The sequence below is a fragment of the Juglans regia genome, chromosome 2, assembly GCF_001411555.2.
Source record: "Juglans regia cultivar Chandler chromosome 2, Walnut 2.0, whole genome shotgun sequence".
In the NCBI taxonomy this organism is placed as follows: domain Eukaryota; kingdom Viridiplantae; phylum Streptophyta; class Magnoliopsida; order Fagales; family Juglandaceae; genus Juglans; species Juglans regia.
Window position 1 is genome coordinate 27422985 of NC_049902.1, and position 126376 is coordinate 27549360.

The 126376-nt window shown below is 36.6% G+C and overlaps 5 protein-coding genes across 8 annotated transcripts; 2 read left to right on the forward strand and 3 right to left on the reverse strand.

Annotated features, from left to right (window-relative positions):
• The first annotated feature begins 34374 nt into the window (after positions 1–34374).
• On the forward strand, positions 34375–39112 carry LOC109009039 (trihelix transcription factor GTL1-like). Of its 2 annotated transcripts, none has more exons than XM_018989371.2 (3): positions 34375–35580; positions 36405–38067; positions 38207–38330. In XM_018989371.2, the coding sequence occupies exons 1-3, from the start codon at positions 35165–35167 to the stop codon at positions 38216–38218; spliced, it is 2091 nt and encodes a 696-aa protein (XP_018844916.1). In that variant the 5' UTR covers positions 34375–35164; the 3' UTR covers positions 38219–38330. The 2 variants fall into 2 exon arrangements, with proteins under 2 accessions (XP_018844916.1, XP_018844915.1); XM_018989370.2 differs by having other exon boundaries at positions 34377–35580; positions 38203–39112.
• Positions 39113–52408: 13296 nt separating this feature from the next.
• Positions 52409–62118, reverse strand: LOC109009040 (transmembrane protein 120 homolog). Its single transcript, XM_018989372.2, has 10 exons — positions 61562–62118; positions 61331–61409; positions 61108–61202; positions 60636–60740; positions 60482–60561; positions 54397–54487; positions 54209–54316; positions 53943–54029; positions 53022–53090; positions 52409–52947 (listed from the first exon to the last, which is right to left on the reverse strand). Exons 1-10 carry the CDS (start codon positions 61802–61804, stop codon positions 52816–52818), a joined length of 1089 nt encoding a protein of 362 aa, XP_018844917.2. The 5' UTR covers positions 61805–62118; the 3' UTR covers positions 52409–52815.
• A 3371-nt stretch (positions 62119–65489) lies between these two features.
• LOC109009042 (probable methyltransferase PMT18) lies at positions 65490–69686 on the reverse strand. Its single transcript, XM_018989378.2, has 6 exons — positions 69295–69686; positions 67647–68338; positions 67220–67430; positions 66745–67042; positions 66173–66637; positions 65490–66067 (listed from the first exon to the last, which is right to left on the reverse strand). The coding sequence occupies exons 2-6, from the start codon at positions 68328–68330 to the stop codon at positions 65965–65967; spliced, it is 1761 nt and encodes a 586-aa protein (XP_018844923.2). The 5' UTR covers positions 68331–68338; positions 69295–69686; the 3' UTR covers positions 65490–65964.
• Positions 69687–73503: 3817 nt separating this feature from the next.
• On the reverse strand, positions 73504–90836 carry LOC109009041 (HEAT repeat-containing protein 6). Of its 3 annotated transcripts, none has more exons than XM_018989373.2 (28): positions 90520–90836; positions 90279–90374; positions 90003–90184; positions 89434–89707; positions 89295–89362; positions 89128–89197; positions 88662–89024; positions 87883–87962; positions 87729–87780; positions 86712–86865; positions 86486–86573; positions 85796–85898; positions 85611–85698; positions 83642–83739; positions 83340–83522; positions 82202–82447; positions 81011–81106; positions 80805–80899; positions 80632–80695; positions 80465–80552; positions 80291–80364; positions 79330–79596; positions 79139–79212; positions 76781–76887; positions 76446–76564; positions 75267–75344; positions 73910–74115; positions 73504–73777 (listed from the first exon to the last, which is right to left on the reverse strand). In XM_018989373.2, the coding sequence occupies exons 1-28, from the start codon at positions 90718–90720 to the stop codon at positions 73696–73698; spliced, it is 3696 nt and encodes a 1231-aa protein (XP_018844918.2). In that variant the 5' UTR covers positions 90721–90836; the 3' UTR covers positions 73504–73695. The 3 variants fall into 3 exon arrangements, with proteins under 3 accessions (XP_018844918.2, XP_018844922.2, XP_018844921.2); XM_018989376.2 differs by lacking the exon at positions 73504–73777 and adding an exon at positions 75466–75511 and having other exon boundaries at positions 74005–74115; XM_018989377.2 differs by lacking the exon at positions 90520–90836 and having other exon boundaries at positions 90003–90081; positions 90279–90360.
• Positions 90837–110357: 19521 nt separating this feature from the next.
• LOC109009044 (RING-H2 finger protein ATL79-like) lies at positions 110358–111638 on the forward strand. The gene has a single exon (XM_018989381.2). It carries the CDS (start codon positions 110589–110591, stop codon positions 111186–111188), a length of 600 nt encoding a protein of 199 aa, XP_018844926.2. The 5' UTR covers positions 110358–110588; the 3' UTR covers positions 111189–111638.
• Positions 111639–126376: the final 14738 nt, after the last annotated feature.

A 126376-nucleotide genomic window follows, 5' to 3' on the forward strand; every position in this document is an offset into this window, starting at 1 on the left:
ATAAGATTTCGTTTGGATATAGAAATAATTACATCTTATCTCATCTTATCATTACAATTTTAATTTCTTAAATTTCTATACAAATATAAAAAATAATTTAACTTTTTAAAATTTTAAAATAATAGTAATATTAAAAATAATATTTTATTTAATTTTTAATTTTAATCTAAAATTATTACATCTCATCTCATTATCTAAATGGAGTTCAAAACATATATGCATTTTGTGATAGTATACAATACATATATTGAAAATGAGACCATAAATATCGAATCTCAAATATATGGAATGAAATATAATTTTGTTTTCATTATTTTTTATTTATTTACTTTTAAAAGAAAAAGTCAAATTGGGATTGTCATTTGCCGGTTGTTTAGTCTCACATAGATTGAAGGAACAGGAGGAATCATATCAAAAAGAAAAGAGAATGAGGCATCATTCAGTGGCCCACACGTTTGATTTTGTTTTTGAATCGATTCTTACGTACATCTCCCTTCTATAATCTCTTCCCTAAATGATAACACATTTATGAATAACGAAGAATTACTTCCTTCCCTCAGTTTACTATTTGAGAATGAAAAATCGTAATTATAATTTTAAGGCGTGTAATTTTCTCGTATTCTCTCTAAAAAGTTGGATAAATTTGATACACGCATGAAAAATCATGTTTTTAATATTAGATTTAACTTCTTTTTTTTTTTTTTTTCAAAAAGAATGTACGAAATTTGTATGCCCTAAGATTATAACTGGAATGAGCTTAATACCAATCTGATGCCTATTGGGCCGCTTCATGAACTTGGGCTACAACTCAAGCCAATAACTCACTCCCCTTAGAGCCCAATCCATCCCAACCATTGAAAGAATAACCGATTGAAAGTCTCCCGAATTAGGAGAGCTATCCGATCGTTTGGATTTGATTAAACTCTCCATCCCGAGACTTGAATTTCAAATAACAAATAAGCCCACTATCGCATGGTAACGGAAATCTCATAGGCTCTATATATACATATTGCCCAGGTATGTGGGAGATCATCTAATTCATTTGTCTAGAAAATGAGATTCTTATTGTGATCACTGATTTAGGCATCAGAGACGTTTTTCAAAACCCCCAGCCACGTAACTCTTTGATTGTAGGTGATCGTGTGCATCAAGCTATGAAACACGTCCACAACAATTGGCGCTGTCTTTGATTGTCCTACAACCAATGTGCTTTTTACATGCCCACCATCACTCGATCTCAGGCAACCACAGACCAGGAGGTGACGTCGCATAACATGGAGGGAATGCTTGTGGAAATGGAGGGAATAGTTAAAAAAATACTACCGAAGTAGACTCATTGCGGAAGGAGAACGAGACCCTCAAGCCGAAAAAGGGCCATCAGGGGAGGACACAACGCCTACCAAAGGGCCATCATGACAGTACCCCTGCCACCAAAATCCAAAGTCCCAGCAATAGACATGTACGAAGGATCTAAAGATCCAGTGGAGCACTTGGAAATCTTCAAAGCCCACATGAGACTTCACGGATTCCCCGGAGAAATCGCATGTTGGCTGATCCCTTTAGTTTTGAAGGGAATGGCCCGAGGGTGGTTAGGAGCATTGTAGCCTGGATCCATCGACATCTTTGAAGAATTGGGTAGCTAGTTTTTACCCAGTTTATGGCTAGTCAGAGGCAGAGAAGTCCAGCAGCATACCTACTGACTGTGAAGCAGAGGGAAGAGGAAAGCCTGAAGGCATATCTGGCATGGTTCAATAGGGAGAGAATGACAGTCGACAATAAAGATGAAAAAATTATGTTGGTTGCTTTGTTCGGGAGAATTTGGCCAAGAAGTCCTTTTTATGGTCGAGTTGGCGAGGAGGACCCCCTCCACCTTGTGAGAATTTATGGATATGACAGATAATTTCATCAATGCTAAAGATACACTAATCGCCTTGACTGAAGAGGGAAGAACAAGTGCCCGAAGGGAATTCGAAAAATGATCGAGATGGAGGATAAAGATCGAAGAGAAACCCACAAGAAGGAATATGAGACACCTGCACAAGCAATCACGTTCATTACTCTAGTGTAAACATGCAAGACAAAGTCAAAGAAGCCAGGTGTGGCGTGGAACAGGGGCAGAGGCGACAAACCCAAAAGTATTGCACCTACCACAATACGAGTTGCCACAGAACTGAAGATTGCCATATATTGAAACAAAATATTGAGGAGATGAGGGGAAACAACTAGCTAGAACCCATTGTTGCTCGAATCTGCAGGGGGTCTGGGCGACAGAAAGCAAGAGTACAAGCGCCAACGAAACGAAAGCCTAAGAAGAAGAGGCTGGCCAAGAAGAGAAAAAAGGTCATAGGAACCGCAAGAGCTGCACCCTCGGAAGGACCAATCGAAGGAACCCACCCGTAGGTGAGATACGGACAATCGTTGGAGGATATGCCGGGGGTGGCCCTACTTCCTCCGGCATACACTAGGTGGGCCAGATACGAGCAAGCATACAGCATAGGAAGACCTACCAAGCAACCCCGAGTGCAAGTTTCACCCACAATTTCTTTTGACGGTGATGATTGTCGAGGAGTAGTCTACCCGCATGATAATGTGTTAATAGTAACAATGCCGATAGCAAATTACACCACACGAAGAATATTGATTGACAACGGGAGTTCCGCGGAGTCCTATTTTGGGACGCCTTCATAAGAATGAGAATCAAGGTAGACTAGTTGCGCCTGACGCAAACTACTTTGAAAGGTTTTACAAGGGAATTAGTACAACCCATGGGATCTATCACGTTACCGGTGTCGGTAGGGATAGATCTCCACCATGCCACTACCATGACAAAATTCCTGGTGGTAAGAACCTGATCGGTGTATAACACTATCATTGGCTGACCTTTGTTGAATGCTTGAAGGAAATCACCTCCACCTACCATCTGAAAATGAAGTTTCCCACAAGAACGAGGATTGGAGACTTCAGGCAAAAAGGAAATCAAGATGAGAGCGGATTCCCATGTCGTGGTTGGCCAAATCACATGAGAGTATTCGACAAAAGGACCAAAACTGATCAAGTACCTCCATCAGATCCAGGAAGGGTGTTGTTGCCTTCAGTACTTTTGAATCGAGTGAATCCCTTGAGTTGAAAACTGGAAAGTTGATCAATTAGCACGAGCAGCCTCGGTGAAGCTGGAGGAAACTTTACCATGGGAGGTCACTATGTGGGTTGTTGACACACCAATTGTAGGAAATGAAGTGTTGCAGATAGGAGGTAGCGTGCCGGAGTGGGCTGATAATATAATCAAATACCTACGAACAAGAGACCTTCCTACTTCCCACGAGGAAGTGAGGAAAGTCAGAAACATGGCGGCCCGATTCACCATGGTAGATAGGAGGTTATACAAGCGAGGTTTTTCGACCCGATTTTTAAGGTGGATATTGAAAGAAGATGCCGAATATGTCATGAAAGAGGTGTATGAAGGAGTGTGTGGAAACCACTCAGGGGATCCCTTGCCACGAAGATCATGAGGGTAGGGTGCTATTGGCCAGACGCTCTAAGAGACGCAAAAGAGTTTGTCAAAAGATGCGTTCAATGCCAGCTGCACGCGCCAGTCCTGAATACTCCTCCTAAAGAACTGAGATCGATAATCTCCCATTGGCCATTCGCTTAATGGGGTATAGACCTGGTCGGCCCTATGTCCCCGAGCAAAGGGGGGACCAAATTCATCATTGTCATTGTCGATTACTTTACCAAGTGGGTAGAAGATGAGGTGATGACGATAGTGACCGACCAAAATATGACGAGGTTTTTATGGAAAACTGTAGTACGTAGGTTTGGGGTGCCACAGAAAATTATCTTAGACAATGGTAAACAAATTGACTCAGATCATTATCGCAAATGGTGTGTCGAACTCGGGATCAAAGTCAAATATTCCTCCCCAGGACATCCGCAAGCAAATGGGCAGGTTGAAACAATCAACAAAATCATTGTTAGACTACTGAAGAAGAAAGTAAATGAGAGAAAATGGGCATGGGCAAATGAGCTTTCTAGGATTCTGTGGGCATAAAGGACAATGGCAAAAACTTCGATGGGCGAAACACCATTTGTCTTAGCATACTGGAGCGAAGCAATGATACCAGTTGAGGTGGGATTGCCTAGCTGCAGAAGGGAAAGCTTCAAGGTCGAAGAAAATAACAAGAAGTTGGAAGAGAATCTAGACTAGTTGGAAGGAGTGAGGACGTACACCGAAATAAGAGTCGCAGTCCACAAAAGGAAGACGGAACAATACTTCAACAAAAGAGAAAGACCGAGATCCTTTAAAGTGGGTGGCCTGGTACTAAAAGAAACTAGAGTAACTACGGCAGAGAAGGGAAAGCTAGGACCCCATGGAAAAGGTCATACATCGTGGTAGCTAGCTACTGCCCAGGAGCATATCATCTCAAAAACGTTACCAGTCATGAACTACCTTATCCTTGGAACGCCAAGCACTTAAGAAGATACTACATTTAACCCAGGGTGTATTACATTCAGTACAATAAGTTTAAAAGCATGTGGACACTTTGTCATTGTTATTATTTTGCATATTTATGTCAGTTAATTTAGCTACGAAATATTTTGTTGCATCTAAGTCTTATTCCAAGGTTATGCGGTCGAGACTACCTCCAGTTACACCACTCGCTACTCACCAAAGTTGCGCGGTCGAGACTACCTCCCATCACACTCGTATCGCCAAGATTACGCAATCAAGACATCCTCCCGCTACACCACTTATCACTCGTTAGAGTTATGTTGTCGAGGCTACCTCCCACCACACTTTTATCGCTAAGGTTATGTGGTCGAGATATTCTCTCACTACACCACTTGCAACTCGCCAGAGTTACGCGGTCGAGGCTACCTTCCGCAACACTCTTCTCACCAATGTTGCGAGGTTGAGGCATCCTCCCGCTACACCAGTCGCCAGAGTTGCACAGTCGAGGCTACATCCCACCATACTTTTATTGCCAAGATTATGTGGTCGAGGCATCCTCCCGCTATACCACTCGCTAAAGTTGCATGTCGAAGCTACCTCCTACCACACTCTTATCCCCAAGGTTACGCGGTCGAGGTATCCTCCCGCTGTGCCACTCGCCAGAGTTGCACAGTCGAGGCTACCTCCCGCTACACTCTTATCGCCAAGGTTACGCGGTTGAGACACCCTACCGCTACACCTCTCACCAATCGCCAGAGTTGTGCGGTCGAGGTTATCTCTCGCCACATTCTTATCGTCAAGGTCACGCTGTCGAGGCATCCTCTTGCCACACTCTTATCACCAAGGTTACGCGGTCGAGGCATCCTCCCGCTACACCATTCGCTAGAGTTGTGCGGTCAAGACTACCTCCTGCCACACTCTTATCAACGAGATTACTCAGTCAGGGCATCCTCCTGCTACACCACTCGTCAAAATTGCGCGGTCAAGGCTACTTCCCGCCACACTTTTATCACCAAGATTACGCGGTTGAGACATCCTTCCACAACACCACTCGCCAAAGTTGTGGGGTCTAGGCTACCTATCGCCATACTGTTATCGCCAAGCTTACACAGTTAAGGCATCCTCCCATTACACCACTTGCCACTCACCAGAGTTACGCGGTCGAGACTACCTCTCGCCACATTCTTATCTCCAAGATTACGTGGTCGAGGCATCCTCCTGCTACACCACTTTTCCGAATTGCGTGGTCAAGGCTACTTCCCGCCACACTCTTATCCCCAAGATTACGCGGTCGAGGCATCCTCCCACTACACCACTCGCCAGAGTTGCGGGGTCTAGGCTACCTCTTGCCACACTCTTATCGCTAAGGTTACACAATTAAGGCATCCTCCCACTACGCCACTCGCCCCTCGCCAGAGTTGCGCGATCAAGGCTACCTCCCGCCACACTCTTATCGCTAAGATTACGAGGTCGAGGCATCCTCCCACTATACAACTTGCCGCTCGCTAGAGTTGCACGGTCGAGGCTACCTCCTGCCACACTCTAATCACCAAGGTTACGCGGTCGAGGCATCCTCCCGCTACATGGCTTGCCAGTTGCCAAAGTTGTGCGATCGAGGCTACCTCCTGCCACACTCTTATAGCCAAGATTACATGGTCGAGGCATTCTCTAGCCACACTCTTATCGTCAGAGTTGCGCAGTCAGACTAATCTACCCTAACCAAAATACTCGAAAATGGTAGATAGGCGTAGCCCAATGATCAGCCACCTCATTCGGGAGGAGAGAATCACAGGGTAGAGCTATATCTTTGATATTTCAGTCGAATTCCTTTAAGCAAATAACACAATATAGCGCAAGATAACAAGGCAAATGGTACAGCTATATTGAAGTAACATTTACATCGTTAAAGTCATGAACCAAATTGTAAACAAAACATAGTCCAACATAGTCCTTTAAAACAAAACAACAAAAAAAAATCATAGTATCTTGTCCCTAATATAATGTCTAAGAAGAAAAGCTTCAGGAAGTACAAGGAGGGGGGAAGGCATCTGAAATAGTATCCCTTCCAAAAGAATAAAAACATGCTAAGCAGAAAAGCTAGCTCGGATTGATTTCAAGTCCAGGTTGTGAAGATCCGCCTCAAGGTGGTTGAGCAGGAACTCACACAATTGTTTAATCTTGAGCTTGAACTCGAGACCCCAAGCTCGACCTTGAACAGAGTAGGCAGCCGTCAGTTGAGGAAGAATGCGAGCAACCTAACTCGACGTTCAATTCGGTCACCTTAACTTCCGAGTCTGACAACTACTTTCTACAAGTCTCAAGAATTTTATTTAGCTACAAATAATGGCGGTCTTGGTCGTTTAGTTCTGTTTTCGCCACCGCTAGATCTTGCTCAGCCCTGACCTTCTCACCCTCCACTACGCTCAATCTAGTATTGGCTTCTCGATGCCCGTCCATGGAGGTTAGCAGGCGAGCTGCGTAATCAACCTTCGCCTTCTCCAGCTCCTCATTTTCTACCTTCATTTGCTTAAGGAGAGCGGCTAGATCATCCAACTCCTTCCCGTTAACTTTTGCCTCGTGAAGATGATGACTAGATTCTTCCAAAGAACTCGCCAACTCCATTCTAAGCGAACCAACTTGGGTGAGTAAGGAAGCCAACCCACCTTCAAGCTCACGCTAGCAAGACTCAGCTCAGGATAATTCGACAACCATCTCCTCACTCTCAGCGTGAGCAGCACATACGACACTACGGGCTTGACCGATAAAGGATCACATGGATTGGTTTTCTTCCTTTAGTCCCAAACGATCCTTAACGAAAGCAGCCGCCAGACGATCAACTCCCTAAAAAAAAAAAAGAGAGAGAGAGAAAGAAGAAAGAGTAAAAAATGACAAAAAGGAAAAAAAATAAAAATCTTAAAGTAAGGGAACTCGTTGGCGAGAGGATAATCCGAAGGTTACGAATGGTGGAGTGAAAGGCCTCTTCATGGTGGGTATGCGAGTCCTAAGCGGAACTAGTTGGGCGAGAGCTTGATGAACCTCAAGGATCAAGAACCTTAAAGAAAACACAATGAAACATGTTGAAGTACGAGTATCTTAAACAAACTTTGACGAAACTCTCATACGAATGCCCATATTCTTTCTCTGCCTATTGATTGGGGAGCAGCTAATGCCTGAGAAGGACTAGCGCAAGGATTCTCCTCTGGAAAAGTCAAAGAAGGCTCACCACCCCCAACAAGGTAAATGATGAAGGGCGAAGAAGGATCGATACCCTACTTCCACTAGCAGGAGATATTATTGGAAAGAAAAAGGCAACTCAGGGGTAACCCCACGCAAGATGGTCAAGGCAAGGGGCGAGCCAGATGCAAGGGTGGCAGCTCCCGCCAACAAGTCTTCAATATCCTCGACCCGAGGGGATCCCCTGGAAGTGTCGAAAGAAGGAAAGTGACTAGGTGCATTCAGAGGTGCATTAAGGAACTCAAGATTCAGAGTTACAATGTCGTCGTCCTCATCTAAGTTGATGTGGTTGCCTATCTGTTGAGGAACTACAGATAGTATGTTAGGTGACAAGACAACTATAGCCGCTATCACTGACTCGAGATAGACCTCGGGTTGAGCCATAATCCTGTCAAGGGAATAGGTTGAAGGTACTGAAGGAGGGTTTGATTTTTCCTTGCCACTTTCCAAAGGTGGTGGCAAGGGCCCACCCTTTGTGGAACTGAACTCATCTGAAGGTGTCCCCGCTGCACAAGGTTTCTTTTTCTTCCCTCTACAGTGGGATGTGGCCCCTTTTTTAAGCCACTAGCCGTTGATGGGGCACCCAGAAATTGACACCCAAAAACGTGTGCCCGACTAGGCACCATTAAGAATATATTAATATTAGAAGGAGTCATAATGACATCTAATCTGGTAAAGATAACATTCTTTTCTGACCAAGCCTGCACCAATTGGATACGAGCTTTAGGAGAATCTCAAATCCAAGCTCCTTGGGAACCAGAGACCACGAAGCCCGGATGGGAAATTCATGATTCGAGACCTCATTTGCAAGGAATTCCCAATCATCACCTGAGACGAAGAAAACTTTCCTCTTCCAATCCTTGGCGTGGGAATACGTACGCTCTAGCTGAACTATTTTATTGTGAGACCAAAAACTATAAAGGTTTCCATCCAAACATCTAAATCCATGAAGAGAAAGAAACTCACAAGCCATAAGATCGGAATATTCATCACCTGTAAGATCCAACACTTGCCGCCAAAGAACGTAGAAAGCCATTAAAATCATATAGGCAATAGGCACCAGTTGGGCCAGGGCAAGTCCCAAGACGTCTAGCACGTCACGAACAGGTCATACAAAGGGAAAACAAAACCCCATCACAAACATGGCCATATATAGGGCAACATAAATGGTCATACCTCTCACGTTGAGAGGCAATCCTAAAACCACCGAATCCAGGATGTTGAAGCTATTCCTCGCGGCATCCAGTTCGCGACAATACATGGTTGAGGACCACTGATGACCCTAAAAAATCAAGTGAGGAGAACTTTTCCCTTACTTGATAGGGTTAGCAGTAGCCCCTTCAGGACGAATAGAGGAATCACGGGGTCATGAAGAACCAGCCCCATGAAAGGAAGCCACAAGATTGCTCTCAGAAGAAGCCATAGATTCACAATGAAGGCTAAGAGAGGCATACGAAGAAAACAGAGCACTCGAGAGAAGAAATGAGAGAATTGAAAGAGGAGAAGTGGGAAAGAGAGTATCTAAAGACTATAAATACCCGCGAAAGTTAAAGGAAAATGTGCGAAAGGGCGCGAATACGAAACAGTGTTCTAAAAAAAGGGCACAAATAACGAAAAATCTAGATAACGAAGCAACACGATAATTACAAGTCCAAGACTTCGTGGGGTAACTGGAAAAGGGCTTAATACCACTTCGATGCCTATTGGACCGCTTCACAGACCAGGGCTACAACTCAGGCCAATAACCCACTCCCGGGAGAGCCCAATCCATCTCAACCATTGAAAGAATAACTGATGAGAGTCTCCCGGATAAGGAAAGCTATTCGATCATTTGGATTTGATTAAGCTCTCTAATCCGAGACTTGAATTTCAAATAACAGATAAGCCCACTATCGCATGGTAACAGAAATCTCATAGACTCTATATATACATATTGTCCAGGTATGTGGGAGATCATCTGATTCATTCGTCTAGAAAATGAGGTTCTTATTAAGATCACTGACTTAAGCATCAGAGGCGTTCCCTAGAACCCTCAAGCCACGTAACTCTTTGATTGTAGGTGATCGTGTGGGTGAAGCTGTGAAACACGTCCATAACAATAACTAACATTAATCTTTGAGAATTTGTATAGACTTTGTAGAGGTTATATCTATTTGGTAACGTGATATTTTAAATGTTTGAGTTTAATAATAAGTAATGATAGGGACAAGCTTCAAATATAAAAGTCTTACGTAAGTCTATTGTAAAAAAAGTGGGCTCCACAAAAAAAAAAGTTTTTCACACTTTTTCATATTAGGGTCCACTTTTTAATAAAATTTCTTATAAAAGTCATTCGCGAGATTTGTATATTTAGGAATAGTATATATCATTATTCTTTGTCCAATGGTTCATTTCTTAATAAATAATTAATAAAATTAAAATATTTTTAAAGGAAAAAAAAAGAAAGTAATTAATAAAGAGAAGTGCTGGAACTAAAAAAAGATATTGTCAAAATAAACTCATAAATTGATTGGATTTCATGAGATACATTAAGAAAAATTTTATTATTTAAGATATCAAATCAAGTCATGTTAACTTATAAATTTAATTTTATAAGTTTTTTTGTAAATGAAGTATTTCAAAAGAAAATAAAAAGGAAATCAAAGCAAAGGGGTGGGCTATGGTCAAAGAAAACAAACGCTAGGGAGGCTAATGACATGTGCACTGTGAGCAAATTAATTATTAATGAGATTTATTTATTTTTTTTAATTTTTTTTAAAGAAGTTTAAACCCATATCAACTTAGTTCATACATTCAAACACATATCAATGACATCTCAATGTAACCCATAAAACATTATTATTTACAGATCAACTCGGATTATTTGACATCACCTTAACATTTAAAGGCAGCCTTAGTAGTGGTGGTGGTTTGGTTGTAGTTACGGACACCACTATGGCAGCCAAACTCCAGGTGGCTCACAATGGTAGATTGTTATTTTTTATTTATTTTTCTTTTAAATTTTTTATATTATGTCTACATAAAATAAATTCTTTATTTTGCTAAATTTTTTGTTTTTTATGAGATATTTAGATTGCTAGAATATTATCATATTTATCTAAAATTTATTGAGCGTCGGACGGATGAGGCCGAGTCATGAATGCTTATTCTATCATAATTATGATAATTTGACTTATTTTCTATCATATTTAGTTTAGTATATAAACCAATTAGTATCGTTGACTTATTGTATTTCTATTCTTTCTCTATTTACCTTTAAATGAGGAAAAATGTTTTCAATAACAATTAAGAATAACAAAGAAGTAACTATCAATCTCTCTCTCTCTCTCTCTCTCTCTCATTCTCTCTTATCCATCTCATTTTCTATTTTATTGTATTTTCTAACAGATTTTTGGTGTTTTTTCCTTTCAAATGATTTGAATCGTTTTAATTTCAATTTATTGTTTAAGTTATTTTTTAGACACATGGCACATCAACACTTCAGTTAAGAGCTCGTTTGGATAGTGAAATGAAATGATTTTAGATGAGTTGAACAAAATATTATTATAATATTATTTTTAAATATTATTATTATTTTAAGATTTGAAAAAATTAAATTATTTATTATATTTTATATAAGAATTTGAAAAAATTATAATAATGAAACGAAATGAGTTAAGGGTATTTTTATATTTAGAGAAAAAAATTTTTCAAAAAAAAGGTACAAGAAAAAAAAAACTTATAAAATTCTGAAATTGATTTTATAAAGAAAAAGTTGAGAGAGAGAGAGAAAAGAGACAAATAATTAAAGGGAATTTTATTATTTGGCCAATACTTTGTTAGCAGCTAGGCCTAGGGGCTTAATTTTGATGCATGTTTCATGCGGTGCCATGTCTTAAACAACTCAATCGTGCACAAATCAAAATTCATGTTCAATTTTTATATCTTCAACAGAGACATTAGCTACCAAAAGTCTCACGCTGTCGAGACATCCTTCTGCTATACCACTCGTCACTCGTTAGTGTTACGCGGTTGAGACTATCTCTTGCCATCCTCTTATAATCAAGGTTATGCGGTAAGGGCATCCTCTCACTACACCACTCGCCACTCGCCAGAGTTGCATGGTTGAGGCTACCTCCTCCCACACACTTACTGCCAAGATTACGCGGTTGAGGCATCGTCCCACTACACCACTCACCATAGTTTCACGATAAAGGCAACCTCCCACCACACTCTTATCGCCAAGGTTACGCGGTCGTGAAATCTTCCCACTACACCACTTGTGACTTGCCATAGTTATGTAGTCAAGGCTGCTTCCTGTCACACTCTTATCACCAAGGTTATGCGATCAAGACATTCTCCTACCACACTCTTATTGCTAGAGTTGCGTTGTCGAAGTAATGTACTCTAACCAAAATACCTAAAAATGGTAGACAGGTGTGGCCCAATGATCAGCCACCTCCTTCAGGAGGAGAAAATCACAGGGTAGAGCCATATGTTTGATATTTCAATTTAATTCCTTTAAGAAAATAACACAATATAGCGCAAGATAACAAGGCAAACAATACAACAATATTGAAGGAACATTTACATCATTAAAGTCAGGAACCAAATTGTAAACAAAACATAGTCCAACATAGTCCTTTAAAACAAAAAAAAAAAAAAAAAAAATCTTAGTGTCTTGTCCCTAATACAAACTCTAGGAAGAAAATTTTCCGGAAGTACGGCGGGGGGGCTGGTAGAAGGCATCAGACAAAGTATCCATTTCAAAAGAATAAAAAATATGGTAAGCAGAAGAGTTAGCTCAGATTGATTTCTAGTCCAGGTTACAAAGATCCGCCTCAGGGTGGTTGAGTAGGAACTCACGCAACTGTTTAATCTCGAGTTTGAACCAGAGACAAAAGAAGTAGGCAGCCGTCAGTTGAGAAAGAATGCGAGCAACCTCACTTTGAGAACAACCCAACTCGATGTTTAATACAGTCACCTTAACTTCCAAGTTCGACAACTACTTTCTGCAAGTCTCAAGAACTTGATTAATAAAGAGATATTTAGATTGTTAGAATATTATCATATTTATCTAATATTATTCTATCATTCTCTCTTATCCATCTCATTTTCTATTTTATTATATTTTCTAACAAATTTTAGGTGTTTGTTTTCCTTTCAAATGAATTGTATCATTTTAATTTCAATTTATTGTTTAAGTTATCTATTAGACACATGGCACATCAGCCCTTCAGTAACAAAAATAAAATTCTGTGGTTGATTTTATAAAGAAAACGTTGAGGGAGACAAGGGCCTTACGCGGAGAGAGAGAGAAGTCAAAAGTAAGGGAGTTTTATGATTTGACCAATACTTTGTCAGCAGCTAGCTAGGCCTAGCTAGGGGCTTAATTTCGATGCATGTTTCATGTGGTGCCATGTCTTAAATAACTCAATCTTCCACAATTCAAAAAAAAATCCATTTATATCTTCGATTGAGACATTAGCTTCCAAAAGTCTCACGTTGTTTTAAAAATGAGTACAATTTTGTGGAAGGACGCGTTCTTAATTCCCTTGTGCAAACGCAAACTTGATAGTTACAATCTAACTATGAGGATCATAAATCCAATGGTGGGTTTGAAAAAAATATTAATCCAACGGATGATGACGACGACGACGACGACGACCAAGTAGTATAGTATATAATATAATATTATTTTAAAATAAATTATATTAAATTTAGTTTGAAATCAATCCATACATGTATGTGGATAATATGATTTTTTTTTTTCTAAAAATCAATGAATTAACGCCATTTGTCATCTTCAAAAAAAAAAAAAAAAGTAAAAAGACAATTAGGAGCTCATAATACTCGAAAAAAGGTTGTTCCACCACTTTGTGCACATTCATGGCACCACCTTTGAGATTACTTTTGGTTATTAAATTTTTTTTAATTTATTATGATAATTTTTTTAAATTTTAACATAAAATATAATAAATAATTCAACTTTTTTAAATTTTAAAATAATAATAATATTAAAAAATAATATTATAATAATATTTTATCATCTCAACTCATTTAACATTCAAATGTAATCTAAGTATAAGAAATTTATTTTTTGAATTTCAAAATATATTTTTATTATATTTTCCACGTGTCAACATCGTAATGACAATGATGTGGTGCACAACGCCCCCATTGGCAAAACTACTCATCAAAATTAGAAGTATAAGAAGTAAAATGTTCAAAATTAAAATATAAACACTAATTAGGGGTGTAAATTTAAACCGGGAAACCGGAAAACCGGACCGGACCGGACCGAACCGGACCGGTTGGTCCGGTTTTGAACCGGTCCGGTCCGGAACCGGTTCCTATTTTATGAAAACCGGCCGGTTCCGATCCGGTTCCGGTTCCGTAGTTTTTGGGACCGGACCGGACCGAACCGGACCGGTTGGAAAAAAAATATATAAAATTTAATTTATATATTATACAAAATATTTATATATATAATATATAAAATTATATGTTAAATTTTTATATATAATATATATAATATATATATCATATATGAATAAATTTTATATTATAATTTATAAATAATTACATAAAATGTTAATCTTAAATATGAATATTGTAATTTATTTGATATATGTTATTAATATAATTATATATAAGAAATGTTGTTATAATTTATAAAATAAAAGTTTAATCTTAAAGATAAAAATTTAATTGATCATATGCTTTAAGCATAATATATATATTAAATTTTTAATAATATTTTATAATAAGAATTAACACTTTATTATATGTTTTTTACATTTAAAAAAAACCGGAAAACCGGACCGGACCGGACCGGAAACCGGTAAAACCGGAAGTACCGGTTTAGGAGGGTAATCGGGGCGTAATCGGTTTTAAAAAATACAAAACCGGTACATACCGGTTCGGTCCTAGATTTTGTCCAAAACCGGACCGGACCGGACCGGTTACACCCCTAACACTAATTTAAAAGAAGTTAGAACTAATTTAAAAATAAATGGTTTGGTAATATATATATATATATATATTTATATAATGATGGTTACTAATCAAAAGCTTAAGAAGTTTGTAAAAGTAAACATCACAATCATATAGCGTGAGTGAGTATAAGTTGTATAACTACGAAAGATCGATTTTGTCATAAAAGTTAAATTTTACTCAAATTTTATAATATTTTAGTCATAAAAAAATTATATAAAAATAAATCTATAAATTAATATGATATAAAATATCAGATTATAAAATTAATTTTATTATAAAATAAATCTAATAAATTTCATAAAAATACCTCAGTTTATATTTATTTTTATATAATAATTTTGTATATAAAATAGTTATCTTTATCAATACTATACATCAACCCAAACCCAAATTTATGAGTTGGCGTGTCGGGTTGCAGGCCTATCTACATGATGTCACGACACTAAAGTGGTTAGTACAGTTAGCTAGAATTGTTACAATGGTTACATTGAAGTGATATTAGTAACATTAACAATAAATTGAATGAAAACTTTGGGTTAATAAATTCCAGCACAAAGAGGATAAGATGGAAAAAGATGTGTAGCCTCTCCCCTCCGTTCCACACGCGCCACCTCATTTTCTATAGAAGAATTGAGAACCTAGGCCAAGAGATATATAATATATATATATATATATATGTATAAAGATATTAAATATATCATGTTCTTGCCTGATATTATTATAAGAATAACAATATATGGCACGAATTCAACACGAATATGATATGAAATAAGTGAGTATTAGACGAAAATGATTAATCCAATAAAGAACGTTTAACAAATAAGTCAGTTGCAACTCAACTCACGAAACTTGCAATCAATTTATAATTCGAGTAAATTTTATTTTTTAATTCGATAGATGTTTAGTTTTATATGTGTTTGTTGTTATTGTTGTTATTGTGATATAATATTAATATTAGTATTTGACTACTTAATATCTCAAATTGTTAAATTTTATTTTGTCAATACGTAATTTAAGTTTTTGGGATATTGATTTTTCTTATAAATTATCAAGTTAGATATTGATCATAAAATTCTGTATCCTAACCTTATTATAATTGTGAATTATTCGAATGGTTAACATTGTATTATATATGAAATTTTATAAATTCAGTCAAAATAAATATACGAGTCAACTCAATCTATTTATGTGAAATATGTTAAAATAGATTGATGTCAAATTAATCTAATTAAACTTAATTATTGAATAAATTATATGAATCGTATTAAAATTTTAAAATCTATCTATTTAATTAGACGGGTTGTGTTTGAGTTTTGTCACAAATACAAACTCAAGTACTTGTCACAACCTCACATGAATTGTGCAGCCCAATAAGGTGGCCTTTATAACCAGTACCCAAACACTGCGTTTCAAAGTTCGTTGAGCCGTACTCTCATAGAATGACTGACCCACTTCAAGAAGAGTGAGAAAAATTATGTAGATGGGTTGTGTATTGAAATCAAGGAGCTAATTGAAATAATGAGAAAACGTCAAGGATTTTCAATTTTTTTAAAAATATAATTTGGGACTTTTCAAAAGTAACAACATATATACTATATTATATATTGAGGTTTTGTAATTATTCGCATATAGTGGGTGGGCTCACTCATCTTGTGATTTTGCAAACATTGGGCCCATAGAAGAAAGGAATTTAGCTGTGATGTCATGGGCTAATAAGATTTGTGGCAACTATGAGACTAAGAAAAAATCGAAAAATCGGTTGAATCGGACTAGACTGACCCAATTTATAATCAATTTGGTGCGATACTGGTTCTTAAAATGAAAATCAGTGCAGTATCGATTTTCATATTTTGAAAATTGATTTAAACCGAACCCGACCGGTATATATATTTTTAATTTTTTATATTATTAGTATATATATTATATGCTACATTTCGAATTAATATAACATGAAATTTTAATCTTATTATTCAAATTTATCAATCTCACTAATAAGTTGGACACTATTTATATTATATTACTATAATTGAACATTAAAGAATTAATAATTGTTAATAATAAATATTAAATTCTCACAATTAAGTTTAGTATTAAAAAATATAATATTAAACATATATAGTGTCACACGTGTAAATGGTAAATTGGACCGGACCGGACCGAAACTGAAAAAATCGAAAGCTTCAATTTTGGCGATGAATCGATCCGTATCGCTTCTTAAAATTTAAAAACCGGTATATATCAATTCGGTTCTAAAAAGTTTTCAAAAATCAGACCGATTACATCCCTAGTGGCAACCTTTCGATTCATACACGAATAATTACACAATTCTTTTTATAACCTTTTTTTTAAATAAAGTATATTTTCTTTGGTATAATTTAAATGAATAATCTTACTTTTCATATTAGATTTTATCATGTATTTTAATTGATTTCATAAGTCAATCACTTAAATAGAAAGCTGCTTAAAATGTGGTACATCAAAACAAAGAAAAATGAATCTGCTTCATGCATTATATGGAAAATTGTGAAATGGTTGCAAGAGCTAAACCTAATGATTAAACCATCAAGGGGCATATCCAGGTATGGTGATATTTTTATTTTAAACCTTTTGAGAATTCCATAGCTAAAGGCTAAATAGAAAAGGCTTAGTTTAATTTGATGGTTGAACCCTCCTACTTGTAGAATGAAACATAACATTGATAGGGCCTTAAAAGGCGACTCTAGGTTTGCTGGTTGTGGTGGTATTATTCGAGATCACTATGGGCAGTTTGTACATGACTTCTCTATTCATTTGGGGATTTGTACAAATATTTTTGCAGAGATTTTTGTAGTTAAAGCTGGTATTTTTTTGCAGGGATTTATGTACAAATATTGTTGAGTTGGATGCTTCACTGGTAGTTAATTGGTACATAAATAAGAAAAGCCGTCCTTCCAGTATGTGGATATTTGGGAGAATATACTTGATTTTAACAAGTTTCTAAGTTTTGACGTGCAACATTTATACATAGAAGGTAATTGTGTGATAGATGACTTAGTTAACATTGGAGCATCATGTATTTATTACTTTGTCTTTTTCTTCTATTTTACAATTACCTAGACAATTGTATGGACTTTTTGTTATAGATAAATATGGTTTACCAAGCATTAGATGGAAATAATACTTATGAATATTTGTTTTATCTCTTTTATTGTAATAGATACTTTATAGTTATTAATGTACGTATCAATTTTTTTTTAGAATACATGATTTTACAATGGCTTTGGTTTTGAGATTGATGTGAACCCCAAAGCTCTTTCACCTCTTGTAAAAGGTATTCATCCGGCAAAAGAGAGTGTTACCAATAAAATAAAGGGTATCATCCCTCTTCATAATATATATATATATATATATATATATATATATATTGTAACATCTCACTTCCTAGGGTTAGGAATGTCACATACATACGTACGTAACTAAAGTCAAGTAAGAGACTTACATAATTTAAAAAAATATATATTGTTTATTCCAAAAGAAAACTTAAGTTAAACCATTGTCTAAAACATAGTCATATCCAAGTTTTCAAACCAACTAAAAGAAAATAAATCATAAATATAGTCTAAGGTTACGCTCCTTCTAAACTTGGTCCGCCTACTCGTAGTCCTCATTCTCCTCATCTAGGTGGTAAAAATGAAAAAAAAAATTAAAATAAGTCGAAGACTCAGTAAGAATTCACCACAATGTAAACATAATAATTAAAAGGATTTCATAAAATTTTCATGCTAAATAAAACTATTGTCGTATCATACTAATGCTCATGCTATGCATGATTGTCTTAATTTATCTGAATTAACTGATTGATTTGAGTGTCTTACACACTTAATCATGTGTGCAAGGTTGTGTACTACCCCACATCCCGCTGCAGCAAGGGAGCCGTTGAGTAGTATTCTGACATTCTACGTTGGACCATGTTTGAGTCTGTGGCTTGCACATCCACCCTAAATACTAAACTGAAAAGGCATCTGATTAACTGATCTGATTTTATCTTATCTTGCACTTGATTTTAAGATAAGTTACGTGTCTTAGGCGATGTGAGATGCATGACATTCATACTAATTTAAATAATCGTAAAATGCTAAACCAGAACATGATGCGGTAAATTAATATAATCATATGCTATGATTGCTGATATGCTTATACAGTTCGTAACATGCATGGTACACAAAAAGAATGGCTATAAAAGAACTGGCTTTAATAATAATAGTCTAACTACATGCTAATCCTAATTTGTGATCAAATTACTTACCTCTTAGCGCTGCTTCCACAATCACACTTTGCATTTTGTTACCTATACGAAGCACTAGTCGTCACTAATTTTCTAGAAAAACATGTCATCGCATTCCACTAAATTAACCACATTCTAGGGAAAGCAATTTAAAATATTTGGTTATGTAAACTAATATCATATAATTATTTAAACACTAATATCATATTTAATCTTCCAATTATACTTAGTAGCATAATTTAAACTTACTACAAATTTCACAAAAAACTCACTTAATGACATACGTTTAATTGCATTCAAAATGATTAAGAAATAAAATCTGAATTCTCATAAAATACTGTTGTAATCTCGATTATAAAAAATTAATACTAAATGACATAATTTAACTCCTACCTATTTTCTATAAAACAAAATAAGATTTCTCGGCCAGTTCTTTAAAATAATATTTTTGGGCTGACTTTAAATAAATTACCCAACTTAAAAATAGTTTTGTGTTTTAACAACTAAATCAGCCCAACATCAGAGTACAACCCATAAACAAAAACTACTAAACTTAATAATAGAATTATCATAAAAGTAGACCCCACATAATAAAATAACTTGGAGCAATGCTAGATACAGTCCCCAAATGGGGACTGCAATGCAAGCCTAGGCAATTTTATATTTAAATTTTTTTAAAATTACAAAACTATCCTTCCTGAAATGATATTTTTTCTCATTTAATAAGGGGCTTGCACATGCAGTCTCCAAGTGGAGACTGCAAATAAAATTTCTCAATAACTTGAGCCCATTTCACAAAACCTATGAAGAAACCTTTACCTGAAACTTAACAACATGTGTTTAATGGCTGAATTGGAATTGCACATAAATAAGTCTTCTAAAGACTTTCTATGAAAGGTTAAATTGAATTGTCTGAAAGGCATTTTCGTGCTAAGAAAAACATGTAGGGGCTTTATTGTACAAAGTTGAAAAGCAAATAAAGTCTGACACACAATGCACAAAAGAATAAACTTAAGAAACATAACACTTCAATGGAGAAGAAAATGTCGTGCAACAATGAGGAAATCCAACTCACCGTGAGAGGAAACCGATGCGACAAATCTGGTGAAGATCAATGACGGTGTGGCTGAAAGTCGGCTCTGATCATAGTGGAGTTCAGAAAGAGAAAATGACTTAGTCTCGGTAGTGCTCACCGAGAATCAAAAGAACATAGAGAGAGAGAGAGAGAGAGAGAGAGAGAGAGAGAGAGAGTTGCTGAGGCTTATCGCTAGAGAAAAAGGACGTCGAGCATGAATAGATCTGGGTGGCTGGACAAGCTACAACAGCGATGAAGTAAGCAAATGATTTTCTGGGACGTGGTGGAGGAGATTTGAGGGGTGAGAAATTGATTTGTGTTGTTTAAGCTAACAAAAATAGAGAAGAGAGAGGAAGTAAGACCAACATGCTCACCGTAATAAACATATTACTAACGGAAGATGACCCGTTAGCAAACTCAGCAGTTGCCTGAGAACCAACAACACCTTGTGGTGGTCGACGTTGGTAAAAATAAAATTTATAAAGTATTTGGATAATTGCATAAGGGAAAGAAAGCTACGGAGATCACTAAAAAATATAAGTGCAACAAAAATTCACCGAGAGAAATTGCAGAGCTCGAATGCTAGATTGAAGGTTACCATGACAACACTTAAACTCAGCATATGGTGGCAAGGTTATGAGAAAGGAAAATTTTGCTTGATGCTATAAGATCCAGAATAGAGAATTAAGGAGATGGAGATTTGTTGCTTTGCCGAAATCACTGAGAATATGGAATATAAATTGAATGATTCGGCTCTTACATTATAACGTCTCAAAAATTAAAGGATCATTTGAAAAAATTGGAAATGAAATGGCGGCTAGAATCTGAAGGTTTTAAGGAAATAAATTAAGAATTAAAATTAGTTATAATAATGATACTAATAAAATAATTAAAAATCCTTAATTAAAACAATCGTGGTTGTTACAAATCTCCCTCTCTAAAAGAAATCTCGTCCTCGAGATGAAACGTTCCTATTTCAAAATAAGTAGGGATATTTTTCTTTCATGTCGTCCGCGTGTTCCCATGTGGCTTCTCTCTCTGTGTGGTGACTCCAAAGTACCTTCACCATTTTGATAGTTATGTTGTGTAGGCCTTGATCCTTTTGTGCCAATATTCCCACTGAAAATTCTTCGTAAGTAAGATCATCCCAAATCTGAAGAGGCTCATGCTCCAACTCATGAGTAGGGTTCTGAGCATACTTTTAAAGCATAGAGACATGAAACACATTATGAATAGTCGATAATTGAGGTGGAAGTTTCAAATTGTATGCTGCAACTCTTATTCTTTCTAAAATTTCAAAAGTGCCTATATACCTCAGACTCAATTTTCCATATTAACCAAATCTCATTATCACTTTCATCGGTGCAACTTTTAGTAGTACTTTACAGCCTTCCTCAAATTCTAGTTCCCGTCTCCGTTGATTTGCATATCTCTCCTGCCTCTCCTGTGCAACGGCAAGTTTCTTCCGAATAATTGAAATTTTCTCATACATGTTCTAAATAATTTCCTATCCCATTATTCTGAGCTCTCCGACTTGATTTCAATAGAAAGGTGATCTACACTTACGTCCGTAGAGAACTTCGTATGGCGCTACCTGAATACTCACCCAGTAATTGTAATTATAAGTGAAATCAATGAGGGGTAGATATCGTATCCAACTGCCTTTAAACTCCATAACACATGCCTTGAGCATATCCTCCATAATTTGAATTGTTCTTTTCAATTGACCATCTGTCTAAGGATGGAATGCAGTGCTATTAGTTAGTTGAGTTCCCAACTCTTTCTAAACATTTCTCCAAAATGCTGAGGTGAAATGTGTATCTTTGTCAGAGACAATCTTAGATGGTACCCCATGTAGTCTGAAAATCACTTTCACATACAACTCTGCCAATCTATCAATGTTGATTGTCATCTGAATGGGAATAAGGTGAGCTGATTTTGACAGTTGATCAACAATCTCCAAAGCTGCATCTTGACCTTCTGGTGCCCTAGGAAATCTTGATACAAAATCCATCTCTATCTCATCTCACGTCCAAACTGGTATAGGAAGTGGCTAAAGTGTACCTAAAGGCCTCTGATGTTATGCCTTATCTTGTTGACACATCAAACATTGTGCTTCATAATTTATCACCTCTTGTTTCATACCATTCCACCAAAAGTGTTGTTTCAAATCCTAATACATCTTAGTACTACCTGGGTGAACCATGTACAGTGAATGATGCCTAATCTCTCTATCATTAGGTACTCATAATCTTCCTCTAAACCTCAGGGTGCCATCATATGATATTGAGTAGTCAGGTTTCTTGCCTTTTAATACCTCCACCTTTAACTTCATCAATTCTGTATCACCAGCTTGAGCACCTTAATCCGATCTATCAATGTTGAACCTAAGGTCAAACTACATAATTTAGCTTGGGTATCCTTGATCATCTCAATACTTACTTGCTCCATATCCAACAATATGTGCTTTTGGGACGTATACATCGTAGCCAATGTACCAGAAGATGATTTTAGACTTAGCGCCTCTGCTACACTTTGTCTCTTATTCAATTCTTTCTATGTGAAGAAATATTTCAAACTCTTATGATTAATATAAATCTCACAGTTTCACCTTAAAGATAATGTCTTCATATCTTCAAAGCGAATACCATAGCTGCAAGTTCCAGATCATGAGTCAGGTAACTCTGCTCATAATTTTTCAGTTGTCAGGAGGTATCTGTAATGACTTTCCCGTGTTGCATTAAAAGACAACTCAATCCTTTAAGTGAAGCGTCACTATATATAACAAATCCTCCATCTCTTAAGGGAACTTTAAGTACTAGTGCAATCACTAGTCTTTTCTTCAATTCTTAAAAGCTCTTCTCACACTCATCTGTCCATAAAAGCTTCTCATTCTTCCCTGTCAACTTTGTCATCGGTGTTGCAATACTTGAAAACCCTTCTACAAATCTTCTATAGTAACAGACAAGACCTAAGAAACTTCATACCTCATTAACATTACTAGGCTTAGCCTATTTCACCACTGCTTCAATCTTTGATGTATCCATTGAAATCCCTTTTCCTGACACCACGTGTCCAAGGAATACGATCGTTTGTAACCAAAATTCATACTTCTTGAATTTCACATACAATTTCTTTTCTGTTAATATCGTAAGAGCCATCCTCAAGTGATCATCGTGTTCTTTATCACTCCGAGAGTAAATAACGATATCATCAATAAAAACAACCACAAACTAATCCAAATAGTCCTTAAATACTATGTTCGTAAGGTCTATAAAAGCAGCGGGGGCATTAGTTAAACCAATTGGCATAACAAGAAATTCATAATGCTCATATCGTGTTTGAAAAACTATCTTTTGAACATCTGTCTCTTTAACTCTCATATGATGCTATCCAGATCTCAAATCTATCTTGGAAAGGACCTATGCTCCCTTTAGCTGGTCAAATAGATCATCAATCCGTGGTAAGGGGTATTTGTTCTTAACAGTCACCTTATTCAGCTCTTTATAGGCAATACATAATTGCATGAACCCGTCCTTCTTTTTCACAAAAACTACTGGAGCACACCGTGGGGAAACACTGGGGCGTATGAAACATTTCTCCAGTAGCTCCTGTAACTGGTCCTTAAGTTCTTTTAAGTCAATTTGAGCCATTCAATAAGTGCTTTGGATATTGGTGCAGTCCTTGGAATGAGGTCTATTGAGAACTCAACTTCTCTATATAGGGGTAGTTCTGAAATATCATTTGGAAATATATCTCTGAACTCTTTGACCACCTATATATCTTCCAATCTAAGTCCATCCGCTAGTGGTGAAACTAGACTCGCCAAAAATCCTGTGCAACATTGTCTTAATAATTGTGCAGCCTGCATTGTTGAGATAACATGTGGAGGAGAACTTTCTTGCGGTGCTTGGAAACTGAATTCTTACCCATTTTTGGATTTAAAAATCACCATCTTATTGAAGCAATCTGCACACGCACGATTATGGGATAACTAGTCCATTCCCAGAATTACATCAAACTCGGACATGTTAAATATAATTAAGTCGGCAGGAAGAATCCTCCCATGAATCTCAACCAGACAACCCACTAAAACAAAATTGCATTTAATATGTTGTCCTGAAGGCGTAATAACAGACATACTAGTCTCTACTGGTTCAGGCAACTTTTCAGACAACGATGCATAATGATTCGAAATAAATGAGTGTGTGGCACCGAAATCAAATATAATAGATGCATAATGAAAAATAACATCAATGTACCTATGTGAATAGCATAATGACTTAGAACTATAAGGATCATATAGAATATGCATCATATTTTGTATACATCTAAGCTTACGACAGGGAAAGGTACCTTGACTACATTGTTTGACATCGTAGCATCATCAGAGGTGAGTGAATATACACGTGATGTAGCCTCATCTTCTGTCCTCCACTCTTCATGGTTCCCCAGATTTCTTCATAGGGCAGTCACGAGCTAAATGATTCAGCTTACCGCACTTGAAACTCACGTTCTGGCCATATAAGCATTTTTCCATATAGTTCTTCCCACTTGTTGGTTATGTAGGATAAGTCTATCCTCCTATCTATGGGCTTGGATGGCTATCACAGTGAGGCCTCTTATTCCTGTTTGGTGCAGATTTGAGCAGTTGCAACTGCTACTGGCGCTTCTTCTAATTATTATATTCGATGCTCTTCAGGATATCTTCTACAACAATAGTGGCTCGGTTCACCAGCTCAGAAAGATTTCGAATCTTTAGGGCACGTACTCGATCTCTAATTCTCCAATCCAGAACACGTTCAAATTTCTCAGCTTTCTTTTCCTCATATGGAATCAAAAAACTAGTCTAACGAGACAGCTCTATGAATTCTGTGGCATAGTAATCAACCGTTATCGTTTCCTGTGTGAGGTCCATGAATTGACGTGCTCTAGACTTTCATAGAAACTGTGGAAAGAAGCGATCCAGAAATACCTCCTTAAAACGCTCCCAAGTAATGGAGACTCATTCTCTTAACTACATCTGTAAGAGTGTCCGAGTTGACTTCCACCAGTTGTTAGTTAGGTCTGTTAGGTTGTATGTTGCATAAATCACCTTTTGATCATTTGTACAGAACAACGCTAAAAAATCTACTCCAAATGTTCAATCCAACTATCCGCATCCATAGCATTTGACCTGCCATCGAAGGTTGGGGGATGTGGACGAGAAAACTACTCCAACGTACAACCAATTTATGGTGCCCTAGGTGCGACGTACTGACCAGTAGCCATCGATTGGAAAAACTAGGTCGCTGCTGCGACCAAAGCATTTAGATTTTCATTCTGACTAGATCCAGAAGTGTTCCTAGTGCCAACCATGTTCTGACGCAAAATATAATAATAATACTAATAAATATTTCAATAAAATAATAAAATTAGGTGACAAACAACAACAACCTCCTAGTGTCCTCTATTGAGAATTTTAAATACTTTATTCTATCTTAGAATATCTTATTCGAGCAGGCCAGTAGCATCCTAGGTGACCTTATTCTTTCCATGAGTCTGCAGAATCTCTCAAACCTAAGCTCTGATACCATTTTGTAACATTCTATTCCCTAGAGTTAGGAATGTCATGTATATACGTAATTAAAGCCAGGAAAGAGACTTGAATAATTTTTTTTTTTTTTAAAGAAATTTATTCCAAAAGAAAACGTAAGTTAAATCATTGTCTAAAACATAGTCATATCCAAGTTTCCAAACCAACTAAATGAAAAGAAATCATAAATATAGTCTAAGGTTCATTAGTCTGCTCCTTTTAATCTTGGACCGCCTGCTCATAGTCCTCATTCTCCTTACCTGGGTGGTAAAAATGAAATAAAAGTAAAATGAGTCGAAGACTTAGTAAGAACTCACCACAATGTAACATAATAATTAAAAGGATTACATAAAATTTGCATGCTAAATAAAATTCTTGTCATATCATGCTGATGCTCATGCTATTCATGACTGTCTTAATTTATCTAAATTAACTGACTGATCTGACTAGCTCACACACTTAACCCTGTGTATAAAATTGTGCACTGGCCCCACATCTCGCTGTAGTAAGGGGAGCCGCTGAGTAGTATTCTGACATACTAAGATGGACCACACTTGAGTCTGTGGCTTGTACATCCACCCTGAATACTGAACTAAAATGCCATCTGATTAACTGATCTTATCTTATTTTATCTTGCACTTGAATTTAAGATAACTTACGTATCTTATACGATGTGAGATGCATGATATTCATAGTAATATAAATAACTGTAAAATGTTAAACCTGAACATGATGCGAAAAATTAATATAATCATATACAATGATGACTGATATGCTTACACAGATCGTAACATGCATGGTACATAGAAAGAATAGCTAAAAAAGAATTGGTTTTAATAGTAATAGTCTAACTATATGTTAATCCTAATTTGTGATCAAATTACTTACCTCTTAGTGCTTCTTCCACAACCACATTTTGTAGTTTGTTACCAATACGAAGCACTAGTCGTCACTAATTTTCTAGAAAAACATGTCACCGCATTCCACTAAATTAACCACATTCTAGGGAAAGCAATTTAAAATATTTGGCTATGTACACTAATATCATATAATTATTTATCATATTTAGTCTTCCTTTTATACTTAGTAGCATAATTTAAACTTACTACAAATTTCTTAGACAAGTCACATAAAACTCACTTAATGACATAGGTTTAATTGCATTCAAAATGATTAAGAAATAAAATTTGAATTCTCATAAAATATTGTTGTAATCTGGTTTATAAAAAATTAATACTAAATGACATAATTTAACTCCTACATATTTTCTATATAAAAAAAAAAAGATTTATGGGCCAGTTCCTTAAAATAATGTTACTGGGCTGAATTTAAATAGATTATCCAACTTAAAAATAGTTTTGTATTTTAACAACTAAATCAGCCCAACATCGGAGTGTAGCCATAAAAAAACTACTAAACTTAAGAATAGAATTATAATAAAAGTAGAGCCCACATAATAAAACAACTTAAGCCCATTTCACAAAAACTCTCAAGAAACCTTTACGTGAAACTTAACAACATGTGTTCAAGTGCTGAATTGGAATTGCACATAAATAAGGCTTCTAGAAACTTTTTACGGAAGGTTAAATTGAATTGTCTGAAGGGCAATTTCATGATAAGTAAAACATGCAGGGGCTTTATTGTACCAAGTTGAATAGCAAAGAAAGTCTAGCGCACAATGCATAAAAGAATAAACTTAAGAAACAGAACACTTCAAGGGAGAAGAAAATGTCGTGTGAGAGGAAACCGATGAGACAAATCCGGTGAAGATCAACGACTATGTAGCTGAAAGTGGGCTCTGATCACAGTGGAGTTCAGAAAGAGAAAATGATTAGTCTCTGTAGTGCTCCTGGAGAATCAAAAGAACATAGAGAGAGAGAGAGAGAGAGAGAGAGAGAGAGAGAGAGAGAGAGAGAGAGAGAGAGAGCAAGTCGCTGAGGCTTACCGCCAGAGAAAAAGGACGCTGAGCATGGACATATTTGGGTGGCTGGACAAATTATAATGGCGATGGAGTAAGCAAATAGTTTTATGTGGTGTGGTGGAGGTTAGTGGTTGCCCGAGAACCTCCAACACCTTGTGGTGGTTGACGTTGGTAGAAATAAAATTTACAAAGTGTTTGGTTAATTGCAGAAGGGAAAGAAAGCAACGAAGATCACTAAAAAATATAAGTGCAACATAAACTCATCGAGAGAAATTGCAGAGCTCGGATGCTAGATTGAAGGTTACCACAGCAACACTTAAACTCAGCGTATGGTGGCGAGGTTATGAGAAATGAAAAATTTGCTTGATGCTATAAGATCAAGAATAGAGAATTAAGGAGACGGAGATTTGTTGCTCTGTCGAAATCATTGAGAATGTGGAATATAAATTGAATGATTCGGCTCTTACATTGTAACGTCTCAAAAATTAAAGGATCATTCGAGGAAATTGAAACGGAAATAGCGGCTGAAATATGAAGGTTGTAAGGAAATAAATTAAGAATTAAAATTAATTAGTTATAATAATGATAATAAAAAAATTAAAAATCCTTAATTAAAAAAATCGTGGTTGTTACATTATATATATTTATATATATGGAAAAATCTGCGAAGACTCTTTAGGTTTTGAATATATAGTGTCTTGGCTGGCCGGAGGCTGCATGCATGGGTTTCATGTTGTTGCATGTTGCTTGATTAATGGCATTTAAAGTTGGTAAATGAATTAATGATGAGGCCAAAACGACAGTCGATCGTACCTTGTTTGAGACAAAAATTTGTGAGGATAGATGTGTTAGAAGCAAAGGTAGAGATGAGGTCTAATTGACCGGTGGATTTACCATATAAATTATCAAAGCTAGTTTGATGGGCGGCCAGTAATTAGTGGGTTCCAAAGTAGCATTGAGGAAGACTCTTGGCACAAGTTATCTCGAGTTATTACAGAGCTAGCCAATATCGAGTCAACTTTCCGTTTAACTAATTTTTCACGCATTAATATCATAATCCGATCTTGTGCCAAAGTACGACGCCCTACTGATCAAGTCAACTATATATATATATATATATATATATATATATATATATAATATTGTGTTATAAATCAAATATGAATATGTTTTAACTGTTTACGTACATTACCTTATACTTGCACTAACGGTTCTGAATATTAATATTGGGTGACGATAATAAACTCTGTTTGGATAGTGAGATGAGATGATTAGATAGTTTTAAATAAAAATTAAAAGTTGAATAAAATATTATTAAAATATATTTTTTAATAATATTATTATTTTAATATTTAAAAAAATTAAATTATTTATTATATTTTATATTAAATTTTAAAAAAATTATAATAATAAAATAAAATAAATTAAAATAAATTGAGATAATTTTTCAATCCAAACGAGATCTTAAAAGATATCAATAATAACAAAGGGTAATATCAGATTGCAAGTGGCTAAACATTTATGGGTTGCCTTCTAAGCATTGTTTTGGGGGCGGTGACGATTGTGTGGGTATCTTTCTTATTTCTAATCATTATTCCATACGTAAAATAAATCTACGTACGTGCTGCCCTGCCCACATGAACAGTTTGCTTTGTTCGGATTCAATCAGTTTTGGCTTGTATATATATTGAACTCAGTACGATTGGCATGTTCTAACTGTTTGGAAGTTGACTAGAGATCGATACACACACATGGAGCTGTACGTTTTGAACTCGACTGCTTCGATCTGTGACAGTGACTGTAGGGTTTTCAGTGACGAACGAACAAAAAAAGTAAAAAAATCAGAGAGAGATCAGAGAGAGAGAGAGAGAGAGAGGAATTCTCAGTTTTAAAGCAAGAAACTCATGTGGGGTCTGCTTTGCTTCATCTATCTATATATATATTGTGGCTCTTCATGATAAATAATAAATAAGTGCTGGAAAAGGATCGAGTAAATTTTACGTTATTGGAGAAAAAGAACATGAGATCAGTTAATTTCTTTTTATTCTAATTTTAATGAGAGATCATGAAGTGACAAGTATCAGACCTCAATAAATAAATAATTAATTAATTAAACTTTGTGTATATAGATATTATAGTAGTTTAAGATTGTGTTTACATATTGAGTTGAGTTAAATTCTATTTTTTATAAATAGTAATAAATTGAGATGGTAGAATAAATTTTTGTGAGCCTATTTAAGATGTATTTAGATGTTAAAATAATTTTAAATATATTTATTGAAATTTTAAGAATGTTATAGGTCCCATATGTAAAGAGGCGTTGAATTAAAAAGTTATAAATCACGCGTGTAAAGAAGTTTTAAATTGAAATGAGTTTAATGATTTGAGAGTTAAGTATTTAAATATTAGACTCAGTTTAAAATTAAACTGAACTAAGTTGATCTCAATAAATCAGTCCAACAACCAAACGGACCTTAAACTCTAAAATCACACTCACATGCAGATAGTCGAGAAAATGAACCTGGAATATCCTTATAATTGTAAACAAAAGAAAAGAAAATCTACTAACACGATGCATGATCTGTTCTGTTATTGTAGGGATCTATGAAATGACCACTAATGTCGATCGAAGTTTGGTTAAAAAAGAGGGCTGCTCATCATGTAGCAGATTTGGCATTAATTGTACTTTTTGGACCTTGTTTGGAGGCGATAAGGAGGGGTCTCAGAATTTGGGAACTACGTACGTACTTTGATGTTTGAACAGTGTGTATATATATATATATATTGGTACGTTGAACATTTCTTTTTTTGACTCTTGAATAGTATTTATCATTTGAATGTCAGATTCAGTGTCTGCCCTGAGGTTGAACACCGTGGGGTTGTTCTGGTGCCTGCTGGTGATCAAAGCTAACTGCATGCATGCATGCATGACCCCATGCACCAGGCCGCAATTTTCAGAGAAAAACTGCCATAGAAATAGGAACTAAACATAGGTGTGTGAATACTCGATTCGGGTCCCAGCAGCTAGAGATCAGTTCGTATATATAGTTTAGAGTAAGGCCTTGTTTGTTTTTCAAAAACATCTCATTTCATCTCATCTCATCTCACCTCATCATTACAACTTTCTTAAATCTCCACACAAAATAAAATAAACAATTCAACTTTTTCAAATTCCAAAACAATAATAATATTAAAAAATATATTTTAACAATATTTTATTCAACTTTTTAACTTTAATCTCAACTCATCTCATCTCATCTCATCTCATCTCTGAAAACAAACGGGCCCTAAGAGAGATCTAAACACATGAGATAATATTTATTTATTGAATATTTAATTTAATTCTGGAGTTTATTATATGATTTATTTTAATTCCAGAGTTTTTTTTTACCCGAAATGATCCTAATTTTACATTAATTGTAGGACTCTGGAAAGATATTGAACATGGGCTGCTGCAACACTACTTTAAAGGCCCTGCACCCCTCAGAGAGGGAGGGGCGTTGTGTACGTCCCATTCAAACCTCCCAAGTTTGCCATTTAGGTGGGCTGAAACCGAGCACTTTTCAACCTACACGCACGTATCCATCCAAAGCCCTATTCTCGGTAAACTCCAAAAACTGCCATGCCTGCCTCTGCACTTCACTGCACTGTTATAAGATAGATCTGACGCGTAAAAACACTAATAATACAGGTCTTCAAAAGTTAAAACAACTTGTACAGTTATAAATATAAGAGAATTAAATATAAATATCTATCACATCAAATTATAATTTATTTAATAAAATATTAAATTAATTTAAATTTATAAATTTTTATTTTAACGGTAAAAAAGTTTTTAATTTAATTTATTATAAAATATTTATTTTTAATATAAATATACGAAGAGAGAGAGAGAGAGAGAGTAGTTTAAAAAAAAAAAAAGAGGTGAGAAGGGAGAAGCAAGAGGCATGTGGAGTGATGTGGGCAAGGGGGGGCAGTAGATGGCTGGCAGTTAGGGTCTTTTCTTCACAAATCCTGGAGAAACGCCACGCACGTTCTTACCACCACCTCACGATTAGGGCCCCACTTCCTCCCTCTTCTACAGCTGTACCTTTCTGTTCTTGTCTGCCTCTATCTCCATTTCCGCCTTTCCCTTTCTTTCCTTTTTTATTTTCAATGTGATATTTTTCTATCTATGAATTGGAATTATAATTAATAATTACAATATATTTAATTATTAAGATGAATGAAAACTACGTGACATAATATAGTTTTATTAATGATATTTATTAAGACCGAAAATATCAATTATCAAAATTAATAATTTCAAGATTGCGTGTATGAATTTCTAACAATAAATAAATAAATATATATTGTTACTTAATATTTAATTTTAGTTGAGAATATTTGAATCTAACACAAATTGTTGTCATGTTTTATTCCTTGTCACTTGATCCAACGCGTGAATTTAAGCAAATAATAAAAGTTTGGTCATACATATGGAATATTAGTCGTATACGTTTAATACATTGAAGTAACAGAAATATTACGATTTCATCAAAATAAATTTATAAATTCATACGACTTCATATGATATATTTATTTTTATAAAATATCTTTATGTCCAAAACATTTATCTTGAAATAATAAAAATAAAAAGGGAAGAGAAAAACTAAACTTGATACTTGATAGACAAAACATAGTCGATTCTAAAGAGATGGGGGATGTGACTTTTGTGGGAAGAGAGTCCCGAATGTAGGAATAATACAACGTGTGATTCGTACCATTAAAAATACTTGAAGATTTCCAAGGGGGGCCTAACCTTTCTACCACTCGGCGGTGGCATTTTATTATTCTTTTCTTTTCCATTTATTTTTTAACAATACTTGGTACAACTCACAAATACCGCATTAATCCAAGTCGACATACATTTATAAGAGGGAGCTAGCATTGCGTTATTAATACCTAGCAAGTCCTATGTTTAATGATTTAATATTATATAAAAATAAATTTATAAATTAACGTATTTTAATATAATAATTTAAATATTTAAATAGATAAATATAATATTTTTTAAAATTAAAATAATCGAGATGAAGGGGGGGAAGGGAATTGTGGTTGCAGTTAAGAGTAGGAAAACGGGGCAGAGCAAGCATGAGTGATGGTTTAGGTGTGGAAGGAAGAGGTAATACGGAATCTAAAGACAGCCCAATCACATGTAACTTATTGAAGGCTGTCAGAAATAGACGGGTCCGTCCGACAACTTCAACTTTGTTATAAAACCTTTTTCGATCCGCAACTCTTAACTTTGTTAAAAACTAAACTAAAGTCATCTCTGACACCACCACAGGTTTATGTCTAATGCCTTTTTAACCTTCTTTGCTTCTTCTACCTAACTGCTTCCTGTCCTCTCACCGCATCTCCATTTTAGGATTTTGAGAGATATTATTAATTTTGTAACAATAGATTCTATTCTTTTTTTTAAAAGTAGTATTTTTAGTTAATTTAGATAATCTTTTCAAATTCTTAAGAGTATTTTTAGTTAACTTTAAATTGATTCCATAATATTTATAGTTATTTGAGTAAATCTTCAGATAATATTAAATATTTAATAAATTTTAAAGACTTATTTTATATATCTATCTCTATTTACTCTAAATTAGATTTGGTTATGAATTGTAGATCTCTATTTGAAAATTATTAATATACTAAAATTAACTCATAAAAGAATTTAATACATACAACTATTTTTTTTCCTTCTTAAATTTTGTCATTTCTAATCACATTACTTAAAATGATAGAAGATGATAGAAGATGAGTTGAAATGAGTTGAGATGATTTGTGAATAGTAAAATAAACGTTGAACTATTTATAATATTTTATATGAGAATTTAAGAAAGTTATTTTGAGATCTGAAAAAATTAAATTGTTTATTATATTTTGTGTGAAAATTTGAGAAAGTTGTAATAATGAGATGAGTTTTGAAACATATTTTTCTATATCAAGTTATAAATAAAGTATTTTGAACATTTTAATGGGAGAATTGAAAAATTAAAATCATGTTGAGATTAGAATGCACACATTTTACAAGTCATTCTTTTAAAAAAAATAAAATTAAAAAAAATAGTTTTGAATAATATTAAATACAAGGTTTAAATAAACAAACCTCATCTCTTTATAAAAAAGTAAATTTTACTAATAAATATTTTACATTTCTTTTAAATAATATCAATTTTTTTAAAAAAAATTTATATAAAATTTATCTATTTAAAATTTATAAAAATAATAATTTTACATTTGAAGTGGAGCATTAATTATAGAGGAAACAGTAGCTGTGAGTGATGGATGGTACCATGTGGTTCCATTAGGGTTAAATTTTAACTCTGGTCAAGTCGGAGCGTAGATATTCTGATTCCTAAAGCCTTCAGACTTCAATCTTCGAGTTTGTTCCGACCCAGAAAATAACGAATCACTGAAACTTTTTTTTTTTTTTAATAAATAAAGTAATAAAAAAATAAAACTATCGACTTCGAACGCTAAAAATAAAAAAGAAAGAAAGAAAAGAGAAGAAGAATATGGTACGGGCCACTGTGCGCAAGACCTTGACAAAGCGAAAACAAAGACCCAATAAGGAAACGCCGGGTGGAGGGAAAGATGGAGTTTTTGGTAAATTCGATGGATAAAATGATTGCAATGAGAAGGAATGCAATTTTATTCGGAGAGAAGAAGATGGGTGGGGGAGTACTTGTGAGTGCGTGTGTGTTTGTGTTTGTGTCTGTGACGGATTGTTTTGCCATTTTATTTTTTATTTTATTTTTTCTTCTTCTTTTGTTTTGAAAGTAATATTAAATTGTTGGTAAATGGTTCTAACAATTATTAGCTGCAAAGTGAGAGAGCTCTGCTGACAACACAGCGTCTCCTTTGTCTTATCATTTCTCTCTCTCTCTCTTTCTCTCTCTGTCTCTCTTAATCATCATAATCCTCATAATCGTCACCTCCATTCATTTCTCTGTCTGTCTGTCTCTCTCTCTCTCTCTCTCTACATTTATCTCTTTCTTTCACACACAACCCCATCTTCTCTTTCACTTTGCTCTCCCATCCCAGTCAATTCTTTTTTGTTTTATTTTTTTTTTCAGGGCAGGGCAGGGCAGAGCAGAGCAGAGCCGAGCCAGGGCAGGGGCAGTGCCAGTGCAGTTGATGATGTTGATGATTACGCTCGTCTGCTTATCTTCTCTTTCTTCTTTACTGCCTCCTTTTCTTTGAATCTTATTTTCTTTTTCTTGGGTTTTTGGGTTTCAGAAATTATAGTGAATAAACAAAGGAATTAAGATCAAATCTGAAGGGCAGCACTAACTCATAGAAATTCACTTTCTGGGCTTTCTATCTTTCCAGTTGTCGACTGTCCTTTCTTTTCTCCCACTTATTAACATCCCATAACCTTCGTCTTTCACCAAAACTTGTCTTTGTGCTTTCCCTCTGTCTGTCTGTCTCTCCCGCAGAAGCCACTTCCGCACCTCTCATGACGAGTGAGTGTGAATGAGGGAGGAAGAAAGTAGAGAGAAATCAAGTGAATTGTATAGAAGAAGTCGAGGAAGATCCGCTGGATCATTTATCACTACGAGGACTTTTAAATTGAACAATCTTTCAGAATTTGGAAATAGAAGCACAAGTCCATTGGAAGATTAAAGATGCAAGAAGGAGGAGGAGTATCTAAATCCCAGTACGGAGTGTCAGCCGAGATGGCCAGTAGTACTCCTGCCATGGCTGCTACTGCTGCTGTAGCAACATCAGTAGGTCAGCCGGTGGGTATGGAAATGGAAAGCGAGCAAGCCCAGCTGGTAGAAGCCGCCTCGCCTATTAGCAGCCGGCCTCCTGCCTCTGCAGCTATGAATTTGGATGAGCTGGTGCCTCTACAGAGCGGTGGTGCGGGTGCAGATGAGGATGCACTCGCTGCTTCTGCCGCTGCCGGAGATGGAGGAGGTGTTGGCGGCGGAAATCGGTGGCCTCGTCAAGAGACCTTAGCACTTCTCAAGATTAGGTCGGAGATGGATGCAGTCTTCCGTGATGCCACACTCAAGGGTCCCCTCTGGGAAGATGTTTCTAGGTAATCATATATACATGAATCATGATCAATTTCTTCAAACCCAATATCGTTTCTTCAATTTCCACAAAGCATACAAAACATATACATGCACACAAAAATCTTTCAGCTAAAAACAGAAAAAAAAATCCTTTTCTTTATCTAAACGCATTGTGAGCCAAAAGCTTAGATATAAAGCTTTTGTGGTAGTGGTTTATTCATGGAATGGACTGATGGGCTTGCTGGTATTCTTCGCAAGATCCCTCTCACACACGCACTCTCATTCTCTGTACAAAAGCGCACATGGCTTCTTATCTCTTTCCCTCACGATTCACGAGATAGCTAGCTATCCATCGTCCCCCCCCCCCCCCCCCCCCTCCCCCCCTCTCTCTCTCCTTTTTATTTTTTCAGAACGGCCCAGATCCGCTGCATGAATCGCAGCCAATACCCTTGTACACAGTAAAAAGAAAAAGAAAAAAATTCACTTAGTTTATTATTTTTCTGCCAGTGATTGAAAATCCCAAGAGGAATTCTTCTCTCCTTTGTATTTTCTAGTTGTGAGATAAAATTTAAAAACAAAAAGGAAAAAGAGACAGTAGCAGTAGCTTTTTTTTCCCCGACTTTCTCTCTCTTCGCTCTTTATTTATGGAGTACTTTTTTTTGCCACTGATAAAACCGATCGATTAGAATCTTAGATTATATATCAGAGGGAAAGAAGAAGTCAGTTCTGGGTTTGTTTTTCTTTTTAATTTCCTTGCAGTTGAAAGATATGATCTTTGTAAAACCTGAATTGTGATAGGGTTTTTTGTGAATAAATTCAAGTAAAGATAGATCTGGGTTGGTGCCAGGAAGCTGGCGGAGCTGGGATACAAAAGGAATGCAAAGAAATGCAAGGAAAAATTCGAGAACGTCCACAAGTACTACAAGCGAACAAAGGAAGGCCGAGCTGGTCGTCAAGATGGGAAAAGCTACAAGTTTTTCAGCGAGCTTGAGGCTCTCCATAGCTCAGCTGCCAGTAGTAGCGTCGCCGGCAATAACTCCTCGGCTTCCCTCGTAGTACCGCCGGCGACAGCTACCCTCACAATTAACCCAGTGGTTGCTCCTGTTTCCACTGGGACCGGCATCGGTGGCATGATCAGCAGCCCCATGCCGATCTCATCCAATATCAGACTTCCCCAAGTCCTTCCAGGTCTCGGCATGTTTCCTCCTGATCCTAGTGCGGCAGTGCTTGCACCGGCTGTCGTTTCTGGATCTGTCATAGCACCAGCAGCCAAGCCTATCGGTGTCAGCTTCTCATCTAACAGCTCTTCATCTTCTCCGGGCTCCGATGAAGACGATGATGACGAGGAGGAGAGCCTAGAGGTGGAGCCATCGAACGTAGGAAGCAGCCGCAAGCGTAAACGGGGGTCCACAAAAGCTGGCGGCAGCAGTGACACCCGCAGAATGATGGAGTTCTTCGAGAATCTAATGAAACAGGTAATGCACAAGCAAGAAGTCATGCAGCAGAGATTTCTGGAGGCAATAGAGAAGAGAGAGCAAGACAGGATGATAAGAGAAGAAGCTTGGAAGAGACAAGAGATGGCTAGGCTGGCCCGCGAGCACGAGCTCATGGCTCAGGACCGGGCCATCTCTGCTTCCAGGGATGCCGCTATAGTCGCTTTTCTACAAAAGATTACTGGCCAGCCCATCCAACAACCTACACCTGCAAGCAACAGTCCTGTTGCCCCACCACCGGCTGTGCCACCTTCTCATGTCCCCTCGCCAGTGCTGGCGGCAACGCAACCACCACAACCGTCACAACAGCAGCAGCAACAACAACAACAAAAGCAACAGCAGCAACAACAGCAGCAAGCTCTACAACATTCTCATCGACATACCCAAGTAGTGATGGCAATCCCAGAACAACAGGTACTCCCACAGGAAATAATTAGTGGCGGAGGAGGAAGCTTTGAACCTGCTTCCTCGAGATGGCCTAAGGTAGAGGTTCTTGCACTTATAAAGTTGAGGAGTGGACTTGAATCGAGGTATCAAGAGGCAGGGCCCAAGGGCCCACTTTGGGAAGAAATTTCCGCAGGGATGCAGCGGATGGGCTACAAGAGGAATGCCAAGAGGTGCAAGGAAAAATGGGAGAACATAAATAAGTACTACAAGAAGGTTAAGGAAAGCAACAAGAAACGTCCCGAAGATGCCAAAACCTGTCCTTATTTTCACGAACTAGATGCTCTTTATCGGAAAAAGATACTTGGCAGCTCTAGCAGTGGTGGCAGCGGCAACAGCAGTTTCCTTGATCAGAACAGGCCGCAGCTGCAGCAGCAACAACCAGAGAACATAGAATTGGATCCAAGCGTTGCCCCAGAAATTGTATCACTGCCACAACCACAAACTACACTTGCCAGTACGGAGTCAGATCATGACAAAAATGGAGCTAGTACAGATGTACAGGCCCAGGCAAGCAACATTGCTTTACCAGAAGGCCTCTTTGGAGAAGCAATTGGAGGAGCTCCCAAAAAGGTAAACTCACTCCCTATAGTTTTATCAAATATAGTAATTCCATTATTAGGGATATTCTTGCTTAATTTCTGGCTGATGATCAGCACCTTACGTGACACCAAGAGAAAATGCTGATTCTTGTTTTCCAATTTGAAGCCAGAAGACATTGTGAAGGAGTTAATGGAGGAGCGGGAGCAACATCATCAACCACAACAACGACTAATTCTAGATGAATATGATAAAATTGAGGATGCTGATAGCGACAATAATGATCAAGAGGAAGACGAAGATGAAGACGAGGACGAAGACTTGGAAGAGGAGGGGAAAATGGATTATAAGATAGAGTTTCAGAGACAGAATGCAGGGCCCCCAAATGGAGGAGGAAATGGGGCACCGTCCTTTTTGGCCGTGGTTCAATAGAGCTCCACATCCATGGCCAATGGTGATCAGGTCCTCGTCAAAACTGTATCATATATATACAAATATATGTGTATATATATATATCCATATATATATACATATATAAATAGAGAGAGTGAGAGAGAGAGAGAGAGAGAGAGATAGAGGTTCAGAAGTTCACATCAAGAAGATCCCTAGCTAACTTCCGAGAGGAAAGCTTGATAATTTTAATTCTTTCTAACTTCCATCACCATTACCTTCTTCCATTTGTCGGTAGCTTTGTCAAGGAGGGAGACCTTGGATCGAGTGTACCAGATTTTTCTAATTTATTGATTTGTTGGTGAATAAACCGTTTCGAAAGGCAAACGGGAGCAATATTTGAATTGGGAGAGAAATAAGCTTGCCCAGCATGCAGCAGCTGCGTCATCTTCTTCATCTTCATCAATGCACGTGTTACACACGAGCATGGAGAGTTAAGAGAATGAAAGGCAGATAGCTAGGTTTGAAAGCAGAAGAAGCAGATCATCATGTACTTTCAGGTTTCTAATTTTCTATTTTATTTTTTAAAACCTTGCTTTTTTTTTTCTTCCATATATGCTTGGTTTGGTCGAAGAAAGATAGTGCATGGGTATTCAGATATTCATCCTTATTATTCAATTTGTAATAACTTCAATTGCCAATTTCATTTCCTAAGTTCCATAAAAACAATGAATTATTTAATTTGATGTCTCATATTATAAAATTATTTTTATAATAAAACTGATCTAACGAATTATATAAAATTATGTTATTTTATAAATTTATTTTTATATAACTTCTTTATATTTATAGTACTTATCTTAAGATTTTAATAAGAAAAGAAATCAAAAAATATTATAGATCGAAACAACCCGCACAAAATGAAAAAAAAAAAAAAAAATTGTAAAGGAAGGGAGTAAAGAAATCATGCATTGATAGTGAAATAAATGGGATTCTTGTTGCTGATGAAAATGAAATTCCCAAGACATTAATCATAGACTTCAATCATGCATTAGTGGTCATGAAATAAATGGGATTTTTTTTTTTTTTTTATAACAAATACCAAAAAACTTTCATTAATGAAAAGGGAAAATTAAAGACATGTTGATTCTATTTACATTTCTTGCATACTTAGCAAGATATTAAGGTCTCGTTTGTTTTCAGAAAATATATTCTCATATAATCTCATCTCATCTAATCATTACAACTTTCCTAACTTCCAATACAAAATAAAATAAACAATTCAATTTTTTCAAATTTTAAAACAAAAATAATATTAAAAAATACATTCTAACAATATTTTATTCAACTTTTTAACTTTAATCTCATCTCATCTCATCTCTGAAAACAAACGAATCCGTAGCTTCATTAGCCTCTTTATAAACATGTCTAAACATACAATCTCCAAAACGAGAAGCCAACTCTTTAATCTCAAAATAAATATCACCAAATTTGGAGCTGTCCATGTTACCCTGATGTAATGCTTCTATAGCTAGAGAGCAATGGCTCTCTACCTGGATCTTTTCTATTACCAAGCTTACACAGAACAGAAGGCCACGGAGAAAGGCCAGCAACTCCACCTATTTAGGTTTAGCAACAACATCTTTCAAGGAGCTTGTAGCCATCAACACTCGGCCTGAACTATCTCTCAAGATTGCACCTGTATTAGCTCTTCCCATCTCTTCAAAAACAGCTCTATCAACATTTAATTTCAAAACATCAGGATCCAATGGCTTTCATTTGTAGAAATCTCGCACTTGTTGCCGTGATAGTCGTTGGGTTCCTTTATAACATTTCAGCACAAAAATAGCGTGTGGAATATGGTATAGGAGGAACAAATACATTCATGAACATAATAGTCATTGAGTTATATATATATATATATATATATGTTTTATGTTCTTTTAGATGATCAAGAGATAATAAAATCAGGAAAATATATTTACATGTAATAAATATTATAAAATCTGTCAAGATCCTTTAAATTACCAGATGTTATATATAAGACGGGGTCTTGAAAGAGAATCAAATTTAAACCCCAATCCCATGTATATAAATTAAGACAAATCATGATGAACCGATGAACCTAAGCTTGCCCTGAAGCTGATCAGTACGACGAGATCATCGATACAGATAATAGAGAGTAGTAGTACTTCACGTGATGTTGTAATTATTTGATGTTGATAAATACCTATATATTATTGTACCTATATATATATATATCTTATCAAGTAATCATCATCATTATATATACAATCTCTCCCTTAGATACTTACGTACGATAAAAATCGTCCTTTTCAAGACCATTGCTAGCTAGCTTTAGGCCGGCTGGTAATATTGTCCTCATCACCTATGCCCTATACATATATGATCCTATATATAAAGTACAATTATATATATTATGATATAATTTAATTTTAAAAAATAAATTTAAAATTTTGAATTTTATATATCAGATTTTACTATTTAATAGATGAGATAAATGATCATATATACTGTAAATCAACTTAAAAATAAAATAACTCGATCTATATTCTTTGTACAATGCTGGCAACTATTCAAAATGCATTTCCTCCTTTGCTTAATGCTAGCAGCTGTCTCAAGAGGTTAATTTATATGCATGACGATCATCAACCTAGCTAGCCAGATCTTAGCTAGTATTCCAATTATAACGTACACGTAATAGTACTACTGCAAACCTCACAAGGCTTTATGATAATTACGATATAAAAATATCCATGATATTATATATATATATATATATATATATATGTATGTATAATATATATATATAGTTTATTAGAAAATAAACACATGCTTTATGCAGTTACATGAAGAGAAGAAAAAAAAAATTAATGTTTCTGATTTTGCTTGGTGGCATGCATGCAGCTTAATTGAAACGTGATCTTCATGTTATATATAGCAATTTACTAGATCGCCGTCAGTACTACTGCAGCTTAGTACTATTAATTATTTACAATATATATATATATATATATATAAGCTTTAATTTTCTAGTGAATTACCTCATTAATTCGTGGTCCAACTTTCATATTTGTTCTCCATCCTCTATATATATATATATATATATATATATATATATATATAGTAATTAATTAATTAGCAGGGATGTAATTTCTTTGATATTGATCTGGGATTATATATATATATATATATAGGGTGACATGGCTAATTAAGTAGGAGGGCCATCCCAACCCCATCCTATGGCCCTTTTTAATGGAAAAAATAATCTCTGCCAACTTACACAGCAACATGGGTTTGGTTTCTTATCTGCAAATACAACATCTCTCTCTCTCTCTCTCTCTCTCTCAATAATAATGATCCAACTCATATCAACCAATGAATAAGTGGCCTACCATGTGCATGGCTTTTTCATATCTATATATATATATATATATATATATTAATTTAACAGTCCCAGCTTGGCAATTGGACAATACTTAATTCCCCACCATCACACTATCGAAACTTTTAATCAATTACTGTACAGTCTTTAACCGACTTTTCAGAACTATATATATATATATATGTATGTATGTATGCCAATACTGAATGCATTGATTATCATCATGTACTGCAATTAATTATATATGCATTATCTGCATCTATATATATGATCTATATAAGGACATTTTGATTAATTGTGTGCATGATGGGTTAGGGGCTGCATGCATGCATGCATGCTTTAATACATCTCTGATCGATCTTGTAATAAATTATCATGTAAAAGAAGAATAGTTTAATGGGTGTAGGCAGGCTGCAGCACATGGGAGCTGGAGATCTGAATAAGATTAACTGCAGGTTGGTGCATGCTATCGAATATATATTATATATTATATTCGAGGATGGTCCTAGCTACAGAACTCCTACACACTTCTTTTCTAATCTTTATCAAGCATTTCAAGTGATAATGTATTTAGGAAATGGAGTTGGAGTTGAAGGAAGGATGAAATAATAAAGGTTAATTAATTAGAAAGCCATGTGAATCTCTCTCTCTCTCTCTCTCTCTTACTTTGCTTCACTTGGAATCCATGCATGGGACCTTTACACGTGGGGGGCATGTATATTTTATTTGTTATGGAATATATATATATATATATATATCTTTAATCATATGCATTGCATTCCATTTGGCAACCATATTTCTTTGTGGTCATGATATTGACATCGTAAAAGAAACGTTTAGACAGAGAAATTTTATATAAAAGTTTTATACAACACACCTATATTTAATCAACATGTAATTTATTATTTTTGTCAATCTATCTTAATTCTGAATTAATATGTCATGTATGTTTGAAGAAAAAGATAAAAATAATAAATTATATGTTAATTAGGTGGAGGTGTGTGGTGTAAGAATTTCTTGTAGCATTTATCTTAGAATTTCGTGCAAAGGGCAGAAGGCCATGCATGTGATTGTATTTTTCTAATTTTTTTTAATTATATTTAGGCATGATTAATCTCAACCATTGCCTTTATAATGATGCGATCTCGATGGTAATGCATGCTCTAAATTTATAGACGCGATCTGATCATGATATTGTCCAAGACCCGCGGCGGATTCAAGAGTTCATTTTTGGAGGAGGGCAAAGTAGTATATATTAATATGTTATATTAAATAATTACATAATTTGTAATATAAAAATATTATTAATGTTGGGAATAAAACCAGTTTGAACTCATAAAGACTTGAATAAAAGTCTTGCAAAAGTAGACAAACATAGTAATCAAAGAAAGAGAATATAAAAGATGATGTAATAACACTGAGAGGAGATTTGACATGATCACTTCAATCTGCTTCCTGATCTTCTCCTTGTAACATAGAGCAAAAACATATTTTTTTAGTCAATTCACTTACGTGTCCTTTTCTTTCCTTTTGCTCTGTTAGGGTTTTGGTTTGTGTGTTACACGCTTTATGGCTGCCGCCGTGGGCCTTTCGGGCTCTCAGGCGCCAGCTGGGAGACTGCGCACCTTTGCTGATATGGTTGCACAGTCCCCTTAGGCCCTTCTGGAGGTTGATGTCCCTTTGTGGCCGTCGAAGGTGATAGATGGTGAGGTTTGCTTAATTTTCTCGAGGGAGGAGATTGAACATTTGGCTGCTCTGTTCAAGTTTTTGATGGTTCTAAAATTCTTGAGACAACGCCCTTGTGTAGGCCTCATAATGTGTTTATTCGGCTCTCGAATGAAACTGATTTTTTGAAGGCTCTTTCACGGGAAGCCATTGATATCGACGGGGTTCCTTAACGTGAGTTTCACTGGCATTCTGATTTCAATGAGGACAATGAGCCATATATGGTGTTGGTGTGGGTGGATCTTCTGGGGCTGCCTCTAAATTTTTACCATGAGTCATTTTTTAAGAATATTGTTGCATCTTTAGGTAGGTTCTTGCATAGAGATAATTTGACAAAGTGTGATACTTGGACAGATGGGGCTCGATTGTGCATTGAGATGGATGCGGCTAAGGTCCCTCTTTGTGGGATCTGGATCGGTATTCCGCATTAGGCTTCAAGTTTGTATATTGAGATTGTTTATGAAACTTTACCGGCGTACTGCTGCCAGTGTAGAGCTCAAGGTCATAACTTGAAAACATGTCACTGGAGGGATGGAGGAAAAAAGAAGGGGGAGATGAAGAGGAAGGAGGTGGAGAAGCCTGTGCAGTTGTGGGCACCAAAGTCTAGGAACAACAATGTGCAAGAGCAGGAAAATCAACGAGAGTTGGGCCGTAAGGAGGTGAGTGATGTTGCGGAGCCAAGTCAAGTTGTAGAGCAGGATATTATGGTTCCAGTTTCGGAGGTGGTGGGTACGGTTGAGGTGGAAGAGAGAGAGGTGAATGTAGTGCTTGATCCTAAAAACATAACTAGTAGCACACCTTTGGATGGTGTGATGATAGTGGCCTCCGCTCTGCAGGCGGAGGGGGTGAATTTTGTTGCACCTAATGCTGTTCTTAGTAACCTTCATGCAGAGGATGTGGAGGTAGAGGGTGCGGTTGAGATGGAAGAGGGATAGGTGAATGTAGTGTTTGCTCCAGAAAACATAACTAGTAGCACGCCTTTGGATGGTGTGATGATAGTGGCTTCTGCTCTACAGGCGGAGGGGGTAAATTATGTTGCACCGAATGCTATTCTAAGTAATCTTCATGTTGCTACGGAGGATGTGGAGGCAGAGGGTGCAACTGTGTCTGCCTCGGAAGGCTCTAAGGGGGTACAAGTGAATGATGTTTTATATGAGTTGGTGCCTTCTTTGCATGATGGGTTTTCTTCGGAGCCTGAGTGTGAGCATGTGGGGCATTTAGGGAGAGATAAAGATTGCCCGTTTGACAGTGGTAAAAAGGATAAGAGAACGCGAACAAGGATCCTGATAAGTTCTACCGGGGTTCCCAGCAAGCCCTCTCATTTGGATCTATGATATTTACGCCATTGTTTTGGAATATACAGGGGTTACATACGTCACGAAGAAGGCTACGAAAAATCATTAAGAGGAAAAAGCCGAATTTTCTTATGTTAGCAGAACCATTTGCTACTGACTCTAAGATGTTATCGTTAATGCACGTACTTCAGTTTGAGAAATTTTTTTCGAATTAGGATTGTGGAGGAAAATTATGGTTGTTTTGGGGGGATGGTTTACAGGTTATGGTTTTGAATGTGAGTGCTCAACATGTTATGGTTTCTGTGCCTCTTGATGATGGTAGGATCTTTCTTTTAGCTGTTTATGCTAACTGTAATTACCAAGATCACAGAGCGTTGTGGCAGTCTTTAAAGCTGGAGATCCCACCTGATGAGCCATGGTTAGGACTAGGTGATTTCAATGTCATACGTGGGGATGAGGAGCGTTGTGGTGGAAGACCTCGTTTGAGGGTGGCCATGGATGATTTTAATGATTTTATTGATGACTGTGGCTTACGGGATGTGCAATCTTCTGATAATTTATTTTCATGGTGTGATGGGCAGAAGGGCTTGGCTTGAAGCTGGTCCAAGTTGGATCGGTGTTTACTAAACTCGGTTGTAGCTGAATTGTGGACGGATGCATTACTGCTTTATTTACCAATAACATCTTCGGATCATGCTCTCATGTATGTTGAGTTGAAATCTAGTGGTTCTCGGTATGGCCCTTCTTCCTTTAAATTCCAACAGATGTGGGTGGCTCATGATGGTTTTTAGGCCTTGGTGAAGGAAGTTTGGCAAGCACAGTCTGACGATTCGGATTTTTTTGCCTCGCTGGAAAGTTGAAAAGGCTAAAAATGACTTTGAAGGATTGGAATCATCGGGTGTTTGGTTGAACTGATGAACATATTCGTAGCCTAGAGGCTCGGATTGAGAGTTTAGAAGCAAGTCTTCAAACCCAATTTTCGGAGAAGGTTGAGCTGGATCTCTTGGTTACAAGAGAGGAGTTGGCTGTGTGGAATCAGAGGGAGGAGACCAGGTTATCACAGTAAGTGAAATCAAACTGGTTGGAGAAAGGGGAAGCCTCTGCCCAATTTTTTCGATCCTTTTCACTGACGTCCAAAACAAGGGTGAATGAGATGAAGTTGAGTGATGGGCATATTTTGAAGAATCCAGAGGAAATACATCTGATAGCTGTCAATTATTTTGGTGACTTTCTTCATGCTTGTTCACAACATGAATTGCCGGACTTGTCATCGATGGTTAATTCTGATGTTTTGGAGCAAGAAAACCGGTGCTTTTGAAACTCTCTTCAATCCAAAAGGTCAAAGAGGTTATGTTCTCCATCCCTATTGATAGTAGTCCGGGTCTGAATGGCTTCAGATCGGGTTTCTATAGAGCATGCTGGGATATTGTTGCATTTGACGTCGTTGAGGCAGTACGGGATTTATTTCGAGGCTGTATAGGCTGTACATTGCCAAGGTTTTATACAACATCTTATATAGTATTAATTGCGAAGGTACCAAACCCTACTAGTTTTGAAAAATTTAGACCTATAAGGCTTTGCTCGGTGATTTATAAGGTGTGCTAAAAAATTTTGGTTAAGAGGCTGTCCCCAATTCTGTGGAGGTTGATTGGCCTCAAACAAGGTGCATTCTTACCAGGACGTAGTATTTTTTATAACATTTCTTTGGCTCAGGAGATGGTTCACCAAATGAATAAGCGTGTTCGTGGAGGTAATGTCTTAATTAAAGTTGATATGGCAAAAGCTTATGATAGCATTGATTGATATTTCTTGTTGCATGTTATGAGCTTTTTTGGGTTTTCTAGAGGTGTTTGTGGGCTTATTAGCCAATGTATTAAGTCCCCTTGGTTCTCTGTGGTTATGAATGGAATTGTGAAAGGTTTCTTCCCTAGTGGTTGAGTTTAGGCCAAGGCGATCCCCTATCACTATATTTATTTATTTTGGTGGAAGAGATTCTATCTTGGTTGCTGAAAAAGAGTTTTGCTGATGGATCTATTCAGCCATTTAATCATTCTTGTGGTGCACCATTAATTTCTTATTTGTTGTATGCAGATGATGTTATGGTCTTTGTGAATGGAGGTCAGTCCTCTCTTAAAATGATCAATGATATTTTTTAGACGTATGAGACTTGGTCGGGATAGGTAGTGAGTAAGGAGAAGTCGTTGATTTTTTTTCCTACAAATTTTTCTACCGCTAGACGAATGAGTTTGTTTCGTTTGACAGGTTACTCAGTTGGGTCTTTTCCAGTGAAACATTTGGGGAGCTCCTTTGGTTCTGGTAGATTAAAAGTGTGTCATTTTGACGACCTAATAGATGCATCAGGGAAAGGTTGGGGGGATGGCAAAGTCGTTTGTTATCTAATGGTGCTCGGATTCTTTTGCTCAAACATGTTGTGGCTAGTATGCCAGTTCATGTACTTTCGGTTGTGCATGCACCAAAGGTTGTTTTGAGTAAGTTATGCAGCCTTATGAGCAATTTCTTCTGAGGGTCCTTGAGTGGTTAGCTGAGGCGAAAGTGGATTGCTTGACAAAAAGTATTTAAGTCGATTAAAGAGGGTGGCGTGGGTTGAGCGGGAGGCAGGGCAGGGTGCGGTTTCAACCCCACCCTCGATACTGGGGCTGGGTTGGAAACCCTCCCCCTACATGGTGCGTGGTGGGGTGCGGGGGTGGGTCCACCCCGCCCAGCACCATGTGAGTAGCAGCCCTAGTACAAATGTTTATTCTTTACTGATTATTGGAAACAAATTTAATTTTATTGACATTGATAAATATTGTAATGGGGAAGGACCCTTGAAAAAAGGAAGAAAGCATGTTATTGAAAGGGAAAATTCGATCACAATGTCAGTGGTGGTGGCTGCTAGTCAACCCTGCTAATCATCATGAAAACCTTAAGCAGGAACTATCAGGTGGCTTAGAAACCCCAGGACAATTCAAAGACCTTTGCCTTTTGGTAAAGGAGAAGAAACCCAACTTAGTTTTTATTATTGAAACAAAACTAAAAGCTAGCAAATTTGATGGTTTAAAGAAAAGGATGGGGTTTGATGGATGTTTTGTAATTGAACCAATGGGTAGAGGGGGGGGAGTGGATTAGAGATGCTTTGGAGTATGGAGGTTGGAGTTGATATTTTGTATTATTCTCAACACCATATTCATGCTAGATTTATAGATGAAGAGAAAAGTGGTTAGTGATTTCTCATGGGTTTCTATGGCCATCCTGAAACAAGTAAAAGAAAAGAGACTTTGAAGCTATTGTCCTTGTTAAAATCAACCACAGACCAAACTTGGTGTGTGATTGGTGATTTTAATGAGGTAATTTCTCAATCTAACAAGAGAAGAGGCAGGCAAAGATTAAAAAGCCAAATGGAAGAATTTAGACAAGCCTTGGAGATTAACAGTCTTTATGATTTGGGATGAGAAGATGATAAATTCACATGGAGCAATAAGCATGAAGATGAGTCTATTACAAATGATTGGCTTGATTGGGTTGTTACTAATCCTCAGTGATTAGAGTTATCTAGAAATGGTGGGGTAGAAGTTCTGACTGCATGAAGATCATATCATAAGCCTATCCTGCTAGAGTTAAACGAGGACAAACAAGGACTAAGAAAAATGAAAAAGATTTTCATATTTGAAGCCAAATTGGCTATGGAGGAAGAAGGTTAGATGGTTGTCAAAGAGGCTTAGACAAGAGCTACTGCAGACCAAGATCTTTTGAGAAGGGAGCAAGAAAAATTAAAGTCATGTAATGGGGCTTTGATTAGATGGAGCTATAAGAAAGATCGAGATGTTGAGAAGGAAATTGTGCTAAAGAGTGATAGACTAAAATAAGAGCAGGAGGATGGAGGCCCCCACAATGCTGCTACAATCAAAGATAATGAGAGTTGTGATTGCTACTTGAGCAAGAAAATCTCAAATGGAAACAACGGGCTAAGAGAAACTGGTTAAGTTTAGGGACAAGAACACAAAATATTTTCATACTTGTGCTAGTTAGAGAAGAAAAAATAATTGGATAAAACAAATCAAGGACTCCCAAGGAAGACTATTGACTGAACAAATTGAGATAGAAGGGGCTTTTTAATAGCACTTCCAAAATATTTTAACTTCCTCAAACCCATCTTTAGAGGTAATAGAGAATTGCTTAAATCTATAGAGCCAAAAGTCACCAATGTAACGAATGATGATCTTCAAAAGGACTTCACAATAGCTTGCACCATTAAAGTTTCCAGGCCCTGATGGCTATAAGGCATGATTTTTTCAGTCATATTGGATTACAGTGAGAGATGATGTATGAAATGCCACTTTAAGCTTTCTAAATGGGAAGGGGTTGTGTCATTGTATTAACTATACCCATAGTGCCTTAATCCCAAAAGTAAAAAAATCTTTATGTTGTTAGTGGGTTCTGATCCATCAGTTTATGTAATGTTTTGTATGAATTTGTTTCAAAAGTGTTAGCTAGCAGGTTAAAGAATGTGCACCCACCTATCATTTCCAACAACTGGAGTTCCTTTTTTCCATGGTAGGTTCATCACTGACAATGTCATGGTGGCATATAAAGCATTACATATTATGAAGACTAGACAAAAAGGAAAAACAGAAAGTATGACACTCAAACTAGACATATCAAAAGCCTATGATAGAATTAAATGGGTTTACTTGGAAGCAATGATGAGAAAGCTTGGCTTTGGAGATATGTGGATTTCTCTGATTATGGAGTGTGTTACCTCAATAACATACTTAATGCTTGTCAATGGCCAACCTGTAAATTAATTTAAGCTTGCTAGAGAAATAAGGCAAGGAGACCCAATCTCACTCTTCTTGTTCATTTTGTGTGCTGAAGGACTAAGTTCCTTGCTAGATTCATCAGATTGATGTGGTGATACAAGGGGTGTAGAAGTGTCAAGGGGATGAACAAGGGTAACTCACCTACTTTTTGTAGATGACAGTGTCCGATTTTGTAGGGAAAAAAATCATTGAATGGTCAAAGCTTCAAGGGCTCCTGGATAAGTATGAGAAAGCATTGGGTCAATGCTTAAAAAAGCAGAAAACCTCAATTTTCTTAGCTCTAATACTGACTTATAAGATAGGAGAGAGTTTGCAAGTAGCTGAAGTTTCAACTTGTGATAGCTATGAAAGGTACTTGAGATTGGCATCTTTGGTGGGTAAATTAGAGTACAATATTGTATTAATACATTTAGAATTTTAAAGGAGAAAATATGGGCTAAAACTAATAGTTGGAAGAACAACTTTTTGTCTTAGGTAGGGAAGGAAATACTGATAAATGTTGTTATACAAGCAATACCAACATTCTCTATGACTGTATTCAAGTTGCCAAGAAGGCTGTGCAAAGAGATTACCTCATTGATGCCAGATTTTGGTGGAGTCACAAGCATAATAATAAGAGAATTTAATGGAGAAGCTGGTCAGAGATGAGGGAATCAAATAAGAGAGGAAGCTTGGGCTTTAGAGATATTGAATGCTTCAACAAAGCCATGTTACCAAAGCAGTGTCGGAGGATTTTAAACAATCCTTTATCCTTGGTTACAAATATTATGAAGGAAAAATATTTTAAGCATAGAAACTTGCTAGAAGCAAAATTGGGCTTTGGGCCCTCATTGATATGGAGAAGTCTATATTCCTCTTTAGACCTAATTAAAGAATGGATGATATGGAGGGTAGAGAATGGTAACAAGATTCAAATTTGGAAGGACAAATGGATTCCAAGATCTACTTCATATGTTGTGCAATCCTCATTAAAAACTTAGACAAAATCAAAAGTGCAAGAGATAATTGATACATATACAGGTAGACAGAAGGACAGATTTATAAATGATACTTTTAGTAGAGAAAAGGCTAAAGTTATTTGCAGTATTCCCCTTAGCAGATTAGGAGATGAAGACAGGTTGATTTGGAGTCACACAAAAAAGGACCTTCTTTGTCAAAAGTGATCATCTGGAGAATACAAGAATGAGACTTCTGAGAGGGGAGTCTTCAAAGTTATCTAAAGAAGAGGCAGGATGGAATATGATTTGTGACCTAAAAGTTCAACCTGGGATGGTGAAGCCTCTTTTATATGGAAGGCTGAAAATGATTTACTTCCAATTAGGCAAAACCTCTTCAAGAAACATATCACAGATACCCCCTTGTGTCCAATTTGTGAAAGAGAAATGGAATCAACTGTCAATGTTCTTTGGAGTTGTCCTGCAGCAAATGATGTATGGGCTGAAACTAATAGTTCAGTTCAAAAGTGGTCAAATTCAAAGGTAGATTGCTTGGAACTATGGAAGAAATTGAACTTGAAGTTGAAGTCTTAAGGAGGTAGAGTTGGTAGTATATATAACAAGAAGGATTTGGATTAGAAGAAATGCTCTAATTTTTTTAAAATAAGTTTAAATGAATAAAAAATGGTGGTTCAAGCTGCTGCTAGTAAAGGACTAGAGGAATTTATTTAATCTCTGAGTCAGCAAAAAGATCACCAACATTCAGGAAGGACCAAGAGACACGATCAGAAGAAAAAAACCAAAAAAGATATGGAAGTGAAAGCAAATTGAGATGTAGCTGTTGATATTCAGTGAAGAAAAGTGGGAATTGGAGTAATCATTAGAGATGCAGGAGAGGATATTTTGGCCTCTCTATGCACAAACATTAGTCAGCTCATGAAACCTATCATAGCTGAAGCTCTTGCATTGAGAAGGGTAATGAAACTATGTTTAGAGTTGGGTTTTTCAAATGTTGTGTTTGAAGGAGATTCTTAGATGGTGATCAAAGCAACCCACGGTCGAGAAGAACTTTGGACAGATTATGGACATTTGATTGATGATACTAGAAGATGCTCACCAGTTGGAGTGTGTCATATTCAACTACAAAGAAGCAAATATGGTAGCTCACCAGTTGGCTAAGTTAGCTCTTTTCTATTTTTTAGAAAAGAAGGTGTGGATGGAAGAAGGTCCAATGCAAATTTTAATTTCTGTTTTGAAAGAAAAGTTCTGCAACGATTGATTTTGGTAATTAATAATATTTTATACGACGCCTCAACCTGTAATACGTGAAATTTAAAATAAAAAATAACATTTTTTTTTATTTGTAAATTCAAGCTGATTATGTATCATATTATTGGAAGTGAAGGCATCTCTATGTTTGATTATTTTCTCCATGTCTCAAAATTCTTAAGAGAACAAAATCAGACAATTTATACAAAGAGTGATGCTAAACTGCCGCCAAACAGTGACCGTTGGGCGTACGCTTAGGCAAAATTCATATTTTTTTTTTTAGTTTTCATTTTCACATTTTTTTTACATTTCTAAATATTTTTAAAAAAATAAAAAATTATCAATACACTAATAATCACTTTCTTAATCAGTAAGTAAAAAAAAATTAAAAACCTGATCGGTCAAAATGGAAGGACATACTAGCATTATTCTTATACAAAAGTTTCTTTCTTCCCGACCAACAGCAACAGGTGCACGACTGATAGATAATGCGTATCCAGGAAATGAAAGAGACCCAAAAAAAATGTCTTCCAATGGTGTTTCATAAAACGTGCTAGCAACACTATATTAATGAGTGATCAAGTACAATCTGATTTCACATAAAAAGGATCTTGAACTTTGGCTCCCAACTTTATGCAAAGAGAAGAAGATATAATTACAGAGTGGGGCAGATCGTGTGGGCCGAATTGTATGTACTACATGAAAATCATTAAAAATTGCAACAAACTTTACACGCTTCTGTCAAACGCATTCATTCTCAACACTCCTTTGAAAGAGGTTCTCAATCCTACATCATACAAGTCAAAATGATGATTTATGGAGCGACTTCTACAGCCTTAGCTTCAAGAAAACACGTTTGAGACCCAGGAAAAAGGATCCAAAATCGAATTTCGGTAAGAAAAGCTTTAGGAAAAAGAATAATCCTGCTAGTTAGGGGTGATCTACCGCAGGTCCTGCTTGCTCTTGCTTCTTTTCATCTTTGCCTTGAACCTTGACTTGACAATGAGTGTCTGTACTGTATTTGCAAAGTTCACAACAGCCATTGTAACGAAAAGGATCCCACAAAAAAATACCTGCCAACAACAGATTTCCATCACTAAAATACTACTTCAGCACATGCAACAAAGTAATTTTCGACACCAATTACCTGCCATTCAGAAACAACCCCATTCAATGCGGTCCTGAGCAACAGTAGCCCCACATACGCCTCAAATCCCTAAATAAAGTTAACACACACAAATGCGACAAATAAACACATGTTAGGATGCTAACTTATTAAATTTTGTACAACAAAGATGAAAATTTCTTCAGAATGTTATAATCACGCAGGAAACCATGTTCATTGTTCATCTTGACATCTTTTTTTAGCACAAATTCGAATTGGTTCTTACCCCCCACCCCTACCAAATCCCCAAAACATAGATGCAGACAGGCACATGGAAAGAGGGCAAAAAAGGACTCAGTTGACCCAGCTTCAGCTGACAAAACTTTTAGGTCCCCAAAACAAGCCTTCTCACTGCAGCTGGGTATAGGTCATGCTGTATGTTTTTTTTTTTTTGATAGGTGGGTATAGGTCATGCTGTATGTTAGATTTCCACTTAGCAAATATTACATAATGCCAAGAAAAAAAAAAAAAAAACTTTTTTCATAAACACAAATGGTTGACTTGACTGTTCCAACAAACTATAGATTCCACTGATTGGTATGATTCAAAGTTCAACTAGCTCAATGGAAGACACCTGCAATCCACTTGAGATTTTAATTATCAATTCACAACAATGCATGTCATGCAAAACACATCAAGGTGTGAAAAATAAGTGGGTACATCAGGTTACGGGTTATATTCCTCTTCAAATGAATAATGCTAGAAACGTGCCTTGTTGCCTCAACACTTAATGGCACCTCATACTCTTTGATCGATCTGGACTACCCTCTCTTAGGAAATGATCATTTGATTGTATTTCCTTCGCTTATTTCTTAATAATAGTTTGAACTTTTGTATAAGGTATTTTCCGCCGCAAGTGAGGGTAATTAAATAAAATTGGGCTTCAACCTTTGTGTAAATCACCTGTAAAATAAAAAGTATGGGACACAAGAGCAACAGTTGGCCATCCACGCCAGCCGTCTCTCCCCAGACAACATCCATCCTCTTAGCCTGAAAATAACAGTAAAACAAAGATTGAAACCATATATGTTCACATATATATTGGATGCGAAGGCATTCCCAACATGCATAAATCACTCTATCTTTGATCTGTAATTAAAATAAAGATAAAATGGAGAATGAGTAAGACAGGCATATGTTTTAGATGCAGAGACAATTTGGAATGGCACCTTTCCCAATGCAATACGAGTGTAAAGTCTTTGGCGTTGATATCTATTTTGTAAAAGCATCGCAACTCCTTGCATCATAGCCCATTGTAGGAAAAGTTGAACCCCTCTCTGCACAAAATTTTACTGATAATTATGTACAGAGCAAATGTTATGGTTAGCACTTAAGCAAACAAGAATAAGTTAATAACCTGCTTTTGTGCACAATTTGGTTGTCCTTTAATCTCCCATGTGAGACTAACGAGGGCCATAACCATAGCACAGTAGTGATGGTATATCCACCTGTAAAATCAAACAGCAAGCGTCTAAACATTCAGAGGCTTTGCAACACAGCCAAAACAAAAGGTGACGCATTAAGGATGACATTGCTGATAAACTAGAACTCTATGCCATGCAATATAGAGTTGGTTTTTCTTTTCAGTTAAGGATAGCAAAATATTATAAGAAGAAACAGGTGAAGCCCTAATCAGAGGAAGCACACAAGGAAACCCCCTAAATATGAAGAAACACCATGTGAGCTCTAAAAGCTCCAGGTATTCACAACACCAAGAATAAAAGTCAGTGGAAATAAGCAAGATCAAATTAAAAAAGATCTCAGGAAAAGAAACTTCAGGCTGTGCATGTTTAATACTCTCAAAAAGTCCAATGGAACAGCTTTCACGTCTGAACTCAACCAAGCTCAACCTCAAAGAGAGTTCAACCATTATGTTTTGAGCCAAAAAAGGGGGCTTCAGACCAGTTAGTGTCATTGACATCAGTACATAATAATACTTAACCTAAAACTTCTAATTCCTTGAAAGCCTCGAAATCATCTCATCCTCGCTATATCTTCATGGCCTTTCTCAAACATAGAAAAAATAAGAAAAGATACCCACCCTTTCCAACTCCCAATGTTTCACTGCTTTAGAAATCGTGGATTCCAACCAAAATATTTTGGCATAAGCCAAAACTTTGACAACATAAATTCGAACATTCTTTACCAAGAATAACTTGAGATAACCAACACATAACAAGAAAAACATACATGTACCGAGTAATGTAGTAGGCCTGATAGCCGCACACAAAGTGAAGTTTGTTTAGAAACCTTCTCAATTAACCCCTTTGATTCAAGCCTTTGAGGTCCAGACTTTGTATGAGGGCCTCAAAACTTGTCAAATTTCTGAAAGTTGAGTCAATTAATCCAAAAGTTGAGCCATGCACGGGATGGCTAACTTTCTCAAAGGTACAATTTACCTCCTGCACCATTTATACCACAATGAACACAATTGAACAGCTTTATTGTCTGAACTCAACCTAATTCAAACATAGAGCTTAATCCATTAATTCTTGAGCCGAAAGTTCTGAGGAAGTATCTAAAACCCAAACATCATGCCAAAACCAAAATCAGACCATCCCAACATCGAATCTAACATACTGGGAAACACATCCAAACCTCTCCTCACCCCTTTCGAATACTAAACCCCATGTGAACTTTCACTTTGTAAGATTTTTTTCACATCAAGCCAGAGCGATGGCAATGGCTACTGGTGATCTTACTTCTAATGTTACCCCCGCCATCCTCCCTTCCAAAGGAAGATCCACACACACATAATAGCATCCTGTATTGTAATTTGCGGTCACATTATATCCATTTACATGCTAGATGCAGCATATCTACAGATATAGCACAGATTTTTCCTTCAACCTTCATTGTGGGGGCCACACCTAGTTAAATCTCTTGGCAAAAGCCAACATGCGAAAGATTTGAACAAGCTCCACAATGAATAGTTTGAAATAACCAAGACAGAAGAATATTTTTTTAATAAGTGAGTCAATTTTATTAAAAGCACAATTGAGCAACCGTAGTACATGGTATACAGAGAGGTGCTTAGCTAGGATATCAGATCCGGATGATTGGAAAAGGCCAGATATAAACCAACCCAACACCCAGACATAAAAGTTTTTTAGCACCGTGAATCTAAGCTCATCCCTCATCTTCTTACAATCTTCAAAGTTCCGAGCATTACACTCCTTCCACATGCAGCACATTACACAAAAAGGAATTATCCACCAATCTTCCAGCAATCATTGACCTACATTCTGACCTCTTCAGCAAGCTAATGACTCCTACTACCCTTTGGGGCATCACCCATTCACCAAAACAATGAAAAACCCAGAATGCAGCAAGAAACGATTAATTATTTCTCCGCTCCTCTTGCACATACAGCATCAATCCATCACTAAGATTCTCCTCCTCAAATTATCCATAGTTAGAATTCTCCCTTATGCAGCTGGCCCAAGGAAAAAAGCCACCTGTGATGGGATTTTCTTCAGCCAAATGCTTTTCCAAGCAAAATAGGTACCCACGGGTGACAGTGTAAGATCAAAAGTTTTACCCAAAACTTCCATTTTTGGACGAAACCCAAGAGATCCTATCCTCATCAACACCTCTCATCCTAATAGATTACAAAAGGATGATAACTTACTTGTCCTTTTGCTTCTGTAGATTGTAAGAGAATCCTTCACACCAGACAACTTACATTACTAAGCTAGATGCTTCATGGCTTGATGATTTTCTTGTGTGGATGTCTCCAAAGGCATTTGGATGCTGTTGAAAGTTTGCAAATGGGTGTTACCCCTGATGATCAGGTCATGACCTATCAGTCTTTTAGCTTATACTTTTTTCTAGTATTATTATGAAATTTCGAGGCAATCTTTTTCTAAATAGATGCATTTTCCTAACAAATGATTGCTTTAGATCAGGCTTACTCACATCTATGACATTAGACTTTGATCCACAAATTTGTTTCTCAATGGTCTCTCTCTCTGATGGTCTTTTCAGTAATTCTCATGAGTAAACACTAGCATTCTGTGTCGTTTCACGTTGGTATTCATTGTTTAGGTGTTAGTGGTCTCAAATGGGTCTTCTCAACCAGGTCATGATTAGTTGGAAGTTTTCTTGGCATAGGGGAAACTCTCAGTAGAAAGCATCAATGAGAGGAGCAGGGGTGTTGTCCATTTAGTTTCTCGAGAAAAAACTAGCACAATTAGCTATTGTCATACATGGAAATCCTCTTTAAGGGGGAAGGAGTGGAATAGTTTTCAAAAGATACTTGGCTCCTGCAGATATGGAGGTGGTCAAATGGGTTCCAATGGGGTGGCAATTCATGTTCGCGAGTCGTGTTTGTGTCGTTTCAAGTCATGAGTATCATACTATACGAGTCAACCCGAACATGACCCGTTTAATTAAACGGGTTAGAACCTAAAATCCTAACACGACCCATATAAATAACAAGTGACAGGGCATGATCCGCTTAACCAGTGTAATAATTAACTTTTATTGGGCTAACTTGGACACAACCCATTTCAACCCGTTTCTCATAAATGGGTTGAGCTAACCCGTATATTTGTTTTTTAACCCAATTAATATAATTTCATATGATACAAGGATTACAATATAAATCACTCACAATTAATTCACAAACCACATCTGGGCCCATATTCCAAAAGGATTAGTCAATAGTACAACTGGCCCCCATAAATTCATCATAAATCGCACGAACTTCTCTTTCCCAAAAACACGGGATCTCATTCACCACCTATACTCACTACAGTGTAACACAATCTCCCCCTTAAATTCTCAATGTCCTTGTCAAACCATTCTATCATAGGTGACACGACTCAAGTCCCACACTTCTGCTTGAAATTAACTCTAATGCCATTTGTAATAGCTAAATGAAGCCTCAAGCCACATCTAGGCCCATACTTTAAAAGGACTAATCGATGGTACAATTGGAGCCCCATAGAATTATTATAAAGAATAAGCACTTCTCCCTCCTATGCAACATGGAATCTTGTTCACCACCTATACGCACTATGGAGGATCACAGTCACGGTTGTGCAACAAACATCTGTGCTGAAAGGGTGTGAACTGTGTCCAAAACTCAAAAATCTGTATAGGGGCAGAGTAGACAATCCCAATGCGAGCAGGTCTGAGGGATTAGGTGGAATACAAGATGAAGAAAAGAAGCGTATAGGATTTACAAACACCATCTGATCATTTCACTAAAGTTGCTTCCAAATATTATGCTGAGGGGATGCCAGACCTAGAGACCTTGCAACATACAATGCTCTCTGCAAAGAATTAAGTGGACAAGATAAGGGAGTAGGTTGAAAGTATTTTTAAAAATCTGGAAATGGGCCTGGTGCTACTCATGTCGAAAATGAAAGGCTAGTTGGCCTCATTGAGTAAATGAGTCATGTACCTTATCCCCACCAGCCCATCAATACAAAAGACCCGCTTGTTGGCTGTGGTTAGCAATCCCAAGTGGGTACATCATTTTAAAAAGGCCAGGCCCAACCTCAATTGGAGAATAAAGTCACACTATATAGGCCTGAAAACAGCATGTAAAACTTCAAACTCAAAACTAAAAATTCAAAAACCAAAGCGAGCAAATGAAGGGACAATGATGGCTAGTTTGCTTCCAAACTATCTCATTCAACCACTTTGATTCATGCTTAGAGTTTCCGACTAAGCTTTTAAGCCTATATACTTGTTAGGTAGCTAAAAGCTGAGTATATCAATCCAAATCAACTTTGGGATTGAATGAACTCAAAACTGTCAGCCAGTTATGACAGTATCTAATAATTTAAACCAACCATTGACCATGAATCAATATGCACGAAACAAACAAAATCAGTGGCAACCCCTTCATAACACATTCAGGATGTAATGGAATGAAGAAAAAAATATTTGACGTCAGACTTGAGACGAGAGAGATCATAGTGGGACAAGAGACAAAAAATTTGGAAAAGTGCATGAAGGAAGAGATTTGCTTGATACCCTCTAGTCCTCCAAACCACAAGTACAAATAAGAAAGAAAGACTTTTTAACAAGAGCAATTTTATTATTAATGACAAGTGCATGGCTTTCAGTGGTGAATAAAGAAAAAATGAAAAAAAAAAAAGCAGCTTGTCAAGAGAATACAGCCTATTTCTGAAAAGTCTAGGTGGATTGATCAAGTATCTCAAATATAACACATGCTGACAGCTCCCCCCAAGACATATCCAACAACCCTGAATACTGACCCAAATGGAGGCCTTGCACTGAAAGAACAAAAGAAATTGGCAAATTGGGGGGTCACCAAGACATAAATCAAAGACCTCACTACAAAACAAGGGCCCCTAATCATGTTTTGGTGGACCACTAGTCCCAAATGACCAACCATATATATCTATCATATCACATACTTACAAACCACCCCAAAACAAAAAATTGCAGACAACCAGCAAACCTGATTTAAATACAGGCCTCACACTTGCAAAAAGAGACTAATTATCCAAATGGGGTAAGAACCAAGACAAATCAAAGATCTCGCTGGTCAAGTAATAGTCTACATTCGTGAAGTATGATTTCCAAAAGCTTAAATTTAAGGACCTGGGCTAACTACTTGTCAAGCCTACCACTTTTTTTATAATTAAAAAAAATAAAAAATAAAAAGTGGTAGGCTTGTCAAGCCTACCTCTAGCTAACAACTTAAGCTAAAACCAGAAATACATTCAATCACTTCAGTATAAATGTTCTATGTCGATTCTTGATAACACATTGATTCTAACATATCTTTTCATAAGTCAACCCGAGTCAAGCATCATCAGTTCTACCAACAACATCACAGGATTGGCCTACAGAAACAAACATTTAGGCTGTGTTTGGGTTCAGATCACTCCACTACTATTCAATATTTTATCATTACTTTTCACTACTATTCAATATATTATCACTACTTTTTCACTACTATTTACAAATTATCTGAGATCATCTCACTATCCAAACGTAACCTTAGCCTGGTACCTACAACATTAGAGGTGTACCCAATCAATTTAATGGACTACGTCTCAACAAAACAAACAGCACAGTTAAACCAGATTACATGTCTGTATCATAACTATAAATCTGTATAAAACCCCTATGATGGGAAACTACCACAATAGGTTTGGCCCATCTGCCTTCCTTTTGTCACTAGAATTTGGATTCACAAGGTTATACCATCACAACCTTCCTTTTGCCACTAGAATTTGGATTCACAAGGTTCTACCATCACAACATAGAATTCATAACACATAGTTAATATTTAATTCCACTCAATGCATCACAAAAGTAACATGCATTAACTTTTGCATACAGCTCAAAAAAACATAAAACACAAGAAACATGTTTCGAGAGCGGATGAATATGATAAAACCAAGCCCATTTCTAAGGAAAATTTCAAGGGCAGGAAAATCTGTAGGCGTATTTACCATGGACGAATATCACTTCCGTTCACTCTCAAAATGTTTTCTCGCAATGCCAAACCAGTGTAGAGGAACAAAAGCCAAGCCTGACAAAGTATGGTCCATGTTAAATCACAAACAAATCTTCAAAACCAGAGGTGGACAATTTTTCAGGAGATACCTGGTACAGCTGAACAGGAAATGCTGGCAGGCACCCATTCCAAATCCAAGATCTTAGAATAAGTAGAATTGATGGGAAAAGGAGAAACAGAAGGGCGGTTCTATCCTGAACCAAAGAGAGAAAAATAGAAATTTATGCGAGTTAAGCTTCTTCAAGAGTCACACAAAAGTACAGTTACCATATGTTCAGGTTCGAGATACATTAAAAATGCAGAAGAAAGATGATAGAAAAGTTTGGTAGTACTCCAACAACCAGTAGGAGAAGTTTTATGTGTATAAAGGTGAACTCAAGCTCTGCTGGAATAGATCAATCACACGATGATGGATGAAAAGAAATGAAGATTGCGTTCTTTTGAAATATCGTACTTTGAAAGAGGATATATCATGCAAACATATTTTAAACATAAGAAAAACACGTGATGCGTTTAAGAATAAACAAGAAATGAGACTCGGGAGATAGATAGAAGCAATACTCTGTAACTGTTGTACTCCTCTTTAACCTTCAACTGAACGTCTTTACGAGAGGCACGCACATTAATTGGACCCAGAAACATCCTCAGAAACCCGCCTGCCCTCATACCATATCAGAACAAAGAATCAAATTGGGATAGAAATTAACAGACTTGAACTGAATTCATACTACTACTAATGAAAATATAATATAGGGAGGAAAAGAGAACAAAATGGGTAAAGCACCCTCAGTATTGCCAGAAAGGAAGGAAGCGGCGTCCCCATCAACCATGATACATCTCGCTCTCTCCAATTCTTCTTGGAGCTGTTCAGATAGGGTAATAAATAAATAAATAGTTTCAATCGAATCAAAGATTAAAAACCCAAACAATAAAATTTAAAACCAATCCAAGACGAATCCGATCCAATTGAACGGTGAGACATGAAGAGGCGCGAGACAAAGAGGAAAAGAATTGCCTTGTCGGCTAACTTAGGATCGATAAGGTTATGGGAGAGCAGAGAACGTAGCAACGAACGGAGGCGGCGGATGGAAGAGTCGAGGGAAAGAGCGCGGTGACGAAGAGTTTGCTCATCGGAAGAGCTCTTGGAAATGAAAGACGCGGCCGAATCTTGGAGCTCCTTCGCCTGCTCCACCACTCTCCCGACTTCTTCCCCTACATTCTTCGCCGAATCCTCCAACCCAGCCTTCGAGTCCGCCATCTCTTTTTCTCTTCTCAGCCCAACCCAATTCTTTTCTCTTACGTATACGTATTCAACAATTCACAAAACCACACCACACGGCATCAAAAAAGGAAGGAAGCAAAGAAAATCTTCCTGGCTTTTTCAACTTCTACGCGCTTGCTTTTCTCGAGTTGTGCCTTCGTTTTCTTTTGAGGAACTGAAAGCTTGGACTGGAGGTGGAGAATCAGAACGCAATACCCACCACCGCTTTGTTCACAGTGTAATAGTAGATTTGTGTTGTGTAGCCAAAGCCAAGCCAAACCAAACCAACTCCCCCTACACCTTTCTTTTGTTTTACTTCTCCTCCTTAAATATGAACCATTTTTCATACTTTTCCTTTTTGGGTATATATGTAAATGGGAAGATCATGCTCTCTATTTGATGGTCCAATGTATTGAGGTAATATTACATTCGGTTTCTATTATGTGTAATATCTATATTTCTCTAAATTTGAAAAGAGAATCGAAAATAGTTTCTATCTCATTGACGATATTCAATATTCTAATACATAACAGCAAAAAAAATAAATATACTAATACAGTTCTTTAAACAATATAAAAAATGTGATGAGACTCGACAAAAACCTATAATACTTGTCACAATGGTGCAAGTAGAATAGAGTAGTTGATTCAGTCGATCGATCTAGCGCTTAACGAACACTTTTGGTTAGCTTGTTGCAATGAGATACCGAGACATAAGAATTGTAGCTTTTTAGACTGTTGTTATCGAGAATTATTGCAAGATAGAAATGTAGATTTAGAATAGAGCTTTAGCAACAGCCAAGTCTAGAGGGAAATTATGCTCATTTACATTCATGAATAACTTTCATGGATAACATAGAGAACCCCTACTTCCTTTGCCACTAGTAAAGGAGTAGCTCGACTCATGTCTCTAGGGAGGAATAAGATAGATTGATATAAAGAACTAGACCAGTTAAAAATTATCTAACACATTGGGTACAAGATAATTGTATCAATATGTGAGGTCTATACATCGACAATGCTGAGATATGGTGATTCGAAAAAGGAGAAGGAATGTGAGGAAAGGAGAGGAAATCACCGTACTAACTCCTAAACTCATATGTAGAGTTGTAATCAAATCGAGCTACAATTCAACATTTGACCCAACTCAACTTGTTTATCATTTTTTGTTAGAAATTCTAAATTTTAAAAACCTAAAATAACAAATAAAAGAAAAATAAGATAATATTCTTATTCACAATATACAATTAGATAAAAAGAATCGTTCCTACAACAATAATCATTTATGACTATTCACAACTACAATTAAATGGTTATTTGCTCTTATCTTACTATAACCATTTTTTCTTTTTCTATGCAAAAGGGGAGGCGGGGGCAATTATTGTAGCTCCTCACCGCTGTAGAATATTCAGTTTTAGTTGTAGCTACTGCCCCAAGGGCAAGCTTGTCACCACAACATCTCCAAAGTATCCAATTGGTCTAAAATCTAATTACATGGCCTAAATGTCAGGCTTTACTACTACAAGTGGTTTCAACTTATGTCCTGACTCAAACTCCTGACCTTGAGCCATGGAATATCAACTCGTACTAACTGGGCTACCACCTTGGTGGTTTGCTATAATCATTTATACTTGTATAAGATATTATTATATTGATAATATTTCTACAATTATACTTATAAATAGTGAACTATATGTATCACAATATACATATATATATATATATATATATTACATGTGTATTCATCATAATTGCTACATGTACCACATATATAGTGAGATAGTATATACATATTAATGAGATGTATTTTTCTATAAGAATATATTTGTGTGTTAATATACGAGCGAACTAATAAGTCGGTATTTGAAAAGAAAGTGTAGAGAGAAAATTCGGTCCCAAGAGCCTTATGCTACCCCCACTTTGCCCCGTGGAGGCTGGAGCTTAGAACTGACCATTACTCTCATATTAAATGTTTAATATATTAATTTTGAATAATGTTAAATATAGTCTTAAAATTTGTAATATATCAAAAGAAGTGTGCGAATTTGCACACTTTAAAAATACAAGTTTTAGACAGAGTATGGATTTATAAACTCTATCTTGGACAAGATTGTGCTATCTGTCAGACAGTGGTCTGTAGAAGTTTGCAACATGAACTAGACTATATCAGTCACAGTTGTGTACTGAAGAGCTATGAATATTGTAATTAACTTGTTATGTATATTTCAGATCAAAATTATAATATCTGTTATTAATTAGTACACCATATTTTATCAAAAAATAAAAATAAAAATATCATTTCTCATCGATCTTAATTTCCAAAATTCTTAATTAATGTTACATTAATTTACTTTCATTCTTTATTAATATTGAATCAACCATGGTACATCTTGCTTAAAAAATGGCGGCTATGGCATTAAGTCCCTTATTTAATATTCGTGAGTATGGTAGGGAACCGAAACCGAATCCTTCGACTCGTTCGCATATTCCCCATTGAACAAGTCCACAAACTATACCAACCTTGACGTCATTCTTTTTTTACCCAAAAGCAAAGTCGATGAACATTAACTCCTAAAATCACAGAACACAAGAAAAACATAAACAAAAATTGTTACAGTGTCTTGACAGAAAGAGCCCTTGGAATCCAATGAAGAACTGCAGAAAATGATTGAGATTTCCACTACCACTCACTTCTTGTGGATGACATTCCTTTGTATGTCAAGTGGATCTTAACATATATGTAGAAAAAATGTTAAATAAATAAATAAATAATGCCATCTAAAATATGTTGCAATAGGTTAAGAAGTTATAGAATTACAAATAAATAATAAAAATAAATTTACAGTTTAATATACTGCATCAAATTATGTTAAAGCAAAAGTTATGATTTAAGTTGCGTTTAGATATTGAACTGAGTTTAATTTTCTATGAATAATAGTAAGTTAAGATGATAAAGTGAGTTCTAAAATCTACTTAAAATAAGTTTATATGTATTTATGAAAAATTATAAATGATTGTAAATCTCAAGTATAAAGAGTTGAGTTAAAAAATATCTAAATCTAAACCGAACTCAGTTGAACAGAACGCAGTCAAAAATACAAACCAGACCTTAAAATATTTGTATTGAAAAAGGTGGAAAGTATGCTAAATACATTCCCTTTCGCAAGCAATTGCTGATGTGATGTCTGTTGAATTACCTCGTTTCCAAGTTAGGCGTAACTATAGAATTGGGTGGGGGGAGTAGATTGAGTTTGGAGTTGCTGATGCAATACGTACCTTAGAAAGATTGATTTCATGTGTCTATATTTCTCTCTCGCTCGCTCTAGACTCTACAATTTGGAAAGAACTTTTCGGTTTAGATTCGCAATCCATCTCAACTCATCTCAATACTATTTATTACTATTCATCAACTTTAACTCACAAATCTCACTATTATTCACAACTCATCTTCAAATCCAAACGAATAAATCTCAATCTATGGGGGGTAGTGGAGAATGGGAAGTTGGGTGTTTCCGTGCTAAATTTTACTAGCCATGAATTGCCAACTCAGTACGATACTGAATTCCCAGGTTTAATGGTAGTGTGAGCTGAGGTGAAATGCAATTGAATTAATTATAAAAAAATAATCAAGCAAGACAAGCAGTGGTTTGTGCAGGCTGAAGGGGAAGTGTGGAACACTAAAATGAGTCAAAAAGGTTCAATATCCTTTGCTCTTATATTGTAAGAGCAATACTATTTGTATTTGTAGTACAATTGCCGCCTCGTTCCTACCGGTTTCAACTTGTAATATACTGCTATCAGTTCCCAATATTGGAACCACAACGCCCACTCCACCATACTAAAGACCTGTGCATTCCCACTAAGCCAGTAATAACATGCACCTGGAAGAAGATGACTACTATAATGAAAAGAATACACAAAGGAAATACTTATCTCCTCCAATTACATGATGGGTAAGCAAAACTAACCTTTTTCTCTTTTAATAGAACAGTATGATGGCAAAAATTCAAGTCTAGTAATTCCCAAAGGAGAAAAGAATAGGGACTAGCTTTGTTTTTTAGTAGCTTCACCAGTCCAGTAGGTTTTGACAGCAACAAAATTTTCTCAAGGGTCCGCTTTCGTGGTCCATAATCCGGCTCTTCCATCTCATCCCGTCAGTTAATGAATCTTCACGAGAACCTCAACCGTATCCCGAAATATAACTGTCCCTTCTGGCCTCAGAATCCTATCCATTTCTATTAGAATGTCGGCTATGTCGCACCTTCCATACAGACACACAAATTCAACCACAATATTTTTAAATTACAAGACCGAAGATCATTGAGCATAGAGTGTGCAATTGTGCATCAGTATGTAAAAAATTTACCTGTCTTGATATATGCTGAACAAACCGCCTGCATGAATGAGGTCGTATGTTCTTGGATACGTCGAGAATGCCTCACACCAATCCTGGTATGTCCCAATGAAACCACGCTCATATATCACACCTAGAGTGTCCTGGTTCGAATTGGCAGGAATCACATTCATAACCCACACAGGGTACTTCATCAAGGCTGCAGCAAAACCACCAAGGTAGGCATTCATGTCCATTATGTTCCTGTATCGTCCCTTAGATAGGGGAATGATCCCATTGTAATGTGTCACCCTGTCTTTCCATAGTTCATTGTCCTCACGAAATTTCTCAGTAGTAATGCCTGGTATTGAGCCACTAATAATTCTAGGAGGGATGGCATATGCACGCTGGGGCCACTTCTCCACTGCTCCACCAGCAACTTCATCTGAGCTGCTTACCTCTGGTAGTGGGGTTATGCAAGTTTCCATGTTTCTGTACCTTTTCAGCACAAACAATGCAAATGGAAATGAAGTCAACCAGTAACCACGATAGTTTTTGTGTTATCAAAGTAATGAATGATTGCATGAAAGATGCTGTGGGAGTACCAAGCGGTGTCTGGATTGTCTGACTGGCAAATATGCGGCGTTTTATAAACCTTCCTACTCTTAATGCATTCAATGTGGTTGATGGGCTTTTGCCAAATTGCAAGATCGTGATTTTCAATAACTTTCTTCCAGCACAGGCGCTTGGCAACATCCTCAATTGAATCTTGCTCTTGTTTTAAATCTTCTTGAGTTCTCTCCCATCCTCTCCAGTGTTTCTTCCAGTAGATAGGAGGGCCAGAAAGAATCCAGTAACCACCAGGCCTTAGAACTCTGTCCACTTCAATTAGATACATACCATCTGTAAAAACCGAAAGATCTCAGACAAATACCTATTATTCTTACCACAAGGGTAATGAGGATGTTTGATGAGCCATACTCCTTTTGCAATTTGTAATTGGTAGGCATGAAGGATAATTTGTTTTACTCATTGCCTGATTATTTAAGAAGTAAATTGACAAGATGCATGAACTCTTACCATATTTCTGCCAGGGAATCAAGCAACGGGAACAATGAGCCATATCAAATGCCCTCGCTGGGTAAGGAAGCCTCTGTGACGCCATGATGCCAATCATAGCAGGAACTCCCCGCTCCAATGCAAACTGGACCTGAGCTTCGTGTGTGTCCCTTGGTGCAAAAGACATTGCCAGGATGTCCCTCCTCAGCAGGTAAGCACCCCAACTTGCTACCTTAATACCCACAGCCAAGACAAGGCACAGGGGAAAACATGTTAGCAAATTGCATGCCGTCTAATATACATTTGAAAGTCACAATTTACAACAAAAGACAGGTAGCTTATATATATGGCATAGTGTGGGAGTCGTTGGCCAATGTGGAGATGCCATCCTACATCATTGGCCGTCACAAGAAGTAAAAATAGTTAAATTGAAATATCGAGTACTTACACCACAGCCAGTATCTATTGCAGTTCTGATACTTCCACCTCTGAGAGGAATGAGCTCGTTGATGTCATCAATATATGCATCAGCTCCACGGGGAAACATGGTACCTCCTCCGGGAAATCTGAAACGGTCACCGTCGACTTGAATCCAATTCTGAATAGCCTTCTCAATGCTGAGCTCTCTATGAGGTATATTGTCATACCAGGCATAGTCTCGGCTCTGAGGCCACTTGAAAGGAGTCTTATATCTTGGTGGAGCAGGTACAAGGCAACGGAGAAGTTCTTCCTTTTTGGGGCAATGCCGCTCTCTGTATTTCAACATGTTCCGATCGAATTTCCTTCCCCTCACTGGATCTTGGCAAGGAGTGTACTCACTAAAGGACATATCACAAGGTGGGAACTTCTGGGCTCCCACGGATTTGTTGATCTTAACTTGATGATGACTTTGGAAGTCCAATGCAGATGAAGACATCGATGACGGTAGGCTGTTGCCTTCTGGAGGCGACCCATTATCACAACTGCCTTTATCGAAGACCTCGGCTCGATTTGTGGGGGAAGAAGTATTCTGCCAAGCCCCAAAAATGTAGGACAAAATGCAGAGGGCACTAACCCCTAGGATCCAAGTGAGGCGCTTCCTCTTGGAATCCAGATGATGAAGCTTTGGGGATCCACTGTACTCCTTCGCCATTTTTACTTCTGCCAAAAAAAAAAAAAAAAAAAGGAAAAAATTAGAACAAACAAAAAGAATCTCAAGAGAAATTCATTCAATTGTTCACTTTTCTTCAGAAAAAAAGATTTGAAACAGAGGAAGCTGCAATGCTACCATGAACTAAGGAAGTATTGTAGGGTTAATAATTCTCTCGAAAATAGGCAACAGGCAGAATATTTCTTTCATAATAACACCCTCTTGTCACCTTGCAATTTTTCTTCTCTTTTGAAAAGCAAAACCAGAAATGAAGAAAGGAATCGATTAGTGGGTTAAATCACAAAAAGAACGAAAATCACAAGCTCATTTCACGTTCTACCAACTCCATAATAAAGGGAAAAAAGAGAAATCAAGAGAAAAGAAGAAGACGCTTCGCAGGAATATGGAGGTGACAAAGCAGAGGAAACAGCAACAGGTATAGTCAGTCAGGGAAGAACTAATAATGCAAGGCACTCCTAAAACCCACTATCTAGATTTCAAAGAGAAATGAAGTCGAAAACGCAAAAACAGTGGGAAAAGAACGGTTCAAAACATTAAAGACTAAAACTTTAAAGACAAAAATAACGTAAAATGTCAAGTAACATTAGATCCCACTACCAACTAAGCTGCTGAAGCGGGTAAGGAACTGAAAACATTACGAAGTAAAAAAAAAAATCGACACTAATAACAAAGGAAAGCAAGAACTTAAAAAAAAAATAAAAAAAAACTCGAAATGTACCTCTTTCCAACGAAAGAAACCAAAACCCAAAAACCAGTTCTTCAAACTTTATAAAGCTCTAACCAGAAATGAACTTTGCAGAAACCCTTTTTCATTGTTTTCCCATATTTTTCTATTGCTATAAACCCACAAAAAAACGCCTCCCTGGATTCGCAGGGAAAGCCACAGGAAAGATCCATCCAAGTTGTGGATCTTTAAAACATTAAGAAGATCAGAGAAGAAGCACACCTGATGTTGATTATCAGCTAAAGACTCCCAGATTCTGCTAGTGAAATGTTATTGTTACGATGCGAAGTACACATGGAACTCCTTGGTATTCGAGTTTTCTCCCTATTTTTCCTTTTGTTTTAAGAGTTATTAATTAATAGCTACAAATTATAAAACTTGAAGAGGAAACATGAACGAAGCTTGGAAGGGGGTATAAAAGGAGGCAGCCAGCTGCCAGATAGAGAGAAAGAGGGAGAGGCTTAAAAGATCAGAGACTCGAGTAATGGGTAACACTAATAGGAAGGTGGAAAGCCTCCGCCATTACAGGAAGTGTTGAGTGGCAAGTATACATATACATACATGCATGTACTTCAAAGAAATAAGAAAAAAAAAGTGGGTCAGGAGTACTGTTTTCTATCTACTCTTTTGTCTTTCGCTCAAAAATAACGGGAGAGAGGAAATCATGGATTTAGTCTACAAGAAAATATGGGCTAACGGCATTGTATTTGTAAGAGTATTTGAAGGAGACTGACCAGCCTCATTTTGCTCCCAACCCTAAATTTCTCTTTATTCCATGCCATTTTCATTATAGTCGAATAATATTATATACAATCGTAAAATATATAAATATTATACAGTTACTTTAAAAAAAAAAATCAATTGTTAAAAAATTAATTTCTTTTTAAATAAATTTTTTATTTATTTATTTTTTTCAAAACGATTACAAATATATCATACGTATTATTTCTCCCGATGATTGTAGTCATATCTCTGATGTGCTTTAACTTATCTATTATTCCAAACACCTTATTCTGTTTATAAGTTTTGCCGTATGATATCAGTCATAAGAAAAGAGAAAAAAACACGACGACTCTTGAATGTCACCAGTACTACGCTGACATTACCTTCGACATGTTAAAGAGTATAATTTTCTCAACCACTTAACAAAGAAAATTACAATTAGAATATGTTAGATCAATCAATATAATTAAAAATGAAGAAAAAAAAAACCCATTTCTTATTTTTCACTTGAAACACACAATTTCTATTTTGGGTTTCACATAAAAAAAAAATTATAATATTATTAAAAAATACTTCTTTAATTATTAAATAAAAATAAAAATATCTCGATAACCAAGCAGAACTAGAGAAGACGAGTAACTTTTTCCCTGCATTAAATTCTCCCAAATAGTTCGGTGAGTCCGCATTTGATATTCATAAAATCTGGGATCTTCAGTGTAAAATTAGTGTCTAGTGAGGCGTTTGTACAGCGCAAGCGGGACATGCAATGCAGAAACCCCCGGCCACGACTACGTGGACAACAGTCACAACATGTCAGACAACTGAAATGAATATCTCAGATGAAGTTTGTGAGTTCCTGCACTCGGGTTGTAGAATTTCTTATGAAAAATTCAGGTGTATACTGCATACACTTCTGAGATTAATCGGCACTTTGTTTCGGATAATCCAATTTCTATATAATATATATATATTGAATTTTTTGAATTTTCTGCTTCAATTTAAAAAAAATTGACAAAATAAGTTTTGCATGTAAAATTATAAATATATATAATACTACCACGGCTCCTTATAAATAGGTAAAACTCCTTATTATTTTAAATTTTTACTATTATTCATAAAATATTTTATTATTATATTTATAAATTATTTTTCTACTATTCACATGTATGCTGAGATATTCTTCCAAACGAGTCATGAGATTACATGCAACTTTGCTCTACAATATCACTGTTGTTGAAGTTGAGTTAGGCTTCGTTTGGATCATTAATTATTTTCAACTCATCTCAACTCATTATTATAAGTTTTTCAAATCTTAACATAAAATATAATAAATAATTTAACTTTTTTAAATTTTTAAATAATAATAATATTTTATCATCTCAACTCAACTTACTTCAATATCCATACTCACCCTTAGAGCGGAGATGCTAGATCCTAGAGAAACCAAATTCGGATTAGCCTCAGTTGTTTTCAACTTTCAAGAGAATTGGCCAAAGACATTTTCCACCGAATGCTAAGCTTCCTCTTTCACAAAAGGTCAAAGTTTACCTCAAAGTCAATAACTAATCCAAATTTGCAGCAAACAGGAGATGATGTATGCCACTCAGAAATTTCATTGGATTAGTTATTGACTTTGAGGTAGATCTAGATAGGGACATACAAAAGGAGTAGGGGTGGTCTTTAAAGTCCCCAAAAGATCTGAAAAACAAGTGTTTCTGTACCTTCCATCTTCCCAATATCTCTCATTCAGCTCTTCAAAAATAGTTTTTGGTACAAGTTGGGAAATATTCCTAGCCCCATATCCCATATTAGAGGTGTAATCGTTGGATACGTTTTAGTATCGAATTGGTATATACAGTTTTGAGATTTAAAAAATCGATATCTTATCAGTTATACTTTAATTTCAATTTTATCAATTCTCATTAGGTTTCAACCCATTTTTTTTTATATATTATATTAAATAGCATATTAGAGTGATTGATCCAATTTACTGATTCACCGAATTCTCAGGTTGGATCCAAATTTTTCCAACCCTACCCATTTTTATGGGAAGAAGGCTGAAAGGAATCCTGCAGGATGGCACACGTGACACTACTCCATTGACAGACTGATGGTCTAAGTAATAAGATTTCACGTGAAATTTCTGAGTGGCATACATCTCCTCATGTTTGCTGCAAATTTGGACCCAGCTGTTGGCTGTCCTTTCAGTCCGAAAGGAGTGAGAACAAATAAATGCTAGGCCATGAACTTACCAAGACATTAAAATAATAATAATTACTAAGAGAAAGATAGTATGCCCTAATTAATGAAGTAGTTCTTCCTTAACTCATTGCATTTTTATATCAATTTATTCGCTTAAAATAATGATTTAAAGAGCTCTCCCATCATCTGATACCCATAATGATAGAAAATCTTTCGCACTCAAAAGAGTATTTGAATCGACAGATTCTCTTTTATCTTAAATTTGTCAGTTGCTTTAACACATATTTTAAAGCAAATTTATATATTTATAATTAGAGTACTGATATAACATAATATATTGTATAATATGTTATATAATAATATTATAAAATATAAAAATATCTTTTATTTAAAATATAATTATATAAAATATTATGTATAAATTAATTTTTTTAATTAAAGATAAAAAAATAATAATATTTCTTCATTTAGATAATGAGTTGAAATGAGTTGAAATGAGAAGAATTAAGATAAAAGTTAAAAGTTAAATAAAATATTATTATTATTTTAAAATTTTAAAAAAATTATAATAATTAGATAAAATAAAAATAAATTTTTTTTTAATCAAAACTGGCCATGAGAGCGCCTTTTGAAATACATATAGTTTTTTAAAGAAAAATAATTTATATAAATTTTAAATAAATAAATATAATATAAATTTTTATAAAAAAATAAATTATACATATAAAAAAAAAGTGTAAAAAAAATAATTATTTATTAATAAAATCCAATTTTACTTTTTCAGATTGTGGATCTTCACAGACAGTGAAGTAGCGTACCAAGCCCCCGCACTGTGGGACAGTCACGCAGAAAGGACCAAACAAATTCGTCAAGAAAGACGGAAAAGCAAAGGGACATAGATTTGACGTTAATAATTTTAAGTTATGGGTTGGAAGTTGGTGGTGGTCATGGCACTTTTCACATTTTCAGTCAAAAGACGTTTTAATTGCATGTTTTGTCGTTTCTTGCCCCTCTCTCCATGAAATAGATATAATTTCAAAATTTTATATTATCTTATCTTCCACTCAAACATAATTTAAATATAAATATTTTTAAATAAAAAATATATTTTAACTTTATAATAATTTTTATTCAATTTTTTCTCTTTTATTTTATAAAATTTAAAACATACTCAACTCAAACTATCTTATTACTATTTACAAACTATCTTTTTACTATTCACAAAATTTTCAATCTCGTCTACCTTCCCAAACGATTCCTTGATATCTCGCGGGTACAGGAGACCAAGAGAAAGAATCCTATGACTCCCATCAACACACTGTCCACAAGTAGAATACATGTGCAGATATGGTTTGTCTAGAGAGACAGTGACAGATTTTCATCTTGGAGTTGGAAGGCAGCTTTGAGCTTACCCAGAACATTTCCCAGATGATTAACATTACTACATGGTCATTAAGGAAATTATGAATTTTAATACTAATTATAGGATGATTTAAACGCAAGGAATTTACTTTGAATAATGACCACGAGTGAAATTGAAAATATAGGGAGGTTTTGTGTTTTGCGAGCACACCATAAGAGGATCAAATTAGTTGTCTCCTGATAATTTAGAAACAGCAAGACTCCTACCATTTACTCGGATTCAATTCCCATCAAAATTTGTACCCGAGCTGCGTAAGCGAATCCGGCACCAAAATTCTATCGACGTTGTCTTTGAGGCTGCTTGTGGCCGATAATACCTAACTGATGCCTGGACACAACCCCTCCTAACCCTTCAATGCTGCATTATCAGGATCTTCAAGAAGAATCAGTGTTCTTCGTTTCATGCAGGGTTCTGTAAGGTACTAAAGCCATACGGCTGGGAACCGCAGACTGAAAGTAACCAAGCAAGCAGGACAACTGAGAAATTTACCATATGCTTTTGTCCAATTCCTCTAGTTTCTGGACAGTTGAACGATGCTTCCTGTCTTTGTATACTTCAATAAGAGATCGTATTGCTTTGGATATCATCTCTTTTTTTTGGTCCCCAAGAGACTTGTCTTCAACGTCAGACTGGGTACTTGTCTCCCCTAATGATGAGCATAGTGTCTTCAACCACTCCTCAAGAAATGGAGCTTTCTACATGGAAAAAGTTTAGAAGCCAATAAGAGAGTTTTGTCACGCACAATGAGAAAAGATGGGTAAGTATAAATCGATGAAAAGCAAAGCGGCCAAGTTCTCCCAGTAAAGTTACAGACATACTGGTAAAGATTAGATTACTCAATGTCAGAGATACACCCCATAAGCAACCAAATGCAAGCGTGTGAACCAGGCAGATTTTGAAAAAAGCCAATGGATGGTGCAAGTTCAGAATGCCACAGGTATCATTTAGTGAACTCTTCAACAGGGCCTGAAGTTCTGATCATTTGATACAACTCTAACGAGATTCACGGTAGGCATTTCCATCTATTTGTATTGTTCAGTTTTTTGATAATGTAAAAAACCATTTTTTATAGTTAACTAACGTATGCAACAAAGATGCTGAAAAATCAATGCGTGTCTGAGCCATAGTCAAACTAACATGTGCAACGAATATGCTGAGAATCAATGTTGTGCAGACACGCACTTATCATCTTTTTCTCCTCCAATAGTGCCATAATTACATATCACTTCATTGAATCTTTACAAAGACACAAGTTCTTAAGGTTATCTTTGGTTGCATGAGTACGGAGGGAAGGAAAAAATGAGGGGAAGAGAATGCTATCTTCCCTCTAGTTTTTTGATTGTCTAGAGGGAATTGCAGAAAGGAGAGACTGTTTTGTGGCATTCGTAGTCTCTCTCTTGTTCCTTAATTGCCTTTCAATTTGGGAGAAAACAAAATGGTGGGCCGGGAGGGAAAGGGAATCTCATTTCCCTTCCCTTCCCTCCCTTTTCACCCCACCATATGAATCAAACATCGGAAAACTGCCATCCCCCTCCCAATTCCCTCCACCCCTTTCCTTTCCCGCCCCTTTCCCCCACACTAGACAGTTGGAGAAAAACTTCCATTTTCCACTCTATGCCTAAAATGAAAGAAGAACCGTTCCCGAGCATAAGTTATATAAGTGTCCAAAATTATGATTGACGTTGAAATATTAAGGAATGACTCACGGGTGAGAAGCATAAACAAACGTCCAACAAGTAAAATAAAATAAAATAAAAGTCAGACGTAAAGAGAAGAATTAAGTGACATAATTCAATCTAAATTTCAACAGCACATTGAGTACTATCCAATTATATGAAATACTTACTTTCACAAGAAAATCTTTCAGAGGTTCATGATCAGTGCTTGAAGCAAGGGTAAGAACATGCAACATGGTCGAGGTCAACTGTGCGAGGCAAACAAAAAAAAAATTAAATAATACACAGACAAATTGAAGGAAAAAGGCTTATCAAGAAACATAACAGTTTTCCACGATTCAATACATATCTTAGCCAAGCGTGGAATACCATATTTTGTACATGAAGGCTGACTCCTTTTTTTAATGTGCAATATCTGAAAGGAGCACGACGCCTGTTACTTTGAAGATTGTGAGAAAACGTTGCTAGAGTTATAAACCTCTATGCTTAAATTTTTGTATGAGTGGCCAACAACCCAACCGTACTCACTTTTCTTTAGATTTTCTGAATTCTTGTTCCTCTCCTCTTCCTTAACTAGGTGTGATTCAATGGGTAGCCTCAATATACTTAGGTTGTGCCCCTATTGCTATTTAATAAAATGCAGTATTTATACTAATAAGAAATATTTCGATTCTTAGCTTTTTTTATAGATAATATTTGGATTCCTAGTTTTTTTATCAAACCTTTCAAAATGAATGCAGGTGTTATTCATACTGTAGGACATTATGACTCATCTTGTTTGCAGTTTATGATTGCAGATACCAATACAAATACTTAATGCAGCTTATCTGCAGATACATGCAGCACAACGTTTGACAGTAGATAACAGTCCTACTAATAGAGAAATTTTAATTTCCCATGCAATTGAAATAATAAAATGTTCAAACTTCGAATAAAATAACTTCAGACTGTGTAGAAATACTAACTATTATATAATAAATTGTGGAACAATGTTTTTCTTATACCAACTAACAACACTTCAAGCAATTTGAATTCTCAAATTGTTCAAATTTATATATGTATAATCTTATGAATGTATACCATGCACCACTTGTTATTTTGGAAACTTGTCTGAAACTTTTTACGCACTCTCAACTCAGCCGAGCTGCTATGGATTGGCTATATGAATTCATCTCAGCAATAGAGTGGTGATCAGCGGTTCAGGTCTATATGAGCCACATTGTCAGTTATCCAAATTATACGCACTAAAATATGACTTCATTGTCAATCCACACTACAACCAAATAGGATGACCCATCATAATGTCAATATAAAAGATTTCTTGAATACAAAAGATTCAGGAGCTTGACCTGCTTCTCAAGCACAACCCTATATTTGAAACTTGATGGTGCTGAAATATGGTCTGAACCTAGATTCTCTATTATATGCTCCACACCTTGGATGACATCTGGGAAAGATTTCCCATAATCTGCATTAAACAAATAGGGAAAAGTTTAAGTAACCCTCCCATCCAAGTAGTTCAATTTAGAAGATGGTGGGCAAGGTCAAATTGAACAAAACAAGGTCTTTAAAAGCAGGAAGTAAAGAATGCTATCAACCGTTGCAATTCTTGAGTTACTACTACTCAACCACAATCACATGTTTGACCACAACAATGGAAACAGGGATCAAGCCTACTACTCACCATGTATCGATGCCGGCACAGCCAAAGCTGCAGCAGCTTGTATCCTGATCTTAAAGTTGGAAGAATCACGCAATAAGAGTAGAAGAATACTAAAAACAGATGGAGCCCTGCCAGTATGCAAAATTATATTACATTACAATTGTAATTCAATATTCAAAAGAAAATTAATGACAAGTTAAGTGGGTGAGCGAGATGTTAACTACAACTGATTTTACCATTAAAAACTTGCAACTTGCCACAGCATTCAGGAATAACAAAAACGTAATTGAATGTGCCACTTCAAGGCAAAGGGGGGATGAGGGGGAGAACTATGAAAATAAGACATTTTCAATCTGATTAAACTGTTGAATGGGAAGAGAAAAGGGAGGGAATGCAGCAACAGAGACATGAAAATAGAGTCGGGCAAACCATCTATCAAATTTTGGGACAACTACAAGCACAGATTGGATCTGTTTGGCAACACAACTGTTTTCAAGTATTTTCAGATATTCTTTGATATTTCTTTCCCAAACATCACTCAAACACAAAATACTTTCAATTTCAAATCTTCAACTTTTTCATATGATCATTACCTAATCATTACAACTTTTCCAAACTCCCAAACAAAACACAAAAAACAATACTATTTCAAATTTCAAAACAAAGATAATATTAAAAAATACTATTCAAACAATATTTTAACTTTAAAATATTTTTATTCAACTTTTTCTCTTTGCTTTCCAAAAATCTAATAAAATATCTTAACTCAAACTATTTCACTACTATTCACAGGTAACTGAGATATTCTAAGTATCCAAACGGGCCTTAAGGCAGGTCTGCATTGCCACTTTTTTTCCCCAATTATTAGCGTCTATTGTCATTATAGCATACAACTATTGAGAGGAAAGATAATCAGGAGATATATATCAGTGACACTACCTCAAGAAATAATGTGCCAAACAAGTGAACATGATAAACTAATTTTCCGTAGCATGATTGGGACCCACAAGTTGCCACTTAAATGTACAAAAGGCTCATATGTTTCGTGTAATATACTGCCGTTCACTTAGTGCACTAGCTTCTGCTCTCTTCATGCAAACTAGTGTAGTCTACTTTGCATGGTGCTATCTATCCCATGTATTCTCAAGATAGAAAACCATTGAATACAACCATGACTTCAAGTGGCAAATGATGAAGAGAGAAGATAATTTTGGTTACCAAAATATCTAAAATGACAATTATGGGAATGAAACCAATGGGACACTTGCACTACCTGGTCATGGATCCACCAACAAATATTTTCATACACAAATATAGCTAGCACTGAAACCATGCCCCAATTTGCACTTAAATTTACAGTCTCTCCATTGTTAAATCAGCAATCATATCAAAAACTTAAACTTATGGGAAACAATGAACTTGATAATTTTCATCAAAACCCCCTTTATGTGTAAGCCCGGAGTCCCCTCAATAAGTGGGGCCCATCACTTGAGATATTTAACTCAAATGGGAGGAATTATATGAAGTTCGAGTTCAAACTTAGGATTTCTACTTTGATATCATGTTAAATAACTAATTGTCTCCAAAATCTCAATATAATGGGAAATAGTGACTTAAATCATTTAATTAACATCTCAACATATATACATACATATACTGTGCAAGTTCCTATCCCCACATTCAACCATCATGTACAGGTGCATGTATCATAGTGGGATGTTCGGGTAGAGGATTAGTTTTACGGAAACAAGGGGCTGGGGTTGGGGAGGTGTGTTACATTCCAATTCGGGCTTGGTGTATTTTGGGTAGGTTTCATGGGCTTTTTGGGTCATTGACTCATTAGGGACTCTCTTGTATGGGCTAAGTGTTTTCTTGTATACGTCCAGTGTACTTGGTTACTCCTATTGATATATATAATATCATTACTTATAAAAAAAAAATGTACATGTGCATGTAAGTTTCTTACATGCTCAATCAAGAAGTTTTACAACTAGCATGAAACAAATGAGAAACCAAAATTCAGTTGCACACCTAGATGAAGTATTTATTTTTTTGATAGGTAATCAAGAACTTTTATTCATAATAATAGGCATAGCCAAATACACAAGACGTATACATGAGTAATACCTAACTAGGATTTGCAACCGAAAACACCTAGATGAAGTATATGACATCTGCCTGTATCAAGATAAAGTTTCCAGTAGTAGACCGAGTCACCATCACTTTTTTCGTTTTTTTATAGGTAAATTCATCATCACAGTTTACTCAGCTTATAATTATTTTTAGCATCAGCATGTATGTATATTAGGTCAACATACAATATGGAGCATAGCTATGTAAACAAACGGCATCTCAATCATGTAAGCATAATTAGCATACCAATCCATGTCTTGCAATCTTAATGTCTCATTTAGAAATAGGTTGCTCAATGCATGACAAACATTCCACTGAACCTGTAAGAGAAGCAGTCACTAAGATTTCCCAACGGAATTGATATTAAAAAAAAATGCATACTTCTCAAGTCCTACTAGAAGGTGGTTCCGCAAACGTAACAACGAAGGATATGATACCTTAACATTCCCAGTTGTGACACAAGAGATAAAAGCTTGGACCATTCTATCAAGCCAGCATAAATCTCCCATAGAACCTGGACGAAATGAATTTGATGCATTTCCATGGCTGCCTTTCATATCATTGCTTGATGTGGACTCGTCATTACTGTTAGTATTTATAGATAACCGCATATGGTCCATTGGCTTATCATGAGAACCAGATAAGCATGTATAGTTAACAAATCTTGAGAGATTCCCAAGAGCCCTCACAGCATTTGATTTTATCTGATGGGCAGGGAAAGGAAAGAGCTAATTAAGGAAATGAATGATTCTACAGATTATAGAACTACAAAAATATAAAAAAAAAAAAAAAAATCGATATAGTAGTTTTGGTAGCTACAATTAAATCCTTTTCAACTTAAAATTGTATCTGCTGAGGACAGAAAAGAATTAGGAAGAAAGAACAACAAACCTGAAAACCAACCACCAGAGAGAACTCATATAATTTAAACATTGAAAGGCAAGACAAGCAAGCGGATGAGACAAATGTATAATGAAATCAAAGTGTTGACACTATATCCATCTTGTGGCATATGTAGCTTAGGACAGATGCTCTGCATCAATATGTTAGTACAAAGCAATTGTACTTGGTGACTTCCAAATCCCCCTCCCCTCCCAGGAAAAAAACTCATTTCTCTCCCCATATTGGCTTGAGTTACGCTATATACCATACCCTCATCTTATTTTCATCTCACTATGATGAAGTGACACCACCCATTAGCCCTTGAATCAACTCTTGTTTAAAAAAATAACTCAATGGCTACAACAGGCCAAGAAAGACCAAAAGGAATATAAATATTACTCATATCCATTCCCAGAGAGAGAGAGAGAGAGAGAGAGAGATTAGATGCTACCTCAATGAGTTCACATAATTGCAAAAGGTGTAAAAGACAAAAAATTACCAATCAACAACTTTTACCTTGTCTCCATCCTTTGTTAGACGCAAAGCACACTCAGTTAATGATGCAATTGATGGAGAGTCCACATTTGAGTCTATAATGATAATAACAATTAAAAAAAATAAGTGAATTGATACTCCCCCAAAAAACCAAGAGCTTGACTCACAAAATCACTGTTGTAACCTCAAGCCCACCTTTAGACTGCTGTGATGGAAGATCATCAATAGATGAATGGATTGAATCACATATGTTGGCCAAAGCCCAAGAGGCTGTTATCCTTACCTGAAACAAGTACTTTTTATCAGTAACAGATTTCAAATGTGTTTTCCAAAATATAAATTGAAAAGAAAAAAATATATACCGAGACTAAGGGATCGCGAGTATTAATCTCAACAGCTCGGATAAACTTGTCACGGATCTCTGCACTATATGGTTTAAACTTTTAGTAAAATAATTAGCCATGATTCTTGAACAAAAAAAGTTGGACAAAAAATCATAAGATTTTAATGCCATCTAACAATATTTCAGAATCACCTCCGGGAAACTTGAGGAAAACATGCGATGACACCAATGGCTCGACAGGCAGCAGACCTAACTGATGGCACCTCATCGCGTATAGAAGCATTAATCTACAAAGATTTTACAATTAAATCCATAGCCTAATTAGAAAAGGCATTCTGTTCCATTCATCGGAAAACAAAAAACAAATACAGTTAAGTACATGTCGCATCAAGACTTACTAACGAAGAGAGAATGAAATCTTGTTTTTCCTTCACAAGAGAGAAGAACACATAGGAAGTTATACCGGCAAAACATGTAACTGATGCACCTCTCACCTTCCAGAGAAAATAAACAGTTTAGTGATACATAACGGTAAATAGAAACACCCATATCAATAGCTGATGCCACCTTAGTACATTGTTAAAAAGCTTCATTCTATGAAAATAACAAGCCCATTGTTTCATCGGGTCCAGAGAGACTTTTTCAGCAGTGTCAAGTACACTGTTTCAACATTATAATAGTTGCGCCTTGCACAGGCTCTCATCCCTTGTTCAACATTAGTTGATGCCAGATCAAATTATCCATATAGATGTAGATTAGACAGAAGAAAGCATAAATCCCATTTTTATAACATAAAATGAACGAGCACGTAAAAGAAGAGGCAGGTAGAATGATATTTGGAGGAGATCTTTGTCAAAAACGTGCTCAATGGCCTTTGTCCATGCATCAAAACCATAAAAATAGTGTGGTGCCTGATCTTTCTCAGCATTATACTGCATCTCATAACCTTGCTGTCAATGTCCAACATGGATATAATGCATCAAACAAAACCAACTAGCCATGGAAAGCTAAAAAACGATGGAAGCAAAAGAATCAAGTTTCATCACTATTATATAATTTCTCCTCTGCAATGTTGAAGGATGCAAGAAATGCTACAAATAGCTCATCATAAAAGGAAGATAGGTTTCATTTGAGGTTTCACTTTGAAACATTAAAGTGAGAACATAAATACAAATCACATAGGGCACGCCCTTCAGAGCTTGAAAGAATAATCCTGTCTTGTGAAGAATAATCCTGTCTTATGTATTGTGGTGTCTTTGGAGAAGAAATGAATGTAGCTTCAAGGATTGTGAAAAGTCATTGACCAAACTTTTACCATCATTGTTAAAACGAGATTGCTTTTGAAAAAAGTTACAGCTGTATAAAAATTCACTGGTCTGTCTATGTGAAGCATAAATATCAACATCTAATCATAGAAATTTAAAGCAAGCAACCGTAACATTTAAACAATTTTTTTTATCAGTAAATATGAGCTTTATTAAAAAATAGGCATAGCCAAATACAACATTCAAACAATTCATTAACCAAAAATATTAATGACACCAATTGTTGAAAAGATTAATGAGAGAACAAAAAAGAAACTAGCGTACCATTGCAGAAGTATGCCGCAAAATTAAAGGCATATGCTTCTCAATTGCCTCAGACCACTGCTCAATTCCCGAGTGACATGCTTTGGGTTCGTCGTTGTTAAGTTCTGTGCTATCTAGTTCGTAAGATGGGGCTGATGAAACCTTCTTCATCCTTATGCAGTCAGAAGTAAATGGGGTAAGTTTATCGTCTGAGAGATCTTCAGTTCCTTTAAATCCAGATAATGCACGAAGACATTCATCCAAAAGCTGAAAATATCAACATAGAAAACCACGAAAAGATGATGAGAACAAGAAGAAGGTGTTCTTGTCATAGAAAATTAAAAACATATTTCAAGCACATCATCCAGAAGAGACGTTCCACCAAGAGGGAAAATATGACATCTGTATCTGTATCTGTATCATATTTAAAATGAGAATCATTCGATGGAATTTGAGGTTCTACTCTACATGTCCAGATATCCTCGTAACTTCTAATACTGAGTTTGCATTCAACCCAGCCAAAATTCATGCATGGAAGTCTCTTGGAAGGAGCTGTAATGGTGAAGACTTGATTACAAGTAGTGCAGAGAAGTGAGCTGTAAAAGAAAGCATATAGTAGGCAGTGTGCATAATTTTTTTTATAGGTAAAAATGTTATTTTATTTTATTTTTGTAAGTAAGAAGATTTTATATTGATATTGAAATAGGCATAGTCCAAGTACACAAGAAGTATACATGAGATCACACCTAGTTGGGAACTACAAACGGATACAAGGAAAATTCATGAAAGTTGAGGTGATTAAAGTCTATAACAATGGCCCACATATATAGTCTTCCAGAAAAAACTCTTCCAAAGAGTGCTCTCGATCCTCAAAATTCCGGTCATTCCTAAAACTTTTCCTAGGTAAAAATATTATTAATACATGAGTAGGCAAGCCAAAGTAGACTAGCATGCAGTGTACATATAATTGAAGGACATGCTTGCTTTGAGCATTGGTAACAATACTACACAATCTACCAATCATATGAGGGAAATTTTGAAACTGAATGATCCTTTCTGCCCTTTTTTCTTTACAAACACAGACTAAGGCTGTTCCTTCTATTTCCTTTGTGTGTGTGTTTGGGGCGGGCTGGGGGGAGACATGGCAAGTACATTCTACCTTGACAGCAGCTGTAATGATTTTTTCCCCAATAAACCCAATGGGGTCTCCAGTGTGTCCCCTCCATGGCCTTGAAGGAACTTCAGGAGTTGCTACCGTCAATATGCCATAAACAATGGTAGAAACTTGTTCCCAAAATGCAACCATAGTATTTGGGTAATTGTGTGATACAGCTTTAAGTGCCTGCAACCAGTAAGGAGAAAATGGCAAAAACAGAGGATGACTAGTCGATAACTAGTAACCATAATTGTTAAGAGTTCAATCAACAGAAATTAAATATATTCGCTTTCTTAAGGCATTACCTGCAGAGCTTCAAAGCATATATTTGGGCTGGTTAGTTGTTCTGAGTACTGTAATAATGTAAAAAGAACACCCGACTTCTTTTCAGTCACGGGGAAACCTGAATAAAAGCATCAATTGAATTCAAAGTAATTACAAAGAAAACATCAAAGGCCTAAATGAAATTCGTCAAATTCATAATGAAATCACAAAGCTAAAAAATAAAAAATAAAACAGCCTATAGACAATAGGCAGTGGCAATGAGAGAGGTATTCTGTACTAGCCACATATGTAATATTTCTTTCTTTTTGTTATTGACACCAGGTGTTCGGGAACTGCGTCCCAACTAATCCCGGGGGTGCACAGGCCCTCGGCAAAGAGTTTTCCACAAGTGCACCTTGGGCAATTCAAGGGAAAAATCCCCCAATCTGATGGCCCCTAGAGATTGTTTGCACCAAGTGGGATTCAAACCTTGAACCTTGGAGGGAGCATACCACCAAGACTAAGGCCTTTACCACTTGAGACAAGATCTCCCAGTTGAAAATAAATAGGCAACAAAAAGAAAAGAAAAGAATGAGACTGACAAATTGGATTACATTCCGACAAAGCAGATGTTAGTATGCTTTAAGGTTCAATGTGTTGCGTAGAAGGTTGAATAAAAAATCCACGAGTGGGAAAATGCCTCGATAGGTTAGGTTTTGGGAGCAAAACCATCTTATTTTTACAAGTAAACAAAACAAGATGGAAATTTTAATTGACATAAGTTTGCAAAGTTGTTTGAGAATCATAAATGGCACACAACAAGTGTTGAGCTATGCCTTTTACCATCAATAAAGTTTTACTTTTACTTGGAAAAAAAAAGGTGTTTTATAAAGGGCCACGGTCCTTGCCAAACACGGACATGAGTTTTGTGTTTCTACATGGACATGACATGGTAACTCCCAAGTCTAGAAAGAGATACATGGTTATACATAGACAAATATAACTTTCATATGTGTTTTAAGGAAATTATCACACCAAAAATATATAATTCCTTACATTTGAGCATTGGTTTGAATAACAAAATGATTAACATTCATATGAAAGCAAGAAGATGAGAATGCTTGAACTCAAGCTCGACAAATTGTTGATGAACAGTGATTCAAATTTCAAGGGAATGGTCCCCAAACCCAATGAAAACTATGGGGAGTGAAGAGGAAAGTGATGCCACTTGGAAGAATGTGATTTTTCTCAAACTTGGCTTAACAATGAGAGATACTACAAATCAGAATACAGTCACGAGAAAAGGCAGTGCACAATAAAAGACAAAGCAAAAGCTCTGAAGGATGAAATGAGGATAAATGAAAGGTGCATCGGGTTGATAGTTCTAACTAAATAAATAATTGATTGCTTGGCTAGCTGATTTAGAATTTTTAGGAATTGGTTGACATGGGCGAGGAGATGAATGCAGCATTCAGGATATCATAAAGCATATCAAAGCCAAGAAGGTAATTATATGGAAACAATGTTGGAGGCACAGAATTCTCCTTGATAGCTACTCACAAAGATGGGTGGATTTTGGCTTTAAATGTAGTGTGCCAGGAATTTCGAGTTTCTTATTCATTGAAGCTTAGAAGTTCTGCTATAAAGTCTTAAGTCTCTTAAAGATGAGAAATGATACTTGCAATCATGAGTATGCAAGCGCCGTGCAGTCGCTTTGAAAAAAGTGAATAAATATGGGACCCACATGAAAAAAAATTAATTTTTTAATAGTGAACCCCACTCTTTTTCAAAGCGACTGCACGGCGTTTGCGCATTCCACGACTGTATGTAGCGTTACTCCTTAAAGACTTGCTTTGTTGAATGAGGAGAGACTGTATTTAGGCAATTGTGTTACAGAGGTCCCCATCCCAAGGTTTTGGAGGCTCTTTTCGAAGAGTTTTGAAGGAGTCTACAATGTTGACCTTTCCATAAATTTTGATTTACCTACACAAAAATGGAAGTGAATCTAACCTGTGGATGTCTCTTTTAAAAGCATTTCTCTGACATCTAAGGAAGGTGAAGTAGACAGAGCTGCTGTCAAGCAACTGACAGCAGCAGCCTGTTAAAGGATGAAGAAATTTGATTAGACATTACTGACAGAGAAAGGAGATGTGGGGTTCATCAAATACTTACACAACGCACATGAGGAGACTAACCAGAAGACCAGTCTGATAATTTTTGAAAGAAAACCCTTCATTGATCCTTGCTTGTAGAGAAGTAATAACTGTTGGCAACAACTCTCCAGGCATTCTCGAATATCTGAAGAATAGTCATGAATAAAAACAAAAATCATCTAAGTATGCACATTTTCTCAAAAGAAGAGACCAAGTACAATCACATTGAAAGTCTCAAACATGCGGCATCAGAGCCTGCAGGTGTCTGGAAATGCAGAATTAGATTCATTGCATGCTATCAACAAGAAATTTCAGCACCCACCAACACTAGTCCGCCACTCAAAAAAGAAAATTGATATCATATGCTTAATCTTGTCATTAGGCCCACTTATTGTACAAGGAACGAGCTAGGTAGAAGATCCTATTCCTTTTTGTAACTTATATTTCAAATGATGAATTGTAACAACAATCTAAATGCGAAGCAACATTTTCACTGGATTATTATAGGCAAATGATACCCATGCTCCAAAAGGATATCCAAATCCAACAAGTATGTGGCATATTTTGAACCAGCCACATTTTGGTATGGATTAGCAATGACATGTGTTTTGCACGTATGAGGTTTTGCAAATAAGTTGAGCACCAAAATGGCCCAGATGAGAAGCAGTGTATCGTGTGCAATAAAAGCAAATTTTGACAAATACGTGATCAAATGGAGGAGAAGAATCATACGGTGTGGATGCTACTAAAAGCGTGAGAATCTTGAATAAGGAGGCCAGCAATCTACTATGAGTTTCACGCTGGATTAAGTGCAGAATCCCTACACAGCATAGATTTGGAACATAAGTAATAATCAAGCATGCAAATAGAATAGAAACAACCAAAAAATATTGAAATAAACACCAAAAAGAAGGTAAAACTTTCACCAACTTAAATGAAGGGTGCAATATTTCAATACCTGTATGTAGTTGCATTAGTATCTGTCCAAGGGAACTTGAAAGTGCAGTAAAAGATCCAAACTTAGAAGATCCTTTGTATTCTGCTACCTGAAGAAAAATGGAAGATGGTCCATCCAAAATGACTGCCAGAGCCGAGGCAGAAGCAATCCGAGCCTAGCCAGCAAAACAGCATGCGTGAGCGTGTTAGCTAGGGGCACCACTTAAGTAGAATCATAATCTAATTCATATAAGACGTATTTTTTAGGTTAAGTCTTGTTTCAATGATCTCATCCCTTCAATTGGCTCTTCATTTCCAGCAAAACTGTGCACCGTAGAAGGTTGCTTTTTTTGTTTGGTTGACAGCCTTTGGAAATATCCCAATAATAATCTGAGAAAGAGGAACATTGTAGTTTTTGGCATACCATGTGTAAGAAAAATGGGGAATGCATCGATCACCTTTTGCTACATTGTGAGTTGGCTAGGGAGCTAGGGGTGGCGATCTTTAGCACTTTCAGGATTAAATGGGTTATGGCCCAAGTGGAGTTGTTGGCAGAATCTCTATGGAGGCCATAGAATTCAGATGTTTGGAAGGTGGTCTCCCCACACTTAATGTGGTGTATTTGGCAAGAACGCAATGCTCGAACTTTCAAAGGCCAAGAAAGGACGGTGTCAAAGTTAAAAGCCACAATCTTCAGCACCCTCTGTGTTTGGATGGCTGTTCACCACAACTTTGTATCACTTAGTTTTCTAGACTTCAAAGACTTTTGCTCTTTTTCATCTTGTTGTTAGTTGGGCATTTCCTTTGTATACTGTGTACTTGGGTTGCCCCCCTTTGCGATTTTTATAAGATGCATTAATTATAAAAAGAAATAATATAATTCCTAAAAGATCTACAAATCTGCAAATAATAGAAAAGGAAGCTTTACGCATCATATCACAATTTACAAAGAAATTCAGTCAATAATGGGGGCCTAGTTCGAATTAAATGACCAAAGAAAAAACAGCAAGGTGTTTGCATATGAACAAAATAACAATACCTTTAAATGAGGATCATATATCAAGCAAGTCATCAAAGTTGCTTCAAACTTCCTGTAAATAAGAAAGCAGCAATGAAGTGGAGGGTTGAGAACTTGAGGGTAGAAGAATAAAAGAGACAGGTCTACAAAGCAAGGAGTAGAACCAAGGCTTCACCTTGGTTGTAGTACATCACTGGTTGGCAAAAGCAGTGTCCACTGGGTAGTAAATGATTTGGAATCAGCTTGACAGAGATCCTTCCCGTCAATGGTAAAAGTTTAAATTATTAGTAGATTACAAAAATAGCTTTGACCAGAGGCAATGATAAAGAAACTATAAAAGAAGCTAAGCTAACCAGCACAGCACAACTTTTCTGTTTTGTGATAGGAGTAATAAAAATATATTTTTTATTGAATAAGAAGAAAGAGAACCACTCCAGAAGGGTTGGCATGAATACGTCCACATGTTAACATTCTCATAAGAAGAGGATGCTCTAAGGAATTAAACCCGAATACGTGCATGGCAGCTGCAGACTCTTATCTTCACAACAGACAATTTCTTCATTTAAAATAGGTTTATACGATACAGGAAAAACAAACCTATATTGAAACCACCACACGAGTGCCATTCCAAGAGCAATGGAAACCTTAAGCAACCTTAACCAATTCCCATCATACTTACTCAATCTAAGAATTTAATAACACATTTAATACATCACCCAGTTTAGTGACACATATAGATATGGGATATTATACATTATTTTAAGCGTCACCTCTCCTCCAAAAGAGGTGTAGGGTTCAACCTAAAGGAGGGAGGGCTATTGATTTTGTAGGCTACTATTGCCATATGATCTTGAAAAAATACAAATAACAAATACGAAAAACAAGATCCCAAAGTGTATAGCACAAACATCAGAAGAAGGATGGGAATAAGAAAAAATGATGTTGTGAGCTCACCTGAATGCAAACAATGGCAGCTACTCTGACCTTAGCTTTCCGAACAGTCTCAGTGTCTTGAACAAATCCGTCACTGTCACTGTAATCTGAATCCGATGACATGAAATCAACCAAAGAAGATTCACAATCTGATGAACTTTGAGCATTCCAAGATTTCTTCGGCTTCATATGTGAAATTTCCTTTTTGCGCAAGTGTGGAGGCCTATACGGACCAGGTTCTACTCTTTTAGGTTCTTCTAAACTTGTCTTATTCAATATATGGAGTTCCTTCTGCTGATGACCAACATCTGGATATGTAAGCTGTGTTCTACTATTAAGGCCATAGGTAAAGAACATTCTTAATGCTGCTACAAAACTTGCCACCTGGAAAAAAAAAATCACAGGGCCAGAGTTTGTAAAACAGAATGGCAGCAGACATGTTCTTCACTTTGATCTAAAATCCCAAGACACAAAGATATTGACTTACATGGTCAGAAAGGGGATATTTAGGATCCATGAGAACCAAATGCAGACAATGCAGGAGAGATGCATAAAACCTGCAGAGCAGAAGTACCACTGCTAAACGCTAATGAATAACCTGAGGGATTTTTTTCTGTTTTTCCTTTCCTGGGACTAAATTATGGAGAGGAATACCTGGACATGACACTGTCTTCCACAAGCAAGCTCTTAGATGCCAAAAAATCCATCACTTTCCTAAGAACCTATCAATATAGATTACCCTTAGCATTTATACACGTATATATCACCAAATAGGCAAAGAAAGTATATCCACCTCAATCAATGATCTCCAGACATCAACTGGAATGGATGGCCCATATCTTGAGACAGTTTCACCAAGCATATCAAAAGCGAGAGTCTGGAGCTCCCATAAACTGCTGTATCTGGGTACTCTCCTTCCTATTTCAGCAGCAAATCTTTGGTTTGTGATTGAACGAGATGACTTAATGAACTCTGCATGAGAGCTCTCAATGACACGGAGAAGGAATTTCACCAGTTGGGTATCGTCAGATGGTGAGCCTTTTTTATGATGAACAATGATAAGACGTCTGAGGCGGGAAAAAGGGAAGTTAGACCATCACTGTTACAGCACATTTTATGTGGTATGAATCGTATGATAGTGCAATTAGCAACCGTTGCAATCGCTACTTGCAACTGAGGTCATAAGTAAGTGAATCAGAGAAGGAAGTGAACAGAGGTCATAATAAAGAGAAGTTTGAAAAGAAAAGACGCCTGATTAACTGTGCAACTACCAATAGCAAATATCATTGCATAAAATCAATTGGGCCAAAAATGAGGAAGAGCAACTCGCAGGACAACTTCAAAGACAAAGGGCAAACTAACCTTATGGTCTCCAAGCAGTCCATGATCGGTGCAATTGCAGCAGCATTAGCGGAATAATCAACGGTAGCTATAGGAGCAGCTTTGTCAAGAAGATAATCAAGCATCGTTGCAAAAGAGTCGAGCATGAGAGTCCAAGAAGATGAATTTATTTCAAAGTAAACACGATGACATAAATCACGAATCTGAAGCAAATGTAAAAGAACATATCGTGTAAAATAAGAATTAACAACCGAGAAGGAATAGAGAGTTCGAAAAGAAAAAGTGCCGAGAAAATACCAATTGTGATGTATGAGACAACGTAGCGGTCATATCTTGCGGGCCGAGACAACTATTGGCAACCAATTCCAGGAGGAAAAAGACGTCGGATGCAACCTACACCAATCGTAGATCATATATTCATATTCATAGAGATAAAAATGGAAATCCTTGTTCAATGTGAATTTCCTTTGTTATTGCAATACGCAATCACGGAGATAAAATGAAATGGGGGAAATTGGAGTGGGGGAAAAAAGTGAACCTCGTGAGGCGGAAGTTCCGGGGCGGCAGAGACGAGAGAATGAGAATGGGAGAAGACAAGATGCTGAAGGAGTTGGGGAATGGAAGAGGAAGAGGAGGCGCCGGTGGCGTGACGAGGACTTGTTAGGGTTTCGTCCCTCAGTGTCAGAAACGCAGTCCTCCATGACCTGACCGCTGCCGACGACGAAGACGATGACGCCATTCGTAACCGGAGCAAAGACACAACTACCGAATAGTAAAGAACACCATTCGCGACCTCTGCCTACGATCTCAGTTTCTTGGTTCCAATCCAAAAACCAGTTTTGAAACGCGTTACCAAACAAACGTGGCCTAAGCCGAAGGTTTAAAATAAAAAATAAAAAAGTTCATAACTCATAATAAAAAAAATAATGCTACGTGATCTCGTTTGTATTCACAGTTCATCTCAACTCATCTCACTACTATTTATTACTATTCAACAACTTTAACTCATAAATATTATTACTATTTACAACTCATCTCATTACTATTCACAACATATCTCAACTCATATTTGAATCCAAATATCTCCACAATTTGTTCCTTCATTTTTACCGTTCATATATTTATTTTTTTAAAATTTTTTTAATAATTAAAGAAGTAACTATCAGTATATTTATATTTTTTAAAAATGTTTAAACATGTTTAAAAAATATTTGAAATAAAAATAATAATAAAAAAAAATGTAATTTACACTAGGGGCATACCAAGTAAGCAAATTGGGGAAGCATAATACACTACTCTAATAAAAATGCTTTAGCTAGATTTTACAAAAACTAACTTTAAAAAAAAAAAAAAAAACTTATATTATTCATCAAAACATATTAGATCAATGTATACATGAAAGAGGATCCTCCCTGTCCACAATTACATCTAAGATAAGTAAAGCATTTTGAGCTAAAGCATGAGCTGCTTTGTCAGATGCTTGTCTCACATGATGGATTGACCACTTTGCATAGTTTTACTTATTGATATTACTAACAATCATTCTGATGTAGTCCAAGATTCCTCTTTCTTTGTTATGTCTTTAACAATTTGTAGTGAGTCACCCTCCAGCATGATATGACTAAGGCCCTTATTTAAACTAAAATTGGTTTCTTCGAGAGCGCCAATAGCTTCTGCCAATAGAGGATCAAGAAATAACGATCGATTCATTCTCATAGTTGTAGCTACTAATCCATTTTTATCTCGGACTAAGATTCTAATTCCAATTGCAATGAGTCTTATCGACAACAACATCTCAATTAATCTTGAAAGTGTTCAAGGAAGGGCCCATCTTTGTTCCACAGATCTGGTAATGCTTGATTGACTAACTTTCATGGACTATAAGGCCTTCATCTCTTGCAAATCTTCTAGTGACTGCTTCACCACTGCATTAAGATGCTTGAACTCTTTTTGAAAGACAAAAGTATTTCTTCTTTGCCAAATTCTTCTAGACACCACAGCTAATTCCTCCATCACTTCTCTTTCTGAATTAGTCCACATGTCTTCTATCAATTCCATAAAAGTCTTCTTAGATAGAAAACGTTTTTGGATCTTTTTGGAACATTAGCCCCAAATATCTTGTGCTACAAGACAGCTCCATAAAGCATAAGCTACTGATTCCCTCTTATATGCAAATAGGACGATTAAGATTTTCCACAACCTTCTTCTTAAACAAGTTCGGATTGGTAGGAAGTCCTTCTCGACAAGCTCTCCATAAGAAAATTTTGTCTGATGGGGAAATATTTAGCTTCCATATTCAGACCACACATGTCTACTATAAACACTACTTGATGGCTAACCATTTGGTTGTTCTTCCAATTCTTTATGAAAATGATAAGCACCTCTTACTGTGAATTTTCCATCTACAGGTTCTTTCCAAGGCAGTTTATCAGGGCTATTACTATAGCTTAGAGGATTTTTTTTTTTTTTTTTAATAATATCAGCTTCCTCTCTAAAAAAGATTTCATCAATTAAAGGTGATCTACATTGCTTAGTTTCAGGATCAATGAGTTCTTGCATTTTTGCATTTCCTTCAAACACCTTTACAACACTATGGATTTCGAATGAGGATGGTTGTGGAAGCCACTTGTCTTTTCAGGTATGAACATCTTTTCAATTTTCTATTCTCCAGAATTTGCCTTGTTCTAGTAATGGTCTAGCAGCAATGATACTTCTCCATATGAAATAGGACATGTTGCCAATTTTAGCTTGAAAAATGTATCATTTGGAAAATATTTCATCTTTAGAACTTGAGATGTTAGTGACTGAGGATCTGTAATAAGCGTCAACCTTGCTTTGCAAGCATGGCCAGATTAAAGCTCTCTAGATCTCTAAATCCTAGACCTCCAACTAATTTTGCTTTTCCCATTGTGCTTCATGAAATCCATTGAATTTTTATCTCTTATCGTTGACCCCACCAATAATTCTGCATAATTCTATTAATGTTTTTGAGAAAGTTGCAAGGAAGTTTGAAGACTTCCATGCTATATGTAGGAAGAGTTTGCACTACTGACTTAAGAAGGATTTCTTTGACTGCCTGAGAGAGGGTCTTGACTTTGTTGCTACTAATTCTAAATCTAACTCTGTCTAGGATGCTTTTGAAAGAACTGGCTCGAGATCTACCAACCAGAGTTGGCAAACCAAGATATTTCTCATAAAGCACAGTTGATCTGACTCCTACTATGTTCAGAATGATTTCTTGAACTTCTCTTAGTGTATTTCTCCTGAACTGGATGAAAGTTTTCTCCCTATTTAACCTTTGTCCAGATGCCTTTTCATACAAGCTTAACATATGAATCAATTTGCTCCATTCAAGAGAATTTGCTTTACAAAGAAAGCAAACTATTTGTAAAGAAAATGTGATTAATATGTATGTTGCCTCGAACAGTTGGAAAACCTGTGATAGCTCCTATCCTTTCTACATGGTTCAACATAAAACTCAGCACCTCAGCACATAAGATGAATAGATAAGATGATAAGAGGTCACCTTGCCAAATTCATCTTGATGGTTTAAAGGCTTTTTGAGGGATACCATTGATCAGAATTGAGTATGAAACATACTCAATGTAATTCATTACCAGATCAACCCATCTCTAAGCAAAATCCAACTTGATCATTAAAGCTTTGAGAAACTTCCATTCGATCATATGCCATACTCATGTCCAGTTTTAAGGCCATATGTCTAGACTTACTTGCGAGCTTGCTATTCATAGTGTGCGTTGCCTCAAAAGCAACAATAACATTGTCAGATATTAATATGCTAGGCACAAATGCAAATTCAGTATCAGAGATAATCTTTAGAAGAATTTTTTCAATCTATTGGTAAGAGTTTTTAAGATGATTTTATAAAGGAAATTACACAGACTTATAGGTCTAAAACTAGTCACTTTGGAAGGAAATTTTATCTTGGGAATTAAAACAATATGGGCTTCATTGATCTTAGTAACCAAACCATCTAAGTTCAGCACATGAAGAGTGGCTTCACTAACCTCTTTGCCAATAGAGCTCCAGTGATTCTGATAGAAGGCAGGTATGAATCCATATAGTCCAGGAGAGCTAAGAGAGTTCATCTGAAATATAGCATCCTTGACTTCTTGAGTGGTGAATTTCTTTATAAGGTTGTTATTCATGTCAGCAATCACTCTAACATTCAAAGTCCCCAAGCAGTCAACAATGTCTTTTGGTTGAGATGTGAAAAATAGCTCCTGGAAATAGTTTTGGAATTGTTTAGAAATAGCCTATGGAGATACAACTTCATTTCCTCTTTCATCTTTAATATTTTTTATAGTATTGGTCTTCCTTCTTTGGTTAGCACATTGATGAAAGAACTTTATATTTCTATCTCATGCCCTTAACCATTTTTGCTTTGCTTTTTGTTTCCAGTTTATATCCTCCTCTTCAAGAAGCTTGTCAACCACCTTTTGTAAAACATTGATGTTTCTCACTTGATCACCTTTGTTAGACTTCTGAAGATTTGAAACTTGGTGAAGACTTTTAGTAGTCATATTTAACTTATTAGCTACTACTATTGGCTTTTTCCAAACTTCATCGATCAGCATGTGATACTCCTCTCTTTGGGCCCATTTGGCTTCATATCAAAAGGGTCTTTCTCATCCTCTTTCACCATGCACTCTAAATCCATAATAATGAGAGGTCTATGATCTGAGCTCTGAGTTGCTTCTGCTCTCACTGTGGTATTAGAAAATAAATCATGCCATCTAGAGTTACAAAAAGTTCTATCAGGCCTTTCTTTAGTAAACTGGGACCTTTCTTTATTGTTGTATCCAGTATATTTGTCACCTTGGAAGCCTAAGTCACTTCAGCCACATTCTTCGATTGCTAATCTAAAATCTTCCATTTGATTGTAAGGTCTCACAGCTGCTCCAAACTTCTCATTCTAATGCAGAATCTCTTTGAAATCTCTCATGCAAATCCAAGCCATCTCAATTGTTGGTTACAAAGCTATAAGTAGTCTCCACCTGCCTATTATTTTACTGGTTATTAGATTCCCATAAAAACCAATTAACAATCACTCCTCCCTCTCACCAAAGTGAGAAACTCTTAGAAATATGGTGTTGAGAATAGGATTCTAGAGTCGCCTTCATATCATCTTTCCACATAAAGCAATTCCACCACTTAAACATTTACTGTTCATCGCAAAACTACGTTCTAGGCCTAAAACATTTATCACTTTCTCAACTTTGATTCTACTGTACTTGGTTTCAATAAGCAAAAGGAACTATGGGCGCTTGTTCATCACCATGAGGTGAAGCTCTCGAATTGTCCAAGGGTTTTCAAGTTATCGACAGTTCCAACTTATGCAATTCATTGTTGTTGGTGGTGTTGTTTAGTAGCCACCACCAACTCTTCCTGGTACAAGTTTCCACTAGATGAAGCCATTGTTGTTGGTCTTTTAATATAACTAACATCAATACCTTTCCCCACATAATTACTACCATTTTTTTTGTTTGGAGTTAGTGATAGTAACAATTCATTAGTTACAAGATCAGTAGATAATTTATTATAGAACTTATCTCTAGCTCTCATTTTCCATTTAACTTGTTTTTTGGAATTAGCAAGTTCTTGGATTTGATGACAGAGGAATTGGTCCAAGGAACTTGCTTGATTTGCAATAGACAAACTTGGTTTAAAGATGACAGTTGTAGGTGAGTTTGCCTTCTGTGCTTGATCCTCCATCTCCTCGATTTCCTCTTCATGCATAACGTCACTATCCCCCATATTGTGCTAACTTTCCTTTTTCATTTCTTTCCCATTAAGTACTAGATCCACTGTAATGGGGGGAAAGAAGTCAAAATTGTTCCCTCCCTATCCTTATTTGGCAGCTTTTCAATACTAGCAACTTTCCTTAACTGTTCCCTCAATTCCCGCTTTACAGAGATTTTATCCATCTTTTCCAATGACTGATCCTAGAATTCTGGCTTAAGAAAATTCATTTCCTTATTAAGCACCTCCCCTGAGCTCCATTGCTACTGGCTGTGTTGTGGTTGCTGAGCAGTGTCTCCATCGTACCTTCTAGTTGCATTTCCATTTGACTTAGTAGGATTTGCACATAACCAAGGTCCATACTGATTCTTCCCCTCTACAGTGTTTCTATCATGATTAATCCCTGAACAGTGCTTTTGTACATGTTTGATGACACCACATTGAAAACAGAATGAAGGAAGTCTTTCATACTTGAATGGAATCCATAACTGCTTCTGATCAATGGTTAAAAATCTCCTCTTGTTAATGGCTTGGTGATGTCAATCTCCACTTTGATATGTAGGAATTTTCCTTAGCCAAACCCTTTTTCATCTGCCTCAACTTCCATTATCTTCTCCATACCAGAACCTATTTAAAATCTCACCTCTTCTGTCATACTTGCAAGAGGAATATTATGGACTTGAATTCAAAATATTTCGGTAGAGAAAGGAATATCCTTTAGTAGAGTGTTACCATCAAAGTCTTGAAGGCAAACCAACAGAATGTCAAAAGACCAAGGTCTTCCCTTCATAACTTTGCACTTGTCACATGCATATTGTAACTCGAGCAGGACATGATTTTTCCCGACATCTTTAAACTATGTCCATCCTTCTAGTCTCCATATTTTGGACATAGTTGTCCTAAAAGCCTCTCTGTTAATCATCTTGTCTGCGATTATCAATGCTAGAAGACAAGACTTTCCTTTTGTTTAATGATCTGTCCATTGTTGTTGGATCCAACAATACTTCATGTTTCTCTTGTTCAGTAAGACTGAATCCTTCCCACAATTTTTCTAGTTCGTCCTCCATTCTTTCCTCTTCAGACGAAGTCTAAGAGACAACCCTTTGCCAAGGCAAAGACAACACCTTACCCCTCAGAGAAGGAAATAACCCATTTTCAAACTCAAACATTGATTTAATTTGATGTGGTACGTTAGATTATAAAACTACTTTTATTATAAAATAGATATAATATATCATATGGAGTTATGCCAATTTGTAAGTTTACTTTTGTGATATCTCTTTCTTAGAAGTATATTTTTCTGAATGTGCATTTGTAACTATCAGTTGTGATGATGTAACCATTAGTTTGGTCTCTTTCTTTTACTTTGTTCTAAGTATAAATACATTGGCATGTATACATTTAGCATGGTAATGCTTTTTACTCAATTGAAATAAAACAAGATATTTTCCCTCTCTATTATCTCTATTCTCGAAACTTCCTTGTTTCCTCCCGCATCTCAGGTTCCTAAATCACTATGGCAGAGTTCCATTTTTGTCATTGTATCAAAACAATCTAATTGTTCTTGAACATTTTTGTCATGGCTTTGACTATGATTTCTAAAATTTCACTCGAAGATCATTCAAACCCTATTTTCTTCATCATGGAGAAAACCCTGAGGTTTTGCTCGTGATCTAACGATTAATTGGTGAGAACTATCATCCACGGGCGAGATCGATGTCGAAAGCCCTCAGTGCCAAAAACAAAACACAATTTATTACTAGAATCCTTAAGAAGCCAATTTATAAAGCTGATCCTCTCTATTCAGCATGGGTCCTATGTAATGATATGGTGGTTTCGTGGGTCATAGACACAGTTGCTAAGAACATCGGTTCGAACATTCTCTACATTGACAACACAATAGACATGTGGAAGGATCTAAAGGATCAATTTTCTCAAGGTAATCGTCTGAGAATTTTTCATTTAAGAAAAGCTATTAGTTCTTCAAAGCAAGAACACCAATTTGTGAGTGACTATTACACAGATTTGAAGTCTTATTGGGATGAGCTGGCAAATTACAAAGCAAATATATTCAGTTGAAACCCTAAAATGTTTTGAGTAGACACAACAAGAAGAATATATCATGCATCATAAGGAGTTAGATTTTGTTGCTTGATCCTTTTCCATCCATTAATAAAGTGATTGTCTTAGTATTACTAGAAGAGAAATAGAGAGAAATTACTGTCAACACTATTGCCTAATTTTGATTCAATTGCTGCTTTAATAGCAAATCCTGCCAAAACTGGTAATTTTACTTCAAAGCAAACAGATTTTCACAAGGACAAACCTGTGTGTAGTCATTGTGGATACACATGACATACATTTGAGAAGTGTTATCGAATTCATGATTTTCCCCCTAGTTTGAAGTCAAAGAGAGGAGTTACTCCTTCAACAAATCAAACCTTCTTCTGCTAGTAAAGTAAGTGATGATGTCTCTCACAACTCTCATTGACTCAAGATCAATACCAGTAGCTTCTTGCTAGGCTAAAGCTGCAAACCATCAACCATTCTGTCAATCAAGCCACTTCCCTTTCAACCTTTAGTATTCTTCCAACTCCACAAATGCCTCCCTCTAATAATTTTGCAGGTAAACATATACCCTGGATAATTGATACTAGAGCAACAGACCACATGGTTAACTCTACTAGTTATTTTTCTTTTGTAATTTCTCGAATTACTTCTTCTGTTAAATTACCAAAAGGTGATTTAGTTCAAGTAACACATACTGAGACTATTCACCTATCCGAAAAACTCATCCTACAAAATGTACTCTGTGCTCCTTTATTTTTCTTCAATCTTATCTTTGTCAGCAAACTAACACATGATTTGTAACACCCCGGTCCCACAGGGATCGAAGAGTTACTCTCTATAACTTAAAACTCACAATTCATCAATATATTTATAGACTCCAAAATATAAAGTCATCAGAATACTACAAAATCTCTTAATAAAATCCGCCACTTCTCATAAATCTTCTATGAGTAAACCACTATGCTTAAATAATCATCTCACTAATGCTTCATAATCCTAATCCTTAACTGGACTATTCAAAATCATCTGAAAAATATATGGATTTAAGAGGTGAGTTATCAACAACTCAGTCAGCAGATGACATATACTAGTGTCTAAACATGAGCATTTTCACAGAATTCAGAATGCAGAAACAAAATATTTTGGTATCAATATGCAAATCTTAAAAAATACATATTATCAGAAAATCAGAGCGACTTTTCAAACATTTCATATTCAGAAACCAACTTTTCATATTCAAAGACTCATTTGGCACAACATGACTGAACATCTTCATCTTATCATAACATATCAGAACATCATATCAGAACAGAGATCATGTTTAAACCCCGTGGTAGGGTTGTGCATCCTGCGGAAAGCCAAGCATAACATAAATCACCAAGAATATCAAAGCGATTGCACTCAGAACAGAAATCCACTATTATATCCCGTGGTAGGACCAGAGGTCACTATTATATCCCGTGATAGGGCTAGAGGTCACTATTCTATCCCGTGACAGGGCAAGAGGTCACTATTCTATCTCGTGACAATGCCAAAAGTCACTATTATATCCCGTGACAGAGCCACATATCAGAACAAAACAGAATCAAAATCACCATATCAGAACCAGAATCAGAGTCAGAACAAAATCTGGAAGTTATGCCAAAGGTTTTTCAAGTGCCACATCATATCAAAGCAGAGTACTGAAATTTGGATCATTTCACATTTTCCAAAACAGATTCAGAATATCTTCACTTCACATGCAAAAATTATCAATTTTCATATTCGCTCATATTTTTTTGAGTTCAATAACAAAATGTAAAAAATAAGTTCATGTCTACACCAATCATGACAAAAAATATTTTTTTCTTAAATAGAACCTCATGAATAATGCAGAACAAATAATTGAGGTAGTTCAAATTTTTTTTCATAACCAAATATGTATATTTTCCAAAAAATTCAATCTCAGCTCATTTTATTTTAATACAAAGTCTAGCATAGGAATCCTGCTTACCTGGACTTCTTAACTTTTTCGAAATTTTTCTCAAAATGTTGAATAATAATTAATCGTCACATATAAAATAATCAAGTAATTCTCGTAAATTTATAATTAATCACGTATTTCAATATCTAATCATAAACTTCTAAAATAACTTATTTAATTCCTCAAAACCTAAAATTCCATAACCTAAAATTATAAATCATCACTTTCTAAAAATCATCAATATTGATTTAATAACTTTGACTAAAATATTTAAAAGTCTGACCTATTTATTAATGAAGACAAACTATAAAGTTTAATACTAGATAATATAATTATCACAAAATATTTTAAAATAAACCATAACTATTTTTAAATAAGCTAAACCATATCTAAAGTGTAAAATAATAACATTACACCAATATTGTTTACTCCTAAAATAAAACTTTACTTAATAACATGTTAAAATACTTAAGTGATTTTCTGTAATCATAATTAAAATGTTTAAAATAAAATTTCACACTTACTGTAAAAATAATATGCTACAATTAGTACAATTTAAAAATCCTATATATTCTCTGTACAACATCTTATACATCCCACAAAGACCACGTAAAACAGATTTAATAAAAACAAAAATCCCAGCTACAACCATCCAATAAAAGGGCAATATTGTAATTTTATACCAAAATATTATGCAAAACTAAGTTTACGTAGACTTAAAACGTTTCATGCGATTCGGTACAACAGTCGGCGAGGCAGGAGCTTACCCAAGGGAAACTAAAGCACTCTTGGAGAGGTGAGGCGCGACGAGGCTGGCTGGAAGGACCGAAGTGGCGCGGCAGAAGAGCGAGAGTGTGGCAGAGACTTCGTCGAGCTGAGCGAAAGAGAGGGAGTGGGAGCGAAAAAAAAAAAGGAGAGAACCCGAGAGATAGGGAGAGAAAGAGACAATGGCTTATGGTGAGCAATCGTGAAAAATGATGGCAGCTTCCGTTGCTGGGGGTGTGGGGCTTTGTTTTGAGGAGCAAGAACAGGAACCCAAGCGGTTGAGATGCGAAGGAAGTGGGCTGAAGGCGTTGACGAGGGCTGCTCTATTTTTGGTATGAAAAACAGAGGATTTTAACTCGGTAAAAGCCGTGGGTTGCTGTTTCCCGTGGCTATCAAAAGTGTTTTCCGATGGTTGCTTTGGGCATCGGTTTTACGTGGAGATGGAGGTGGCAGTGCGAAGTAGTTTGCTGCGAACAAACAAGGATGTAGGCTACGGCTGTTCTAGGTGCAGGGGTTTACGTTGGCGTGGCCTGGGCAGCGGCGTCACTAAAAATAAAACCGTGTTGCGTTACTGCTTGGCCAGTGGTTGGGGGTGCTGCACGGCTTGGGGTTTGATTACGTGACCAAGGCGGAGAAGTGTTCTGCAGTGGTTATCTTTCGATGTTGGTGGTTTGCGGTGGAGGTTTATGATGGCAAAGTTAACGAGCGTTGAGCCGAGAACGCGGAGAGGCAGTGAACGAGAGGGAGTTACGCTTGGGTTGCTACTGCTACTACTTTTTAGGAGAGGAGTACAAGTATATATATAGGCAACAGAAAAACCCTAGAGAAATGAGGGAAACGTGCGAGGTCATGCATGCCGTGGATGTGAGGAAAACTCTAGGGGTGAAAATAGATGGAAAAAAATAAAACGTGTGGGGAAGTTAATGTGTAAAAAAAATAAGATAAAATTAAAAAATTAAAAAAAAATGAGCTTGATTGGGTCCAGCTGTTACATTCTCCCCCCTTAAAAAAAATTCATCCTCGAAATTTGCTTTGCTAACTACTGCTACTTCCAATGGGCTAATTACTCTTCCGCTACGCACTCTACATTGAGTTGAATTCGAGCCTACACTGCGTTGTGTTGGTTCCTGTCTCGTGCCGTCCAATCAGTCCTCTGAGGCGGGTTGGGGTTCATGCTTTCATCTGGTTGCTTTGGACAATCTCTGACGAGGTGGCTATGCTTCCCACATCGAAAACACCGTCCAGTTTTCCTTTTGCAATCCCCAAAGTGTACTATGCTGCATGACTTGCAGGAGTTATTCCGTTGATTGTCTTGCACCTGTCTCTGGCCTGGGTTGTTCACTAACTTCATTCTCTTCCATGGTCCTTGATTCTCACTCAAGGGAAACCCCTATGGCGTCGACCCCTTCCTCTGCTCCTGAAGTTCAACACTTCTCTTAAGGCTTCACTCTACTATTGTGGCCTTATCTACTAACTCTGAGAAATTCTAGATCTGAAGAGCCACCACTTGCTCATAAATCTGATTATCCAGTCCATCCTCAAACTTTCGGGACTTCTTCTCCTCATCAGGTATTAGATATGAGGCAAAGCGTGATAGTTCAACATATCTGGCCGCATACTGGTGCACCATCATAGTACACTGCACTAAGTCGGCAAAATCATTGGCCCTAGCATCCTTAATCGATCTTGGAAAGAAACAGTAAAAAAAAATCTGCTTGAAGTGGGGCCAACTAACCACTCCCCTCCCATCAGCTTCCCTGATGGTTCTCTCTGATATCCACCATCGTTTAGCCTCACCGGTCAGCTTGAAGGGGGAGTACAATACTTCCTGTTTTCAGTACAATTCAAGACACGGAGTACCTCCTCAATGTCTTGGATCCAATCCTCAGCTAAGGTCAGGTCGCCACGACCATCAAAAGTGGGAGGGTGCATCTGATTGAACTGCTCTATGGTGTATCTGTCCTCTTCATTTCCTGCATTCAAGCCTCCAAGATTTCGAACACGACGTCGAGCAGCCATCTTGGAAGACTCATCCTTGGTTAAACGTTTCAAAGGAAGGAAATAATAAAATAATAATTGCGCGTAAAATATAGCTACCAATTAATCTATATATCACGAAACGGTAATTTATTTCCTGAAGTCTGCAAAATTCTAAACCCCATTTCAAAATTATTTCCTAAAGTCCATTTAATTTCAAGACCACATATATCAGAGTCTACGGAACTTCAAACCTGGCTTTTAATCAAGCTTATGTCAACTTCAAAATCTAAACCTTAGATCATATCTAAGTCATGTCCTACATCCTACAGAATAAACTTACCGGATCTAAAACCTGAAATGTTATAAAATTCATTTCTTAAAATTTGAAAAATCTAATCCTCAAATCTCATCAAAACCAATCATAAGGTTTTAAGAAGCTCAAACTTAAATATCCACATGATCATTCTTAAAGTCCTCAATTTCCTACACTGAAATTTTTACATCCTATGACCCCACAGAAATCTAAACCACCAACGTTTATAGTATGCAGAATTCAAACCTGTCTCTGATACCAACTGTAATGTCCCGGTCCCGCAAAGATCGAAGAGTTACTCCCTATAACTTAAAACTCACAATTCATCAATATATTTATAGACTCCAAAATATAAAGTCATCAGAATACTACAAAATCTCTTAATAAAATTCACCACTTCGCATAAATCTTCTATGAGTAAACTATTATGCTTAAATAATCATCTCACCAATGCTCCATAATCATGATCCTTAGCTGGACTATTCAAAATTATCTGAAAAATATATGGAGATAAGGGGTGAGCCATCAACAACTCAGTAAGCAGATGATATATACTAGTGTGTAAACATGAACATTTTCACAGAGTTCAGAATGCAGAAACAAAAAATTTCAGTATCAATACGAAAATCTCAAAAAATACATATTATCATAAAATCAGAGCGACTTTTCAAACATTTCATATTCAGAAACCAACTTTTCATATTCAAAGACTCCATTGGCACAACATGACTAAACATCTTCTTATCATAACATATCAGAACATCATATTAGAACAGAGACCATGTTTAACCCCAAAATAATTATCCCAAAATATTTTAAAATAAACCATAACTATTTTTAAATAGACTAAATGCTTAAGTGATTTTCTATAATCATAATTAAAATGTTCAAAATAAAATTTCACACTTACTGTAAAAATAACATGCTACAATTAGTACAATTTAAAAATCCTATATATTCTCTATACAATATCTTATACATCCCACAAAGACCATGTAAAATAGATTTAATAAAAACAAAAATCCCAACTACAACCATCCAATAAATGGGCAATATTGTAATTTTATACCAAAATATTATGCAAAACTAAGTTTACGTAGACTTAAAACGTTCCATGCGATTCGGTGCAACAGTCGGCGAGGCAGGTGCTTACCTAAGGGAAGCCGAGGCACTCTTGGAAGGGTGAGGCACGATGGGGCTGGCTGGAGGGACTGAGGTGGCATGGCAGAAGAGTGGGAGTGTGGTGGAGACTCCGTCGAGTTGGGCTGCGCACGAGCGAAAGAGAGGGAGTGGGAGCCGAAAAAAAAAAAAAAAAAGGAACCCGAGAGATAGGGAGAGAAAGAGACAATGGCTTACGGTGAGCAATCGGGAAAAAGGATGGCAGCTTCAATTGCTGGGGGAATTTGGGCTTTGTTTTGAGGAGCACGAACGGGGACCCAAGTGGTTGAGATGCAGAGGAAGTGGGCTGAAGGAGTTGACGAGGGTTGCTCTGTTTTTGGTATGGAAAACAGAGGATTTTAACTCGGTAAAAGCCATGTGTTGCTGTTTCCCGTGGCTGTCGAAAGTGTTTTCTGATGGTTGCTCTCGGCATCGGTTTTACGTGGAGATGGAGGTGGCAGTGCGAAGGAGTTTGCTGCAAACGTACAAGGATGTTGGCTACGGCTGTTCTTGGTGCAGGGCTATCTTTCGGTGTTGGTGGTTTGCGGTGGAGGTTTATGGTGGCAAAGTTGACGAGCGTTGAGCCGAACGTGGAGAGGCAGTGAATGAGAGGGAGTTACGCTTGGGTTGCTACGGCTACTACTTTTCAAGAGAGGAGTACAAGTATATATATAGGCAACGGAAAAACCCTAGAGAAATGTGGGAAACGTGTGAGGTCATGCATGTCTTGGACGTGAGGAAAACTCTAGGGGTGAAAATAGACGGAAAAAAAATAAAATGTGTGAGGAAGTTAATGTGTAAAAAAAATAAGATAAAAAAAAATGAGCTTGATTGGGTCCGGGTGTTACATGATTATTCCTACTGCCTTGTGTTTGCTTCAAATCTTTGCTTCATTCAGGACCTATCTATATGGACAATGATTGGAATGGGTGAAGAGAGTGCTGGTTTATATGAACTGCTGCAAAGATCCTTGGTTGGTAATTTTGTTTCTTCTTCAATAAATCAAAATTTGAATATGTGGCATTGTAGGCTAGGTCATATTCCTTTTTTCAAGTTGAAACTTCACAATAATTGTGTACCAGATATGCACATAACAAATTTTCCAGTTCTTCTGTTTGTACAATTTGTCCATTAACTAAACATAAATCCTTACCTTTTCCATCTAGTGAAATTGTTTCTACTTTTGCTTTTATCTTATACATTGTGATTTGTGGGGTCCATTTTCAGTTTCTGCTTTGGATGGTTCCAAATAATTTTTTGCCATAGTGGATGACTATTCCAAATGCACTTGGGTGTACCTTCTGCAAAATAAGTCTCAAACTAAACCTTATTTGTAGTCTTTATTTCTTCTAGTTCAGACTCAATTTCAATCCCAAATCAAGAAAATAAGAATTGATAACGAGATTGAATTTCATATGTTAGAATTTTTCTCTTCTAAAGGTGTTATACATCAGAAAAGTTTTGTTGAGAAATCACAACGAAATAGTGTAGTTGAAAGAAAACACCAACATCTATTAAATGTTGCTCGAACCTTAAGATTTCTAGCTTCATTATCACTCAATTTTTGGGGTGATTGTATCCTAGCTGCCACTCACTTGATCAATCTCACACCAACTCAATTACTTTCCCATAAATCTCCATATGAAATTCTATACTCTACACCTCCTTCTTACAATCACTTCAAAGTCTTTAGTTGCCTTTGCTTTTCCTCTACCCTAACTCGAGATAGATCCAAGTTCAATCCAAGAGTCAAAAAATGCATATTCATTGGCAACCCCTTTATTGTCAAATTATACAAATTGTATGACCTTGAAATACACAAAACATTTGTATCTCGAGATGTTATATTTCAGGAAACCGTTTTCCCTTTTTCCTCTTCTTCTCCTTTACCCACCACCTCTTCAAATTCATTTGTCTTTCCAAAACTTGCTTATGATTTTTCAGACTCAATTTTTCCTCCATCATTCACAGTAAATTCTTCTCCAAACACTGCAGATTCTTCTCCCTCTTCTCTATCATATTCTTCTTCTTTTCCTACTCCAAACCCCAAAGATCAGTCCATTTCAACTCCCATTCAACAATCTACAAGATTAAGAAAACCACCAAGATATTTACAAGATTATCACTATTAGCTAGCTTCTCATTCTCCATTACAATTTGTTTCCTTGGCAAATAATTTTCTAGGTATCAAATTTCCACTTTCTAATGTTCTTTCTTATCATAAACTCTCTCATTCTCAAAAACATTTTGCCTTGACTATCTCCTATAATTCTGAACCTCATTCTTTTTCTCAAACTATACAATTTTCTAAATGGCAAGGAGCAATGAATATTTCAAAGTCCTAGAGGCAAATGAGACTTGGACTCACAACTTTACCTGTAGGAAAGAAACAGATAGACTTTAAGTGGGTATATAAAATTAAGTAAAAAGCTTATGGTACCATTGAGAGGTACAAAGCTCGTTTGGTTGCTAAGAGCTACAATCAAATTGAGGGTCTTGATTTTCAAGAGACTGTTTCTCTAATTGCAAAACTAACTACAGTGAAATGCTTATTGGCCCTAACAGGTGCCAAAAGCTTATATTTATATCAATTGGATGTAAATAATGCATTTTACATAGAGATTTGAATGAAGAGGTCTATATGGTCATTCCACCTGGCTATGCACAGTATGGGACTCAAGAGTTTGTAGATTGTATAAATCTTTTTATGGCCCAAAGCAAACTTCTAGACAATGGTTTTCTAAATTGTATACTGCTATTGTTGATTATGGATTTCAACACGCAAAATCTGATCATTCCTTATTCATCAAGTTAGCAAATAGTTCTTTCATTGCTCTGCTAGTATATGTTGATGACATAATCCTAGCTAGTAATGACTTGAATCCTATTTCTGAGTTGAAAACTTTTCTAGATAGAAGATTCAAAATAAAGCATTTGGGTGATCTGAAATATTGCCTGGGGTTGGAGGTTGCTAGATCTTCTAAAGGCATTATGCCAAAGGAAATATGCCTTAGACATTTTATAAGACTCGGGCTTCTTAACTGCAAAATTAGTAACATTTCCCATGGAGTAGGATGTGAAGTTCTCCAAAACAGATGGTGATCTTCTAGAAAATCCTTTTAGCTGCCACATGCTGATTGGGAGGCTCATTTACTTAACTATATAGAGACTAGATCTTGCATATTCAGTGCAGATCTTAATTTAGTACATAGATAAACCAAGGCAACCTCACTTGGATGCTATCTACATAGTGCTTAGATACTTGAAAGGCACTCCTGGACAAGATATTTTCTTTCCTACAACTTTTGATTTTAACCTCAAAGCATTTTGTGATTCGGACTAGGCTAAATGTGATGATACTAGAAGGTTAATTACTGGATTTTGTTTTTTTCTTGGAGATTCTTTAATCTCTTGAAAGTCAAAGAAGCAACAAACTATTTCAAGATATCAGAATATAGGGCTATGACTTCTACTACTTGTGAACTTACATGGTTGTTTATTTTGTTGAAAGATTTTCAGATATTGCATTCACAACCAGTATTTTGTGACAATAAGGTTGCCCTCCACATTATTGCAAATCTTGTCTTTCATTAAAGAACAAAACACATAGAAATAGATTGTCACATTGTGAGAGAAAAATTGCAAGACAATGTCATCAAAACACTTCATGTTACATCCCAAGTTGAGTGATATTTTTATCAAGGCTTTAGGCTCTCTTCAATTTCATTCTTTACATAGCAAGATGAGTGTTCTAAACATCTACACTCCACCTCGAAGGGGACTATGAGAAGTATATTTTTCTGAATGTGCATTTGTAACTATAAGTTGTGATGATGTAACCATTAATTTGGTCTCTTTTCTTTACTTTGTTGTAAGTATAAATATATTGGCACGTGTACATTGAGGACGATAGTACTTTTTACTCGAATGAAATAAAACAATATATTTTTTCACTCTTTGTTAACTCTACTCTTGAAGCTTCCTTGTTTCCACCTGCATCTTAGGTTCCAAATCACCATGGTAGAGTTCCATTTTTGTCACTCTTTGTGGCTGTATTACTTCTCAAATTATAACACATACCATTAATACAATTTATACGTGACTATCATATGAATTATTTAAAAAATATTATATATTATGTGACATAAGTCGAAAATACTTTAAAAAAGTCATTCGGGCAAAAGAGTGCTGCACTTTTTTTTTTCTTTTTTTTTTTTTATCTTAATATGTTGACCTTGGTTTCACTTTTATTATTATACTATGTTGATATGAAATTATCCGTCAATCATTAGATCAATTGTTACATAAATAGGTTGACGGTATGGTATATACATTTTCTTATTTTAAAGAAACAATAGCCCATTTAAGAGTTGATAGACAGTACGTTCTACGTCGAATGGAAGTGAGATAAAGGTGCAATATATAGTTGCTCTCTTCTCTTAGATACGTATGCTATACTCTCATCTCATTTACATCTTATTGCGTTGGCGTGACATTACATATCAAGCGACCAACACCACAAAGATTAGTTTTGTGGATGAGAAAACAATTCCCTACTTCAATAGAGAGCTACGGCCACCCTGAAAAACCTGAAAACTGGGTCAAGTTGCAAGCCGTCTTGGATAAATCACAAGGTCAATTTCAGGGCCAAAAACTTGGTTAGCAAATAAATGAAGTTTCTTTGATGACAGCAAGAGGGGAGGCCTCTGCTCAAACGGCAGAAGTTACCCACAACAAAGGGTGCTGAATGAATTTAGAGGCCCACCATCATCAAGATCTCTAATGAATACGACTTATCATCATCCATTGAGTAGTAGTGCAGACAAAGTTCACTCTAATTCGAAACTACATCATCATCCTGCTAAACAGAACAGCAGCATAAACCGCATCCCAACACTTGATCAACATGATCAACACGTTCGGCTTTAGAACCCGAAAAAATTATATTTGCAAGCCGACTTGACTAGATAGGTTGTTTGTTCTTTAACTAATTATATGTAGATTAATTATGTGTTACACCTTTTCTGCCCATTTGGGATGAAGAGGAGGGAAAGCAGCTCTTACCAAACATATTTATTAGACGCATGGGCATGGCTGCAACTTGAAAGGACCCGGCCCCAGTCTTTCAAGTAGATTTGACATTAGTGTTTAAAAGATGAACTTGTCTGACAATTAGTTGCCTGTGACGCAGGCAATCTCCTTTCCTATCTGCAATATATATATATATATATATGTATGTATGTATACATATTGTCTGCTATATTATTTGTCTGATGCGAACGATAAATAACGAAAGTTCTAGTTCGAGAAGTAGGGCATTTAAGGTGGCCAGTCTACGAATGATAATACATGGACCAGCGTCCCTACACGCGGCCTCTGTTCTTTGCCTCAAGCTTGTAAGATGTCCGATTCTTCAAATACTTCCATTACAGATAAAATATGGACATGGGGCTTTAAATGTCTACGTCTTTCTGAAATCTTTGAGACGTCTCTCTCTCTCTCTCTCTCTCTTCTGATACGAACAAAAATGACTATGATCAGCTTCTGTTTGTTGAGCTGGTTTCGAAGCCCACTGTTTTATCTACCTTTTGTTTTGACTGTCGAATTAGAAAAAACTCAAAATAGAGGTATTTAAAGTTCGCTTTACAAGGTGAGTGGTTTTTTAATCATTCATAAACAAGCTATGAATTTATGTTAATCTAATCATTTGTTTTACCCAAGAATGTTATTCTTCATTTTAAATGTTGTCTGCCACGTACTGATGTGGCATAATTTAAGCAGGCCAACTACTCAAATTGTGTCACATCTTCGATCTTTGGCTTTCTCGAATTACATATATCTCTTTGTAATCAATCGATTCAACACCCATTAAGATTTAAGACTAATAATGTAGTGTTCAAATCAAGTCCCAACTGTCTCATAAATGAGATGATATGAATGAGATGAATCAAGATTGGGTTTGGCTGACTTGATTTAGTAACGAGATAAAATAATTTTAAACAAAAGATGAAAGTTAAAAAAATATTATTAAAATATTATTTTTTAATAATATTATTATTTTAATATATATTTAAAACTTATACAAATTATTTCTCATAACAAATAGAACCTGAAAATGATAAGGACAAAATAATTGTAAGTTGATCCTTCTAAGCATCCCATAGTGCTTAAAAGATGCTTGTTCCACGGATTCGGTTGAAGATCGAGAAAGGCTTGTTTTTATCGAGTGTGGTAAAGGAAGAACAGTATATGCAGGCCCCAGTCCCACATAAGAAACATTTCTTGAAAATTATATGTCCCGACAAGAAAAATTAAACATGCTTTATCATCATAAAAGATCAACTTCCTTTTTGACAAATTCGAAAAGTAAAATGGTAATAACCTCAAGTATACGATATGCATTTCTTGATCGATGCTTTCAGAATACAGAGCATTTAAAATGATACCAGGCCTCTACTCCTACGCAATCTCTCTCTCTCTCTCTCTCTCTCTCATCATAAGTACCTCAACTCAAAAGCCAAAAGCCTGAAAGTCCTGAAAGATACCTTCTTTCCTCAGTTTCAACCGTCAAAACTCGGAAGGGCGCATACCCAAAATGCGACCAGTACCAGAACAAGTAGCAGTAGTTGCGGCAGCCGCAGCTCCATATGGAATACACCTCTCTCCACCAATCTCCTCTCCAACAACAACATCAAGATGTGAAACACACGCTTGCAGGCGACAACCCCACTCAAATTCTTCGGGAGATTTTGAAGCAAACGTGGCTATAGTCCTCATCGTCCTCCTCTGCGCACTTATATGTGCTCTGGCTCTCAATGCCGCCATCCGCTGCTTTCTACGTGGTGGCAATGATCACCACCACCCACCACCTGACAGCAGCAGCCTCCCCGAAAGCGAACAACAGCTACGGCATCAGCGGAAGGCCGCCATGGAGAAAGGTGCAGCTGATGATCCGTTGGTGGCAGCTCCCACGCTGGTGTTCTCGGCTGGGATGAAGCTGGCTGGGACAGAGGCCGAGTGTGCCATTTGCTTGTCAGAGTTCGTGGAGGGAGAGCACATTCGGGTGTTGGGAAAGTGTACGCATGGGTTCCACGCGCACTGCATCGAGGAATGGTTCTCCTCCCAAGCCTCGTGCCCCACTTGCCGCAGCAGCTGTCTCCCTGCCTCGCCATCTTCACGGCTACCATCCACGTAACCCTGCCAAAGGAATATAGCATCCCAGCAAAACCTCCCAAGCGCCGCCGCTGCAGCTACACAAGATGGCCAAGAACGGGAATATATAATTTGTCATGTTTTTTTCTTTGGTGGGATGCAGTAATTCACATGCGTATATCTACATATAGTTAAATTAGCGACCCTCTCTCTCTCTCTCTGTCACAGATAGGGAGATCCGATTGTATGGCAATGGGCCACTATGTGATTGGGTTATTTTCATTACTTGTTGGGTTGGGGTTATATCAATTTAGACTTTAGTTGTAGCTAGCTAATGGGCTTAGGCCATTTAATACCTTTTTATTACCATTGTCATTTTAATGCTTTTCTTTAGCCGAGGCCCATGCGAGGGATAATTAGTATATGTACTGAGTCAAGGGACTCTAGGAAGAATCGAAAATCATTAATGAAATTGTTTTCTTACTCTCTTTTACCTTTCTCTTGGAGGTTAGGTCATCCTCGAATTTGACCATTTTCTCTTACACTTTCTAGTTATCCAAACACAATTTATCAGGTGTGTTACAAGTGGTATCCAGAGCCAGTCTTTCCTTGGATCGACTGCATCAATCCATGGAAATAGAAAAAATTATTTCATCATTGCTCAACATCAGAGACCAAGTCGCACAATCACAACAACGTTTGGATGTGATTTTGCAGACAGTTAAAGATGTTAAGAACAATCTTGAAGATTTTCAGGACAACTTCAATGAAGAATTCTCAAATCTGGAAAGCCAACTCTATACTCTGCAAGAAGACGAAAAATACACAGAAGAAAATGAGGTATTCAACCCCGCTCAGCTTACTCTTTCTCATGTTGCCATAAATCCCATTAAAAACCAGAAACGTTTTCCACCATTCTCTGATTTTCCCTTCCGAATCTCATGTCCTTCCCTTCCTCTTAGAAATTGTTGTCTATTTTCTTCATTTCTTTCGGTTGTCCCTGGCAACAAAGACTCATTAACAGTAAGAAGAGAAGGCCTAGCCATCAGATGGAAATTTGATCCCGGTGGTGTCGAGTTTCAGATTCCCGTCTCCTCACCATCAACCCGTAAACCCACGCCATTTTCATTTTTTCTATTCACTATTTTTTTCCCATCTCCTAGGGCTAAGGTTTCCCTCTCTCTCTCTCTCTCTCTCTCTCTCTCTCTCTCTCTGAGATTTGGTTCTTATTTTCGGTCTCTCCAGGATTTAATCTCTCTTCTCTCGTTTATTTCATCTATTCCATCTCGTGTCTTTCTCTCTGATGATAATGGCCGAAGGTTCAGTAGAGTGAGGGCTGTGTGTATGGTGTTTGATAAAATGCCAAATACGAGTGAGGTTGGCTACGGGACTTCGTTGTCAGTTGGTTTTGATCAATCAGGCCAGACTCAAGGGATTTTACTATTTTACGTTATGATGGATCAGTTGAACTTGCAACCAGAAACTAATACAGGACTCACAAAAGCTACGAAAGCTGGACTTGATCTGGAATGCAACTCGGCCACCAACACTAAAATTGATAACGCTGCAGAAGTCGGAACAATCAACAAGAACTCTCTTCACGATTTCAACCCAGACCTTGTTGTCCCACGGTCTATTTCTTTTTCTTGTGTCTTGTGGTTTTGGCGTTTGGGTATAGGAGAGCCTTTAGGTGTTTGGTCTTATGCTAACAAGATTTATGAAATTCCTCTTGGTGGAGCAATAGTCAAGCAGCCATTAACAGTTGGAGTATCCGAATCAAGTGACTTGTGTGGATTTTTTTGATGGAGGATGGGCGGAAGGTATGGTACCTCAGTTGTTTGAGGTAATCTGGATAACGGAACTGACATATATTGTAGGCACTATATGGTGGCTTTTGATTTCTATAAACATTCCTCTGTGGGTAGAAACTGATTATGCAATTAGTGCTGCCATATTTTCTGTCTTGGGCTCACACCCTCCAACTAAGGAATTTAAGGTTTCTCTATATATAGCCACAGGTCACTACCTTTCCCAACGACACAGTGCATATGCCTCTCTTGTTGTCTTGGGAACCTTGCTAGCTTCATTAGTGCTTGTGGTGGGATTTAAAACAGTGATGACGTCAGAACCTTTTGCATCATTCTTGGTTTTCATTATGACCCATGTGGTGGCTCCTGTGTATTACATCAAAGGGATTCTCTCCCCATTGATATTCAAAGTTGTTGTCATCTTTGTTGTCTCTATTGGCCTGGTGGCATGTGGTGCTATGATAGCTGTACTTATAGCTTTGGGGTGGCCTACTTCAAGTCCAGGAGACTTTGATCTGTGGCGATCCAAGCTTCTATGTAATTCATGTGTGCTTCGTAGGCCACTTGTGGGATTTTTCATCCTTGGAAGTGCTTCTGATGGGGGGAGCCAGGCATCAGAATTTCTTGAACTTGAAGCCTCATCAAGGCTTGACTTTGCAGTTGCAATGAAAGACTTCCTGGCAAGGCAACTAGTGTGTGAGTTTACACATGTGATGACAAATGCAAGGGAGAGTTTTGTCGTCATTGATGAAAGGAATAAGGCGGCGGTGGAGGCTATGGGGAGAGCCATTGCTGAGGAGTCTCTTCTTAATGGTGTTGGAACTTCAGAGTTCCATTTACCTCATTGGCACTATAAATTGGCATCTATGGATGCTTTACATGCTGGTGGGTGTAAGCAATGGATTTCAGGGTCACCAAATGATTGTGCATCAGCTTTTAGTACAAATACTTATGCTTCAGTTGCTTCCTTGTCAAGGAGCAGCACACTTGGCCTTTAACTTGTGACAAGGGGCACCAAGTCCTCGCACTACACCTGTTGAAGGATGGAGGTTCCTGTTGCTAAACTCTTGTGATCATACCCTACAATGGAAATTATTGTGATCATGCTGGAATTGAACTCAAGGTTCGTAACAACGATGGGGTTGGAAGCATCTATCATTGCTATTCTCTTGTTGGTGTTGCTGGGCACTTTTTATGTGGTAGATGTCGTCAATGAGTATGATGTGGGTCAGCTCAAAGAAATTGAACGCAAAAAGCTCGTCTCAACTATAAAGAACGGGTTAAAGTATAACCGCACCTTGTGGACAAGGTGCTTTGAAGGGGAAGGAATTGTCACAGATAGGGAGATCCGATTGTATGGCAATGGGCCACTATGTGATTGGGTTATTTTCATTACTTGTTGGGTTGGGGTTATATCAATTTAGACTTTAGTTGTAGCTAGCTAATGGGCTTAGGCCATTTAATACCTTTTTATTACCATTGTCATTTTAATGCTTTTCTTTAGCCGAGGCCCATGCGAGGGATAATTAGTATATGTACTGAGTCAAGGGACTCTAGGAAGAATCGAAAATCATTAATGAAATTGTTTTCTTACTCTCTTTTACCTTTCTCTTGGAGGTTAGGTCATCCTCGAATTTGACCATTTTCTCTTACACTTTCTAGTTATCCAAACACAATTTATCAGGTGTGTTACACTCTCTCTCTCTCTCTCGCGTCTTCGAGGAAGCATGACAATCAGACTCATCCACATGGAATCTGATCATCAATTACAAGCATCACCTGTGCGGCTGCCGGCTGGTGTGTAAATTAATTTGCTTTTCCCATCGTTTTAATCTTTTTAGGGTAACAAAAATAAGCGTTGTGGATGTTTCTGAACAATTATTTCTTAGTGATATAAAATAATATATAATAAAAAAAAAGATGGAGAGGAGATAGTGGGCGAAAGACTTTTGAGGGTTACATTTTTAGTTTTTCAATTGTTAATAAATATAAGACATACATCTCAATTTATAGAGAAATTATATTGAAATAAGATAAGGTAAATATCTTAAAAATTATAAAAATCTAATTAAGATAATATCAAATCAAAATGATTTGATAATTATGAAAATCAAATCAAAATAATATCAAATCAAATTATTGATTTGATATTATCTTCAACATCTTCCCTCAAATTTAAGGTGGAGAACTATGAAATTTTGGATTTGAAATTTGAAAGTAGCATTCATATTCATTAATTTATCGCCAATGAGATGATGATATTGGTGATGAAATAATTGGCAACTGGAATACCAAATTTGGAATTGTGGTCAACAATAGGCTATATATGACATTGGTCAATTATTGGACCAAAATAAAAAAAGCCAAAATTGGATCTGAAGCTTCAAATAATGCTTATAATAGATCAAAACCCAATAACGAATAAAAAAAAATGTCACACAGCTAATAAAGATACATGAAATGCATTGATTTGAGACGACGCATAATTGAACAACGACAAAAATTTTGTGAGATATATAGCTAGCAGAAGAATAAATATTACATAGGATCGAGTTTAGCGTTAGCCAAGAGTTTCGGTACTATGATAAAAAATAAAATATAATATAAAAGAAGATGGAGAAGAGAGAGGGCAAGAGACTTTTGAGGGCTACATTTTTTCTTTCTTAATTGTTACTAAATATAAAGTATACATTCCTATTTATAGAAAAATTACATTGGTAAATATCTTAAACATTATAAAAATCTAACTCAAGATAATATCAAATTAAAATTATTTGATAATTATGAAAATCAAATCAAGATAATAATTATTGATTCGATATTTAACACTTAAAAACATGACCAGGAAAAGAGGTAGTTCAAACTAAATACTCTCAGAAGATGGCAATCAATTTCAATTTTTAGTAAACCTTTGCTCATATGCCAGGGTAGTCGTTCATTTTACATCTAACATTAATAGTTAGAGAAATGTTATATTTACAACGAGATTTCATGAAAGTAAACTTACAAATTGACGCAGTTCGATATAGTATATCAAATTGTAAAGTTATTTTTATTATAAATTAGATCTAAAGTATCACATAAAATTACATCAATTTATAAGTCTATTTTTATAATATCTTTTTGTAATAGTAGTCCTTCTCATTTTCGTATCTCTTTCTAACATAGACAAGTTGCAACGTAATTTTGTTTTTGAGTTCCATCTTGCCGAGGTTTAATTTTAATGCCTTTTAAGACTGAGTTTACTAAGATAGAAAAATTTTCTTTTCTTTTACTAGCTTCTCATTGGGGTCCCTCTTCTGACCAGTCAATGAGACACTGACACATCAGCATCTCATTATTTTTATTGTAAAATCAAGCACTTATTTCTCACATTTTTCCATTTCTTTTTATCGTAATTTATTTTAGTGATTTTTGTGACTTTGTCCTTCCTTAATTGATCAATGCTTGTTGCCTCGGATTCGGCTTTCCTCCTGTTTTAAAAGTAACAGGATATGTCCTGTTAAAATCCAATGGCCAAGTGATCACAAAATTTTTAATCAAATCGATGTCGAGAACAACATGTCATATACGCTGGTTATTGAACGGTGGTCACTAAAACTCATTTTTCTTATACCCAACAAAAATTCTTGATAAGAAAACCTCATGTTTTTCACATAGGCTGGCCACTATACGCATAAAAATCGATTCTTTTTTTTCGTAAACCAATTGCAAGAAGAAGAAGAAGAACCATTTGCAAAAGAGTGGATTGGTATATGTGAATCTACTTTGTTTCGCATTTTTCTCTCTTCTATTATCATTATAAGAAAAGTGCTTATTTGTGGCCAGTTATTTCCTGCAAAAATGATTATTTCTTGCTAAAATAAGTTTGTTTTCGTCGTAAATAGTCATTCTCGTTACAAATAATTTGTCACAAATACTAATTTTTCTTGTAGTGAATATATGTTCACAGTTACAATTGTGTTGCTCTCCTAAGGATATATTTCATTTCCTTAAATCACCAATTTGGTCTTCCAATCTCTACGGTTAAGCCTTTTTTTTTTTTTTTAATTTTCTAGTCACTTGTGCTTGCTTTTTTTGTTGATTGTATTGTTGTCACTTTTGTTTGCCAATAAGTCATTCTAACTTATAGACATGGTTTTTCCTGGTTTCTAGTTGCTTTTGTTTTTTTATTTTGGAAAAACACGTCACTTTTAAGTACTCATAGATAATTCCAAAATTTCATATGCTTGTCGTGATTTTTCAGAAACTTTAAATACACATGGAAGAGATAAGCAAGAATAGTGATCAAACTTTAGTTGTTGATCATACACCAAAGCTTGTAATTGAGTTTGATTTTGAACAAGAGGCATACAACTTCTATAATAAGTATGGACGAAACTACAAATTTAACATTCGAAGAGAGTGGTAAAATAAAATAAAAGTACATGGCTTGGTGACTTCAAGAAAATTTGTATGTTGGAAATAGGGGTTTCGAGCCCAGTGGGAGAGAGATAGACAAAAAAGCTATGAGCCAGCTGAAATAAGGACAGGTTGCGAAGCACATATGATAATTTGACATAATAAAGAAAAATAAAAATATTACGTACATAGTATTGAGCTCAATCATAATCATGCTCTCGATATTCCACAATGTGCTCACATGATGCCATCACAACGAAAGATCTCAACAACACAAGCATTGGAAATTGATTTGGCAAATGATAATGGTATAAAATTGAAGGATACCTATGAGTTCATGGGTAGGCAAGTTGGTGGGAAAGATGCTCTTGGTTACACCAAGCAAGATCAGAAGAATTACATTCACAACAAACGAAAACGAGAGCTAAAATATGGTGAGGCAGGGGGTTTATTGAGATACTTTCAAAAGCAAAAACGAGAGAATTATTCCTTTTAATAATGTTGTACAATTAGATGCTGAAGAGCAAATAACAAATGTTTTTTGGGCAGATGCCCAAACGATTGTTGATTATAATTTATAAACTAACAAGGAGTATCGACCACTTGCAATGTTTGTTGGGTTTAATCATCACATAGAGATTGTGATATTTAGTGCTGCACTTCTTTATGACGAGATGTTAGGGTCATTTAAATGGTTATTTGAAACTTTCTTTGAAGCAATGTCAGGAAGAAACCAAAGATCATCTTTACTGGTCAAGATCCAACAATGGAAAAAGCTATCTCAATGGAAATTCCAAGTATTTATCATCGACTATGTAAGTGGCATTTAATGCAAAATGCTATGAAACATGTTGGCCATTTATTAAGAAGTGAGAGTGGCTTTAGAAATGATCTCAATGCATGTTTTAAAATTTTGGAAGAGGAAGAAGAGTTATCCAGTGCTTGAGATTCTATGCTTCATAAGTACAATGCATGTGACAATTCTTAGTTACAACATTTATTTGAATTGAAAGAAAAATGGGCAAAAACATATGTGAAGATATCATTTTCTATAGGAATGACTTCGATACAATTGAGAGAAAGTTTGAACTCTAACCTGAAGGATTATTTACAGTCAGATTATGATATTGTAAAATTCTTCACACATTCTGAAAGGTTACTCAATGCTAAACGCTACAAAGAGTTGCAAGTAGAATACAATTTAAGGCAAAAGTTGCCAAAAGTTAAGACCGCAGCACCTAGATTGATACAAGCAGCAAATACATATACTTCTCAATTATTTTTGAAATATCAAAAGTAATATGAAGAGTTTCAAGGAGCTTTTGTTAAAGACCATAGTGAAAGAGACTCATCTCATGAATATGTTGTCTCAATATATGGGAAGTTTAAAGATCGTAGGATTTGTATATACCTCATTCTGCAAGTGCTAATGACTTTTATAATCCTTACCCTTCATCACTATATTAGGTATCCTTCAAAAACCAACTTGTTTATTATATTTTGTTGGTACTTATTAATTTTCTTCATCTTCTTTGAATAATTACAACTTTGTGGAATCTAATTTGGATTATTACAGGATACCAAGAGTAAATCATGTCCTTATGCAAGTTCGAACATTCATGAGACAAGTACTTGGGATTTCTTCCAAGATTAAGTGATGTTCCACCTGAAATTTCTTCCAAGAAGTATGGCCATAACTCAAATATGGGCAATTAGATGACCCTTTGGTCATGCTAGGTTCAAGGATACAATGGAGAAGATTTTAGGCCTTTTTTATTTTCAGTATATCTAAGCAAGTATTGAACATTTTAATTTTGGTGTAGTATTATTTTTTGAGTTCTAGTGTATTGATGCTCAAGATAAGTTTTACATATGTATTATTTAAAAGTGAATTCTCGAAAGTTCAACTTGATAAATAGAACTATTAATTACACATTTGAGAGTACCACCACATCTAACAACATTATATTACAAATAAGAACAAGACATCCCACTTTACATTGTAAGAGTACTTTTTACAAACACCTATCTTACAATTAAAACTAGATCGACAACCATAACCGATTATTTCATCAGGAACACCTAATTACAAACATGACGTAAATATACTGTAATATTTCCTTAAATTCTTCTCTTATTGGGAACCCATAGTTGCACTGCTTCTTCTTGAACACTTAACACTTATGGTTGTAATGTCTGTTGAAATCCCTGCCCAAGCAAGCAGTCCACAATGGTTGCTTGCTGCTCAACCTCCAACGCCCAGCTCTCAACTGTCCATTGAATGCAAATAAATGCATTCATACGTGAAGCAATGCATCTATAAATTGAGGCTTCTGGCGAGAGTCTCATACACCCAAGGAGAAAAGAAAAGAGAGAGAGCCGAGAGAGTTCTGAAAGAAAAGAAGAGAGTTGAGTTGAGTTGAGTGGAGTGTGATCCTCCTCCTCTGTAATATTTTCTTGTGTTCCACTATTTATTAGTGAAGCTCTTTTCTGTGGATGTAGGCAGTTGCCGAACCACGTTAAATTCTTAGTGTCACTAAGTGCGTGAGTGTACTCTTTTATTACCGCTTTTATCCCTTCCGCTGTGTTGATTTCCCTAACAAGTGGTATTAGAGCGTTTGTTGGAAGGAGTTTTTTTTACAGAAAAGTCGATTTTAGTGCATAGCACAGTTTTCAAATTTGAGCATACCACTGTGTTCGTCTCATCGAGACAAGAAAAGCGGTGAAAACCAGAGGCCGAACGGAGGCTGCACGCTCCCCCCACGCGCTGTTTGAAGATCGGAGAGTGAGACCCACTCTCGACACGTGTCACACGCGCCCATGAGAGTATCGAGTGCGTGAATCCCAGGCTCATACACGCGCCACACGCGCTCCAGAGAAGCCCTTGCGCGTGAAGTTCACGCGCCTGACGTGGCCCTGACTCCATAACGCGCGTTAGTTACATGTGCCTACGCGTTCCACGTGCACCAGAGGAGTTTCTGCGCGTGACGTACACGTGCCCACGTGTTTTGTTCGCGCCATGCACTGCACGCGCGATAGAGTTTCTGTTTTGGTTCTTTTGCTCATTCCTTGTGCTATCTGAGTCTGATTTTGACGAAACAAGACTCATTTCCAACAAAATCAGACGTTCCGGACACAACGGTGCTGTCCGTTTTGTGATATTCCACCTCGAAGATTCTGTACTTGCCATTTTGTATTTAGAATCAGTCTAAATCCATGGAGGATTCAGCATCAGGCGCCATGATAAAGCTGACTGCCTCAAACTACAGTCTTTGGAGACCTCGAATGGAGGATCTCTTGAACTGTAAAGATCTGTTTGACCCTTTGGAAGATGAAGGGAAAAAGCTAGATGAAGTTACGGATCAAGTGTGGAAAAAGATGCACAAGAAGACTATTGGTCAGATCAGGCAATGGATTGACCATAGTGTTTTTCACCACGTGGCCCAGGAGACGAATGCATAGAACCTCTGGAAAAAGTTAGAGGATATGTATCAGGCTAAGACTGCTTGTAACAAGGCCCTTTTGATGAGACGGCTTGTTAACTTGAAGCTGAAAAGCGATACCTCTATTGCTGAGCATACTAGCGAGTTTCAACACCTAGTTAACCAGCTCGGGTCTGTCAACCGGAATCTTGGCGATGAAGAACAAGCCCTGCTGCTTCTCAGTTCATTACCAGACAGTTGGGAGACGCTGGTGGTCTCCCTAAGTAACTCTACTCCAGATGGAAAACTTACCATGACGATGGTTAAGGATGCCCTGTTCAATGAAGAGGCCAGATGAAAAGAGACAAGCATGAATCAAACACAAGTCTTTGTCACCGAGAGTAGAGAAAGGCCTCAAGGTAATGATAGAGGGAGAAGTAGAGTTAGAAACAGAGGAAAGCCTCAACCACGTGGAAGGTCCAGCAGTAGCAGGAACTAGTAGATGGGTAACATGAAATGTTACCATTGTGGCAAAAAAGGCCACATGAGGAAACACTGCTGCAAGTTTTTAAGGAGCAAGGTCAAAGCAGTAAGCTGAAGAAAGAAGATGGTGAAACCTTTGTCACTCTTTCGGGAGATGTGGCAATACTCTCCACCAGTGACGAGACGTGTCTGCACGTTGCAAGCCATGATGTTGAATGGGTGGTAGACACAACAGCATCATACCACGCCATTTCCCATAGTGAATTTTTCACTACGTATAAAGCATGAGACTTTGGTACAGTAAGGATGGGGAATGCCAGTTCCTCGAAGATCGTGGGAGTTGGCGAAGTGCAGATAAAAACCAACGTTAGTTGCACCATGGTGTTGAAAGATGTTCGACACATTCCTGACCTTCGGCTCAACTTGATTTCCGGGGCAGCCCTTGATCGACAGGGCTATGACAGCTACTTCAGCAAAGGCACTTGGAAGTTGTCACAAGGTGCCATGGTTGTCGCCTGAGGACATATTTACGGTACGTTGTACAAAACCCATGTGAAGATCGATTCTGATAGCCTCAATGTAGTGGAAGACGAGGCATCACTGAATCTGTGGCACAAGAGACTCGGACACATGGGTGAAAAAGGGTTGGATACGCTTGCGAAGAAGACACTCATCAAAGTTGCCAAAGGAACAGCGTTAAACCTTTGTGAGTACTGTTTGTTTGGCAAACAATGTAGAGTCTCGTTTAAATCCTCTACGAAGAGAAGATCAGAGTTGTTGAGTCTGGTATACTCTGATGTATGTGGTCCCAGGGAAGAAGAGTCATTGAGAAGTAACAGATATTTCGTGACATTCATTGATGATGCTTCACGAAAGGTCTGGGTATATGTTTTGAAGTCAAAAGATCAGGTCTTCGAGCACTTCAAGAATTTCCACACCCTAGTGGAAAGAGAGACGAGAAAGAAGTTGAAGTGCCTGCGAACGGAAAATGGAGGAGAATATGTCTCCAAAAGGTTCGCTGCATACTGCGCTGATCGCAGTATTCGACATGAGAAGACGGTCCCATATACCCCTCAACACAATGGTGTAGCCGAAAGAATGAACCGGACCATCATTGAAAAAATAAGATGCATGCTCATTGCTCAATATGACCAAGTTACCAAAACCAGTTTGGGGTGAAGCTGTTCTTGCTGCCTGTTACCTGATCAACAGATCACCTTCTGCACCACTGGAATTTGAAATTCCTGAGAATGTTTGGTCTAGAAAAGATGTCTCTTACTCTCACCTGAGAGTGTTTTGGTCCAAAGCCTTTGCACACGTATCCAAGGAGCTGAGACAGAAGCTCGATGTCAAGTCAACTCCATGTATCTTTGTTGGATATGGAGATGAAGAATTCGGATACAAGTTATGGGATCCAGTGACAAAGAGAATTGTCAGAAGTAGGGACGTTGTGTTCCATGAAAACCAGAACATAGGAACTGAAGCTTCATCAAGAGAGCTTAGTTCCGATACTCCAAATCCTGCACCATTACAGTCCGCCACAGATAATGAGGATATGCAGGATCGAGATCCAGGAGCAGAAGAAGAAGCTCAGGGTGTCGAGCAGGGGGAGCAAGAATCCTCTCCACCAGTAGCTAGTGTACCACCACAAGGGTTAGATGGTGATGAACCTCCTTTGGTTGATGAACCAAGAAGATCGGCAAGAGGCCGCCTACTGATTCCGTCGAGGAGATATCCGGAATCAGATTATATTCTGCTTACTGATGAGAGGGAGCCAGAGAGCTTCCAGGAAGTTCAAACTCATGCTGATAGAAGCCTATTGGTGCAGGCAATGCAAGAAGAGATTAGTTCTTTGCAGAAAAATAAGACCTTTGAGTTGGTGAAACTTCCTGAAGGAAAGAAAGCCCTAAAGAACAAATGGGTGTTCAAGCTGAAGAAAGATGGCCAAGGAAAGCTGATGAAGCACAAGGCCAGATTGGTTGTCAAAGGATTCCAGCAGAAGAAAGGAATCGACTTTGACGAGATATTTTCTCCGGTGGTGAAAATGATGTCGATCCGAGTCGTACTCGGATTGGTAGCCAGCTTGAATTTGGAACTCGAACAGATGGATGTAAAGACATCCTTTCTCCATGGAGATTTGGAGGAGGAGATCTATATGGAGCAACCAGAAGGTTTTGAAGCTCCAGGGAAAGATCACTTAGTCTGCAAGCTAAAGAAGAGTCTCTATGGCCTCAAGCAAGCGCCGAGGCAATGGTACAAGAAGTTCGACTCATTCATGATGAGTCATGGTTACAAGAGACTTGTTGCAGATCAGTGTGTCTATGTTCGAAGGTTTCAGGATGACAAGTTTGTCATACTCCTTCTTTACGTTGATGATATGTTAATCGTTGGTGAGGATAGGTCCATGATTAACAAACTAAAGAATGAACTATCCAAGTCCTTTGACATGAAGGACTTAGGCCCAGCACAACAAATTTTGGGTATGAAGATTGTTCGTGATAGGAAAGTCAAAAGGGTGTGGCTATCACAACAAAAATATGTTGAACAGGTCATTAGACGTTTCAACATGGGAGATGTTAAGCCAGTCAAAACTCCACTTGCAAACCACTTCAAGTTGAGCAAGAGCTCGTGTCCTTCTTCAAAGAAAGAGATTGAAGAAATGGAAGCAGTCCCCTACTCTTCAGCAGTATGAAGCCTGATGTATGCAATGGTTTGTACCAGACCAGATATTACTCATGCTGTAGGCATGGTGAGCAGATTCCTTTCAAATCCAGGAAATGATCATTGGGAAGCAGTCAAGTGGATTCTCAGGTACCTGAAAGGTACATCGAAGATGTGCTTGTGTTTTGGGGGAGCTAAACCAGTTTTGGAAGGCTATACAGATTCAGATATGGCAGGAGATCTGGATAGCAGGAAATCTACTTCGGGATTTCTCTTCACCTTTGCAGGAGGAGCTGTCTCTTGACAGTCCAAGTTGCAAAAATGTGTTGCTTTATCCACAACAAAGGCAGAGTACATTGCCGTAGCGGAAGCTGGGAAAGAGATGTTGTGGATGAAGCATTTTCTCCAAGAACTAGGAGTTAGTCAAGAAGACTACAAGGTACATTGTGATAGTCAAAGTGCTCTAGACTTGAGCAAGAATTCAATGTACCACTCCCGCACCAAGCATATTGACATCCGCTATCATTGGATAAGCGAAGCGATGGAACAACAGTTGTTGAAGCTTATGAAGATCCATATGAAAGAGAATCCAACGGACATGCTGACGAAGGTGGTTACAAGTGAGAAGCTTGAACTATGCAGAGACATAGCTGGGATGGATAGCATATAGGTAAATGGGCATGGAGGGGGAGAATTGTTGAAATCTCTGCCCAAGCAAGCAGTCCACAATGGTTGCTTGCTGCTCAACCTCCAACGCCCAGCTCTCAACTGTGCATTGAATGCAAATAAATGCATTCATACGTGAAGCAATGCATCTATAAATTGAGGCTTCTGGCGAAAGCCTCATACACCCAAGGAGAAAAGAAAAGAGAGAGAGCCGAGAGAGTTCTGAAAGAAAAGAAGAGAGTTGAGTTAAGTGGAGTGTGATCCTCCTCCTCTGTAATATTTTCTTGTGTTCCACTATTTATTAGTGAAGCTCTTTTCTGTGGATGTAGGCAGTTGTCGAACCACGTTAAATTCTTGGTGTCACTGAGTGTGTGAGTGTACTCTTTTATTACCGTTTTATCCCTTTCGCTGTGTTGATTTCCCCAACAATGTCCTCTAATGGATTTTCTTGAGAGTATTTAGCTTGGTTGCTTTTGATTTTATAACCCAGCAGGTGTCAACTCTTTGCTGGGATATAATCCTTCCCACTGGTAGCTACGTTGCTTCTTCTTGTTACAGTTTTATTGCACGTACAAAAGAGGAGGAGAAAAAGAAATCTGGGAGAGATGGACATAAGAGTCGGAAATTTAGGAGAAAAAGAAATATTTGATTACTATTACAATTGTTACTCTTACACAAAGGTTAATTTTTTTTTACTGTTGTTACGATTACAGAAAGGTTAAGGCCCGTTTGGATAGTAAAAATATTTCATTTCATCTCATCTCATCTTATTATTACAATTTTCTCAAATTTTTATATAAAATATAATAAACAATTCAACCTTTTCAAATCTCAAAACAATAATAATATTAAAAAATAATATTCTAATAATATTTTTTTTAACTTTCATTTAAAATCATCTAATCTCATTTCACTATCCAAACTGCACCTAAAGTTACATCCATTACTGGCCGTTGAATTTTAACAGGAGATATCCTATTAAAAATGTAGCTGGAGGTAAGCTGAATCATGTTGCTTCTAATATTTGTATGACATCCAAACTAATTTTATCCTCAAATCCTTGAAATCTCTAGAAAATCTTAACAATTTAGGATTTCACTTTTCACAAAATTCTTATTTGATATCCTTCGTTCCTCCAAAGTCTAAGGTCTCGTTTGGTTCAACAGATGAGATGAGATGAGATGAAAAATCAATGAATAGTAGTGAGATAGTCTATGAATAATAGTGAACTAATTTGAGTTAAGATATTTTATGAGAAAAAGCATAGAGAAAAAGTTAATAAAAATTTTATAAAGTTAAAATATTGTTAGAATTTAATTTTTTTAATATTAATTTTGTTTTGGGATTTGAAAAAGTTGAATTATTTTTTGTATTTTGTTTGGAAGTTTGAGAAAGCTGTAATGATCAGATGAAAAAGTTGAAATTCTAGAATTGGTATTTGAATTGTGTTTATGTTTGAATGATGTTTGGATGTTGTGATGAGATGAGATGAGATGGTTAAGACCATCTGTAAAACCAAACAGGGCCTAAGTTTCAACTAAAAACTGAATGAGTATTGATACTGCTATTACTATTGGGCCTCGTTCTGTTACATAGATGTAGGGGTGCTACCTGCATCTTGTGGGGTGGGGTTGCCCCATTCCCGCACCTCGCCCCTGCATGGGCAAAGAGTGGGGTTTGCCCTCCTTGGATCCGCCCCTGCACACCGGGAGTGGGGCCCCCATCTAGGTGTTGGGGGGTGTGGACCATGGCACCACCCACAACTGAGGGGAAAAAAAATCACCATTTCA

Excerpts from the sequence above, each read along its gene's own strand:
- LOC109009042 (XM_018989378.2), bottom strand. The coding sequence starts at position 68,330 with ATGGCGAAGGAGTACAGTGGATCCCCAAAGCTTCATCATCTGGATTCC. Across the intron at positions 67,043-67,219 it reads GATTCCCTGGCAGAAATATG|ATGGTATGTATCTAATTGAA; the intron begins GTAAGAGTTCAT and ends CGGTTTTTACAG. Across the intron at positions 66,068-66,172 it reads TTCAGCATATATCAAGACAG|GTGCGACATAGCCGACATTC; the intron begins GTAAATTTTTTA and ends TCTGTATGGAAG.
- LOC109009044 (XM_018989381.2), top strand. The coding sequence starts at position 110,589 with ATGCGACCAGTACCAGAACAAGTAGCAGTAGTTGCGGCAGCCGCAGCT.
- LOC109009040 (XM_018989372.2), bottom strand. The coding sequence starts at position 61,804 with ATGGCGGACTCGAAGGCTGGGTTGGAGGATTCGGCGAAGAATGTAGGG. Across the intron at positions 60,741-61,107 it reads AGGAGTACAACAGTTACAGA|GATAGAACCGCCCTTCTGTT; the intron begins GTATTGCTTCTA and ends TCTTTGGTTCAG. Across the intron at positions 54,317-54,396 it reads CAAATTGTGCACAAAAGCAG|AGAGGGGTTCAACTTTTCCT; the intron begins GTTATTAACTTA and ends AATTTTGTGCAG.
- LOC109009039 (XM_018989370.2), top strand. The coding sequence starts at position 35,165 with ATGCAAGAAGGAGGAGGAGTATCTAAATCCCAGTACGGAGTGTCAGCC. Across the intron at positions 35,581-36,404 it reads CTCTGGGAAGATGTTTCTAG|GAAGCTGGCGGAGCTGGGAT; the intron begins GTAATCATATAT and ends GGTTGGTGCCAG. Across the intron at positions 38,068-38,202 it reads TTGGAGGAGCTCCCAAAAAG|CCAGAAGACATTGTGAAGGA; the intron begins GTAAACTCACTC and ends TCCAATTTGAAG.
- LOC109009041 (XM_018989373.2), bottom strand. The coding sequence starts at position 90,720 with ATGGCGTCATCGTCTTCGTCGTCGGCAGCGGTCAGGTCATGGAGGACT. Across the intron at positions 86,866-87,728 it reads TATATGATCCTCATTTAAAG|GCTCGGATTGCTTCTGCCTC; the intron begins GTATTGTTATTT and ends TTTGCTGGCTAG. Across the intron at positions 80,900-81,010 it reads ATTTCATTCTCTCTTCGTTA|ATTAATGCTTCTATACGCGA; the intron begins GTAAGTCTTGAT and ends AAATCTTTGTAG.